Genomic DNA, 122,540 nt, shown 5'->3' on the forward strand with positions numbered 1-122,540 from the left:
AGAGAGAGAGAGAGAGAGAGAGAGAGAGAGAGAGAGAGAGAGAGAGAGAGAGAGAGAAAGAGAGGGAAGACTGCGTTAAATTGTACATGCCAGCCTCCACCACAAAGGGAAAAGCAAGAGGATGTCAACTTCCTGAAAATGGCCCTCAGCTCCTGACAGGAAATGGCAGGCCCAGGCCAGAAGAACTAGCGCACGACCTCAGGTTTGGCGGCCGGAAGTGGCTGCAGCCCCGCCCCCCCGGGCGTGCTGGCTCAGGAGCTCGCCTTCTGCGCAGGCGTGAGTCGCTGACTCCGCCTCCTCGGTGCCGTGGTCGGAGCCATTTCGCCGCTGCTTCCATGCGGGGTGAGGTGCGTTCCTTCGCCGTTTGTGTGGAAGCTTGGAGCTGCGAACTCGCCTGAGAGGGTTGTGCTTTCGGGCACGGAGCCGTGGAGGAGGGTAAGGGAGCAGCGTTGCGGTCCCCAGGCGGTCTCGGGGCCGACGGCCGACGCTGGCCTCCTCGGCTCCGCCGTGGCTTTGTTGTGAGGCGCGGGCGGGTGGGGGAGGGGCGGCGCGGCGGGGCCGTGGGCTCGCCCGCCTTGGCGTACTCGCCGGCGACCCAGGCCCCAGGCCGCGGTCTGCCTCCCTCTGGTTGACCGCTCTCGAAGGCCGCGTCCTCCATCGGCCTGTCACGCGACGAGTTTCGGTACCCCGAGTCGCCCGTCGTGATGGCGGCTCGACGCCACACGGCGCCTCGGGCCCGCGGGTTGCTCATCCGGGGCACTAGAGCCCCGAGGGGCCCGCCGCTTCGGCACACACGGGTTCTCTGTAGCTCCTTCTCAGCACGGGTGGCCGAACACGGGTGGGGCGGAACGTGAAGCTGCTGGTAGGAAAATGTCTGCATGATTAAGTGAGACCGTGCAACGGGATCGCTCTACTCTAGATAAAACGGTCGCCGGGAACGGCGCCTCGGAGTCTGAGTCTGGCTTTGGGGTGCAGAATGTGTCATCTCCGAAGATGCAGAGGCATTTGCGAAGCCTAAGGCCATGGACTGACCGTGGCATGGGGGGTGGGGTGACGAGAGGGAGGTCTGGCCACGTGACCCGACTGAGGGTGGCGAAGGAGTTGGAAGAATTTGCTTTAGGGTAGAAGAATGAAAAAGAATTTCGAAATATCGCAGTTCTCATAGTGGTGGCAAGCGACAGGATCTGGAGAGAAACGAGGACCGTCGGAGTCCTTGCGGAGCAGGCTTGCATCCGGGATGATTGACATTTTGACATCCAACTAGGCTCTCTTTCCAGGGGAGAAGTTGTAGCGTTGAGTCTGTAAAAGAAATTGTGGGTATTTCTAGGGAACCCTTCACCCCACCACACCACACCACACCCCCCGGAGACAGGGTTTTTCTGGAGCTTTCCTGGAACCCTGTAAGCGTAGTCTGGCCTCGAACAGAGAGTCCGCTTGTCTCTGCCTCCCGGAATTAAAGGTGTTCGCCGCCACCGCCCGGCAGATCCTGCACACTCATTTCTCACTTTGCTGTAAGTTCCCTCTGCTCAAAGAAATTAAAGGAAAACAGAACACTACAGTATACAGTTTAAGGATTAGCTAGTTCCTTAATCCTCTAAGGATAATCTCAGCAGACGTTTAAGGATACAAAAGAGCTGTGGAAGATCTTTGGGGATCGGATCAGAATGTCCAAATTGAGACTCTGAATTACTTGGTGCCATTAATGTGGGTGGGAATTGATTTATGGGTTTGGGATATGTTTTTTTGGAAAAATTCTTACTGAGATGCTAAGTTAGTGTTTTGATGGGAATGTTAATATTTTCCCTGGATAAAATTTGGAGTCTTGCACACCCTCAATCCCAGCACTCTGGAAGCCGAGACAAGCGAATCCCTTGAGTCTCTTGAGTTTGAGACCAGCCTGGTCTACAGAGAAACCCTGTCTCAAACCACACACACACACACTCACACACACTCACAAATGGAGACTAAAGGCTCTATGTAGCTATTTCGACTTAAATTAGCATGAATATTCTCGAATTAATGGGCTTCTAGGGATAAAGAATTGTTAACTCACTTACTGCGTACATTTTTGTTTTGTGTTTGTGATTCTCCTGCCGCTGACTTCCAGAGACAGGAATTGTGTGTACCACGGTGCTTTTTTTTTTGATTTTTGTTTTTGGGACAGGGTTTCTCTGTAGATCAGGCTGCTCTCAAACTCAGAGATCTGCCTGCCTCTGCCTTCCCTGAGTGCTGGGTAGGATTAGAGGTGTGCACCACCACCGCCCGGCTCACAGTGCTTTCTTAGGCCTTTTATTTTTAAAATTTATTTCCTTGGTTTTTTTTTTTTCTTTTTCTTAAGACAGGGCTGACCTTGAATTAAAGAGCTGCCTGCCTCTGCCACCTAAGGGTTGGAATTAAAGGCGTGTGCTACCACCACCCGGGCGTTAGTTTTACTGTCAAAGTATCAAGTGGTTTTTTTGGGGGGGGGGCAGGCTTCCACTATCTGTAAAATTTCTCTTGTTTCTCTCTCGTTTTTGTTTTTTTGTTCATTTTCAAGGCAAGGTTTTTTTCTCTGGCTTTTGCTGTAGACCAGCCCAGCCTTTAACTATAGGACGTCACTGTATATCCCTGACTAACCTTGACCTTTATGTAGACCAGGCCAATTAAAAACCTATTTACCAAGCTCTTCTGAAGTAATCACATGATCAAATTATAAGATTACAATCTCAGCACGTGGGAGATAGAGGTAGGAAGATAAGATCTTGTATCATGGTTCTTCAGCTTTCAGAGGATAATGAATTGGTCTCCTGTCTGGTGAGGTAACAGTTACAGTCCTAAGTGGTTGGATAAAGCTGCTGTTCAAAGTCTTTGCAAGTTTGTAGGGGGTGATGGGGTCTAAGTATTCCATCTGTGATAAGCTTTTACTTTGAGTGAAGGCCCTACCTTTTAAAGCTTTATGCCACTGCCTAGTCATACCATGGACCTTAAAGAGTGACTGCTGTGTATCTTGTTTGCTGCTGGGTCTGGCTGTTTCTTGACGACTTCCTGGAACTTAGAAAAACAGGTTGGCCTTGAGCTGGAGATCTGCCAACCTCTGCCCACCAAGTGCTTGGATTAAAAGCATGGGCCACCACCATGCCCCGCCTTGGAAGTACTCTTCATTGTCTTAAACTTTCTGAGTTTCTGTTATCTGGGTATGCCGTTTGCTTTATGGAATGCTTGGTCAAAGTTCAACTGACAACAAAATCAGATTCATAAGTTTATATTAGGGTCAAATTTGTTGGGTATAGATTTATTGTGGGTGCCTTGCAGCCTACTGTAGTAATTGAACTCCATTCTAAATTTGGTTTTGTTTTTTCTGTGCATAAGTATTTTGCTGGCATGTATGTAGATGTACCATTTGCTAGAAGAGGGCATTGGATCCCTTGAACTAGAGTTAAGAATGATTGTAAGCCACCTTGTGTGGGAGATGATAAATCTGGGTCCTCTGTCCGAGGAAATGATGCTCTAAAACCACCTAGCCATCTCTCCTGTTTGCCCTGGGAGGGTTTTGTTTTGTATTTGTGCTTTGTTTTTGACATGGTCTCACTATGTAATTTTGGGTGGTTTGGAACTCGTTATGTAAATTAGGATGGCTTTTAACTCACAGAACCTCTCCCTTAACTCACAGAACTGCCCGCCTCTCCCTATTATTAATATGCCTTTAAGAAAAAAAATCTTTGACTCATTTTTATGGGAGGTTAAGGTTAGCTTAGGCTATATATGTCAAATTGAAGGCTTAATTGACTTCATTAATGTATGTATCCTGTACTTTCGGAATAAGGCTAAACCATTACGTTTATATGCAAATTGTTGGTTATTTTTGTAGTTTTGTTTTTAGTTTGCTGCGAGTCTGCTGCATGCAACCTCAAGCAGGCCTTCCTTCTTAGCCATCTTCACCTGAAGCTTAATAAGTGTTAAAATTATATGTGACCCACCACACCTTTAGTGTGCCTGCGTGTGGTGCTGTTTCTTAGTCTGGTGAATTTGGGTTTCAGTTTTGGCTTTTACCGTGAGTCACATGGAACTTGGACTTAGATTTTCTTTTTCTTTTTTCTTTTTTAGAAAAAGCTTTACTTTTAGTTGGGGAGTGGTGGTGCACGCCTTTAATTTCACCCAGCACTCAGGAGGCAGAAGCAGGTAGATCTCTGAGTCAAGGCCAGCCTAGTCTACAAGACAGCTAGATCTGTTACACAGAGAAACCTGTCTCAAAAAAAAATTGTTTTTACTTTGTGTGTATGAGTATTCTGCATGCTTGGATACCACTTGGATACCAGGTACAGGCAGATGTCAGATCTCTTGAAACTGAAAGTCAAAGAAGATTGCCAGTCACCAAATGGCTGTAAGATATCTATTGTAGAGTGTAGGACGCTGCATAAAATGTTTGCCATGTCTGGATAGTGATGGTGTGCACCTTTAATCCCAGCACTTGCAAGGCAGAGGCAGGAGGATCTCTCTGACCTCAAGGCCAACTTGATCTACAAAATGAGTTCTAGGACAGCCAATGCTACAGAGAGAAACCCTGTCTCTAAAAACAAAGAAAAAAGTTTGAGGTTAAAAATTAGCCTACAGCGATAATTATTGTGTGTGTAACTTGCAGCTTGTGTCTTTTATCTTTTCTAACCACATGGTATAGGCTTCCCAACATAAATAAATTTTCATACCAGGTAAGTTCTAGTAGTAGTGTGTTAGAATACCTTATTCTTGGCCTAGATTATAGTGATTTGTGTATTTTGGGGTTTTGCTATCATAACTTTTTAACTTGTTTTTTAGGTGTGAAGAAGACACCTGAATCATGGGTGACATTAAAAATTTTCTGTATGCCTGGTGTGGCAAAAGGAAGATGACTCCAGCCTATGAAATTAGAGCAGTAGGAAACAAAAACAGACAGAAATTCATGTGTGAGGTACTAAAGAATACAATATATTTGTATGCTTTCATTTGTTATAGATTAAAGGAATGTTTGTTTGGAAAGGCTGAGCAGTTGCAGGTTAGGAAAAATTATTTTGACCTGACTGTTGACTAGAAAAATTATTCTGATGCTCCCAAAACAACTTTGGTGCTTGTAAGTTCAGAAGATAAGTACTTGTAGTGTTAATTACCTTATTTTTGTTTGGGAGGGCATGGAACAGTTTTACTTCTTGATCTCTGGCTAGCCTGTTAACTCTATAGACGAGGCTGGCTTCAGGCTCAACTGCCTCACTAGTGATGTGATTAAAGGTGAAAACCATACCTGACTTCTCTAACTCATTTAGAGAAGGAAAGTATTTAAAAGAAGAGTAGAAAGCTTTTCTTTTAGTTATTATAAAAATCATTATGTTACATGATTGTGTGTACATACAGGCATATAAAAGTAAAACTTGTGAAGGTCCGTTTTTCTTGCTGTACAAGTCTCAAGGATCTAATTCAGGTCCTCACATTGGAGGCAAATGCCCTTGCTGAGTCATCTTGCTGTGTGGGGGGCACATTTTGATTTTGATGGGAATGGCACTTAAGGCCTGGCACATGGTGCTAGGCAAAACACTGTCCTATTGAGGTTAGAAACTCAACCCTAGCCAGGTGGTGGCACACACCTTTAATCCCAGCACTCAGGAGACAGAGGCAGGAGAAACTAAGAATTTGAGGCCTGCTTGCCTGGTCTACAGAGTGAATTCCAGGACAGCCAGGGCTACAGAGAGAAACCCTGTCTTGGAAAACCGAAAAGAAACCCAACCTTAATATAGTTTATTGTGGGAATCCGAACCACTTAAATTGATACTATTGGATCAGCATATCAGTGAAAAATACAATTCCATGTTTTTAGTAAAATCTACTGTTGCATGGGTATGCTAAAAGTATGCTTAAATGAATGTTTAAAGTAGCTAGCTAGCTGTTCATGCTTTATCTTGATGGGCCATTTAATGAATTACTTTTTTTTAAATCCTAGAATTACCAAGGTTTAATTCAACTTTTTCCCCCTTGAATCTTAAAGGTTCGAGTAGAAGGGTTTAATTATGCTGGTATGGGCAATTCCACCAATAAAAAAGATGCACAGAGCAATGCTGCCAGAGACTTTGTCAACTATTTGGTTCGAATAAATGAAGTAAAGAGTGAAGAAGTTCCAGCTGTTGGGGTAAGTATTTATGGCCAAGAACTTGAGCTGTCTTTATGTTTGCTTTCACCTTTCTTTGGGTTCAAATTAACACAAGACAGATCTATAGGTGAGTGGATATTGTGTGCAGGGCTGTCATGAGTATAGTGATTATGCAAAAATGCACCGAGTTTTAGAAACTTGAACACATGTTGAGATTTGTTCTATCTGAAATGGTATAGAACTGATGCATACTCAGTAGAAATCATACCTTGAATTGTGAATTTTGACATTAGCCATGCAGGCAATAAACAGTTGTTGCACACATGGCCAGTCAGACATGCCCCAGAAGAGTATAAACAGCCAGTACTTATAGTTTGTGTTAAGGTACGCTGCTTAGTAGGATGGGTATAAGAAGTTAGTGTTTGTTTCAAAAACTTGATATTTTCAAAATAGGTGTTTTATTGGGAGATAGCACCATTGAGGCTTTGTTTGAGTGCTCTCATAGGTGATGGTGTGCCAGTCTCTCATACCCCTCCCCTTTAGTTTTTTTTTTTTCCAAGATAGGGTCTATATAGCTCCGACTGTCCTGTAACTCAACTGTGTAGATGAGTCTGGTCCCCAACTCACATATCCACCTGCCTCTGCTTCCTAACTATTGGGATTAAAAGCTTAGATCTATACCCAACCAACATCTCATTTCTAATCCCATGGTATTGCTAATCTCAGGTTGTGAGATTTTGGGGGATAGGATAGGTAAGTGTTTTGGAAGAGATGATAACAGGCTTTTTCCTTGTATATCTTTCTAAAGCACCCTAACCTTGAGCTCCAGAAGCCACAATTTCAGGTGTCAGTTCCTGAAATTTATTTATAAAATTGTGTTACCCTTTTTTTCTCTTATGCATGTTATATATTCCAGGCTGCCTAAATTTTTTTAATGAAGACAGGATTTTTTTCTTTATGTATGCAATGTTCTGTTTGCATGTATGCCTGCAGGCCCGAAGAGGGCACCAGATCTCCTTACATATAGTTGTGAGCACCATGTGGTTGCTGGAAAATGAACTCAGGACCTCTGAAGAGTAGCCAGTGCTTTTAGCTGCTGAGCCATTTCTCCAACTCGAGAATTTTATTATTAGAACTCATTACATATACCAGACTGGCATTGAACTCAGAAATCTGCCTGTCTCTGTCTCTCAGGTGCCGGGATTAAAGACATATGACACCATTGCCCAGATTGGCTTTGAATTCTTGAGGGTAGTGTTATTTCCTGTTAAGGAAGGATATATAATATTTGGACATCCTTATAAGTGTTCAGATGTTGAAGAAACAAACAGCAACGGAGGGAGACAGATTATAGCAAAACTTAATAATTTCAGCAAGTGGGATTGCATTATGTAAGAGTTTGGTATACTCTTCCAAGTTATATGAAGCTGTCTCTAAGAAATAGGGAAAATACTGTTGGAAAGGATCTTTAATATATGACATCTTTTGAGTCTTGAAATTAGACTTCTAGTTCCTCACAAAAAAAAAGCCAAAATAAAGCACTGACTGTTTTGACATTTCCTTGTACAGATTGTACCACCTCCACCTATACTTACGGACACATCTGATAGCACAGCCAGTACTGGAGAAGGTGCACCAGCACCCATGGGAGGACCACTTCCTCCACATCTGGCTCTCAAAGCAGCAGGTAAGAAAGAGACTTGAATATCTGCACTTGACTGAGAATAACACCATTATGGTCGTTCATGTCTATTTGGAAAGTTTTATTCTTAGTTTAAAAAACAAATCTACATTAAAAATACATTATGAGTGGTGGTCTCATACCTTTAATCCCAGCAGAGGCAGAGGCAGGCTAATGTTCGAGGTTAGCCTGGTCTGCAGAGTGAGATCCAGGACAGGCCTCTAAGCTACATCGAACCCTGTCTGAAAACAAAAAAAGAAACAAAGCCAAGAACATGTTAGTACCTAGGACAGAGAGACTACCATGCCTGAGGATGTGTTTTATATAAACTAGCATCCAATATGGGCAGAAACAGATTGGGCAAGTAGGCCAGGCTAGCTTTTAATGTACTTGCTGTGAGAAACAAAAACCACCCAGATGAAAGCAACTCAAGGGAGGGTGGGTTTATTCTGGCTCACAGTCCATCATGATAGACTTGAAGGTGGGAAGAGCTTAAAGCAGAAAGCAGCTGGTAGAAACCTTGCAAAAAGTAGAGAGCAGTGAATTTACACTATTTTTTAGTTTCATGTCCAAGTATTGGAGTCTTCCCATTGGATTGGCAGTTTTATACACTCTGGTTAACTTAACCAAGACAATCTTTAACAGACAATTACTGCTAGAGGATTTTTGGTCAAGTTAACAGTTACATTAATTAATCATCAGATAGGTTATTTACTGTTGCTTGGAGATTATATTTTACTATTGCCTCCACATACACAGGCATAGATAACCAACAAACGAACTGGATTGGGTTGTCAGTTACTTATAATTTTTAAGATAGTCCTGATTCAGGTGCCCTTCCACATTACTGAAAATGTGTGTCCAAACACAAAATGGCAAATTTCCTCACGAGTATACATTAAAATAATTAAAATTTCTTTTTAGTTAAAAGAGTGATTACTTTTTTTAGCAGAGAATAATTCTGGAGTAGAGTCTTCATCTGGCTATGGTTCTCCTGGACCCACCTGGGACCGAGGAGCCAATTTAAAAGACTACTACTCAAGAAAGGAGGAACAAGAAGTGCAAGCGGTAAGGCTCTTACTTTGTGTCACATCCTTGAAAATAGGATTTGGGATAGAATTCATAGCGGGGTTGAGTATCTCCACAAATTCATAATATAATTAGTTCTTGGGTTTTGTTTATTTTTGAGACAGTATCTTGAATCCAGTGGCCATAGCTTTAAAGCCATTTTTAATGGTTGCTAGTACTAACCTGGTATGGTGATGCCTGCTTGTAGTCCAGCAGTAGAAAGTAAGGGACAAGGGAATGACAAATTCAAGGCCAACCTGAATGACAGAGTTCCAAGAACATAGGAATTTTGGAGTTCCTATGTCTTACCTCAAAAATAAGGGTTTTGGATAGTTGAGAGATGAAAGTACTTGTCTATCCATGGCCAAGACCCTGGATCTCAGCACTACAAAACAAAACCTGGTTTCTGTATTGGAAAGAAAATGATACTTGTTATTGTACCTTAAGTACTGATAAGTAGTACAGCCAAATTTAATCATCATTGATTCCACAGACTCTAGAGTCAGAAGAAGTGGACTTAAATGCTGGGCTTCATGGAAACTGGACATTGGAAAATGCTAAGGCTCGCTTGAACCAGTATTTCCAAAAAGAAAAGATCCAAGGAGAATATAAGTACACCCAAGTGGGTCCCGATCACAACAGGTTTGCTTGTTTCACTATTTTCCTTGTAAAAAAGTTAAGGTTGTTTGGCTGTTTATGTTTTAACCAAATGTTACCTGGGTTATTGTATGCATCAGCCGTGAATTGTGAAAAGATAAATATGTATAAGAATTACTGACTTGTAGTTACCACAGTTTTCACTTAAGAATGTAATGCTATTGTAGAAGAAGTCCTACAAAAGTCTGTTGCTAGACTTTTAAGATTATCATTTGGCTGAGGCCAAAGGTAACATCCTCTGGCGATTTGTTGCTAGTTAGCTGACTTAATCGGTCAGAGGTGGTGATTCTGCTGGTGTAGTTTAATTGGAGATAGATAGCTTTAATACTTGAAATGGTTCTGGTATGTTTTGTTGTCTTAGTAGATTGTATTTCGTCTCTATCCAAATTTGATTTGAGTTTGATGTTGGCAGCTCTTTAAAGAATCCTGTTACTTGAATACCATGAAGTTGAAGGATCGCGAAGGTTTTATGTGTGACTTAAATTAGAATGCTTTTTTTCCTGTTAAGTTTATAAAACTGAATGTAAGGGAAGATATGTGACCGTATGTTTCTCAGCCTGCTTGATGTTCTTCCTAAGAGCATTCCAGGGTGTAGTACTTATTACTCCCAGGAAGGCTCATACAGATTAGATTCTTCAGGGAGGCACTATATTTTTATTGGAAGAGAAAGGAAGCGGTTTTGGAAAACTTTTGATTGGATTTGCTGTCTTTAATTATAAAAAAATTAAATTATCCAAAATAAATTTAAAACATTTTTCTTAAATCAAAGTGTTCTCCCTTGGGTGCAAATAGCAACCCTAAAATAATTATTACACAAAACAACAAAAATTGACCGCATACTCAAAATGATCAGAGCATGGCTCCTCCTGCTTCCTACTGCTTTGTTCAGTCCTGAATTCTCAAATACTATATGCTTGGTGTCATTATTTTCATTTTGTTGTCAGATTAAAAAACAAAACAGACTATAACAAAATTTTTTAATGCTTTATGTATAACTTATTGGACTTGCCAGCTCCTGGTAGTTTTTCTTTGTAACAATTGGAAATGCTGGTGATAGAGCTCAGGTGGAGCATCTCCATAGTTTGCTTGAGACCTAGAGTTCAAATTCCCAGCATTAATAATAATTTAATAATGTTTTATTATTATTCACATAATTGTGCCTAAATTAACTAAATTGCTGTCAAAAAAGCTTGATTTCAGTATCTTACTGATTTCTGATGTAAAAGCAAAGAATTCAGGACAAGACAATGTAAGAGGCAGACAGTTGGAGCTGGGACACATTGCTCCTTGTATGTCCTTTATTGAAAGGCATAACAGACAGCAACACCAGAGGTTTGTGTTCATATACACATGTGCTGATGCTTAGGCTGAACTAAGCAATCACATGGGAAACTATTGTAAACTGATTTCTGGTGTTGCTGTTCCCCCCTAGGTGGAGGAGAATGAGATTGAGTGCTGACTTTAAGCCTGGCTGAGAAACATACTGTCATCGGTGTCATTAATGAAAGGGTGGATGTTGTTCCCCTGAAAGCCAGTGGCCTTTGACCCCTTGAAGCCCTTGTGCCTGAAGGTCAGTTGACAAAGAAGTTTAGGAAGGAGACTAACATTTTTTTTCCTTAAGCTTCACCTAACCTTTTATTCACAGCACAAAGTCAAGTTTGAATGTACGAGCAGTGAAGGACCAGCCTACTTTTGCTAAAAACCTAAATTTATTCCTTAGTACCTGCTAGCAGCTTTAGCTATAATATAAAAAGTGACTTTTGTTCTCTAGGCCCTGGTTCAAATACCTAAAAGTAGGTTAAATTTTTTTTATCAACAAGGACTTCTTGCAGCTATATGTAATCAGGACTCTGCCACAGGAGCTACTGGTATATAGTGCTTGCATGTATGAACTTGCCCTAACAGGTTGTAACTAGTATGTATATAATTTGAAGAGTTTGGTGTTTTTCTTACTTAGCTCCAAGCTAAATAAAATTTTCTTTTGTTGAAAGCATTCTCATACTCAGATTCTAACCTTGGAATAAAAATAAGTAAATCTAATAATCTAAAAATGTAACGTTTTCTTTTCATGAAAGAAAGCTCTCCAGCTGTTAATAACTAATGTCATACATATTTGCAGTTTATATACTTTTTGTTCTAGGATTGGACAGAAATAAATGTTCAGAATGTTTTTTTGCTATAATTTTTATTGAATGCAGTTGGAAAACCTCCCTGACTAGATAGATATGGAATTAGTAACTTAGAGTGATAAATTCCTAACCTTGTTTGTATATGTTGTTACAGGAGCTTTATTGCAGAAATGACCATTTATATCAAGCAGCTGGGCAGAAGTAAGTGTAATCCCTTTTAAACTACTCCTAAAGTTTTTGAAGTGAAGATATTTTCACATTATAAATTCTTGAGCTACTTTGAAAGAACATACAACACTATAGAGAAGTTAGTTTTAGTCTATAACATTGAAAAATTGAACTATTTAAATTGAACTATTCATTAATGGGAAAGAATAGAAGAGTAACACGTGATTTTGAGAGTTATTAATACTGTACACTAAAGTGGTAGCTAGATATTTTAATTTCATGCATAGTAATTTGAGTTATGGTTCTAGAGTGGAAGAAGTTAGCAGACTAGGGAAAGATGAGGGTAGGAGGTGCACTGTCGATAGCACCATGCATCATATAAACAGATGATGAAATTAGCAGTCTAGATATGAAGCACCTGTCTTAGACCTAGGAAAGGTCTTTGCTGGGCACAAAACAAGCCTGCTTGTATTTGTCTGTTTCCTTAAGTGATGTAGATTAACTTTTATAGGAGTTTCCTATATAAAAATGGTAACCTTTTAGACTAACAGTTACCAGAATAATTGGTCACTATAAAATAATGCTGGAGAAACCTATCTGAAACAGCAAGTTTTAGGTCCCATAATACCTATAATATTAACATTTTAGAATATTACCGAAGTTCACACAAGTGTAATCTCCCAAAGTGTATATGCAAAAGATGCCTGTGTAATATTTTAGTGATCAGATCATGAAGGATATTTTCAGTTCAAGTTTAAGTAGGGAAATGGAATTTAATGGGTTGGATTGGCTAATAGAATTAGAAGCAATAGCTATTGCATTTGAGAGCCATGTCGTTAAGAGTGCTGGTGGGACCTCACTGTGTATATTAATATAGGAGGGCAGCCTATAAGTTTCAGTCCTGTATAAGCTAGAGAGAAACCTTGTTTTAAAAGAACAAAATACAAAGGTTAAGTATAGTCAATAGGTAAATTTGTGGATTTAGGAGATAAATTCGTTACTATATTGCTTACTTACAGGATTGATTCAGTACCCTGTATGTCGAAAAAACTGTTTGCTGAGGGTTGCCTACTATGAATCAAGTCCCTGGAACTCTAGCTATCAGCATCCTGTGTTAAAAAATGGTCATTTTCTTTGGGTCTCAGTGGTAATAAGATTATATTCAGAAGGCCCAAAATTAAGCCTTTTGTTCAAAACAAACCCAAAAGCAAGATTTAAAGAAGCATGGGCTGGGCTATAACTTACTTGATGAGTGTTTGCATTTATTTCTGACCCAAGCACCATGCAAGCTAGATAAGGTGGCATGGTGCACTGCAAGATGAAACAGGAGAATCAGAAAAGTGTGTTCAGGGTATTGGGGCCACATTGAGACCTGCCCATCCTACATAGTGAGTAGCCATTCAGGGCTACATGAGAGCCTTGACTTTAACAAAGACAGTTAAAAATTACCTTTTACTACATAGAATGTTGAAAGTTATGCCATGACTACATGAAACACTCTCAAAAACAACCAAAAAGAAACCATGAGAAAGCCACCAACCTTAGGAATATAATGACTAAACTCATCCGTGGTAGATGATAGAAAGGCTGAGATAGTGCTTATTAATTCTTTGGCAATAAGATTTAGGGGGTTCTAGGTTAAGAGGTCCTGAGTTCAATTCCCAGCAATTACATGGTGGCTCACAACTATCAGTAACCATAAATAAGTTATACCATAGTAGTGGTTCAGATTATTTGATCAGAAGATTTAAAGGAATGTCTTAAAATACTTTGTATTTCTGAATTCTTAATAGTATAAATCTTCAAAAAAAGAAGCTGTGACCATAGGTGCTCTTCTGTACCCTGGAAGTTTTTTTAAATCAACACATTAAGTGGAAACCTTTCTTGATGTAATTGACCATTGTATACCTAATTTCATTTTATACTTAAGTTTAGAGTTATCATTTTTTAATCTGATTTAATGATGTGGTAATTACAACAGTGGAATGCAGTCTTCAACAAAATGATTAGTTAGAATTGGATTTGGTTAATGAATAGAATGAAAAGAACTGTGATACTTTTTATCAGTGGTTTTTTTTTTTAGTATATAAATATTTAGATGTTACTGATGGCTCATTTCAGCTCATTTCTGTCTTGGTAATCCTTGTAGGGATTTTCGCACGTGAACATGGATCAAATAAGAAATTAGCAGCACAATCATGTGCCCTCTCTCTTGTCCGACAACTCTATCATCTTGGAGTGATTGAAGCGTACTCTGGGCTTACAAAGAAGAAAGAAGGAGAGAGAGTAAGTGTTTAGGCATTAATACTCGTAACTTAGTATTTGACTAAAGGAGTTGAATTTTTATAGTATGAGGGAGGAATGAGTTGGGGGACATGAGCATGCATAGTAATTAATGGAAATGGAAATTAAGGCTTCTAAATGCTAGGCAGATGTTTTACTTCTGATCTATATCAGCTCAAAGCTTAGAAAATAAAGAAATTAAAAGGCTGTATTTATTTAGCACTCTTTTAAGATCCACTGAGTGAATTATAAAGATTCTCACTAAGAGGAATTTTTGTTTATGTCTATAATAGCCCTATTATATACTGTCACTATCTCTATTTTGCTAAAATTAACCATTTTGAATTATTCATGGGTGTGTTGATATTCTTTTTGTAGGTGGAACCTTACAAAGTTTTCCTCTCTCCCGATTTGGAGCATCAACTGCAAAATGTGGTTCAAGAGCTAGATCTTGAAATTGTTCCTCCTGTAAGCATATATACAGCTTTTTGTAGTTAACTGTTTTAAAATCTTCCCATAGACAAGTGTTTACATTTATTTATTTTGCTTTTTCCTAGCCCGTTGATCCTTCTATGCCAGTTATACTCAACATTGGGAAATTGGCTCATTTTGAACCATCTCAGAGACAAAATGCAGTTGGAGTGGTACCGTGGTCACCACCACAGTCCAACTGGAATCCTTGGACTAGTAGCAACATTGATGAAGGGCCCCTGGCTTATGTGAGTATCACATGTCCTCTAAGATCAATTTTGGGGTTTAAAACCTCTTCTTTTGTATATTTTATTAGATCAGGGTAAAATAGATTTTATTTGAATGTTTTCTTTTTATAGGCCTCTACTGAACAAATAAGCATGGATCTTAAAAATGAATTAACATACCAACTGGAACAGGATCATAATTTACAGAGTGTAAGTGGTGAAGATTTTAACTACATTGCTTAGTGTTTCAGAGCATTTTTAGGTATAATCGCACATTTCACCAAATTATTAATCGTAGTATCATAGCTAACTCTGATATAGTAGTGGCTCTTAATTCAGTCAGGACCTAGAAATGAGTTGTGCTTCTTTGTTGGTTTTGAAAAGTGGTAACATTTTGTGGCAAGTAGTTACAAAATTAGAAAGTTTCTGGAGACCTAAGAATGAAATACGGGGATGAAGACCAAGAAAGATTATTTAGAAATTTAGTGAGAATCAATTGTTAGAGATAAAAATGTATCGTAGAATATATCAAGAACTAAGCCAGTTAGAAAATAATACTTTTTTAAATATAAGTTTTGATATAAGTTTTGACTTTTCTACACAGGTATTACAAGAGAGAGAGATGCTTCCTGTGAAGAAATTTGAACCTGAAATCCTGGAAGCCATTAGTCAAAATTCAGTTGTGATCATCCGCGGGGCCACTGGATGTGGCAAAACGACACAGGTTCCACAGTACATTTTGGATGACTTTATCCAGAATGACAGAGCAGCAGAGTGTAATATTGTTGTAACTCAGGTAAATAGCAAGCCAATGTGAACTCTGTTAATTCTGTTAATAGTTTGGGAGTTGGAGGATATTTTTTTGTTGTGGTCAGATAAGATTCAAGGATGTTTAAGACATTGTCACCTGCTTTCAGGGAGTCTAGACCAGTCTTAACGCAGGTTTCCTGGTAGTCAGACCTATGGGAGGCCTTACCTTCTCTAAGGGAGCAGATGGTGGTTGGGGAGGGGAGGGAAGAGGAACTGGGTTTAATATGAATTTATTCCCAGTTTTTGCGGTGAAACATTGTTAAAACAGTAATACAAACACACCCTCTTTCCTGCTTTCCCTGTCCTTAGTAACCTAGAATCTCTACAGGTTAGGCACATACCCTAACCACTTAACCGTAGCTTCTATACTCTATGTCATCATTGAACTTGAATCCTATGTGTCTGGGGGTTCTGGTTTACGTTAGGTGTACAAACACTCATTCAGAACTTCTGCTAGCCTGGCGGTGGTGGTGCATGCCTTTAAGCCCAGCACTCTGGAGGCAGAGGCAGGAGGATCCTTGTGAGTTCGAGGCCAGCCCGGTCTATAAGAGCTAGTTCCAGGACAGGCTCCAAAGCTATAGAGAAACCCTGTCTCAAAACAAAAAAAGAACTTCAGCTATAGGTGGGCATGGGGACACTGGAGAGATGACTCAGGATTTAATAGCACTGGCTGCTCTTCCAGAGGTCAACAACATGGTGCCTCATAACCAGTTGTAATGAGATTTAGTGACCTCTTCTGGCTGGCAGGCACACAGGCAGACAGAGCACCATATATATAAAATCTTTTTTTAAAAGAGCTTAGGTGACTCTTGAATGTTTTTGTAAGTAAGACAAGCTTGTCAAAGTGCTCAGGCTTTGGGGACAGCTATTTCATAATCTACCATGTTAAGCTGTCAGCGACAACTAACCATCAGGAGGATAGAGCATTGCAGAGTTACTATCATCGACCAGAGTGGCTTCAAACTTTCATCTGTGTCTTCCACATGCTTGAAGGTCAGTAAAGATAAAAATACAAGCTGGGCAGTGGTGGCACACACCTTTAATCCTAGCATAGCCTGGTCTACAGAGTGAGTTCCAGGATCAGGCACCAAAGATACACAGAGAAACCTAATCTGCAAACTAAAGTTTAAATAAAAACAGAGGTACCAGGATGGTGATGATAAAACACTTAGGATAAAAAATAGTAGGGCAGTGATTCCAGGGTCAACCTAAAACTTAACATTAAAGCTTTACTTTTTAAATATTTTTTTAGCAGGGTGTTTATGTTGTACATGTGGGTATCCATGAAAACCAGAACAAATTGTCATTACCAAGAGGTAGACATAAAATTTGTGAGCCATCTAACCAACGTGGGTGCTAGATACCAAAACTGAGTCCTTGAACAGTTCAATGAGCCATCTTACTTAGTTCCAACTATGCTGAGTGCAGTGTTTTATAAGAACCAGTTTCTTATCGGCTTGTGCCTTTCCTCTTAGTCACTTGTAATACCATAAGTCGGTCGGGAACTAGAGGTAGGTACTCTGATTAAAAATAATGTGCCTTATTGTACCATAATGGAAATAGCTAATGTATTCTCCATTTATTAAAGTTTCAAATTTGGTAAAGGTCATTTGTGTCAACTGGAAAGATTGGTGTCCTACCTTTCTCTGTTTCTAAGATAGCAATGAGAGTTGTTATGGTAATTTAAAATTTTAGCTGGGTGTGGTATGGAGTTTGAAGTGAGACCCAGAACTTTTTGTGTTACTAGTATGATAGAATACTTGGCCTAACATGTAACCTATGTTCAATCACCCATATAGCACATAGATACTTTTAAATAGGTGTAACTAATTTTAAAATTCCATTTTACTTTTGTTTTTTTATTTTAGCCCAGAAGGATCAGCGCAGTTGCAGTGGCTGAGCGAGTTGCTTATGAGAGAGGTGAAGAGCCTGGGAAAAGCTGTGGTTACAGTGTTCGGTTTGAGTCTATACTTCCACGCCCCCATGCCAGTATAATGTTTTGTACTGTAGGTAAGTAATGCATTGTGGTACCTCATATTGTCATCTTTTTATTAAAAGTACAAAAAGTTTATTGTGCAAATGTTAATTCTGTACAGAAGAAGAGAGGCAGAAGCAGGCAAATAACTTTTAAAGGATAGTCTGTTTCACAGAAAGTCGGGACTATGCCAAAAATACCTGAATGTGTCAGGATATTAATTATTGAAGACTGTTTTGACAATACAAGGATTGTGTTGAAGCAAGATTGATTATCTTGTCATTTGCTTGCTTGGTAGGTTTCTCTGTGTAGTTTTATTATCTACATGATTGAATAAATTATGTCTTTTTTAAAGGTCTGTGCAATCAACCAACCTCAGCCAAAGTTTTCTGTGTTTCATTGACTCTAGGAAAGAAACTTATCTCATAATTGTTTCCATTTTTCTTGCTTCTTAAAGGTGTACTCCTAAGAAAATTAGAAGCAGGCATTCGAGGGATCAGTCATGTAATTGTAGATGAAATTCACGAAAGAGATATTAATGTAAGTAACCTATGAGTCAGGTTTGATTTGACTATGTCTAACTGGAGAAATCTGTATCTTTTCTTTCCCTACTGCTAAATACTGTTTATTCAGAGAACCCAAATAAGTTTATTCACACCGTAATGGTGTTTACTATGATCGGTAAGAGTTTTATGTAACTTAGCATTTTGGTAGTGATTTCTGACCAGTAGCTGGTGTAATTGTATGATTAGTTTTCCTTTGTATGTTATAAATTCTGTGCTTTTAGCAAAATGTTGGTAGGTATTGATAGCTTAACATTGCAGATATTAATAATTGTCACGGAAAATGAGAAGAAAATATAAATTTATCACTCTTGCCTCATGGTTCTTGATAAACCAGTGTAAAGTTTTATATACAGTTGTAAGATTAAAAGTTTGATAATACAAAAAAACATTTTAGGGCCGGAGAGATGGCTCAGTGGTTAAGAGCATTGCCTACACTTCGAAAGGTCCTGAGTTCAATTCCCCGCAACCACATGGTGGCTCACAACCATCTGTAATGAGGTCTGGTGCCCTCTTCTGGCCTGCAGACATACACACAGACAGAATATTGTGTATAAAGTAAATAAATATTTAAAGAATTTTAAATACTCCATTTTTACAAGAAAAATTGTATATCTTTACAAGGATATCCTGCATCGTTTCGTCATGCAAGCTATCCAGAGTTGCTATTGGAATCTAGTAATTACTCTGTTTTTTAAAGCAGGGTCTTGTTCTTTTTAGCACAGATTGGCCTCTGATTTCCAGTCGTGTTGCCTTAGCTTCTCTAGTCAGTTATAGAAAGTATGAGGAACTACATCCAGGTGTTTCAGTAGTGACTTGACTTGAGTGTTAACATATGAGTTAGTGATCTTTAAGAATTTTAATTTATGTCCTGAAATAATAACATGGGTGGTTATTTAATATTCTACTTTAAAACTATTAAAGCTTGTCAAATAGCATACTGACAATGTAACGTGGATAAGTGCTTTGTATAAAGTGTACTCTCCTTTTATCTATTACATGGAAAACTCCATCCGGATCATCTCCCCCCCTCCCCCCTCCAGAGTTAGAATTAACATTGTGACTAGAAAGTCTGGGCAAAGTTGTATCTTATGAATGACCAAAGTTTTGCCTGTGGCATTCAATCCTCATGGGTGTTTCATGACAGGTTTCTCTGTAGCTTTGGAGCCTGTTTTAGAACTCGAGTTGTAGACCAGGCTAATCCCAAACTCAGAGATCCATCTGTTTTTGCTTCCCAAGTGCTGGGATTAAAGGTGTGTACCACTCTGCCTGCCTAAACTTTGAAATAATGGGTACACCTTTTAGTACTAATAGAAGTGTGTGTGTTTTAAAACTGCTACATATCAAACCCTTGTATGTTAGGCAGATGCTCTACCATTTAGCTAAATCGCCATTCGTAGCACTGGAACTTCATGATTTTGAGGAGCAGATTCATTCTCTGACACCACCCGATACTAGCATACCTTTGTTCAAATTCTTTTCCTACAATAGTATTTTTGAGGTGAATATTAAGTCAAAAAGTGTTATATATACAAAGTGTATGTAGGAATTACAAATATTATTGAGGATGCTGACCTGGGAGACAATTTAAACTTTATAAAACTAAGTTGTTATGGCTTGTTTTATTTAAAATAATTTTTGTCATGTTTCTTATGAAAGTTACTTGTTATAAACTTAATTTTATCAAAAAATAGTTGAAGTGTTTGCATAACTAAAAGTTAAGTATGCAAGTACACTTAGAGAAACAGGAAGGGCTGGTAATGAAGGTCAGTTGGTAGAATGCTTGCCTAGCATACACAGAAGCTTTGAGTTTGGTTTTCCAGCAGTACATACTGTGCTTATGATCCCAGCCTTTAGAATTGGGAGACAAGAGAACACAGTCTAAGTTCAATTATGAGTATAGCGAAGTCAAGGCCATGCTGAGATTCTTACCCCTAAAATAAAAATAAAACTCAACTGTAATATTTCTTGCACTTTTTTTAAAAAAACTGATATCAGAAACAATTTCAGGAATGTGTTAAGACAAATCTTACAGGTGTATTTTACCATCCTGTTTAAACTTTTGTTTTCATTTTAATAGACTGACTTCCTATTGGTAGTACTACGTGACGTGGTTCTAGCTTATCCTGAAGTCCGCATTGTTCTTATGTCTGCAACTATCGATACTACCATGTTCTGTGAATATTTCTTTAATTGCCCTATCATTGAAGTTTATGGAAGGACTTTCCCTGTTCAAGGTAAATTTGTGTTGATGTGATAAAATCATGATTTGTGTTGGAGGTTTTGCATTTTCTTAATTTGGAGATTAGCATGATAGTTTAAAAGACTGAAAACATGTCATTGGCTCATAACTGAAAACATGTCATTGGCTCATAGAATCTGTAACTCCAAACAATCCCAGGGTATCCAACCTCCTCTCTGGTTTTTATGAAATGCCCTAGCATTTGGGGAACCTTGCTTGCCTGTGGGTGGTACTTTGTTTTCCGGAGTAAAATCAGATTTCATTCACTTTTTGAAAGTGTTTTCTGTGCTTTTTAAAATTTGCATCCATATAGAGCTTGTAGTTTTATTGAAATAACAATACATAGTCCAGTTGAGGAAATAGGAAAATATGCTAAGAGCTTTAACATTTTGGTGAAGTGTGTTCACATGAAATAAATAGCCATGGTATGCTACTATATTTTTTAGTTCAATAGTAAATTGTAGGCTACTGAGAAATGGGTCACTCAGTGTTTGCTGTATAAGCACAAAGACCTGAGTTTAAATACTTGCACAGCACCTATCTAAAAAGCCAGTTACTGTGGTTTATACTTGTAGTCCTTGAACTAAAATGTGTCAGGAATGGGAGGTTCCACAGAACTTCCTGACCTAACAGTGAGCTCAGATTTTGTGAAAAGCGATTGAGAAAGATAAAAACGTACATACAATGCATACACTAAAAGGTTAATCTACCAATGAATTATAAGCTGATTTTATTTCTCAGGGTATGTGTTTAAGTAATATTTGATGTGCATCTGTACTTTGGAGCTTTTATTTTTAGAGGGTAAGAACCTAGTTTCTTTCAGATTGCAGTAAGAAGTTGGGGGATAATTCTTAATTGTAGTGACTCTTAATTGCTGTAAAGAGACACCGTGGCCAAGAAGAGAAAAGGCACTTGATTAGAGGATTGCTTATAGTTTTGGGTGGTGAGGACCACTGAGGAAGGCAGGCATGCCTCTGGGATAACAACTTGAGTTGATAGAATCATACCTATGCTTTTTAAAACATTGATCATCTGAACTTTTTTGAAATAACTTCCTGCACAGTCCAATTGAGGTAATGCAAATACCCTAGGAGACTTAACAGTCTGGTGAAATGAATATTCATGCTACTGCACTTGTTAAAATTTTTACTTGTATTTTATTGTGTTGTTCTGCCTGCATGCTTGTCCATGTGAGGGTGTCAGATGTCTTCAAACAGGATTTCTTGACAGTTGTAAGCTGCCGCTTGGGTGCTGGGCTCTTGAACCTGAGTCCTGGAAGAGCAGCCAGCATTCTAACCGCTGAGCCATCTCTCCAGTTCCATTCCACTACATTTTTAAAACCTCTACTCATTTGCAGGCAGAAGTCAGTGATGGGCACAGTTTGAGCAGAAAGTTAATGATGGTACTAGATTGTACCTAAAACTTAAAATATAAATATACCCTGAATAGAAAAGTACATGGTAATTACAGATTTCCTTGTCAATCAAATTTACTTCTACTCGATGTGTAGATTTGATAAAAAATTTTGATTCTAATGTGTCTAGTGACTGGAGAGCGTTACTTAATATTGAATAAAATTGATGGACATTAATTTAGGTGATTGTGTGTGTGCCTTTGGTTTGCAGTCTTGGGGTGGTCGCTGTGGTGAAGATACAGAAGACAGATTATTTATAAGAGTAACCTAAATTTTTGTCCAGCGTTCAAGAGAGACATGTTTAGTTTCCATTGTTTAATTATGAAAATTCACTGTTGGAATTTATAATAGTTGGGAAGACTCAGGTTGAGTGGGTTGAAAGAAGTTTGAATTGCAGATTAGGTAATCATTACAGATGTACCATTTTGTAAATTATCAAGTGCTTAACTAATGTGATTGTTCTTGCCAGAATATTTTCTAGAAGATTGCATTCAGATGACCCAATTCGTTCCCCCACCAAAGGACAAGAAGAAGAAGGATAAGGAAGATGATGGTGGTGAAGATGATGATGTTAGTAGATTTCTCTACACACCTACAGGAATGAGACATGTTCATTGTGAGAGTGTTTTATGGAGAAGAAAATAAGTGGTTAAACATAGCATGACTTAATTGGCATTGCAGTCCTTTAAAATCAATTTTAATGTGTATTCTTAGGTTAACGACTATTCCAAATAATTCCAGGTTCGGTGACTAGACTACACAGGTTAAGTAGTTTCTGGCATAAAAGTCTTAAGAGGATTTCTATAAAGTTCTGGAACTGTTTGTAGTTGAATTTTTTGTCCCAGGAAAATAATAGGAAATTCAGTTTATCGTAGGTTCTATCTATATTCATGGATATCAGTCGTTTTTGGAAGACTTATGTATATGTAAAGGTGCTTCCAGAGATACCGGAGCAGGTCAAATTATAGATAAGTCCTGATGTAGGTGATAAGAAATGAATATGGAAATGCCCGTTACTGCTGACCATCTTGCTAGCTTAGAACTTGGTCAGTCAATCTGTTTTTAGAGACAAGGTTTCTCTGTAACAGCCTGGCTGAAACTCAATTTGCTTCCCCAGTGCCAGAGTTTACAGTGTGCTTTCCCAACCCAGCATAAATCAAATATTCCAGGCCTTCCTTTGCGCCACTAACCAGGTACCAAACAATGGCATGGAGACTTAATAAATATTCATTACGAGTGCTTGTCTTTGTGCTTGTTTCTAGCTAGCTCTTAATACTTACCTATTTCTTTCAATGTATGGTTTGCATTGTGTCTTCTGTATGTCTTATTCCATTTGGCTAACTGACTGGCTACTGCCTAACTGGTTGACTATTGACTGGCTAGCTTGCTTGCTTCAGGAGTCTTTCCCCTTGTTCTCTTCTCTTCCTATTTATCCAGGCCTTTTCTTCTCCTGCCTAGCTATTGGCTGTTCAGTTGCCTTAGGCAGATAAGATGAAACATTATCATAAAACAAATGCCATATAAAGAAATGTAACACATCTTTCCACAGCTGAAGTAGTATTCCAAAGTACTAGTCTCATAATGAAATTATGACTGTCTATCCTTGGGTTAAACAGTATTGTTAGATGTTACTTGCTTAAAAAGTAAACGCAGAGAATTAAACTGTTAATAATTATGTGTGACATCCCATTTTTCTGCAGGCAAATTGCAACCTAATATGTGCTGATGAATATGGTCCAGAAACAAAATTGAGCATGTCTCAGTTGAATGAAAAGGAAACTCCTTTTGAACTCATTGAAGCTCTGCTTAAATACATCGAAACCCTCAATGTTCCTGGAGCTGTGTTGGTCTTCTTGCCTGGCTGGAATTTGATTTATACTATGCAAAAGCACTTGGAAAATAATTCACATTTTGGTATGACTGAGTTCTTTTGTTTTAGATTTACGATGAGTATATTTACTTTTATACTAGTTAGTATATTGCTGTGTTTGAATGAATGTGTAATGAAGAACAATGTTTTAACTTGTTCATTTAGTCCTTATCTCTTTTGTATTGTAGGAAGTCACCGGTATCAGATTCTACCTCTGCATTCTCAGATCCCCCGGGAGGAACAGCGCAAAGTGTTCGATCCAGTTCCAGATGGAGTAACCAAGGTAAGGAAGGAATTACTATGAGGTCAGATGTGAAAGAGATGTTAAATATTAATAAGTGTTTGAATAGCTCTTAGAAAATGGCAAAAATGTCAAAATCGAAATAGAAAAAGGTCTTCCACCCTAACCTTGATAGATCCTCCTTTTTCCTGTTGCTTTAATTCTTCTTTTACTACGGGTTAAATGATTCTCTGATTATTTGTGTGTTCATAAGTGGAATATTTTCTGTAGTGTAATTCTTTTTACATTTTTTGCAGGTTATTTTGTCCACAAATATTGCTGAGACAAGCATCACCATAAATGATGTTGTTTATGTCATTGACTCCTGCAAGTAAGTTCCAGGGAATCTTTGTCTTTTTACTGTTAGCAATTGCCAAACTTTATCAATTAACCTTTTGTGTAATTTTTCAATTTACTGAAATTGTATATTTTTTATGTGTATCAGTGTTTGTTTAAATGGCCTGCACTAGTTGTGTGCCTGGTGGCATTGGAGGCTACCCAAGAACTAGAATTAAAGATGTGAGCTGCCATGGGGTGCTGGGAAGTAAAACTCTGGTCTTACGTAAGATAGTCACTGAGCCATTTCTCATTATTTCTTTTAACATGTTTGTGTGGCCTATGCTCTCCTCTAGACTTGATTTTTCTTACTCAAGTACTGGGGTTTGTACCATTGCTGTATACCATAACACTTAGATTTTAACTTTATTGTCAAATTCTCTACTTTTAGACCAATGTGTTTGTCTGTTCTGGATGTAGTTGAAGAGTACAGACTAAGCAGATTTAGTAGACAACAAAAATTTACCTCTAATTTCTTACTTCCTGTCGTATGATTTGTTATTTTTTTTATTGTTTGTTTCCATTGGTCACTGTAATTTTCATGCTTTATGTCACGGTACATCCTCGATGGTCTTCACATGTTTCACAGTGTGAGCGTTTGGATTACAAATGCCAGGCATATAGAACACAGATATGAAAGAAAAAAAGAGCCACATAATAGGACCATATGCTCATACTCCATTCCGAAAAGGGGGAAAAGAAGGCAAAGACTGCTTTAACCTGTTACAAAGAATAAACAGGGTAATTACCTCTTAAGTACCTGAAGTGTCATGCAGCTATTATTTGAGTATTCTGTTTAGGCAGGACATGCAGTGAACATACTTTAAGCCAAGTATCCCATAAGCAGTTACTCACTCTAGATCAAACCTATCGTATCCTTGAAGAAGCAGGAATATGTCCTCTCACCTTTGGTTAAGGTGTAAGGGACCCATTTATTTAGTCTCCCACATAAATATAACTATTAGTCAGAGTGACAGTCTCACTCCTTTATGAAATTAATGAACAACAGCCTGGTGGTTTGGCATCTGTTGTGCAACTCATGCACAAAATTTATGTGAGTTGAGCCATGATGTTGTCTGTAGGTAAAGTCTGTTTGTGTACTTTTGTAGAGGACAATAAGGCCTGGTTAGAGCTGACATTATTGCACATATATCTTTGTAAGTAGATATTAGTCATTCTGTTTTCTTTTTGAGTGTATATGTTCACATCCGTGCATACACTTATCAAAGACTGAGGCAACTTCATCTATGCACACACCTTATTCTGAGACAAGGTTTGTCCATGAGCTTGGGAACACACAGGCTGACCAGAGAATTTCTAGAATGCACATCAAGCCTGTCATAATTTTGCTTAGGGTATGTGGTGCATAAAATGTTGGTGTATCTTTGACTAGATTGGAGCTAAGAGAATATAAAGTCATTGATTTTCTTTTTTAGACAAAAAGTGAAACTGTTTACTGCTCATAACAATATGACCAACTATGCTACTGTGTGGGCATCAAAAACAAACCTTGAACAGAGGAAAGGGAGAGCTGGACGTGTGCGACCCGGGTTCTGCTTTCACCTGTGTAGTCGAGCTCGTTTTGATAGGTAAAGTCTTTTTGATTTGTCATTGGTTGTATCTTGAAGAAAATTCTTAGCATTTCTTACTAAGCTGTCTTGTCCAGTGAGATCAGTTTTAAAATAAGGACTTTTTAAATCTATGTGTGTATATGTATACACACACACACACACACACACCTTTTATATGCAGTTCCTCCATCCATCAGTGCTTCAATTATAGTGAAACTATGAAATTAGAAGTTGCCAGTGTTTTATTTAACAAAAGGATTTGTGGACATTAATTCTATTTCTTTATCAGTTTGGAATTACAGATTATACGGGGATAGCTAATTTTTTATTAGCCATGTCTTAATATTTTAGGTTTTGGTCAATGGCCAGAGATGATAAACCTGGCTGGCCTTGAACTTGAGGGTGTGCCTAACCTTATCACCTAAGTGCTGAGATTAAAGACCACCCATATTCAGCAGTGGAGTATTTCTTGGTTTTATTTTTACCACATTACCTGTTTAATAGTACTCATTCCCAAGAAACACTGAATATTAAAGATGAAAGTTACATAATATTTAGAGCTCTGGCTTTATGTGTACTTAGGACAGGCAGTAAGCAATGTTTTAGAAAAACTTAACTGTTTTACCAGCAATTATAAACGTACATTTAGATCAACATAGAGCTGCAACATTTAGATGTGGAGTTCTTTCAAAAGTATTAGATTGACTTTTTCGTGCTCCTTTCACTTAGTTGAAAAGGCATGGCTTTGAAAGTAAATACAGAAACCAATTTATAATTGTCTACTCTGTAAGGCGTGGCTGTAATGCATAGGAAAAATATTGTGGTAACTATAAAATGATGAGAAAGGATCAACACCATACATTATCATTTTTAATGCAGATATTGTTGGATTGTCATTGCACACATAGGTGGTTATTTTTTGCTTCTGTAACTTTTAGACTGGAAACTCACATGACACCAGAGATGTTCAGAACACCTTTGCATGAAATTGCTTTGAGCATAAAACTCCTGCGTCTAGGTGGAATTGGCCAGTTTCTTGCAAAGGCAATTGAACCTCCACCTTTGGATGCTGTGATTGAAGCAGAGCATACGCTTAGAGGTAAATGATACCTTATGCTATCTATCCTTATGTAGCAAGTTCCATTTAACAGGTGTGTCGAATGAAGATAGACTTGGTAAAGCTGTGTTAGTAAAGGCTTCTTTGCATCACTATTTCCCTGGCTGAAGGAGAATAAATGGGTCTTATTTAGAAAGCATATAAAGTATATACAGAATGCTACATCTTAAGAATCAGTGCATGCATTATTCCTGGACTTGTATTTAATATTAGCATGTATGTCTTAGAGTTCTTTTTTTTGTTGTTGTTGTTCCACATCTCAGATCTGTTAGAAAAGTAGTGTAATGAACAGTGAAGGCATTGAAGCCAGAAGCGCTCTGTATTGAATTTGGAATTTTGCACTCACTGTTAACCCAGATTAAATTTCTTGTTTATGGGTTATTTGGATACTTAATTCTGTCATTTTATTAACTGTCTTTGGGCTATAGACCATCCACATTTGCCCAGAACCTGTCTAAGTAGAAGGAAGTATAACTAGTGTCTTGTATTTAGTATACCAGAATTGGGGTTTCTTTGTTTTTTGACTGAATCATTTGCTCTAGCTTTGTACTTTATATACTTTTATATTTTATACTCTTGCATGGACATATAATGAAATATATGTACATTTATTGGCATTATCACTCACGAATAAGTATCTTTCCACAGAACTTGATGCTTTAGATGCCAATGATGAGTTGACTCCTCTGGGACGAATCCTGGCTAAACTCCCCATTGAGCCTCGTTTTGGAAAAATGATGATAATGGGGTGTATTTTCTAGTAAGTTTGTTTTCTTGGTAGTTAAGAGATGGGATGGCTTTCATAAAAGGAGGTGGTCTGGCTAGAAAAAACTTATGGGGGAAATGTTATGTTTACAGGCCAGTTAGGTTCAGAGGTTCAGTACATGTAAGTAGTGTCCTCTCCATCAAAGGTTTCAGTTCATATTTGAAAGCCTTTCTGGCATAAAGATTGTGATTCACTATTAATTTAACTTTTTTCCCCCCAGTGTGGGAGATGCTGTCTGTACCATTTCAGCTGCTACCTGCTTTCCAGAGCCCTTTATCAGTGAAGGAAAACGCCTGGGCTATATTCACCGGAATTTTGCTGGAAACAGATTTTCTGATCATGTGGCTCTTTTATCAGTATTCCAAGCCTGGGATGATGCTAGGTATGGAGTTAAGGCAATTCCTTAAGAAACTACATAACTGTCTGAGTTCATAATCCTGCATGCAAACTTGCTGAGCCTTTGAGAAAAAATGCTTCTTTTCCATTTTGTTTTAGGATGAGTGGAGAAGAAGCAGAAATACGTTTCTGTGAGCAAAAGAGACTCAATATGGCTACACTAAGAATGACTTGGGAGGCCAAAGTACAGCTTAAAGAGATTCTGATTAACTCTGGCTTTCCAGAAGGTAAGATATCTCTCAGCTGATAATTGTGGCTCATATTGGTAAGTTCAGAATCCAGGAAGCTAAAGACAGAGTATAGACTCATTGAAAATTCAAGGGTTGAGAGCTTAAACTACTGAGTGGTTAACATCCTTTCTCAATAACAGGAGAAATCTTCCCCCTGTAAAATATCCTTTGTGAACTGTTGTCATAAGCTAACATGTATATTGACAGCAGAGTACTCGTAATAGTCTCAACTGTTTTGGGAACATATATAAAATTCTATGATGCAGAACTAATCCAACTTTCTATTTCCCTATAGTTGAGTTTGTCTTTTCTAAGTAGATTAAGCTTTGTGACCTGAGAAGATTATTGAAAAATAGAATGTATGTTAGCACCAGGAAGTAGAATTTTAAAAGGTTATGAATTGAATTCTTTCTAAACTGACACTTTGTGAAAAATCAAAGGGAGAAAACATTTTTATATATTAGAACCTAAAAATAATCTAGGTGAAGCTACTATTCAGCTTCTTATAGCAAGTAGAATTAACAGTGTTCAGGCAGGGCCCTGGCAGCGCATACCTTTAATCCCAGCATTTGGGAGGCAGAAACAGGCGGATCTCTGAGTTCGAAGCCAGCCAGGTCTACAAGACCTAGTTCCAGGACAGGCTCCAAAGCTACAGAGAAACCCTGTCTTAAAAAAAAATCATTTAAATGACTTTGATACATTCAAGTACATGTAGTAGAAATGATGTTTTATATAGCACATTGGTGTTTGGTTTCCATTCAATGATAAAAGTACTGCTAAGGTGTATCTTGACTGAAAATAGCCTTCATTGCAGTGACTTTTAGATTGTCATTTTCATCTTCTGCTAGTAATAAGTAACCTTTTGTTACAGAGTCTTATCAGAAAAGCTCCTTCAAATAGTTTTCAGGGCGCTTAGCAGAGTCATACTATCTCTTAACCTCATTTTTAAAAACCATTTCTTTAACTTCTTTTTAACAGATTGTTTGTTGACACAAGTGTTTACTAACACTGGACCAGATAATAACTTGGATGTCGTTATCTCTCTGCTGGCCTTTGGTGTGTACCCCAACGTATGCTATCATAAAGAAAAGAGAAAGATTCTTACCACCGAAGGGCGTAATGCCCTTATCCACAAATCATCTGTGAACTGTCCTTTTAGCAGCCAAGATATGAAGTACCCATCTCCTTTCTTTGTTTTTGGTGAAAAGGTAGGAAGATGAAGTCTGAAGGATCCGTTTTCTACTCATGCCATAGCTAATTTCCTGTCAGTGTGTAACATTTGGCCTTTTTTTATCTGCAGATTCGAACCCGAGCCATCTCTGCTAAAGGAATGACTTTAGTCACCCCCTTACAGTTACTTCTGTTTGCCTCCAAGAAAGTCCAGTCTGATGGCCAGATCATATTTATAGATGACTGGTATGTGCTTTCAGTTGTAACTCCAAACTGAATTTTTAGAATTGAGAGTTTTTAGAATTCAATTTTTTTTTTGAAACAAGATTTAAGATTTATTTTTTTTGGAGTTGCAAAATCAGTTATAGGATTGGTCCTTTCTGAGTTGTTTTATAAGGTTATTGCTGATTATTCATGCTTTCATATAGCCTTGGGAAATGTTTAATTCTAATAAAATAAGCAGTTAAATTTATGACACGTGGGAGGCAAATTTATTAACCTAAATAGTCATCTGTCTCTTTCTGTGTATATCTTGTTTCATCGTAGGATCAGACTGCAAATATCACATGAAGCTGCAGCATGCATCACAGCCCTCCGGGCAGCCATGGAAGCTCTGGTTGTTGAAGTGTCCAAACAACCAAATATCATCAGCCAGTTGGACCCTGTAAATGAACATATGCTGAACACAATCCGTCAGATTTCTAGGCCTTCAGCTGCTGGTATCAACCTTATGATTGGAAGTGTACGGTAAGTACTTAATGAAATTTTGGTGTGTGAAGCTTTTGCAGAATTATTAAAATTGGTAGAATCCTTGCCACATAGGTTTAAATTATAAATAAATATTAAATATGGACTTTAGTGTGACACAGAACAAAAGATTTCCTTTTGCTTTTCTTAATCTGTACAATATTGCCACATACTAAACAAAGTGCAGAAGAGTAGAACGTATCGAGTGTTATAAGCTAGATGATCCACTTTCTGTAATACTGTGTTGATTTTCAGATACAATATTAATTACTCCTTCCTCAAGTAGAAAGGTATTTAATAGAAACTGTCTTTAACAAATATGAAATTTCTCCTTATAAAATACTTGTATTTTCTCAGCGTCCCCTACATTCATAATATATTTATTCAGTAGATGCTTATGTTTCTCATTTAGGTTTACTAGTTTTAAAAAATTTGATTATTGTAGTTGTAGACATACTGATTATTAGTCTGCTTAACATTGTTTTAAGCATGGCTTCAGTATGCTGCTAAATTAAGAATTATAATAGTATACAAATATGCAGAAGGTCCTTTGGGTTTTTATCAAGTTATTTGCTTCGAATTTCAGTATAGCTGAAGTGTTATTAATTCTGGTCTCTTTAATTTAGAGTGCACAGTTCTTGGTTCATTCCCTTTATCACACGTATACCTAAAGAGGATTGTTGTCTTGCTTTTCCTAGGTATGGCGATGGTCCACGCCCTCCCAAGATGGCCCGATACGATAATGGAAGTGGATTTAGAAGAGGATATGGTGGAGGAGGATATGGCGGGGGAGGATATGGTGGTGGCTATGGTGGAGGAGGCTTTGGAGGAGGCTTTGGAAGTGGTGGGGGAGGCTTTGGAGGTGGCTTCAATAGCGGCGGAGGTGGCTACAATAGTGGCGGGGGGTGGTTTCGGCAGTGGCGGGGGTGGCTTTGGTGGTGGTGGAGGAGGAGGCTTCGGTGGTGGTGGAGGAGGCTTCGGTGGTGGCAGAGGTGGCAACTTTGGGGGTAGTGGAGGCTTTGGAAGCGGCGGGGGAGGTTATGGTGGGGGAGGTGGGGGCTATGGAGGTGGGGGCAGTGGTGGTGGCTATGGAGGAGGCAGTGGGGGCTATGGAGGTGGTGGAGGAGGAGGTTATGGTGGGGGAGAAGGTTACAGTATTAGCCCCAACTCCTACCGTGGAAATTATGGTGGAGGTGGTGGTGGTGGTGGGGGATATAGAGGAGGTTCCCAAGGGGGCTACAGAAACAACTTTGGTGGAGACTACAGAGGATCTAGTGGCGATTACCGTGGATCTGGTGGGGGCTACAGAGGATCTGGAGGATTCCAGAGAAGGGGTGGGTATGGAGGTGGTTATTTTGGACAAGGAAGAGGAGGAGGGGGTGGTGGTGGTGGTGGTTATTAAGGCTTGTGTCAGCCTATGCAGACAATTTAAAAATGCATGCTATGTGTTTTTCCAAGATGTTTATTTGCACCCAAAAAGCAAACCCATTTTCCACTTAATCTGTAGCTTATTGTAGTTTCAAGCAAGGAAGAATGTAGACTAGTGATTTTGTTTATATTATGTATTGTAAAATATGACCTATTATACAAGTATCATACCATACAGTTTGTATTTTTTCTTCAAGGGATAAAGGTTTGCCTTTTAACTTAACTTGGACATTTTTCTTGGTTTTCATTTAATAGAAAATAAAGTATTACACTGAAAATTGACTGTGTTCTCTCTCTTTTTTTGAGTTTGGACCCCCTGCCCCCTTTTAGGCATGTCAGCATGTCCAGGAACTAACTGGTTTGCCTCTGCTTCCCAAGTGCTAGGGTTAAAGGTTATACATCACACGGTATTGACTCCAAGCAGTTTTGTGCCTTGTTGAGACATTTGACCTTAACTGACATACTGTCTTTGAAAAGAAAAACCAAGGCCAGCATTTTCTGTTGTATTTCAAATTAGTTCTTAAGGGGTTTGAGGGCATAGGGTAGTATCAGCTACAGTAACCTTAAACAAATGTTTTATCTAGTCAATGAAAAAAGGTTGGTAAGCTTTGCAATGCATTACTGGGGATAGAGAAGAATTTATCTAGTTCTTTCCATTAACATGTATCTCAAAGGATGTAAAGCTAGAGGTGTCTTTTTAATAACCTTACATTTTTATAGTTAACTACTGGGAGAAAAGGAATCCTGGAAATCTAATCCAGGGCCTAATGCTTGCTGAGTCAGGTTCCCCGGGAATGCTCCAATGTTGGAGGTAAATCACACAATACAGCAGAGTCCAAATTGAATGACTGCTAACCACCATCTTGGGTGGATTGATTGGACACGCTTTTTAAAAATACGCACCCTCTGGTTTTAAGATGTTAAGGAATGTTTTCCCAGTGAGCTACTTTCCTATCACAGCATAAGTGCTTTTAGATTCTTCACTCTGTTACAATTTGTCATCTCCATTTGCCATTTAGCTATTTAGTTGCATGTTTGATCTACTCAGAACTACTCATCTGTGCCCTTAAAAACTAATTTCTAGGGGCTGGAGAGATGGCTCAGTGGTTAAGAGCACTGACTGCTCTTCCAGAGGTCCTGAGTTAAATTCCCAGCAACCACATGGTGGCTCACAACCACTTGTAAAGAGATCTGGCACCCTCTTCTGGCGTGCTGACATACATAGAGGCAGAATGTTGTATATATAATAAATAAATCTTTAAAAAAAAACTAATTTCTATATCTTGGCTGTTCTTGTTTATAAAACATCTTAATTGATCTTGCACCCAATACATTATCTATGGTACAGCTAATGCCACTTTCTTTTCCTTTAATGAGTTACGTTTTTTTCTCTGCTCCCCTTCCTGCTTCTTCCCTCCTGAACCTTCTCCCAAGGTCCCAAGTGCTTCCAATTTACTCAGGAGATCTTGTCTTTTTCTACTTCCCATGTAGATTAGATCTATGTATGTCTCGTCTAGGTTCTCTGGGATTGTAGCTTCTGGGCTGGTTGTGCGTTTAAAAACCACGTATGAGTGAGTACATATGATAATTGTCTTTCTGGGTCTGGGTTACCTCAATGTTTTCTAGCTCCATCCATTTGGAAAATTCAAGATTTTTTTTCCTACTGTGTAGTACTCTATTGTGTAAATGTACCATATTTTCCTTATCCATTCTTCGGTTGAGGGGCATTTAGGTTATTTTCAGGTTCTGGCTATGACAAACAAAGCTGCTATGAACATAGATGAGCACATGTCCTTGTGGCATGATTGAGCATCCTTTGGGTATATACCCAAAAGTGGTGTTGGTGCATCTTGAGGAAAGTTGTTTCATATTTGGAGGTTACAGTTTATGTGTTGGCTGTTGCCTAAAGCAGTGATCTTTTTTTCCACTTGAGAATGAAGTACTAATTAGAGTAAGCAGTTTGAATAGTGGATGGCCTCACTTTTTTGAGACAGGGTTTTCAGGCAGTCCTGGAACTCTCCATAGATAAGCTGGCCTTGAACTGAGATCTGCCCACTTCTGCTCCTGAGTGTTGGAATCAAAAGTGTGCATCACCACCTAGCTCTTCATTGTACTTTTATATGTGGTATTTTGGCAGTTATCACCCTACTAGAAAAGTGAAAGTATTGAAAACACCAGTTCCAGGAAGCTGTGTTTGAAATGTAGGCTGGGTGTGGAGTGTGAAAGCTACAAGTGATGGAGTGTGGGTGAAGCTGCCCTTAAGATCTGTGCAAGAGGGAAGTGAAGGGTTCTCTTCAGATCTGTTCAGATGGCAGGTAGCCAGACACTGAAGTTGGAATATAAAGGATCCCAGAAGTGGGTTAAAGTTAAAATTGTATTTGACAAAGTTGAGGGTTTAAAATTACTGTTAAGACAAAAAATGCAAGGATAGGTCTGTATGCCTTCAATGTGGCTTTTACTAGATATACCCAAGACTGGTGGGGCTTAACTGAGTCAGCATTGCATTTTGTCAGACTTTAGTGATTTGGCAAGATTTAGCTGTTATGTGGAAGACTTCTACTCACCCCATACAGGGAATCCTGTGACAGTGAATGGTTGTGTCCAAGACCAACTCGTGAAGTATGATTTTGTTACTTTTTTGTTGTATGCTCACCCGAGAGTTTATGTTTGTAGGGGACCTCCAAAATTGGAATGGACACCGGGCCCAGCCAGTGAGTTCCTTCACCAGCACATTAAAAGTCTGGATGAGGTTTCAAACAACTTAAAGCCAATGCAAGCAACTGGAGAGAATTATGAGGTCATCTTATAGTTAAGTTATAATCTACAAAGGACTTGGGGGTGCGTTGGGGTTTCTGTTGCTGTGGAAACTGGCTAAAAACAACTTGGGGTTGAAGGGTTATGAAGGAAGTCGGCAAGGACTGAAGCAGACAGAAGTCCTGAAGGAAAGCTGCTTACTGGCATGCTCTGTTTTCTTATACCATCCAGGACCACCTGCCTGAGAGTAACATCATCCACAATGGGCTAGACCCTCCTACACCAATCATTATTAGCCACAGGCTTGCTACCTTGCAAAAAGATTTTCTCTATTGAGGTTCAAGTTGACAAAACACTGGCCAGCACAAGGGATAATGTGACAAAATGGTAGAATGTGTGCTAAGTATATGTAATGCTTAGGTCTTTGATATACACACAAAAAGTTGTGTCTTGGTCCTTTTTGGAACAAATTTATCTAAATTTAGACTCTCAGTGACTGAGAAAAAAATTATCTTGGTCAACCAATTATCTTTGGAGAAGGGACCAATTTAGGTCGTGGCTTTCTGGGTACCGGGAGAAAAACCAGGCAGCCCAAGGTTCATGCTCTCTGGTTCCTGCTCTCTACTGCTGAGCTTGGACATCTCGTTCTCATTTTGTGAGTTTGCCCTTATAATAATAATGATAATAATAATAGATCTATATTTTAGCTAGCTATATTTATATTAGCTAATAATAGATCTATATTTAGCTATCGATCTGAGATAATATTATCAACAAAATAATGGTCCATCAAATAGTTCTTGTCCTCAATTGTCAGTTCATATTTTCTTAAATGCAAGGTTCAATGTGGTTTTTAGGTTAAGGTCCCCGAGATCATTCTGGGTTATTCAGGTGAGCCTAATTTAGCCAAAATGGTCTTCACGGTTGGGAAAGGAAAAACAGAATGTAGCCCAGGCCGGCCTCAAACACTTCCTGTAGCACTTGCTGACCTTGAATGTCCTGATTGTCCTATTTTCATATCCCTAATACTGGGATTATAAGCACACACTACCATGCAGGTTTGTGGTGCGGGTGCTATAACCCAGGGCTTTATGCCCACTAGGCCAGCACTTCACCTACTGAAGTACATCCCCAACTCCTCAACTGTAGCTAAAGAGTAAATTCTATGGCATGACTCATTTTAATGAAGCTACAGTATCTTAGAAAATACATTAAAACGAATAATTCAATGAAAGCATTTAAATGTTTTAATCTTTGAATTTAAACTACAATTTGTGTGAGATAAATCATTTATTAAATTTCTGAACTATACAATAGGAACACCTATCCAGATTCCTTAGCCAGTGACTATCCTAATATCCCCCTTTAGGTTTGCTTCTATCCTGTTGTTGTTCATTTCCACATTCAGAGTTTGCATGACTTTGGAGAGGATTTTGTCATCCTTTTTATCTCCTGAAGCAGCCCCTTTGTTGAGAGCTGCTTCTGCTACAATAAAGAACTGTTCTGATGGCTGAAGAATGCTCACTCCATAGCCATTGTTGTTGTAGATATGATTGTTAGTCATCTTCAGTTTGGGTGCTGGAAGAACCTGTTAAATTATTGGAGAAAGTCAGCTATTCAGTAATTCTGATACAAAGAAAACAAGAGCTAACAAGATGGCACGGGAACTTATTCTGGAATCACCAGGATTTTTAAAGCTTCAAGAATTAGCGCCAAACAAATGTGTATTACAGTTTTTTATCCAAACGGATACAAATAATTCTAGATAGGGGATGCAGCCTGTTAATATCTACAACATAATCAAGCACGAAATGATTCTAGGTAAGGTGTTACGGAAGAATACAATAGGTCAATGAAACAGCATGACTTGGTAAAGACAGGCTGCCACCTAAGTGGAATGCTCTCTATTTCTTTGAACAATGATAAAGGAGTATATTCACTCATTTCTTGCAGATACAGAATGCGTTTCAGGTTAACATATTACACAGGGACGTGGACGGGATCTAGTTTACTACGTCTCATTAAGGAGTAAGGCTCAAAGATTTGTAGGGATTTTGTTGAATTTTGTTTGCTGTTCTTTACAATCCTGCCTCTGCTTTCTGGCAGGATGCTGCAGTTCCAGCAAGCCACCACGCGATGTCAGTGCTGTGCTGTTCTATGGTCACTGTAAGCAGTGGGATTATGTTTTAGGGAGTGGCCAGCAATTTTAGTGTCCCTTTGGAAACTGACCGATTTTCAGGCTTCACTCTACATCTACTGAATTGGTAACTAGGGTATACCTCTGCAAGAGTGGTTAAGAGTGGTCCTGATACAAGCTAATATTTCTGAACAACTGAAAATTATTTAAGAACAGAAACAGCAACAACAAAATGAAGCTTGAGAGGTGGCTCAGTGGTTAAGAGCACTGGTTGCTCTTCCAGAGCACCAGGGTTCAATTTCCAGCATCCACATGGCAGCTCACCCTGTCTGTATCTACAGTTCCAGGGCTTCTGACACCCTCACACAGATGTACATGCAGGCCAAACACTAATGCTCATGAAATTTAAGGTGTTTTAAGATATATTAGGCTTTTCAAAATCAATCTTCCATGTTCCATTCTTCCTTATCTGACTGATGTTGAAAACCTGCAGGGGCATTGGTGGGATAGGTGATCTGCTGCAGACTATAATCTGAAAACCCAAATCTGACTTTTATTGAGACAAAGTCTTACTAGATAGCCTCAGCTGATTTGGAACTCACTGGTAGACCAGGGTGGCTCCCTACTAAGAGACCCACCTGCCTATGCTCTGCCTCGAGAGTAATGGGATTAAAGGCATGTGTACCACACCTGGCCAAGAGTGGCCTTTTATTCCCTTCCTCACTCCTAGTTTTTCCCGCCCCCAGCCCTCCTTTCTCTCCTTCCTTCCCCTCCTTTCTTTCCAAGAAAGGGTCTCCTCATATACCTCTGGCTAGCCTGCTATCCATTATATTATTCAGGCAGACCTGGAATTCACACCAGTCCTCCCTCCTCAGCCTCTTGTTTATAGGAATGCATACTACATTTCACCTCAAAGGTGTTCTTATATTATTCTCTTAATTGGCTTTGTGGTGGAATAGTTGAGACACAATCTCATATATAACCCATTATGTAGCTAAAGGTGGTCTTGAACTCCTGACCTACCTGGCTCTACTTCCTAAATGCTAGGATTACAGGCCTGTCTACAATACTCTATTTGCTTTACTTTCAAAACTGTATTATGAATCTTGTCAATTAAAACTCTAATACATAAGAGCAAAGTCCACCTACTTTCTCATATTCAAAATTACTTTATGCTGGGCCTCGTGGCCTGTGACCTCAGTTACTCAGAAGGCTGATGCAGGAGGACTGTAATTTAAGACCTGATTAGGCTATGGACTATCAGGCCAACTGTCTCAAAATATGATGGGACAAACTCAGTGGGAGTGCTCACTAGTATGCATGCATAACCACTGAGTTCAGTCTCCACTGTTGGGACCGGGACAGGTCTGAGTCCTATCACCTATCATTTATTTTATTATGTGGACGAGTCCTTTTTTTTTTTTTTTCTTTTGGTTTTTCGAGACAGGGTTTCCCTGGAACTAGCTCTTGTGGACCAGGCTGGCCTCGAACTCACAGAGATCCACCTGCCTCTGCCTCCCAAGTGCTGGGATTAAAGGCGTGCGCCACCATCACCCAGCCAACGATTCCTTTTAAAACAGAAATAGCAGCAGTCCTGTCCAGACAACAGAAGAAGTAAGATGTGACTACACTGCTGAAAAAGGTACTGAGTTATATAGCTAACACATATAAGAATAATGGGCTAATGTAAGTTATAAGAGTCAATAAGAAGCCTGAGCTAATGGGCCAATCAGTTTATGATTAATGTAGACCTCTGCGTGATTTCTTTGGGACTGAACAACTGTGGGAACTGGGCAGAACAGAAACCTCACCTCAGACAACAAATGGTGCCCAACATGTGGACGAATGCATCCACATAAAGCCTGACAGAGCTTGGGAAGTAATTCTAGACCAAAAAAAAAAAAAAAAAAGAGTCAAGCATGGCTTATTGATAGCAGCATTTTCTCAGATGGGTTCTGCTCGTTAGAGGCAAGTGCTCTCATTTAAGAGAGGCTTCCTAACTCAGCTTTAGCTAAAAAACCTTGCAGCTCTTTAAAGAGGTCCTGCCACGAAACACTTACATGGTGTGGATGAAAAGCTGATCTCATGCTTTCTGTTGGTGGCAGGAACCTTGAAATGTCATGGAGTAGTGGCAATAAACATGACTCCAGCTGGAACCTCCACCATGTGGCTAGATTCTCAGAAAGCTAAGGAATGGGCCGGATCCAGCCGTCAAAGCCATGGCTTTAATTCTAGCCAGACTGCTTAGCAAATTAAAGACTCATGTGATCAGAAAAAGAGAGATACACAGTAAAAGAAAGATTCAAAGTCGAAGAAAACCTCTAAATGTTTTACAGTGTGTTAAAAATATATGCAGGCTTGGGAGAGAAAAAAATTTAAAAAGACTTTAAAAAAAAGAGTAGTTGGGTGTGATGGCATTCACCTTTAATCCCAACACTTGGAAGACAGAGGCAGGCAGACCTCTGTGAGTTCAAGGCGTGGTGGCACACACCTTTAATCCCAATGCCTGGGAGGCAGAGGCAGACAGATCTATGTGAGTTCAAAGACAGCCTGGTCTACAGAGGGAGTTCCAGGAAAGCCAAAGATATACAAAGAACCTGTCTCTAAAAGTACAAGTAAAAATAAAAGAAATAGGGCTACAGAGATGATGGCTCAGAGGTTAAGAGCACTGACTGCTCTTCCAAAGGTCCTGAGTTCAATTCTCAGCAACCGCATGGTGACTCACAACCATCTGTACCCTCTTCCGGCTTGCCAACATATATACAGTCAGAACACTGTATACATAATAAATAAATAAATCAAAAAAGAAAAAAGAAATATAAGTTAAAATAAAGCCACGTAAAGATGAAAACTACACAAAGAATCTTGATACTGTGTGTTATTATGCTCTCTTTGAATTGTTTGAATGCTGAGGAAGGAACAACAGCTGCTAAAAGATATTTGCTTATAAATGCTGCTTAATAAATCCAAGATAGGTATTTTGAAAATACCTTGACTTCAAAATTAAAGTCAAAAAGGTATGTTACTTTGGAGAAGAGATTTTGCTTTTCTTTCCACAGGATTCATTCTGAGTGAAGAAAAATCAAGTTTGATTAAGGAAGACCACCTGAGAAATCTCCAGTAGAAACAGATGGCCCACATGTCTGAGTTCTACATCCAGAACAGATTCAAGACTGCTGCCTGAGATGATCAAGACTCACAGGATACTCTAGTCAGGATTTGATCACAATTCTAAATTTTCTTTTAGTCCCCATAAGATTATCAGTGCCCCCAACCAGCAGGAAGTAGCCTGGAAAACTATGTCCATATTCCCCAAAAATGGACTATGAATGTTGTTTTTGTTTGTTTGTTTGTTTGTTTGTTTTTTTAAAAAAAGAAGGGGGAAGTGGTGCAGGACAATTGTCTATATTTAAACAGATGCTGATTGGCCAGTAGCCAGGTAGGAAGTATAGGTGGGACAACCAGACAGGAAGTAGAGGTGGGTCAATGAGAACAGAATTCTGGGAAGAGGGAAGCTCCATGTGGCTAACACAGATAAGAATAATGGTCTAATATAAGTTATAAGAGTTAATAAGAAGTCTGAGCTAATAGGCCAATCAGTTTATGACTAATGTAAAAAAATAAAATAAAATAGAAATAGCATTTAAACAAGATTATTGCTATTTTAACATTTGTGAAATATTAATTTTCAACTAGAGAGAATTACTAAGCCTCCAGGCATACCAGAGGGATTCTTTAGCCTCTGGCTGTGCCTGTGACGGATATACTGCCTGGGTTAATAGAGATGGGATGACCCATCCTAAAAGGTGGCCCCATTCCCTGGGGTTAAGTACTAGACTTCCCAGAAAGGAGAAATTGAGCTGAACATACACATTCAACTACTTATGATTGTGGATGTGATATGACCAGCTGCCTCTGGCTCTTACCGCTCTGACCCTGCAGCAGCTTTGTGTCCCCCCCCACTTACTGTGTCCTTGAACCGTAAGCTAAATAAACCCTTCCTCTCTCTGAATTGCTTTAGTCAGAGTGTTTTATCACAGCAAAGGGAACTAAGACCTGACTATCTAAAACTCTTAGAACAATTCTCCAGTATGAACTAAGTCACACCTTTAACCCCAGCACTCGGGAAGCAGAGGCAGGTAAGTCTTTGTGAGTTTAAGGCTAACCTGGTCTACATAGAGTTTCAGGCTAGTAGGGCTACATAGTGAGACCCGGCCTCAAAACAAAAATAACAGTGCTAAGACAATACCTTCATGTTAACACCACCTAAGGTGCTTTTGGAACTGTCACTGGTTCTGAGATTATTACAGTGATGAATCTCATTCCCTTCCAAAATGGCTATGCTCCCAGGATACAGTTCAACACCAGCACCCTGAAATTCAAAGCAAACAATGGAAGTTACAAAATGTTTCCACCTGGCAGCAGGAATTGCAAGTGTGTGCCACCATGCCTGACAAATTATTTTTAGTTATGCATGCTTGTTTATGTGTGTACACACACACACATACACACACACACACACACACACACACACACACACACGCTACTGCAGGTGCTCAGAATACAGTAGGCGCCAAACCACCTGTGAGCTCCCTGTGTGGGTTCTGTAGAAGAGCTGAATCCGCGGCTTCTGGGAGACAGAGCAGTGCACTCTTAGCCATGAGGCAGCTTTCTCGCCCTGTGTCTCCCGCTTAATGAGATGTGTTAATCTACTTGTGTGGAAAGATAAAAACAGCCTTTTGGGGACTGGTTGGAAAAACACTTGTGTAAGCATGAGAACCCGAATCTAAACCATAAGAACGAGTGGGAAAGCTGGGCATGAGAATGTCCTGTCTAGTCCAGTGCTTCCGTGGTGATACTGGAGAGAGAGAAGGTCTAGATCACTGAGTCTCAACCTCCCCAGTGCTGCAACCCTTTAACAGTTTCACACATTGTGATGATCCCCAACCATAAAATTATTTCATTGCTACTTTGTAACTGTAATTTGGCTACTGTTATGAGCCTAATGTAAATAAAGATCTGATATGCGACCCTCTCGGGGTTGCAACCCACAGGTTGAGAACCACTGTCCTAGATGCTCACGAGTCAACTAGTTTGGTGGGTGCAGCAGCAGTGAACAGCACTCAAAGCCCATGGTAGAAAGGGAGAAGCAATAACTGACAACTGATATGTGTATGTACTTGAAGACAAAGCACACAAAGCTTGAGCTTGCACAAACACACACACACACACACACAAATAATAACAAGACAATTTTAATTATAGACACTCCTTTTCAAACAGGGTAGAAGGCAAGGACTCGTACCCAAGGCTGTCTCTGACCTCCACACATGTTCCACGAGACGTGCATATGCACACTCACATGCCCAGATACGCACACCACTGTTATATTTTGTTTTTAAGTTACGATCACTCCCAGTTATCACACACAGTCATATAAAGCTATACTGTTTCTAGAAGGGAATACCTGGGCGCCAGTGATTTCACTGTCTGTGATTGTCAGCGAAGCCCCTGTAAGAACGCACACTCCTGTTCCTTCACACTTTAATAGGCAGTTTTCCAGAGTCAAGTGACCAGACTCTACCACCACAATGCCATCAACTGTCCCTTGTTGTATCAAGGAGAGCTGCATTAATTTCACATTATCTGCTTTGGATACCACAAAACTGTCATGTGAAGGTTCGGAAGTAATCATAATTTCTTCTCTCTTTCCAACTCCTGATGCGGAGACAAAAACAAATTGTAACCCAAAAATTTAAAGTTCTTTAGTCATTCAATAATACGTTATTTCTGTTATTTTATCAAGTTTTATATATAGACACATACTATAGCACATATATACAAACATTCACTCTTAATTAAATGGCTATCTATAAAGGGATCTTGTGTATTCACATATGTGTGTATGTGTGTGGCTGTGCTCTGTGCATGTGGAGGTTAAGTATCTTCCCCTACTATTCTCTACCTCATTGTCTGAGAGAAGGTCTATTGTTATACATGGAGTTCACAGTTTCAATTAGACTATCTGGCCAGTAGCTCTCCAGGGTATATCCGACTCCACTTCCCTAGCTCCAGGGTCACAGATGTACCCCACTGCCACCCCTAGTTGTGTGGGCACAGGGGACCTCAGGGCCCTCTCGCTTGCACAGTGAGTCCTTTATCCTCACAGCCATCTCCCTGCCCACGCCTATAAAGTAATATAAAGTTGGTGACTTGATGTTGAAATCTATGTTTATAACCAGTCTAACTACACTTACAATATTTATTCAATATAATCATCCTACTAGTTATTTCCCTTAATAAAATAATAATAATAACAACAATTAAAAAATTACAAAGTTTCACTCTTAACCCAAGCTGTCCTGGAACTCACAATGTAGCCCAGGCTGACTTTAAGCTCATGCCTCAACTTCCTAGTGTTGGGATTACGGACATGAGGTACACACCCAGCTTCTAAATCTTACACATTCTCATGTAATTAATAACTGTATACAAATGTCTAAGACACAAAATGCACTACATCTAACTTGCTTTCAAAGCCATAATTAATGACCATAACAATGGCTCAGCATGTAAAGGTGCTTTGCTGTCCAGCCTGTTGACCACAGTTCTATCCCTAGAACTCACATGGTAGAAGAGAACCCATGGGCAGTGGTGGTGGAGCACATTTTTAAACCCAGCACTCGGGAGGCAGAAGCAGGTGGATCTCTGTGAGTTGGAGGCCAGTCTGGTCTGGTCTACAAGAGCTAGTTCCAGGATAGGATCCAAAGCCACAAAGAAACCCTGTCTCAGAGAGAGAGAGAGAGAGAGAGAGAGAGAGAGAGAGAGAGAGAGAACCTAACCCTGTTACACACACACACACACACACACACACACACACACACCTGACAGAGAATTAGATTAATCATACCAATAATTTTGCTCTAACCAAAGCAGTTGTCCAAAATTTAATATCGAGAAAGCTACATCTCCATTGTGTACCACATTTTCGTTATCCATTCTTCGGTCGAGGGGCATTTAGGTTGTTTCCAGGTTCTGGCTATGACAAACAATGTTGCTATGAACATAGTTGAGCTCATGTCCTTGAGCAATGTACGACTGAGCATCCTTTGGGTCTATACTCAAAAGTGGTATTACTGGGTCTTGAGGAAGGCTGTTTCCTAATTTTCTGAGAAATCACCACACTGACATCCAAAGGAGCTGTACCAGCTTGCATTCCCACCAGCAATACAGAAGTGTTCCCTTTTCCCCACAACCTCTCCAGCATAAGTTGTCATCAGTGTTTTTGATCTTGGCCATTCTTACAGGTGTAAGATGGAATCTCAGAGTTGTTTTGATTTGCATTTCTCTGAGTTTTAAAGTACTTATGTAATTCTTATTACCCATTGTTTGGTAAAATACTGTTATAGTGAAGATTTGCTTGAATTTTCAAAACTCATAGGTAGAATGTAAATTCACTATTTTCTTTTCATCAGACACTGGGAATACTCTTCTTTCAAAGTTAACAAGACACAAATTTAGGTACAAATATACAGAGGAGTATAAAATAATGTGATGCCTATTAGCTGGAGCTATAGCACAGTGGTAGAGTGCTTGCCTGAGCAGGCACAAAACCCTTGGCTCAATTCCAAGCACTACCAAAAAGGAAAATATGATGAACCACTGGGCATCATGGTGTACCAAGTAGTTCCTGTCACTCACAAAGCTTATTCGGGAAGGGCCACTTGATCCCCCAAAATTTGAGACCAGCATAAGCAATATATGGTCTTTGCTGTAAAAGGCACATAGGGATTTTGAGAAGGATAAGCTGTTGTGGTTCCATATGCTTACCAGTACAGTTTGGCAAGTCTATGCTGCTGTAAGAAAAACTGCAAGGGCTTGCCTACTAACCCTGTATAGTGATGTCATCAGTCAGCAAAGCAAGATTTGCAGCTTGGTACTCTCCTGGGAAAATCACTACTATATCTCCACTGTAGCAATTGTCCAAAGCCAGATTCAGATCATCGTGCTGCTGGAGAAGTGTGTCTGAGGACAAGTTCTTTACCTGGAAAGGAAAAGGAAAGCAGTGTGCCACCTGAATACACTTCTTGGACACATGATTTTCTCCAAAGACTTACCTACATAGTATCTGGTGACCAGTACCATTCTGTCAAAAAATCAAGGATGAAATTTTCTTCATAATCACAAATGATTATTCTTCTATTAAGGGCTGGGTATGGATCACAGGCCAGAAGTCATTTTCTATATTACCTTGAGCAGTGAGATTAGGTGAATGGCCCAAGGTCAAGCCTCAGACACAAGGCAAGGGACACTGGACCCTGTGCTTTCTTATGTGCCAACTACCCTCTGCTGCTGCTGTCACCACCACCTCACCTTCTCCTCCTCTTCCCCCTACTCCCCTCCTTCCTGTTCTCTGTTGTCATCTTTTTTCCCTCTCTTTTTAAATCAAAGTCTCCTTAAGTAGCCCAGGCTATCCTGTCTCATGTTGAGACATGTGCCACTGCGCCTAGTCCTACTTTTTAAAAACATTTATTTAGTTGATTTTGTGTGTGTGTGTGTGTGTGTGTGTATGCACATGCATGAAAGCACGCGTGTCAAGGACAACTTGTGGCTGTTGTTTCTCTCCATTAATCCTGTGTGTTCTGGGGAGCAAACCCAGGTTGTCAGTGCCCTCTCCTACTGAACCATCTACAGCCCTGCCTGCCTTGTTCTCTTTAGCTCAGAATAAGAATAATCTTCCAATTGTGGGGAAATTATTATCACTTTTATAAACTGACGATTCTAGAGTTACAAAGAAAATGTACCAATGCTTTGCATTAAGGATAGAGAAGGAACTTCATTACTTATAATAAAAAGCAATGACATTTATCCATTTGTTTATTTATTTATTGAGATAGCATCTTGACGTGGGATTCTCCTCAGTATGCTGTGAATACCATTGGTTAATGAATAAAGAAGCTGCTTTGGCCTATATTAGGGCAGAATAGAGCTAGGCAGGAAAACTAAACTGAATGCTGGGAGAAAGTAGGCGGAGTGAGCTGTGTAGCTGCCAGAGAAGAGGCAAGCTATCAGCTAGAACCTTGCCGGTAGGCCACAAACCTCGTGGTAAAATATAAAGTAATAGAAATGAGTTAATTTAAGATATAAGAGCAAGCTAGAAATACGCTTAAGTTATTGGCCAAAGAGTATTGCAAATAATATATAGTTTCTGAGTGATTATTTTGGGTCTTGGCAGCCGGGAATGAATGATCAGCCTCTGCCAACAGTATCTCATTCTGTAGTCTTAGCTGACCTGAAACTTTCTGGGTAGACCAGAACTCACAGAGATCCTCCAACTTTTGTTTCCTGAGTTCTGGGATTAAAGGTATGCACCACTGTTGAAACACAGTCCAAGAATGGAGACATGTTCTTATGAGGAGAATTCTAAGTATTTGAGAGAAAACTCTAAGACAACAGACAAGAGTTTTGTCCCTTCAGTTTCTTCCAAATTATGCACTTGTTCTTGGTTTTCATGCCCCTTAGGTGTAGCGGACAGTAGAGCTTTCACTTCAGATTATTCTTAGAGCTGGCTATTGTTACTTGTTTATATGCCTCTATGGAAAAACATGTTTTGCCATGTGTGACTTGTCCCTGTGACTGCATACTTTACTCATGTGACTCCTCTTAACCCTCAGAGTATTGTCTGAGGCTCTATACAAGGCTGGTCATTGTGTGAGACATCAGCCCAACTTATTTATTGGCGCCATTCTTCTAGTACCACCACCAACTAAAGTGGTAAATACACTACCATGCCCAGCCTATTTATTTATGTTTTTAAAGATAGGGTCTTGTTGTATAACCCAGCTGGCTTTGAACTCCCAATCCTCCTCCTAGGCCTTTCAATTGCTGAAATTATTGATAGGTGTAATTATGCCCTGCTATAATTAACTTCAAACACAGAATTTGAAAACTAAAATTATATTCTAAAAAAAAAATCTACTATGTTCGGCAGTGGTGGTGCATGCCTTTAATCTCAGCACTTAGGAGGCAGAGGCAGGTGGATCTCTGTGAGTTTCAGGCCAGCCTGTTCTACAGAGAGAGAGTTCCAGGACAAGTTCCTTAGCTACAGAGAAACCCTGTCTCAAAACAACAAAACAAAAACCAAAACAAACAAACAAAGCAAATGAAAAAGAAAAAATTTAACTTGTAAATTTTATCTTAAAAAAACCTTTATATAGATATTCTCTTCTAATATTTCTTTATGTTATTCCAGTACTACATTAATTTCCAGTAAATCATATCATCATCTACTGTATGCAGTTTGGAATTCTCTCTCTCTTTCTAGTCTGAGGAATTGAACCCAGAGCTTCCCTCTGTCAGGTGAGTGCTCTTCTGCTGAGCTACACCCCAGCTTTCTTTCAGCTTTTCAGACAGGGTCATGTTAAGTTGGCCAGGCTGGGTTGGAACTCACAATAGCCCAATGAGGTCCTGAGCTTGCTCTCTTTCTGCTTCAGCCTGTGCAATAGCTAGGATTACCAGCATGTGTCACCAGACCTGACTCACTATTATGTAAAGCCTAAATTCTAGTAAGTATATATTATGCTATAGATGCATTATAAATTCCTCATACACATTATGATTTATGACTTTTCAGTATTATAAAATTGCTACAACAAATAAATCTTGATTGATGGACCTTTCTAGAAACTCCTTCTGGAAAAGTTTCTAGATTAAGAACTGCTGAGGAGAAAGTTATAAACAGACACATACAGACAAATACACATGAATACACACACGTACTCACACACATACATACATGCACACATAACTACACACATGCATACATCCACATACATTCTCGTGCACTCACACACAAGTGCACACATACACCGGACTACAAAGATGCTTATTGACATTTGAAGTCTTTTGGATGCACATTACCAAGTGGTTCTCCACAAAAGTTTAACCAGCTAAACTGGTTTGAGAAAGCTCATTTTTTCCCCTGCATTTTCAATGAGAGATATCTAAACTTTTGCTGTATTAATAGACTGTGCCTCATTTTACCCTGGTCATGCTTCATTCTATTTAAACCCAGGTTTAGAGTGCTTGTCTAGCATTTGTAAAGCCATAGGCTCCAGCTCCAGCTCCAGCTCCACATGAACCCATCACAGTGGCACAGGCCTGCGATCCCGGAATGTGGCAAGTGGAGGCAGAAAGATGGGAGTTCAAGGTCACCTTTGACTACATTGTGAGTGTGAGGCCAGCCTGTGTCAATGAACACTATAAAAAGGAAATTAAGAACATATACACCATTTTAATAGCATTCTGAATTTAAATCCAGGAAATGAAAGCTTTTATGCTGAACCACAAACCATTAACTGAAATAAAGAAGGTCTAAGTGGAAAGCCATGTGTTCATGTATTTGAAGATGCCCCCCTTGAAAAAGGATACTGTCCATATTAGTCTATAAATTTAATGTAATTCCTATCAGAATTTTGACAAGGCTGTGTGTGTGTGTGTGTGTGTAGGGGGATGTGTTTCTAACTTTTTTCTTCTGTGGTGGGGGGCTGGAAGATGTGGTTTGAATGAAAATGGCCTCCATAGGCTCATAGGGAGTGCCCTTGTTAGAGTAAGTATGGCCATGTTGGAAAAAGTGTATCACTGGAGGTGGGATTTGGGGTTTCAGAAGCCCACGCCAGGCCCAGCATCACTCTTTTCCTGCTGCCTGCTGATCTGGATGTAGAACTCTCAGCCCCTCTCCAGCACCATGTCTGCCCACAGGCTGCCATGCTTCCCACCATGATGAGAACGGACTAAACCTCTGAACTGTAAGCCAGCACTATTTGAATGTTTTCCTTAAAAGAGTTTCTGTGGTCATGATGTCTCTTCACAGCAATAAAACCCTGAGACGGGGGTGACCAGGGTCTCTTACTGCCCTGGAACTTGTCAAGGGAGCTAGGCTAGCTAGCCAGCAAACCCCACAGACCTGCCTCCATCTCCCTGGCACTGAGATTATGAGTGCCAACATACTCAGTGTTTTTATTTTTTAACATGAGTTCTGAGGCTAGAATTTTTTCATGTTTGTCAAGCAAGTATTTTACTAACTGAGCCATCTCTTCAGCCCCATGGGAGTCTTTGGAGAAATGCAGTCCTTTTCAATACTAAAAAAGAAGAACAAATGGAGAATATGCACTTCTGATTTCAAAATTTACTACAAAGCCATAGTGATCAGACAGTGTGGTGTAGGCATAAGGAAGACACAGACCAGTGGGGCAGAACTGACAAGCTAGAAAAAGAGCATCCATTAAATAGTCAACAAGGTTGTCAAGACAATTCAAGATGAAAAGAATAATCTCTTCAGCAAATGATGTTAGAACAAATGAATGTTTACACACACAAGAGTGAAGCTGGACCCTAATCCTGTAAAATTAACACAACATGGATTAGTGACTTGATAAACGAGCTACAGCTGGGGCAATGGCTCAGCCAGTAAAGTGCTTCACACACACACACACACACACACACACACACACACACACACACACACGAGAACCTGAGTGCAGTTCTCCAGCAACCATGTTTTAAAAAAATGGCAGGGCTAAGAGATTCACTGACTGCTCTTTTGGAGGTCCTGAGCTCAATTCCCAATAACTGGCCTGCAGGCATATGCAGACAGAACATTGTATACATAATAAATAAATCATTGGTGTGCATCTGCAATCTGTGGTGAGACATTAGTTACAGTCTTAGAGACTGGTCACTTCAGACAGAAATCCCAGTGTGTATTCAACCCGTGTTAACCTGTTTTTAAAAAGAACCATGTGACAACTAAACTTACTTTCCTTGGATTTCAACTTTCACAACCTAAACTAATGCAGAACTGTAATCTTAAATTATGTCCTCTTCTCTGCCCTGACCCAGAACAATGCCTGTGTGTTTGTGTGGGTGTTATCATATTTGCTGCAAAGAGCAAATACAACTTAAAAGCAATCTTATAAAATAAATATTCATCGTAAGATTCACACTACAGGCAGACAGAAAGAATGGAAGACACAGAGAAAGAGAGAAGTAGAGAGCTCAAATCTGGGCTCACTCTTGGTTAAATTACACCAAGGGGAAGTGCTTTCTAATTTCTTTTCCTAAATGCAACACCAACACATTATTGGTGATGCTGAATTTATTCCTAATAGGTTCAATTCAAAATTTAAATCCATAAATTTAAACATAGAATTACCCATATAGCCCAATCATTCTACTCTCAGGTATCTACTCAAAACGTGCAGGGAAACAACCATTTGTACAGAGACAAACAAATAAAACAACATTTATTTTGTTGGTCAAATAAAGAACCCTGAGCTGGGGAGGGGGTCAGCTCAGTGGTAGAGGACTTGCCCAGCATGTACCTGTCCCTGGATTTGATCTCACTGCGATAAATAACAAAGAAAACCCAGTCATCAACCATTGAGGGATAAACAAACTGTGATGTTTACAGGTAACCTAACACTATGCAGCTACAAAATAAGTGATACATGTTACATATGAAGGGCCTTGAAATCATGTTAGGTGAACCCTCTCACCCTCTCTGTGGGGTGCTCAGAACTCATCCGTCAGAGATGGCAGAGGCAGTAGACATTGGGTTTCCTGACTGCAGCACCCATGTCCTTTGTACAGTGTACAGAGATCAGTGTAGTTACGTGGCATAATGCTCAGAAAGCTACGATGGCAGCATGTGGAACTGCCACCAACCTCAAGCCCATGTTTTGTCAAACTCAAAGGCAATCCATAACCAAAGTCTCAGTCGAGTGGCAGGTGGGTGGCCGCCTTTCCACTGTGGCCCTCCGTCCTGCTCCACAGCTCAGAAACAATCACAAAGTGAAACAGGATTGTTGAGATGATAATCAAGTCTCTGACTGATATAGGAGAATGGAGAAAATAAAACCAGAACAGATTTGTTTTGTGTTGAGACAGGGCCTCACTCTGTGACTCAGTCTGGCCTAGAATTCCCCATGTAGACCAGGGTGACCTTAATTTGTGGCAATCCTCTTGCCTCTGCCTCCTGAGTGTTGCGGATACAGGCACGTGCCACTATGCCCAGATCAAAAGAGATTTAAAAACAAAAGTGAGAAGTAAAAATGAAAAACATAAGGCTGTGGCAAAAAAGCAAATTCTATACTTTTACCAAGATGTACCATAGATGCTGGTATAATGATCATCATCGTATTTTAAATATAATCAATTTATAATGTAATCAATTATATTATGAGATTATTATTTCCTTTTTTAGAGGCAGGGTTTCTCTGTGTAGTCCTGGCTATCCTGGAACTTGCTCTGTAGACCAGGCTGGCTTTGAACAGAGAGATCCACCTGCCTCTGCCTCCTGAGTGCTGGAAAAAGGCATAACCACTTAATTAATAGTAAAAGGGAAATTCAACTTTCTGTTCTCAGAATAGCCATGGCTCTTTATCCAAAAACAAAAACAAAAAACAAGCCAAAAAACCAGTGAAGCGGGCAGCAGCTGCCACATGCTGGACAGCTGGCAGTGTGTGCAGTGGTATAGCGTTTACCATTTATCATCTACCACCCCCAAGTTAAGACAGCAGCAGCCTCTTATCAACTTCCGAAGAACAGGCTAGCATAGCTCTCACTGAACCAAAGAAAGTGACCGTGTCCTCAGCAAGCACTCCACAAACCACATGGTAAAGTCAGAACATAAATTTCCAACCCCTCTGGGTCAGTGTGTTTCAGCAGCATTGACAAGACAGGAGAAAATTTCTGTTTACCTGTGACACCACAGGTCACTTTGCTGTCCAACAGTTTTGTGCCTGAGGAGGCCACATCCAAGTTGTTCAAAGTGGGGAAAAGAAATCCCTCATCTGGCGGCCCACAGTATATGTAGCCTTCTCTACTTGGTTGCTCCTCAAGGTCAACAGCACCACTCACATTGATCTGGAGACTGGCGATACTGTTGAGAGCCGGACAGATCTAAGGCTTTCTCAGAGGCCCTCATGGGCCCTGAAGAAAGGACAAAGGGAAGGTAGTTCTGTGTCCTTGCCCAAAAATAGACTTAGCAATGCCAGTCTGGGACTGGAGCAGGGCTTTGAAGATTTCAGTTCCTGGGAACTTGGCTTTCCCTCCTGAAGGAATGGAGTTATCAGTCCCAAGGCCAGTGTGTGCTCAGTCTGTAATACGCTTGAGACACCTGTGTTCTTTTTGAGCAACACTGCTTGATTAGCCTCCTCTGACTTCGTCCTACTGTGCCACTTTCTGCTGACTCTGTCCACTTCTCCCCTGTGAACAGCATATAAGATGCTGTGCTTTAGTAAGCTTGCTTGGCATAAGAAATAACTTGGGAAGCTCCACCAGGAGCAGAAGCCAGGAGCAAATCCAGTCGCGGGACACTGGCGGACCAGGACTGAGCCAGCGATCAGATCCAGAGTCAGCGATCTCCACTGGAACAGATACAGGGGAGTAACTGCTGAGTGAGTGAGCCAGAGCCAGAGACTGCTGAGGGTCTGGACATGAATCTGGGACCTTCAAGGGAGTAGACCTAAGCTGGAGCCCCGTTGGGTCTGGGCATGAGTCTAGGACGTCCCAGGAACTAGGCCTGAGCCAGGACCTCTGCCAGTCTGGATGTGAGTGAACCTGAGACCTCCGAGGGAATAGGCAGGAACCAGATATCTTGGCAGGGCCAGGCGTGAGTCTGGGTCCTCAGAGGGAGTAGGCCTGAGTCAGGACCTCTGTGGGTCTGGGCATTGGTCTGGGACATCAAAGGGAATAGGCAGGAACCTGAAACCTCTGCCATGTTCCATTTGTTTAACGCTATAAAGCTGTGTTATCTTGCCTACCTAGAATACCTGGTTAGTCTAATAAAGAGCTAAACGGCCAACAGCTAGACAGGAGAGAGAAACAGGCAAGGCTGGCAGGCAGAGAGAATAAACAGAAGGAGAAATTGAGGGAAGAGAGAGAGGAGTGAGAAAAGGAGGAGAGGAGGACGCTAGGGGCCAGCCATCCAGTCAGCCACCTAGCCAGCTATGGAGTAAGAAGGAAAGAAAGATATATAGAATAAAGAAAAATAAAAAGCCCAGAGGCAAAATGTAGTTAAAGAGAAACAGGATAATTTAAATTAGAAAAGCTGACTAGAAACAAACCAAGTTTAAGCTGGTCATTCAGAAGTAAGCAAGAATAACTCTCCGTGTACTTATTTGGGAGCTAGGTGGTAGGCCCCCAAAGAATAAAACAAAACAAAACAAAACAAAACAACAACAACAACAAAACCCCGGCCACACAAGGTTAAATTATGTGTAAAGGCGATGGGTTTGGACTATTCACGTAACTCCTGAAAAACTGTAATTAGCAACTAATAAATGCTGGGACCATTTACAGAGTTCTGGAACATGGGCAAGCCAGTGCATAAACATCTTGAATTTAATCACAGGCACTGGAGTGCTTAAGAGTAGCAGGTTGGAGTAGGTCTGGGCTGAGGACAAACACCTGGCCTGTGGATGTGTTTGGACTGTAAACAGGTGAAGTTATAACTGATAAATAGGACAAGACAGTGCAGGAAAAGACAAACTGGGCATTGAGAGGTCAGTGGGGTCATCTAGAGACCACGAAAGTCAGGGGAGTACAGAGACCAAGCAAAGCAGTCCAAAGGGACGGCTGGGAAACACTATTAAGCATCAATTCGGGTAGAAACATTTACTTTTGGTCTCAGAGCAATTTATATTGTTCAGAGACTGACTAAAGACATTCCCCCAGAGTTCACCTATTTGATATATAAACCAGGTTTCTGTGGGCTTCATTTTCCCAGCTGGCACTGTCAGAATCCTTTGAAACTGGCCCCATCCATAACCTTGCTGCAGTATTTCTTCGTCTGTGTTGTAGCTGTTGCTGCCTTTACTGGCCCATGTCTCCATCTTGAAATCTGTGAGGTGTACAAATAGCCAAGACTGTCCCTCTGTCTTCCTGTCTGCAGCCTCTCATGGGCTGCACTGGCCACAAGGCCAGGGCACAGTGAAGAGCTGTCAGTGCTTTTCTAGGATTGGGTGCCAACACTGAGACGGGCATAAGGAAGAACCGAGGCGTCATCACCACGTAACACAGAGCTCTACCTCGGGCGCGACCCCTCCACGCTGTGCGGCACACCTAAGTGAGCACAGAAGAAAGTTTCTTACCATGTCGGTCGTCATCACCTTTGCTACGATGTGTGTTATAGTCTTCCCAAAATCTCTCTTCCCTTTCCTACGTCTCAGAATCCTTGGAAAGAAAGGTCCATGAACTCTATAGAGGAAAATATTTGTGGGTGAATTAACATGGAAAAACTCAACCTATCTTATCTTAACCTAGTAAGCCACCAACGTTTATTGACCATAAGCAACTTGAGAGCAATCTAACAAGAGCCTTCATTTTTTATTTATTTACTATTTACTTAGATTTTTTTTAAAACAGGGTCTTACTATGTAGGTCTGGCTGCCTAGAACTCTGCATATAGATCAGACTTGCTTAAAACTAACAGAGATCCTCCTGCCTCTGCCTCCTACATTCTGGGATTAAAGGTGTATACCACCATACCTAGCCAACAAGATCTTGTAGATAATGGAATTTAAACCCTTACATTCTACATCTTTGTCTTTCTTTTTCTTTTTTTGGTTTTTCAAGACAGGATTTCTTTGTGAAATAGCCCTGGCTGTCCTGGAACCCGATTTGTATACCAGGCTGGCCTCAGACTCAGAATTCAGCCTGCCTCTGCCTGCTGAGTGCTAGAATTAAAGATGTGTGCCACCACCACCATTTTTAAGGGATTGTCTTTAAATGGAGAAATTTACATTCAATCCATGGGGTTATAGATGTGCACCATCACACCCAGCTTTCTGAAGTATTTTAATCAAGCCAATCTATGAGCCAAAAGCTACCACACAAGAACAACCACACACTCTTTGTGGCTCTTTCAATACAACAAATCCTTACCGTAGGCGTAAGTCTTCCCACATTTTCAGCAACCCGCAGAGCATCACAATCTCATAGTACTTCTTCCAGCACTCGACAGCCTCGGCTGCAGACGGGTCTTCTTTAATGTTGCTCTGGTACTCGATGAGCTCAACACGCTTGTTTTTGTATTTCTCCAGAGTTTTCCTGAAACGCTGTGCGATGGGGCCAGGGATGGTGCCGTCCTGAATATCGCACCACCTGGAAACGACAGTGCAGTTACACGCGCCTCCCTCACAAGTGGCTCAGTGCTTTCCCAGCTCTACTTACAGATTAATTCTCTCTTCAATAAGGGCAGTATAATTCTCACAAATTTCTTCATCATCCCAGTCTCTCCAAAGAAAATCATAGAAAAACCTACAATAAACCAAATTAGGATGACAGTAACTAACACATGTAGACCATGTTTAGAAGCTTCTAAAAAAATTAATCTCAAAACTCTCATGAATCTTAATTTTAAAATTACATTCGTTTAATGTGTGCACTCTCATTCATGCACCACAGTGTGCATCTGGAAATCAGAACAGCCGTGGAATCTGTACCCTCCTTCCCCGGGAAGCTCCAGGGCGCTGAGCTCAGCTTTGACCCGGCTCACCATCAGGCTCAGCACCAAGCACTTCTGCCCACGAGCCATCTCCATGACCCCCACCTTCATGGCCCCACACCTCATTTTTTACAGCGCAAAGGAGTTGAACTCAGGGCCTCATATGCTAGGCAAGCACTCTACCGGTGAGCTATATCCCCAGCTCACATCTCAGTTTTCTTAAGGAAAATGTTTTGAAATAGTCTATGAATGAACCAATAATAAGAGATCAAACTTCAACTGCTAAATGACTGAACTGTATCTTAAACTACTACAGAGAGGAAAATAATGTTTCTGGAAGTAAGATTATAAAATTCATGTTTTAAATTTATAGATTTGAGCTATGACTTTGTTCAACAAGGAAAATTTGCAAAATTTAACATGATTTGTATGGGAAAATAACTTTAGAAAAACATAAACATGTAATAAATACCCTTTTCTTCACTTCATAGCTTTGCCCAAGTGAAGTCAGCTTATAACAACCAATCATACTGTGGACAATGACATCTAGTGTTTTGTTGTTGTTGTTTTGTTTTTGTAATGTCCTCATATATTAGATGAAATCAAATATATTTCAGATGCTGTCCTGGTTACTTAACTATCAGCTCGACACAGCCTAGTGGCCCTGAGAAGGGAATAGCAGTTGAGGGGCTACCCAGATCAGACCTGTGTACGGGCATGTCTGTGGGGAATTGTCTTGGTTGTTAACTGACCTGAGGGCCCAGCCCACTGTGGGTGGCAGCATTCCCTGGGCCAGCTGTCCAGTGCTGTATAAGAAAACTAGCTAAGCAAGAGTCTTCTTGAGGAGCCAGCAAGCAGTGTTCCTCCATGGTGTCTGCCTTCAGGTTTCTGTCCAGGCTTCACTTATGAGCTAGATTGTGACCTGGATGTGTCAGCCAAATAAACCCTTTCAACCTCTAAATTGCTTTGGGTCAGTGTTTTATCACAATGGAAAGGAGACTAAAACAGATGCTTAAACACGAATAGTAGTGATCAATCATTTCTATAATTTGTTTTCTTTTTGAGACAAGGCATTGTTTAAATTAGGCTGACCCTAAACTTCCTGGGCAGTTGATGAGGACCTTAAACTCCAAATCTTCCTGCCTCGACCTCCCCAAAACTGGGATCACAGGTGCCTGTCACTACACCTAGCTTCTAGAACTCCTTTTTAAAAAGTTAATTATTTGAGACAGGGTCTCACTATGAAGCACTGGATGACCTGGAATTCATTATATAGACCAAGCTGATCTCAAACTCACAGAGCTCCACCTGTCTCTACCTCCTGACTGCTGGGATTAAAGGCATGTGGTCCCACACCTGGCTTGTAACTTTTCCAAACTCAATTGTTATAAAGTACAAGATAAAAACAGAGCAAATCTTTCATTATGCAACTTATACAATTTGGTTATATTAATTAAGAACAGGTCAATTTAATTAATCAGTCTCAAGTAAATTAGAAAAGTGTTTATATGCACAGAACTTATGTATGAAATGAGCTGCTAGAAAAAAACAATTTTCAACTCCATCAGTAAGAAAGCCCTGTTACCTTACAACTTCCAAGGCCAGAGCAATGTCATGGACATGTGCGTCTTGTCCTTCAACTGGATACACTTCCAGGAGAGGTGCGCTGTACTCCAGCTCCTCCAGAACCTCGTCCACCAAGTCCCTCGGGATGTTTGCAATGTTAGAAGAAAAGGGCTCAGCCACAGAAACCGTCACTTTGAAACAAGATGACAAGTTCTGGCGCGGCTTACAAGTGACCTAGGATAAATGTCATACAGGAGGTAACTGCAAACGTACAGAAGCCACCAGGATTTCTCATGTATAAGCTGGTCATAGTGTTGTAGCTTCTAAATTCTTAGGAATTTTCTTGCAATCGACATACTGAATAATTCTGGATAAACACTAAATACCAGCAGGTTTGTTTTTGTTTTTCCAGACAGGGTTTCTCTCTGTAGCCCTAGATGACCTGGAACTCACTCTGTAGACCAGGCTGGCCTCAGACTCACAGAGATTGTCTGCCTCTGCCTCCCCAGAGCTGGGATTAAAGGCGTGTGCCACCACCACCTGGCTTCAAGTACCTCCTTAAAGGCATTAATTTTAAAAGTTGCACAAAGAGAATGTGTTGTGTTGGCTTGTTTTATTTTTTTTATTTTATTTTTTTCAGTTAATACTGATTTTTTTAATGTGAAAAAGACTAAGTTGAGTTTTTAAAGCAAACAAGCCATAACAATTTGGCACTATTTCAATAATGAAGTGCCCATAATATGGTATTAGTACAAAGATCTAAGCAAATCTCAAAGACGGTAGATTAGAACATCATGCAATGTTGATTTTAGCAGAAACTTAACAGGTAAAAGAAGCATCTTACTACATTATAAATTCAAGTATGCAATTATAATTTACAAATTATAAAAATCCTCCCTTTTTACAGCCAATTGTTTTGAATGGCTACCTGAATGTGTAGTCAACAAGTCAAATAAACAAAAACATCTACCCAAATTCACATCCCTAAATATCTAAGTAAACTGAAGACATTATTCAGATGAGTAAGTTCTATTCATTTTCATCATCTGGGTGATCAGGTTGCAAAGGACATGCTTTTCTCTTTGATGTTCCTAAGCCACTGTGTCCTGCTTCCTCAGGAACCTGGTTCTCTTTTTCAGGATCTTTAGGAGACAGCCTGAAGAATTCTCCAATGCCTTTTTGCCACTTTGGAGTTGGGCGCACACAAACTGGATTCCCTCCTGCATACTTATTTTCAGTTTTTCTCATCGAACACGATGAAGAATTGGTGACAAAGGTGGAGGAGCCACGCACCTTCCTGGGGGCTCGAGAAGCTACCACTTTTCTGTAGGTTCCCAGGACGTAGTTTGCTTTGGTCCGCACCATGTTCACACATGAAGAGACAATTCACACCAATGCCCCAGCTGTGGATGTCTTAACTGAACAAGAACCCCACTGGCTTGTTTTATATCAATTTGATACAAGCTAATCATCTGAGGAGGGAGCCTCAGTTGAGAAAAAGCGTTCATAATATCAGGCCGTAGGCAAGCCTGTGAAGGCATTTTCTTAATTAGAAATTGTTAGGGAAGGGCCCAGTCCATTGTAGGTGGTGCCACCCCTGGGCTGGTGGTCCTGGATTCTATAATACAGCAGGCTGAACAAGTCATGAGGAGCAAACCAGTAAGCAGCACCCCTCCACGGCCTCTGCATCAGCTCCTGCTTCCAAGTTCCTACCCTGCTTGGATTCCTGTCCTGCCTGCCTTTGGTGATGAACTGTGCTGTGGAAGTGTGAGCCAGATCAACCCTTTCCTTCCCAAGGTGCTTTTGGTCAAGGTACTTCATCACAGCAAAAGAAACCCTAAGACACGTGTCCTTCTGCATTTTTTGTTTGTTTCAGTTTTTGATCCAGGGTCTCACTGCGTGGCCCTGGCTGGCTTTGAACTCACAGAGATTCCCCTGGCTCTTCCTCTTGAGTGCTAAGATTAAAGATGTGCACCACCAGGCCCAGTTTCCTCCCACATTATTTATTAGTTTTCTAATTTTGAGTTACTAGGCTTTTGGATTCCATAGAACAACATTAAATTTTTTTCTTGCTGGGCAGTGGTGGCACATGCCTTTAATCCAGCACTCGGGAGGCAGAGGCAGGCGAATCTTTGTGAGTTCGAGGCTAGCCTGGTCTACAGAACTAGTTCCAGGACAGGCTCCAAAGCAACACAGGGAAACCCTGTCTCAAAAACAAGCAAACAAACAAACAAAAAACAAACAAAAATTTCTTATATTTTGCCACAAAGGTATGTTTAAGAAATATTGTTTACATTATATTATTTATAAAAGAAAGGGCATTCAAACACCAAAAGGACATTAAGAAGTCCTTGGGCTGAATAAACTTAGCTTCATGACTTTGTGGAGTTGGTTCTCCCCTTCCCACTTTACTTGGGTTCTCAGGCTTGAACTCAGGCGATGAGGTTTGCACAGCAGCTGCCTTGACCTGTGAGCCATCTTGCAAATTCCTCAATTTTCAAATTTCCTGAATGTTACAGTGAGCATCTGTATTAGCTTCTGCTTGCTGCTGTGATAAAACACCATGGCCAAGGCAACTTAGAGAAGGGAGAGTTTAGTTGAGTTTCCAGTTTTCGAGGGAGAGTCCATAAAGGTGGGAGAGGCAAGGCAATATGGCACTGGATGAGGAAGCTAAGAAACCACAGTTCCAATCACATGCAGGAAGCCGAGTGAACTGGGCCTGGCATGAGGCTCTAAGCCCCCAAAGCACGTCCAGAGATGTGCTTCCTCCAGAACATCTCCACCTTCCAGAGGTTCCATAACTTCCCCCAAACCGTGCCATCAACTGGAGACCAAGTGTTCAAACACATGAACCTGGGGGGGGGGGGCATTTCCATTCAAACCATCACCACCTTGAAAGATAAAGTCTTTTTATACTTAATTAAGTGTATGGGGATGTACATGTGAGTACAGGTGCCCATGGGAATGCTGGATCCCTCTAAAGCTGGAGTTAGAAGCAATTATGAGCTGTCTGATGTGGGTCCTCTGGAAGAAACACAAGTACTGTTTTTCCAAGTTCTTTTGTTCAATGTCCAACCTTGGTGGGTAAAACAATGTCCCATACAGATGCTCAGGCCCCGATTTTGAAACCTGTGAATTTGCCATCATAGCAAAACTGGCCTTGCAGACAGATTACACTGGAGGACAGAAAGGAAAGGTTATTTTGGATGGCCTAGCCGGTTCATGTCTGTCTCACGGGTCCCTTAAGAGAGGAGCAACCTCTCCAGCCTGAAGAGGTCCATGGTGATGCAAAGTCAGAGAGATATTTCTTGTTCAACTGAGGACGAAGGGAAATGCCACAAGCCAGATAATGCGGAAGCCAGACAATGAAGTCAGAAAAGGCACAGAAACAGATCCCCACCCTCCATCCCTGCTTCCAGAAAAGTCAGCAGTTCAGCCTGCGCTTCACTGTCAGTTCTGTTAGGCACAAGGCACACACTTCTGATCTACTGAGCTACGAGATCTGTAATTTAACACACTTAATATACAAACTTGTGGTCATTTGTTGTGGCAGAAACATAAAAATAAGAGAATTGAGGTGTAACTCAGTAGTACAGTGTTTGTCTAAAACTTGTGAATCTCTGGGGCACAGTCCCTAGTATGCATGTGCCCCCCTTCACACACACACCCATCATATGTTTCTAGGAAGAATGACAGTTGGGATCCATAGGAATAAATTCTTGTGACTGCAGAACAAAATGCACTATGCCGCACTGCTGAGACTTGACTTCAGGAAGATTCAAACAGCAGCGGGAGACAACAGCCTGAGGTCACAAGACGGAGTCTCACTTGGTCAACTGCCATGTTTTAAATAACTAGACTCAGTCCATATGTGATTCTACCTTTTCTTTGTTCTCCCATTCCACCCGGCCCTCTGATGTACAGAGGACATTAGCACTTAAGGGACATTAGCATGCTAGGCTTGATGGTTCATATCTATAATCCCAGAACTTGAGAGCTGAGGCAGGAGGATTGCTATAAATTTGAGACTTGTCTTGGCTACATAGTGAGTTCCTGGCCATCCTGGGCTACTGAATGGAAACTTGTCTTTGCTTGTTTGTTTATTTTTGGTTTTTCGAGACAGGGTTTCTCTAACAGTCCTACCTGTCCTAGAACTTGGTTTGTAGAACAGATTAACCTCAAACTCATCAAGATCTGCCTGCCTTTGCCTCCCAAGTGCGGGATTAAAGGTGTGTGCCACCACCGCCTGGCCCTGTCTTTATTTAAAAGGGGGCTAGCAGCTCCTAGATGTGTCTAAAGTAGCTGGGTGTGTTTGTGTGTGTCTTGTGTGCCTGGAATTCCATCACTCAGAAACCAGGGGCAGGAGCACCAGTATAATTGAATACACACACACACACACACACACACACACACACACACACACATATATATATATATATATATAGAGAGAGAGAGAGAGAGAGAGTTTGTATATTGAGTTTAAGACAGGCTAGAGCAATAGGGAAAGACCTTGTCACAAATAAAATATTCTAAAGTAATATTTACTGGAAATCTAGTAGAGTCATTGTATCTATTGTAAACATTAGAATATAACAGTCAGAGAAAAATGTAGAGCTCAATAAAAATCAATAAAAAAGAAGAAAAAATATAAATATAGAAAATTAAAAAAAAAGAATGTAATAGTCGTTTCTTACTGTATCTAGGGCAACAGTAGAATGTATTAGTGTTTGATGAAGGTACCTAGACCTTGAAGAAATCATAGTAGAGAACACTGATTGTTTTCTATTTATAGAGCTGTTTTTCTGAGGAGGTTTCCGTCTGTTGTGTAGCTTTGGTCACAAACCTATCCAGGCACACTTAGAGGTCTTGAATTACTGGATACTAAAGGTTGTGGGATGTGTTGATTTCCTCCAGGGAACATATAGAACAGATCAAAGGGGCTTTTGTATAAGGGACTTGGTGTACCCCAAACGCGACCTTTGTACACAATCAACAAATATGCTTTCTGTTCAAGTCACAGAAACTGTTCCTCCTTGCTGCTAGGGAGCCTAAAATTAGCATTCTGGAGTGACTCTCCTTGAACAGCCCATGCAACACAGAGCACCTGACAGTAATATAATTTGCAATATTAATATTTTCAGAATAAGAAAGAAAGAGATATGGTAGTACACACCTTTAATCCTACACTCAGGAGTCAGGGGTCAGGTGGATCTCTATGAGTTCAATGCCAGCCTGGTCTATATTTGCAGTTCCTGGTCAGCCAGGGCTACACAGTGAGACACTGTCTAAAAAGAAAGGGGGGAGGGAGGGAGGGAGGGAGGGAGAGAGAGAGAGAGAGAGAGAGAGAGAGAGAGAGAGAGAGAGGAAGAAAAGACAGGCCAGGCAGTGGTGGCACATACCTTTAATCCCAGCACTTGGCAGGCAGAGGCAGGTGGATCTCTGTGAGTTCCAGGCCAGACTGGTCTACAAAGCAAGTTCCAGGACAGTCAGGGCTGTTACACAGAGAAACCCTGTCTCAGAACAAACAAACAAACAAACAAAAAATAAAAAAAGAAAGAAAAGACTAAATAATGAACATATTGTATTTCATGTAAAACCTTAGACCTCGGTAGGACTTTTGAGAAGCTAATGTAGGGCTGGTGAGATGCTTAGAAGGTAAGCACGCTTTCTCCCAAGCCTGCGACCCACACAGGGGAAGAACAAAACAGACTCTCACAAGTTGTTGTCTGACTTGTGCATGTATGCAAACAGACACACAAAAATAAATAGACAAATGTGAACAATTAGGAGGGCCCTGTCCATGTAGTGCACATTTCCACAGAACCTTAGCAGTACTGGGAAGTTGGCTGGAGTATGGGGCTCTCATAGGCTTTGCTGGGAGGGGAGCCTACCCCTCCTTTCAGTAGTGTATTGTGTGCCTATGTTATGTGACATTTCCACATAAGACTTGATTAGAAAAAGCCCCAAATTATACTACTAAAAAACATACCCACATTTTACTACCAATGATAGGGCCCATTTACTTTATCCAACATTAAAGATTCAGGCAAGAACTGCTCAAAATCTGTAGATAGAAATATCTCCCAAACTAACCAGGCTGTTGTGGTATAAGTCTTTAATCCCAGCATTTGGGAGGCAGAGGTAGGTGAATCTCTGTGAGTTTGAGGCCAGCCTGGTCCACAGAGCGAGTTCTAGGACAGCCAGGGATACACAGAGAAATTCTCAAAAAAACTAAACTATACTTACATATCATCTCCAAAACCACTGAAGTATTTTTGAAAATTTAATTATCCCAAGACTCTAATGCTCCTCCACTCTCTATTACTGGAGACTGGCCGAAAAGCTGCCAGTGATTCACCTTTCCACACAGCATGTGTCTTAATTGCTTTCAAGTAATATGTGATGTGATAAGTCTCAAGGTCTTTCTTGTGACCATAACAACATATTTGAAATATCTATCTAGGTAGGCAAAACGCCTCAGCAGGTTGAGGGGCTTGCCAATGAGCTTAACTCTCTGGGCTTGAGCCCCAGGACCTGCAGTGGAAGGAAAGAACCGACTTCTAAAGGTTGCCTTTGGACCTCGACACACGAACAGTGGTATACATACATTTATGAGTGTTCACACACATACAAAACTTTAAAAATGTAAAAAAGAAACTGGGTGGTGGTACACACTTTTAATCCCAGCACTCGGCAGGCAGAGGCAGGTGGATCTCTGTGAGTTTGAGGCCAGTCTGGTCTACAGAGTGAGTTCCAGGACAGCCAGGGCTACAAAGAGAAACCCTGTCTTGAAAAACCAACCAAACAAACAAAACTCTTGGAGCATCAATAATGAGTATAATGTTAATATTAATTTCTATACAAGGATAATTATCTTTAAGGAAGTCAAATGTGCCAGCCTATCGACCTAGCGAATCTGAAGCTCAGGTGATGGCCTAGAAGTCAGTTACACTGAAAAAGCTCAAAGTTTGACAACAGTTTTCTGACCTAATTCTCTTTCCTCATCTGAACCGAAGTATATAATTCACATAAATAAAAGGATGTAATAGACCATTTGTGAAAGCCAAACACTGATTCTTCAAGAAATATATCTGTTGTTGTTTTGTTTATTTGTTTTGAGATAGGTTCTCTCTGTGTCCTGGCTCTCTCTATGTAGACCACGCTGATCCCTTATGGCCTGCCTCTGCCTCCCTAGTACAGGGATTTCATGCCTGGCAAGAAATACAGTTCTGCTATTTTACTGTATTTGGGGATTGCGATTGGGTTAATAATTATTGTTCCATGTTAGCAGATCCTATTTCAGTATTAGTTGCCCCTAAGCAAATGCATGCTAGTGTACATCTTCCTCTTCTTCCACATGCTCATCTGCTTAATATTTGTATGAGTGTTAGAGTTCCAGATCAATAAAGTCATATTTTCATCATACAAGGGGCTGCTAATTTCATTCAAAGAGCAAAGCAAGCAAAATTTACCTCGACTAGTATGCCAACGAAAGGGATGGAGGCCTCTTCATACTTCTCAAAGAATAACTCGGGGTTACTCTTCCAGACTCCAAGCCACTTGTCCTTCAGTCTCAGCTTTTCTGACAGGTACTTACTCATAGCTTCATCTGCATCCTCTGCCTAACAAAAGAGAAGACACAGCTGTATAGAGAAATGCAAGGCTGGAGAGACAACGCTGAGGGGAGAACACCTGCAGAGCAAGCCTGAGATCTAAGTTCAATTCCCTGAACCCACATACAGGTGGAGGGAGAGAGGTGATTCCTACCAGCTGTCCCAATCTCCACATGTGTGTTGTGACACATGTATGACATACACGCAGCCACACACACACAGCCACACACATGCTTACACATACAGTGCACACACACTGATAATAAAAAATTTTAAATGAATGTCTTTTACATCAACAAATATATGGAAGGTTATAAGAAATATTTTTATTTGAAATTATAACCAATATAACATTAAACAGTGAAAAACCTAGAAAATTCATAGATATTTTTAAAAAACAAACTATATTTCACAAACTGTCATAAACACAAAAAATGGAGCGATTTACCCACTCAGCACACACGATGTCTTAGGGAGTTTATTCACCCAATGCACAGGAGGACTGTGATCTTTGGGAGCACAACAGCAACTAAAAACCTGTAGGAATGCTTTACCTTAAAAAATGGCACTGCCTATTTAAAACACACCAGGAGTCATGCCTGTGATCCCAACACGTAGCAGGTGGATGCAGAAGGACAGGGGTTCAAGGCCAGCCAAGACTGCATGAGGCTGGCTCTAAAAAAATACTGAACAAAAAAAAAATCCAGCAATCAAAACTCTAAATCACACTCTGTTTTATAAAACAAGTGAGTGTGTTAAATACTCAGTAAATATTTGCTCATTTGATTTTTAAATTTAAAGTCAGCTAGTTAAAGGGCAAGTAACCGAAACTATTTTGAAATAAGTTAGGCCATAATCAATGACAGAAAAATTTATATAAATATTTTCCACTTATTTTTGGCAGACCTGGCCTCCAATCCTCAATATCTGATAAAAAAATAGGTCACTTATGCAGTTTGAGTTTTACAGTAATGATGCTTTTAAATTAAAATTTTCTTGGGTCTCTAAGATCTGCAAACATCATCAGAAACACACACAAAAAAACACATGTGTGATATGGTGAACACATCTGGATTCCCAGCATGCAGGAGACAGAGGCAGGAGGGTCACCACTAGTTGAAAGCTAGACTGTATCACTTAGTGAGTTTCAGATAGTCAAGACTACTTAGTGAGACTCTCCAAAATCAAAAGGGGGGAAAATAGGAAATGCAAAGACAGCAATTTAAATCAGCTCTAACCTGACAGAGGTGTGCACTGCTGGCCTCTAGCTACGCCTCCTTCATCTGTGTCTGTCCACCCACCCACCGTCATGTCTGCCTCCAGGGCTTGTTTGCTTTTTAACCTAATTAGAGCATAAGCTAGGCTGTGGTTCTTGAAAACATGCATTTACAACTGCATAATCTCCCACTGCATGACACCATGGACATGCTCTGTGGTTACTTTTGTTTGTTTGAGATAGGATGCTGCATAGTCCACACTAGCCTCAAACACCGGGCAATCCTCCTGCCTCAGCGTCCTAAGTGCTGGGATTACAGGGGTGTGTTACTATGCCTGCCTCACCGTAGTTCTTTACTGCTCCCTTCCTCCCTCTCTCCCTCCCTCCCTCCCTCCCTCTCTCCCTCTCTCCTTCCTGTCTCTTGAGAGTGCTGGAACTTTGTCGATAAAAGCAGGGGGTATGTGTCATACCGGGACTCACATTCAGTCCTTCATTCAAGCCCTACCACTGATTCCTGTTACTCTTATCTCACTATGTAACCTAGGCTGACCTTAGACTCCTGATCTTAGGCTCCAGTTTCCAGAGTACTGGGATTGCAGGTACGTGCCTCCATCTGGGAGGCAGGGGCAGGTGATCTTTGTGAGTCCTGGGTCAGCCTGGTCTACTTAGTAAGTTCTAGGACAACCAGAGCTACAGAGTAAGAAGAGCTCAGGAAAAAAAAAAAGATAAAAGAAACAAAGCCACGAGTCACTACACTATGTTTACATAACCACCGCTGCAATGAGTAGACTTGTACACAAATTCTGCTATACCCTTTAAAAAACATATGCTAGTCTGTTTGGCGTTAACAGGTGTCTTCCATACAAAACACCTGTCTACATTGTGGCTCGTGGACTGGGAGCCATCATTTTTATTACATCATACGCTTGATTTTATTTTATGGGTATGTGTGTATGCACACCACCGTGTGTGCCTGATGCCTGGGAAGGTCAGGAGAGGATCTGGGATCCCTTGAAGTGGAGTTAAGGATGACTATGAGGTACCTTGTCGGTTCTGGGACCCAAACTCGAGTCCTCTGCAAGACCAGCAACTGTTCTTAACCAATGAGCTCCCATATTTAGAATTCCAGTGTAATCTCAGCTTTAAGTTCGGGCCCAAACTGCTACTGCTACCTAATAGTATAAAATGAGATTAAAAACTCTTTGTCAGGCGGTGGTGACACACGCCTTTAACACCATTTGGGAGGCAGAGGCCGGTGACTTTCAGTTCGAGGCCAGCCTGGTCTACAGAGTGAGTTCTAGGGCAGCCAGGATTGTACACAGAAAAACTGTCTCGGAAAACAAACAAACTGGGTGTGAACAATAAGATGTGTGGGCACGAGGGTGTGTGAACATTAAGATGTATGCTCCAGCTTAGGAGGTGTCATTTTAACCGACAATTTTGTATGACAGTCTAGTCAACTCCTCTGGGGCGGGAGCTGAGGGTCTGGTCTAAGGTGGTCAAGGTGGCCATTCTGTACCCCTTGAATCCGAGAGCCTGTTTCTGTCCCGCTGTGGGAGGGACCCGGCCTCCCTAGAGCTGGCTGTCCCTCTGCGGCTTCGCACCTTCGAGCCCTGCAGCACCTGGTCGCAGTACAGAGCCACTTTCTCGCTGCGCCACATGCCCCTCATGGGGGATGCGCAGAGGGGTGGCAGGGGCTGCGCCTCCTCCTGGTCCTCGGCTATCGCGAACACGGGCTCCTCGTCGCCAGCCTCGGCCTGAGAGACCGGTGGGAGCTGGAGCCGCCGCCGCGCCGCCTTGCCCTTCACAGGGCGCGGGGAGGCCACCACGGAGCGCACCGGGGACGCGAGGCCCTTAGCCACCGCGGACGCCAAGTCTCCCGGGGTAGCTGGGTCGGCCTGCTCCTCTGGCGGTCTGACGCTCCCGATCGCGGCCTCGGGCTCGGAGGTCGTGGGGTCCGACTCCATGTCCGCGCCGCAGCCGTTAGAAGCCTTCCCCGCGCGGGACCGCGCAAGCCAGTGTGAGTGCGGCGCGGGCTCGCGCGCAGGCGGGAGCAGAGGGCAGGCGCAGGGGCGGTGCCCTGGCTCTGACTCCGCCCATTGCTTCTTGGGAACCCCAGAACACAGGCGGACGGTTTCTTAGGTCCTGAAACATTTCAGGGCCAGCCTGGCTTCAACTGCCTATGTGTAGCTAAGGATGATCTTGAACTTATGATCCTCCTGCCTCTACCTCCCAAGTGCTGGGATCACTGGCTTTTCCACCCCACAGTTCAGTGCATGCAAGGCAAGCACTCTACCAACTGAACCATATCCCCAGTCCAAGAAAACATATTTATGCTGGGAAGCTGGCTGGTTATTACCAGAGAAAACTCTGGGGATAGATGTAGCCACCTGGGGTCAACTTCCCGCTCGGATCCCACTGTAAGCGTTCCTTCATATCGTAAGTAAATTGCTCACTTTTGGTCAAGCTGTGGTTACGCCAAAAGGACAAATTAGCCGTAGAGCTACTCAGAATTCTCCTTGATGGGAGTTTAACACTTCTGTAACCCTTATTGTGAGCATGGATTTCCAGCGGCAGCAGTGTGTGCAAGCTGTGAGTGTTTTCCTAAAGACTGCTCAAGGCTTTTGAAAACAACAGAACCCCAGCTCCTGGTGTTTGAGACTGAACGTCCATCGAAGCAGTTGGAGTACTGTCTGTTTACACTAGCTGTGAACTCTGTGCTGGGGCCCCACAGCTCCTGAGCTGATGCGCCTTGGGAAAACACCTGCCTTCCTTGCTGCTCATTTGGAAGGACACTGTGTTAAGCTGTGAGTTTATTTGGAAGAAAACAGTCCCATTCATATCATGTTACTGGAGTGCAGATAATAATTATGCCTTGAATTGTCCTGGGCTCTTCACTTTGCTATATTAGTCAGGAGTCTGTGACTTTTTACAAAGTGACTCCATTATAACTGACCACGTCCACCCACCCAAATGAAAATCTATTACTCGATGTCTCTTTTTTCCCTCCCTGCTCTTAATTCATTATCGCTCGCGTGCACGTGTGTGCTTGTGCAAAGGGTCTTACAGTTCATGCTTGCCTGGGACACTATGTAGACTGTGCCTCAAACTCACAGGGTCCTCCATCTGTCTCCTAGGCACAAGGATCACGGGCACCCACTGCCACTCCCTGCTTACTCTGCTTTTATTTTGTTTTTAATATCTTTTTTTGAAAATTTTATTTTTTTGGAAGTTTCGTTATTATTTTTTCAGTCCTTGCGTTCAGAGTAATAAACATGACTGGCCCTAGTTCGAAGAGTTTGCAATTTAAAAACAACAGCAGCTTCGCTTTCCTCCAGAAACAACCAATGTTTCTTAGGAACTCACTAGGTGCCTCTGTAGACGCCAAAGGCCCAAGCGCTGTCCTCCTAACCCTAGTGAAGTGTACAGGTGGGTCAGTAGACAATTGCCGTATGTAAGGACTGTGAGTATTACATACGTATTTTAAAGCCATACGGTGTTGGGGCTGGAGAGATGGCTCAGCCGTTAAGCAGACCTGTTGTTCTTGTAGAGGTCCAGGGTTCACTTCCCGGGACTCACATGACAGCTCCGGTTCCAGGGGATTGGATGTTGTTCTGACCCCTGTGGGCCCTGCACATACATGCTGCATGTACGTACACACGTGCAGGCAAAACACTCATGCAGCAAAAAAAATATATATATATAAAACAAAAACAAAAAAAGTGTGGAAGAAAATGACATTTCTTCACAGAATAACCAATAATTAAACTGAGTCTTTTTAAAAATAACTTTTAGAGCTGGGGTAGATTAATCCCAGCACTTGAGGCAGAGGCAGGAAGGCAGAGGCAGGAGGATCTCTGGGAGTTCAAGGATAGCCGGGGCCACAAAGTGGGATGCTCTCTCAAAAAAAAAAAATTAAACTAAGTTTGTAAAAAGCACTGTGTTGCCAGATTGTTTGTTTCTCTCAAAGAATTAATTCATATTTCCACTACCAGATAAAATTCCCAGTAGGACTGAGTTCTTTATCCATTTTTTTAAAATTTATTTATTTATTAAAAATTTCCACCTCCTCCCCTCCTCCCATTTCCCTCCCACTCTCCCCAGTTCCCTTCCCTCTCCCTCTTCAGTCCTAAGAGCAGTCAGGGTTCCCTGCCCTGGGGGAAGTCCAAGGTCCTCCCCCCTCCATCCAGGTCTAGCAAGGTGAGCATCCAAACAGACAAGGCTCCCACAAAGCCAGTCCATGCAATAGAATCAAGACCCAGTGCCATTGTCCTTGGCTTCTCAGTTAGCCCTCATTGTCAGCCACATTCAGAGAGTCCGGTTTGATCACATGCTCCATCAGTCCCTAGGACTGAGTTTTTAAAGAGAAGTAAGTTTCAGACAACTAAGACAGGGGTCGAATAAAGGGAAAAACTGTTAAGAATGCAGAGATGCTGGGTGGTGGTGATGCACACCTTTGATCCCAGCACTTGGGAGGTAGAGGCAGGTGGATCTCTGTGAGTTCAAGGTCAGCCTGGTCTATAGGATGAGTTCCAGGACAACCAGGAATACACAAAGAAACCCTTTCGGGGGGAGGGGAGTGATAGATGCAGGATTACAAAGTGAGACCCCATCTTAAACAAAACAAAAAGCCAAAGAGAGTCATTAGTTGCTCTTACAAAACAGTAAAGAAATTTGGCTTCTAGGGCAACACTGTGGAAGAGGGATGGAAAGGGTGTCAGAGGCAGAGGGTAGGGAGGCATACTCCGAAATCTGCCCTCAGGACATGACATGGTCATTGTACCTGTGAACACACTGCACTTCTGGTTTCCTATACAAGATCAGGTCAGCAGCAGATCAGTCAGCGTTCTAGCAGGCACAACTGATTGCACTCGGTGGGTTACTAACAAAAAGGAGAACATAAGAGGTAATGAGGACACAGTGGAGAGGCCTGAGAGAAGGAGGACATGGGGGTTCCTGGGGAGAGAGGGAGGGAGGAATTGGGGTGCATATGATCAAGATGCAACCTTTACATGTAGGAATTGTCAAAGAATAAATCAAAGGAAAAAGCACCCCCCCCCCCAAAAAAGGGGAAAGAATTTGGCTTTGGGAGAATATGACTAGTGCAGAAAAGACAAATTGGCACAAAGTCAGGTTGTCAAGATACGCAATTACACAGGGCCAGGCATTCTGTGTTAATGAGTTAGATTCTAGCTGTATTGATAGCCTCACTTATCTGATTTGTGTCCCATCCCTGCTCCAGCACTCTTAATTACTGTTCTCTTAGGAGTTCCTCAGATCAAGCCAGTACACACTGGCCAGCTCCCTCAGTGGCTAGACCTTGTCTTCTTTAGCCCACTTAGCAATGGTCTGGTTGGATTATGTTGGGTCTTGATCCTCTTTGGCCAGGGATAGGCCTTCACAAGAGGCACATGGGGTCACAAGGCAGTTTACGGTATCATCTTCAATCATATGAGACTCAGGCGTATTTTTTTGTTTTGTTTTGCTTGGTTTTTCGAAACAGGATTTCTCCATAGCTTTGGAGCCTGTCCTGGAACTTGTTCTGTAGATCAGGCTGACCTCAAATTCACAGAGATCCACCTGTGTCTGACTCCCAAGTGCTGGTATTAAAGGTGCGCGCCACCACTGCTTAGCTAAGACTCAGACTTCTAATGGACAGAAATGAGCTCAAAGGGTTCAGGGGAATCTGAAAATTCAAATATGGAGGTTCAATACTCTTATGTTCATCAACCAAGATACCTAATCCATCTCTGAACCCCAACCACTGTCCATTAGGACCTGACTTGGTGTAGTAGTCCTGCTTAGCCTAAGGAGTCAGAAGCCTTCCCTGAAACTTGGTAAACTTTGTGAAAATCACTAGACTGTTTTGCTACTTTTCAATAGGGAGTATATCTTTTCATGTGTTATCATCGTATTGTGTGACTTTCCTGAGGAGATAAAAACAAATGTCTCCTCACCCTAGATGAGACTCCAACAATACACCAAAAAGCTATTTCACAAAAGTCTAGTTTGGTGAACCAATGAGTTTATTTGGATTACTTTGAGGACTACAAGTAAGGTGTTAAAGGAGAAGGGATAACTCAAAAGCAATTGCATCATCAAAAAGCCCACCTTGGCTTGAGTAACAAATCACTAAAGCCATGCTGCTAGGGCGCTCTGAAAAACTTGTAGGAAGTTTAATAAAAATCAGTTGGACTCTTCTTCTGCTAAGTCCTTACTGCAAGGACTTAAAGCAAGGAGTAGCTTTGGGGAGTGTCCTTGTGAATCTTGTAAGTTTCAGGAACTCCCTGAGACTTGTAGGTTTTTGGTTTTTTTTCTTCCGATTGTTGCAATTCTTGTTTACTTCTTGAGTCTTAATGAATTTCTCTCTAGGAATGTTTTGATGTAGAGGAAGTTGATTCACTCCATCTCCCCCAACCCCTTCCTCCTGGTTTCCCATCCCTTGTGTCTTGTCTTCTGCAGTAATCCCTGAGGCCTGAGAGAGGTGATCCAGAGGTCTGATTACCTGTCTTCATCACAGCAACAGCCGCTTGTCTTCAAAAGTTCCATGAGGCTGGGAGTCAGCAGTGTACTTCCTATTGGAAATGGAAGTTTCCTCCTATGACCACTTGAGGCCAACAGGAACCATGGTTCATAGGCATAAGCACAAATGTTTAAAAGACACTTTGACAGGAACATCACATTTACTTAACAAAGCAACAGCAGTGGTCTTCGCACTGGGGCCTATTACCTCCCTAGTCCTTGAGTTTTGCTCTGGCTTACAGTACCACTTGTGAGTTCCCTTCTGTGTTGTAGGCAATAAATATATAGGAAAGTAATTGGTTGCACCCAAAATAGTTGTGACACTGTTATACTTCTGGCTTGACACGTTCATACTGTAGCATACAGGGGCAATAGCCAAGCAGAATTTCTGGTAACAATTCTTCATCTTCTGGCGTTATGAAAATAAGCCATTAGGGAGGAAGATTTGGTTCAGTACAGGCTTGACTTCCTCATGCCATTCAGTCAAACCACCTGGTGTCTTCAGCAATAGGAAGTTATCTAGTTGTGGCCTGCCACCAACGACAATAGCAAGAACCTTTTGGGTTTGCGGTTCTTTCTGGGGCTTCCCTGACTTCCTTAGTTAGGTTTCCTGTTTCTGTGACGAATCACCATAACCAAAAGCAGTTTGGGTTTATCCAGTCTACATATCCTGTATCATGGTCTACTGGGGAAAGCCAAGGCGGCAATGCAAACCAGGCAGGAACCTAGAGGCAGGAGCTAATGGAGAGGCCGTGGAGGGGATTCGGTTTCCTGGCTTGCTCCCTATGGCTTGCTCAGCCTGCTTATGTTTTTAGAACTCAGGACCACCAATCCAGCAGTGGCCCCATCCAGAATGGGCTGAGACCTTTCCCATATATTACTAATTAAGAAAATGCCCTGTTGTCTTGCCTACAGCTGGATCTAATGGAGACATTTTCTTGAGGTTCCCTCCTCTTGGACAACACTAACTTGTGTGAAGTCGACATGAAAACTAGCCAGGACACTGGCCCACAGCTCAAAGAGAGGTAGCCTATCCCTGGAACTGAGATTTCCATTCAACAGCCTTAGAGCCTCTGGGAGTGCTCCTTTCTGCCCATACAGCATCCCTTAAAATGCAACAAAAGAAAAAACAAAAAAACTCTAACTCCTTAGCTACTGTTTTTACTATTCCTCTGAGTGTTCTTATATACACTCAAGGGTCAACACTGTAGGAAGAAATATTAGAGAGGATGGACAGAATCCCTGAAGGTTTTCCAAAATGCATTTCTAGTAAGTGTCATTTGGGTAGCTAAGACGATACAGAAAAAGCAACACCGGCAAAGTCCATGGTAGGAAAAGATCCAATCGCTTCTAGCAATTGTTTCTTCCAAAGGGTAATAATGAGTTAGTGGAGTGTATGGCAAGCACTACCCCATGCAGCCCTCTGTATTTCAGCCTCTGTATCCTGGGTACTACTTCTACCTAGAGCCACTGCAATCTCTCCGTGCCTGATGGTTTTGGTAGGACTGGCTTGTTCTGTTAGGCCAAATCTCAATCCCCAGCTCCTACAGGCTCTGGCTAGCACCATGGTCCTTGACTTTCCGTTGACCACAACCAGCTAAAGGGCTGGGTCAATAATTTCTACCCATAATATAATTTTTTTTTCAAGGGAGAATTATATACTGGATGTCCTGGGGTGTTACTAACTGCCTCACTACTATACTGAGCTTGATCTTTTTTCTTTTACTCTGTACTGCTTTATCACTTACGACTCTTACGGCTGGTATGAACCAGACTACCAAGAACTCGTTCCTCAGTGTCTGCAGTCTTTGTCTTAAGGAGGGCTAGAGAGTTATTACTCTGTTTCTCTGCTTCCCCAGCACTCAGACTGATCCCATTCCACAGTTTCACAGCCAGGTTTGTCCGCTACTTATTTAAAAGTGGATTCAAGGGTTAGGTTAGGATCCGGTCCTAACTATTTCCTCTACTAGGTCATTGTTAAACCCCAATCTGTAGGCTTCATCATGGATTTTTCTTTCTACTGAAGGTCGAGCTTCAGGGCAATAGTCTTATCACTTCTACCTGGCATACTTCCTCCTCACTACCCAAGTGCTTTTTACGTCCTACTTAGTGTTCCAGTAGCGAGCACTGTAAGAGTTACGTAGTTAGAGGGGTGCAATGGAGGGTTCCCACCTTCTGTGCTGCGGTGAGCATTTGTCCTTCACATTATGTTGTTCCCTCCCTGCTGCTGGTCCTCTGTATGTTAGTGGAGACCTTGCTTAGCTATCCTGCTATGGGCTCCCAGTCATTGCACATCTACTGAAGTCTATAGTCCAGGAAAACTATTTTATGCTATTGTTGTTTATGGTCTGCAGGGTGTGGGGGCTCTGGGTTGAAGTCACAAGTTGGCTTACGATGAACAAATTTCTAAAATTTTCTGTAAAACTTATACTCTGGTCATGACCGTGGTGATGCATGTCTTTAGTTTTAGCACTCAGGAGGCAGGGACAGGTGGATCTTTGAGTTCCAAGTTCGAGGCCTCCCTGGTCTACAGAGTAAGTTCCAGGGTAGCCAGGGCTACACAGAGAAACCCTGCCTTGAAAAAAAATCACATGTTTTCTATCAGAAAAAGATTTCTGGTTAAAACTTTTCTTTCTGGCTCACGGTGAAACCAAACCTAGGCTTGAAAATTCTTTCAAGTCTGCAGTTGCTGAGCACACAGCTCTTCTGGATTTTTTTTCCTTTGAAAGGACAAAGCAGATCACCGACACATAGTGCCAACTGGCTCTAGGCAGAACAGAAAAGAGCTAAGAGCTTCACGGGTCAGAGGCCAGAGATCTACTGAGAACGAATTTTCTTAACACTTCCTTTTCACCTGAGTCTAGAGCTCAGGGACAAAGCAGAGCCCCCTGACAGACTGACAGAGGTACAGTAGGGGCCTGAGGCAAAATAACCAGGTCTGGAATTAAGGGAAGGCACTGGGGAGAGAGTGAGGACCTAGAAGACTTGCCATGCCGTTATGTTATCCTAGGTGACTATCCTAGGTGACGAACCCCATCTCCCTATGGAACCAGTTGGCCTGGAACTTGCTATGTACAGAGGACCTGCCTTTGCCTCCCCAGTTTGGATTAAAGACACACAAGAGTCTCTGAGCCACATTCTTGTTGAGAGGAGACAAAATAAATATATTATTTTAAAAGAAGAATTATCAAGAAAATGGAACCCGATATCACCCATAAATTTATACAAGATAGCTGGAAACATGGTTCAGTGGGTAAAGGCATTAGTTAAACAAATCTGAAAACCTGAGTTCTATTCCTGTATTCCTTGTAAAGGGCACTGTGGCATGTACACATGCACACACACACACGCACACACACGCACACACACACACAATAATAATAATGAAAAAGAAAAGTTATGTTTCTGGCAGCACAATCAGTGTCTTAGGATTCATATTGCTGTAATAAAGCATCATGACCAAAAGTAACTGTGGAGGAAAGGGTTTCTTTTAGCTTGCCACTCTCAGGTAACATGCCAACATTGAGTGAAGTCAGGGAAGGAATTCAAGGTAGGAACTTGGAGGCCGGGGCTGTTGCAGAGGCCATGGAAGGGTGCTGCTTACTGGCTTGTCCCCCTCCCCCTGCTCAGCCTGCTTTCTTATAGAACCCAGGACCACCAGCCCAGGAATGGCACTACCCACCCTGGGCTGGGCCCTCTCTCATCAATCATAAAGTAAGAAAATGCCTCACAACTGGATGTTATGGAGGTGTTTCCTTAATTGAGATTTCCTCCTATCAGATGAATTCCAGTTATGTCAAGTTGACAAGTTGACTTAAAACTAGCTGTGATCGTATTCCATTTCCATTTCCGTGAACAGTCTTACTGGGCGGGGCACATTATGCTTCTGGAATTCCAACACTTGGGATACGGAAGAAAATTGCCCCAAGTTCCTGACGTAGCAGTTAGAGCCAGAGCTGCACAGACCCCGTCTCAAACAAAAACAGCCTTAAAATGTCGTTCCTAACAACATCTCAATCATTTGATTTTACCACTAACAACTTGGGAGCCAGGTTCTGGGGTGAAAGCCAGCTAGCTCAGAGGCAGAGAAAACACCCCACTGACCTTCGGAAGAGCGTTTGAGAGGCCATCTCAACCAAAACCTCACACTGAAATGCCCTCCCTTCTCCTTCCTGTGCATCCTTCTATTTATCCTCGGGACTCCCTCTGACACTCTATGTTTTTTGTTGTTGTTGTTGTTCACTTCCGGTCAACTGATGGCTTGCTCCGCCTCTTGACCTATGGTTGACTTTATGTAATCCTGTTCACAGTATTCAAGCCGAAAGCTCTTGGATTAAAGGTGTGTCCTAGGGCTGAGCCACACCACAGCTAGGAACAGTTTTTTTTTCAGTAAATAATGCAATCCTGAGGTTCACAATGTGATCAATAAATAATGCAATCTCAAGGTTCACAGTGTGACCAAATATCCTGCAACATTAAAATGAGAAAGAAATATCGTGAATAAACAAATCCATAGAGATTGACGGTAGCCAAGGGAGGAGACTGCTGGTGGCTGGTGGACGGTAGCCAGGGGAGGGAATTGTGAAGGAGTGGGTGCTGGACGGCTGATGGACCCAGGGTCTCCTTCCAGGAGGTGAAGACTGTAGCTGTGTGCAGTGATGGTTGCACGCTGAGAACTAAAAGCCACGGGCTTGCACTCTTTGTTTTAGACAGGGGCTCATGTGGCCCAGGTTGACCTTGAACTTGCTATGTATTTGAAGATGATCTTAAACTTTTGATCCTTCTGCCTCCACCTCTAAAGTTTCGGGATTACAGGCATGCACCAATATCTACCAACTGAGCTTCATCCTGGCCTGAACTGTTTGTTTAAATGGATAATTTATAACTATTTTTTGAGTCTATTTTCATATTTTTTACTATTTTACAATATTTTATTAGTATATAAATTATGCATAACAATGGTTTTACTACAACCTGTATACAGCATATTTCAACCATATTTATGTTCCCTTCCCTTCCTCTTTCTTGTCCCCTACTTTACTCCTGCTAACCCCCCCCCCAGCCCTCCCTCTTAACCTTCATGGTTTTCCTTTGTGTTACCCAGTGAGTTTCATTAGGGGTGCCTACAGACATAGGTGAGTTTGTTACCTGGGACTACACATTATTTCCCAACAAACATTATATCCTCATGGAGAGGAGGAAGCCCCTCCTCCTTCTATGACCAGGTGAGGATGGCTTTGACCTTATGCAGGTCTTCTCAGGTACCATTAATTCAAGATTGTAACAGCCTTGTCAAGTCTGGAAGTCAGCATTTCATGCCACTCCCAGGCTTCCTCTGGCTCTCACACTATTTCCTCCCTCCATTCAGAATGTTTCCTGCACCTTGGGAGGTGATACGGATGGCCCATTTATCACTGGGCCTTCAACAATAATTTATTCTATTTTTTGGAGGGGTGTGTGTTCCAAGACAGGGTTTCTCTGTGTAGCCTTGGCTATCCTGGAACCCACTCTGTAGACCAGCCTGGCCTTGAACTCAGAGATCTGCCCGTCTCTGCCTCCTGAGTGCTGGGATTAAAGGCGTGCGCCATGACGACCGGGTGTCGTTTATTCTCATACTGAGTCTTTGCAGTCACCACTGGCCGCTGAAAACAGAAGGTTCTCTTACCAAAGCTGACACCAGGGCTGGTCTGTGGACACGGACATAGCTATTGAGAAGGTAACTTGACAGGCTATAGAACTCAGTTTTGAGTGGTCAAGTTTATAGTGTAAAGCATGGAAAACTCTGTGATGGGAAAGACAGGATGGCAGGTGCTGGAGGGAAGGCTCATCCCTAAGATGACATTTGCAATAAGGATTTGGAGGGTGGCAAGAGGCTACTGCAAATATAAGGGGGTCGTTTTATATCAGCAAGTCATCCCCAGGCACAAGGAACAAGGGAACATAAGGGACAACTCTAGCTTGGGGACTTTAACATTAGTTTTAATGTCCCCTTATTATTTTATATGTCCCCTATATGGTAAAGATTTTTATTTTTGAAACAGGCTAATCTCAACTCACTATGTAGCTGAGAATGGCTTTGCTCTTCTGCTCCTCCATCTCCAGAATGATTACATTTAGGCATGTTACTCCCAAGCCGGGTGTATTTGGTGGGAGGGAGGGTTGGTACCCAGGGCTTCCTGAACTCCACCAACTGAGCTACACCCCCAAGGCCACGATAAAACTGCATAAGGCTTACATTGTCCAGAGTAGACATAAGTAGTGCATCTACAGATTTAGGAGTTTTTGAGTTTTGTATGGTAGAAACTTTGATTTTTATAGTTTTGGAGATGTACACAAGAGGATGATGGGAAATATGACTGGACTTATGTCTTGGTTTTCCCAATTGAACAGCTAAGTAATTGTTTTTTTAAAAGCGCTCCAATTAGCAACAGATTCCCAAATAGTCTGGTTTTCTTTTTTCCGTCTTGGTACATCATTTTCTTCCTTGCCCTTCACTCTGCTCAAACTCGACAATCAAATATCCCTGGAAGGTCGACGGGCTCCGAACAGGTCTCTAGAAAGCGCATCTTCTTCCTCTGACCACAGGGCGGCACTAGAGAGCTTTGGGGGCGGCTGAAGGCCCCAATCCCAAAGGGCTGGGCGCTGCCTGCAGCGTTCCTGCCGCTGGGGCAAGCTCCAGCTCTGACTCAGAAGTCGGCTGTGCAAGCTGAGACTTCTCACCGCCAGCGCTTTAGCCTCCAGCGCGCTGTTCTGCTGAGGCTTCAGCCTTTGACGGCATGTGCTGACCCCTCCATGCTTGTTTTAGCGTCTTTCCGAAAACAAATACAGGCTTTCAGCTCTTTTCGAAACAAATACAGGCTTTACATTATATTCTATATAAACTACACAAGCACTCACCGTATTGGTCAAGGACACAAATGCCACTAGAGAGGGGCAAGAAAGGACACAATCTAAATCTCTTTCTAAAGATTACCCTGAGAAAAGCTCGTGGCTCCACAGAGCTGGCAGGAAGCTTGCATTTCAGTCTTGGTGGAAAAGGTCTCTAATGATACCAGGTAATAAGTATCACATTGAAAAGAGCAGAAATTCCTAATAACAGGACAGGACACTCTGCATTTACAGCGGTCGGCAGATGAGATAGCACAGAAGCTATCGAGGAAGCAGTTGACATTAACACACACACACACACACACACACACACACACACACACACACACACACAAAGTATTTGTGTTTTGGACACATAGGCAAGCATAAGAAAAGGCCAGGAAAACACAAGATGTTATTCAGCTGTAACTTGCAGAGGAGAGGTGGTGTTAGAAGAACTTGGTTGTGAAAAGGAATTTCATATTTCACCCTCTGTAATTCTATACTGCTGAAGCGATCTAGGGCAAACATATCTTCTGCTTGTTTTTTTTTTTTTTCAAACTTATAGCAGGGTCTTGATATGTTATTCAGGTTGGCCTCAAATCCAAAATCTTACTGCGTCAGTCCCCTGAGTGCAGGATTAGAGGTGTGTGCTACCATGCCTGGCTCTCCACAATCTTTCTCTTGTTTCATTTTCTTCCTAACCTGGTAAAATTACCAGAAAATAGGTTTTCATTTTTTTCTGATTTCACATTTACATCTTAATTCATATATCTGTTTTTATGGCATTTAAAGAGGTTTAGACCAGCTGGATACAGGCTTAGCAGCTAAGAGTGTTTTCTGATCTTAGAGGACCCCAATTCAATGTCCAGTGCTCATATGGAACAGCTAGCTCACAACTGTCTGTAACTCCAGAACCAGGGGCTCTGATGCTCTCTTCTGGCCTGAGTGAGCCTGCATTAACTTGGACATACCTACACACAGACATACACAATTACATCAAAATTTTTTTAAAACTTTAAAAAAAAAACCTTTGGAGGGCTGGGTGCACTGGCATTCACTTTTTAAAAATGATACAAATTATTTTTTTTAATTTATTTATTTTTATTTTGTGTGCATTGGTGTTTTTGCCATGGGTGTTGGGTCTCCTGGAACTGGAGTTACAGACAGTTGTGAGCAGCCATGTGGGTGCTGGGATTGAACCTGGGTCCTCTGAAGAGCAGTCAGCGCTCTTAACCGTTAAGCCATCTCTCCAGCCCTTGGCATTCACTTTTAATCCCAGCAGTTGGCAGTGGCAGGGCCGTCAAGCTTCCGAGGTGTGCTTGGGCCACAGGAGACCCTGTTTCAAAGAAGAAAGAGACAGAAGGGTTGGGGAAACGAAGTAGGGTTACAGTACCTGTCTGCCGTATTGAAAGCTCCAAATTCACTCCCACAGCACCGGGGATGCGGGTATCACGGAGGGGGTGTAGCTCTTTGTCTCAGTTGTGAAGCCTATTGAATTATATGGAAAGGGAAGAGGGTCCTTACCCTGGAGGAAATGAAGTGTTTCCTGGAGGTAAAAGGCTTGGGTAGTCTATAAACCCTAAGCCTGACGTTCCCAGAAAGAGTCTGTCCAGAGGACATTGCTGGGGACAGAGATGCCTTTTAACATACGAGCAGGGAACACCAGGATGCTTGTGAGGGGAAAGAGCTCTGGAAGCCAGTACAGACTCTGGGTTCTGACCATGGGAACACAGTCCACAGTTAGCTATGTACCCTCGAGATATGTATTTGTTTTCTGAAGTTCATTTGCTCCGTCTGTCACTGGGAATAATGCTATCTGTGAGAATTAAGTGATATGCTATGCACAAAGATTTCAGAACTGTGGTCTGTCCATAACGTGTGTTCAGATGATGCAGCCTGCTCCCTAAGTAGGCAACAAAATGGACTTCTTAACTTTCCTATCCCCCAGGTCAATACATGAACCCCATAAACACTTAGGCTGTGCCACAGAGAAATTCTTCTCTGCTATTTTAGGAAGTCATGGTAATAAGTTTATTGGATCAGAAATAGGATGAGTCTACATTGAGATATAAGGATTTGAAAAGGACACCTTGGAAATGCCTTTTCCAGGCTCGATGTGTTAGTGACTTTTCCATCACTGTGGTAACCACGGTGACAAAGAGAACTCAAGGAAGAAAGAGGCTGTTTCAGCTTGAGGTTCCCGAGGGATGAGAGTCCATGATAGCAGAACAGAGGCATGGCGGCTGAGAACTCACATCTTCAAACTTCCAGGAGAGAGAGAGAGAGAGAGAGGAGACAGAGGTGTTCCATTCGTGTAGACCACGTACTTTGATCACGTCCACTTGCTCTATTCCCCCATTCCCCCATCTTCTCCCTGGTTCCTGCTAGCCCCACGCCTTTCCCAAAGAGTCTCTCTTCTACTCGAACCCACATGTGAGAGAAAATGTGATATTTTTGAGTCTGGCTTCCTTCACTTCATAGGCTGATCTCAGTCGCATTTGTTCATCCGCAAACAGTATCATTGTGTTCTTCTTGATGGTGGGAGGAGACTCTGTTGTGTATACATATATATACACAACACTGTTTCTGCTTTGCTATTGTTATTGTTTGTTTGTCTGGCTGTTTTGTTTGGTTGAGATAGGCTTTCATGCGGGCCAGGCCAGCCTTGAGCTCCTGGTTCTCCCGTCTCCTTACTTTCCAAGTGTGGCCATAGCAGGCACAGGCCTCCACACTCAGGGTGTTATCCTGCTGGCTTTCCGACACCTTTGTTGACAGCACCTAGGCCAGTAGATGTAGATGTGCAGGTGTGTCTGTGGGGTGCTGACTGAACTCTTCGGGTCTATTCCCAGGGATGGTAGAGCTGGATCACGTGGTAGTTCTATTTTTAGATCTCTGGGGTGTCTCCATATTCACTAGTGGCTGGTCTTGTTCACATTCTCACCATCAATGTATAAGGGTTCCCTTTCCTCTGCATCCTCTCCAGTATTTGCTATAAGGGTGTAAGTTTTCATGTGTGTGTGTAGTGTGAGTTAACACTTATATATGTGCACATATGCATGTGTGCTCCATGTGCACATGGATGAGCCTGCATGTGGAAGCCAGGGTTTGAGATCAGATGTCTTCCCCAACCTCTGACCACCTTTCTTTTAAGACTCTGCTCACCAAGCTTGCCAACTTGCTAGACTAGTTAGCCCGTGCCCCAGGGATCTGCTGGGAGGATCTGGATTTGATGGGGACCTATTGGGGATTAGGGAAGAGAGGAACAGGATGCTCTGAGCGGGAGTGGGACGGCTTGAACAAAAGCTCAGAAGTCAGGGAGGGTATGAAGAAAGCCACAGGTCCTCATGTGGGATAAAGTTCATCAGGCGACAAAACTAGAAAAGGAAGCGTGGGCCCAACTGTGCAAAGTCTAAATGCTGATCATCCAGAGGATGCAACTGGGGGTGAAAACGGCGAGATCTTCAGTTTTTGGTGCCCGGCAGGCCAGGTGCCATCCCCAGTCTTTCTATTGCACACACACACACACACACACACACACACACACACACACACACACACTGTCTAGTCAATCATTACTTAGCGCCTGGATTTTAAGCGTCTTTCAAAACATTAACTTTTCAAGGATTGGAAACAAAATGAAGGACATTTATAAGATAAATTGAAACTTGGCTTGAACTGACCTTGGCTGGAGTTTTCTGGTTCTCCACTACTGCATCTTTGCCTGAACTAACTAAAGCTGGCTGTCACAGTCTTTGCAGGCTGTGAAATGAAACTATCCAGAGGTGAGTTTTTCAGCCTAGCCTTCACAATTTAAAGAAAGACATGATTGGTTTCTTGTTTTATTTTGTTTTGTTTTCCTCTCTACTTAGAATGTTCCCCTCCTCTTACCCTCTGAGATCAAAGAGGCAGCGAGGAAAGATTATATTTATGTCAGACTGCTACTTGTCTGAAATGTAGCTCAGGTCTTGTTTCCTCGTTGTTAGGTATGTTCCCTCTAGCAGCAAGGCTGCAGAAAAAAGATGACTCCCCTTGGAGAGCACTTGTTTACCTACATTCCCTTGGGCCCTGAGTCCCTTGGCTGCCCAGATGTGGTGGGAGTCCCAGTAAGACCTGGGCTGCTAGCCTCGTACCTGGCAATAATTCCTTCTCTGGGTGAACCTTGCAGATCTACAGCTGGCCGGGTGACAAGATATACGTGTTCACCTGGAAAAGCACAGCTGTCCTTCTCCACGTATGCAATAGACAAGTATCCAAGCGAGTCCTGCAGCTGGGTGTGGCTTATGTCTGTCCTCCCGGCACTGGGGAAGCTGAGGCAGAAAGATCACAGGTTAGTAACTGACCTAGGCTGCCCAGTGAAGACTGTCTCAGACAAAACAAAACCAAGGAAATGGTGTGTACTCTGCAGTAAATAGGATTTCTATGGAGAAGAAGCTCGTATACTAATACTAAAACCTTGGCATGGCTCTGAGTATCCATTCACATTCTGTGAAGTTGGTCCTATGACCCCAAATTAAAAAAAAAAAAACTAATCTCACTCATTTACCAGATACCTGGTTGCCTTATAGTATACACATTAGAAACCGTGTGTGAGTGTGTGTGTGGTGTGTGTGCTTATGTACATGTGTTTGAACCTTTGTGAGTACATGTATATATGTACACATGTTGCTAGGCATACACAGGTGTTTCAGGCACATAGAAGTCAGGACTTTTGAGTGTCTTTTTTTTGGTTTGCTTGTTTTGTTTTTCGAGACAGGGTTTCTCTGTGTAACAGCCCTGGTTCTCCTGGAACTAGCTCTTGTAGACCAGGCTGGCCTCGAACTCACAGAGATCTGCCTGTCTCTGCCTCCCGAGTGCTGGGATTAAAGGCGTGCGCCACCATCGCCTGGCTGAGTGTCTTTCTAGATCACTAACTTGTATATTCAGGCAGGATCTCTCACTTGGACCTAGAGCTCCCCTAATTTAGCTAGTCTAGCTAGCCAGCTTGCTCCAGAGACGCAGGACAGAGTCCTAGGATCACAGGTGGGCGGTCACCCCTACCTGGAATTTACATGGGTGCTGCCTGGGGACCCAGCCACTGGAGCTCATACTTGTGTGGCGAGTACTCTCTGAACTCTTTCTCCATCCCTCATTTTGTAAGCATAGAAACCTATCAGCCTGTGAGTTGTCGGTTTGGGAGGTGGCAAGCTTCAGGCCCAGCTGGATCTGGGTCCGGCCTTCCCATCTTTGTTCCTCTAGTCATGGTGGTTTTGTGCCTAGGCTGCCTTCCCTGATGACTGCCAGATGATGTTCAGCAGCAGAGCTCTTATTGAAAAGCACTTTTGGTGGTGGCGCTGGCCTTGAATTCCAGCACTCAGGAGGCAGAGGCAGACAATCTCTGTGAGTTCGAGGCCAGCCTGGTCTACTGATCAAGTTCAAGGACAGTGAAGGTTACACAGGGAAACCTTGTCTCGAGAAACCAAAAGTAGAAAAGAAAGACAATTTTCTGATTTCACTGTAGGTTTAATGGATTGTTTTACTTTCCTTCAAAATCCAGTAGGGGCTGCATTTCAAACACGCCACGCCTTTGGCATACGGTGCTTCAGAGTGCCGAGTGTAAGCCCCAGCACACTTCAGTATGAAGAGAGAAGTATTACGTCACCATGGCCACTGTGGATGCTTTCAACGTCCCAGTCGGTGTGTACCGGTGGCTTGAATAGCTCTGCTGGTACATGACGGGGGACACCCACATCTTGCTTGTTTGTGAGGCTGAGTACCAGGGCAGTCTTCTCACGTTGTTACACAGCCAATTTTGTTTAGAAATTGATAGATCATTTAAAGAGGTGCATGCAAGGTGTGACGGTATCCCTCACACTTGGGAGGTGGAGCCGGGAGGGTTAGGAGTTTGGGGCCAGTCTCAGCCACATGAGACCAAAAGGCCAGAATGTTACAGGTGTGAGACAGTTATTATGTTAGTCAGTTATCCTTATGGCAAATACTTCAGATCGCTAATTGATGAAGGAAGGTTTATTTTAGCTACTTGTATAAACTTAATTTGCAGGCTGCCCACAGTCTTGTGACCACCATTGCTAGGAAATCTCTGGCCTTAGGAGTTCTGCTCCTCCATATAACATAAAAAGCCCCCAGCCTCAGTTTTATGTGGTTCTTTTCTGCCAGGGACACAGATGTGTGAGGCCTTGTTTCAGGAGGTACACGTAGCGAACCGGTGCTGTTGAAGACTTCTGTGCTGCAAGCATGGACAGGAACGGAGAAGACAGATGTGAGCCTCAGGCTGAGTCCTTGCTCAGGAGTCAGCTCTGGGGTTAACAGCAGCAGGAACGCGCTCAGGTCACCAGGCTGCTAGGCCAGCAGAGCAGAGGGTCCTTCACCAAGGCCAACACCATGGTTTTCAGTGTTGTCCTGAGTGTGACCTGAAGCCAGTCCCCACAGCAGTTGGGTGAGACTTTCTTTTAGGGTTTATTGAGCTATAATTCATCAGCTGTAAATGCACCTGCTCTCACCCAATGCCCTTATAACACATATTTCAACCAACTGTTTAGATTAGAGTCAGCTCACTGGGGGGTCCACAGCCGAAGAGTAAGATGCCATTTTCTTTGCGTTGTTCCGTTGCTTCTTTTATTACTGTCACGGGAGACATTTGTCAGCTCTCTTACTTCATGTGTTCATTTGTATTTCTCGGGTACACTTTTTATGTGTATGCTATTCTTATTTCTAGAACATGGTACTAAGTAGCCCAGGCTGGTCTTGAATTTTCCACATGTTGCTGAGGATGACCTTGAACTCTCATCCCACCCTCTGAGTCCCACCACTCCCAATTATTTATTCAGCGATGGGGATCAAAAACCCAGGACTTTATACATGCCTGTAAAGTGTTCTACCGATTGAGGTACATCCCCAGCCCGTAATATATATATTATCATTGGGGCTGTTGGGACATACTTGTCATCTCAAAACTTGGGAGACTGAGACAGGAGGATCGCTGCAGTTTCAAGGTTAGCCTGATCTACATAGCAAGTGCCAGAGAGTACACACTGTTTCAAAAAAACTGTCATAAAAATGGTTAAAGTCGCCAAGCGGTGGTGGTGCACGCCTTTGATCCCAGCACTCAGGATGCAGAGGCAGGCAGGTCTCTGTGAGTTTGAGGCCAGCCTGGTCTACAGAGTGAATTCCAGGACATCTAGGGCTACACAGAGAGACCCTGTCTTGGAAGAAAGAAAGAATACAGTCAACATTGAAGAGTACTCTCTTTTAAAGGCTTCCCATAGCTCAGTCCGTGGAGACTATTCTGCCCTATGGTTACTATGATGTAATGTCAGGAATGTGTTGGGGTGAAGGCTGTCCCACTATCACTGCTGGAATCCTGGGGCATTCAACATACGTGTCTTTCTTATCACTAACATTGAAACTAAAGATCCAGGGAAGCTCAGAGCAGTTCAGGTTTCTCATTAAAAACTGACAGACACAGCAAGGCCGTGAGAAGCCTCCACCAGCACGAGAATGTGGTATCTAAAGGATAACGGACTGAATCAGAAACGACTCGCTGCCGGGGATTCTGTTGTTTTAAGGTTTCTGTTTAATCTGAAGCCCAAGGGGTTTTCAAACAGTGAGTGGGCTTGTCTAAAAATCTTGCCTACAAATGGACTAGGTTGCATTCAAGACCCAATAAGATAGGAATAGGATTATTTTAGATAATTTTAATTGTGCTTTTACATATTCAACTGAATTGAAACCCACCCACATTCCCCAGCCACAGTGATACCTCTGTGAACAAAAGCCCAGAGTGGAGTGAACTCTCTTCAGAGAATAAACGCAACGGGACAATGAGGTACGGTCGTGGCATTTTTCAGACACGGGCGGGCTAGATTCTGCCCTGAGTTCAGTATCAGCATATCTACTATCAGCAGTTTGGATTTAAGGCTGGGGGAGGACCCTCAGTTTACCTTAATTTGGAGGAGAAACAAATACGCTACTTTTCTCAGCTTAGAGTTTCTTTTGGGTTTTCAGGACTCCCTGGCTTCTGAGAACACAGGCCAGACAAGCTTGCTCTGCCTCCACCATACAGTGACAGCGACTAATCAGATGGGTTTTTAAAAGATAGACTAGCGTTGCCTTTGTCATCAAGCTGTTGAAAAGAGACTAGTTAACTAGTTAACTAGTTAACTCAAGCTCAGTATCTGCTTAACTGCTCCTCTCCCCTCTCCTTCTCCCTCCCTTCCTCTCTTCCCTCCTCCCTTCTGATCTCCTATCACTCTCTTCTTTATGTTTCCTTTCTATCCTTTCCTCCCTGTCTCTCCCTCCCTCTCTCCCTCCCTCCTTACCTCTCCCTCTCTTTCTGAAACAGGGTAGCTCAGGTTGGTCTATACTTGTTTAAATTTTATTTATTTGTTTGTTTATTAGTTTTTGGTGCTTTGAGACAGGGTTTCTCTGTGTAACAGAGTCCTGGTTGTCCTGGAAATCAATCTGTAGACTAGGCTGGCCTTGAATTCAAAGAGATCCACCTACCTCTGCCTCTGGAGTGCTGCTCAAACGTGCCCGGCTTTGTCTGCGTTTTTGAAGTCAGCATTTACAGGTCACAGTGGGGCCTTCCTGTAGGTTTTACGGATTACTTCATGTGGATGGGAACAAGACACACATTTGACCTTCGTATCGGCTCCTCATTTTCTTTTCTTCCTTCCTCTTCCTCCTCCTCCTCTCTCTCTCTCTCTCTCTCTCTCTCTCTCTCTCTCTCTCTCTTTCTCTCTCTTTTTCTCTCTCTTTCTTTCTTTCTTCCTTTCAAGACAGGGTATCTCTGTGTAGCCCTGGTTGTTCTGGAACTCACTCTGTAGACTAGGCTGGTCTCAAACTCAAGAGATCTACCTGCCTCTGCCTCCCGAGAGCAACTCTTTAGTTTCAAAGGCTTAAAGTGAAATAAACATATGACTGAAACCATGTTCTTGCTTTCCACATTGTGAATTCATAATCATTTCAAGAAAAATACTCAGAGTTTTCAATATGAAACCATGATTTCCTAAATGAAAACATTCCCGATGGAAAACCGTAAAAAGTTTTTTTAAAAGAGCTTTGGAAATATTTAAGTTTGTTTGCTAATTTTTTGTCCAGCAGTAGGAATCGAAACCTTCTAACAGCTGCTCCAGATTGCTAGCGGTAACTACCAGAAGGAAGAGCATGCCTCCCAATTTATTAATGGCCAGGCTCCACACTATTGTTTGCCGGTAGGAGTTATTCATTGACAAAGCTGGACCCACCCAGCCAAACAGAGACCCTTGGTGGATGGATGTTCAGTTAGACTCTAAACCAAGAAAAAGAATTGCCTCGTTTCCTCACTGAACTTTGATCGGTAAGTACCGTGTGCTGTGTGGCCAAGCTAAAAAAGTAGCTGGAATTGCAAACGAGGCTTCAATGGCAGCTGCCACCAAACATTCTTCAACTAAAGAGAAACCTACCAAGATAGATTGCGTCAGACGGGAGTTTATTAAAGAAAGCTCCGTTACCATAGCATACATCCACTGTCAGGGCTGACCCATAGTTTACAGGTAATGGTAAATGATTCGCTCTGACATAGGTGGGATATGACGTGTGTCTAATTCCTTGTTTGTTTTATGCGATAGTTGAGCCCCAGGCTGGCCTCAACTCACAGCCCTTCTGCCTCAGCCTCCTAATTGCTGGGGTTACAGGAGTGAGCCACCAGGCCGAGTAACTTCTTGAATTTCTCAAATGCTGGGATCCAAAGGTTGGCAGGGTTCCTGCTCCCGTGGAAGAGGCAGACTGTACATTTACGTTTAGGAAATGTTTTATGAGCTGGTAAGGTGGCTCAGCAGGTGAAGGCACTTGCTGCCAATCCTAAATGCCCGAGTTCAAGCCACAGGACGCACACAGTGGCGAGAGAGGACTGATTCTCACAGCTTGTTCTGTCTCTCCACATATCCGTGCATATATGCATACACATACACAAAATAACGAGATTAAAATGCAATAAAACAGAATTCATAATAAAGTTTGTTTAGAGCCTCATCCTAGTAACTTGTAATCTGAGACCAGACCGTCAACCAACCTTGTGAATTCAAGACCAGCAAGATAGTGAGACCCTGTCTCAAACAGGGAACTATAGCACAGTTAGGATGTGGTTTGTAGTTGAGGAGATAGGACACAGCAGAGGGGAACTAATTAGACGGGAGAAAAATTCTTCATGGGTTTGGAACTTTTAACTTGAGACCTGTTCAAAGCCCGATTAGAGGACCATGGTGCCCAGAGTAAGCACGCAGCAAGGCAGAACTTCGTGATGTCTAAGAACAGGAAGAAGCCAGCGGGACTGCACCTCAGAGCCAGCGAAGGTCAGGAAGGTGGGTGTGTACAAACCCTCTAGGGCAGTGGTTCTCAACCTATGGGTCGAGGCCCCTTTGGTGAGTGTCAAATGACCCTTTCACAGGGGTCTCTTAAGACCATTGGAAAACACAGATATTTACATTATGATTCATAATAATAGCAAAATTCCATCTATGAAGTAGCAACAAAATAATTTTATGGTCAGGGGTCACCATCACATGAGGAACTGTGTTAAAGGGTCACAGCGTTAGGAAGTTGAGAACCACTGGGATAGGGCGTCTCTTCCCAGCGACTTTTGATCATGGTGCCCAGTAGCAATGTGGTTTGTACAGTTCTCCAGAAAACAAAATGCAGTTCAAGGGGATCGATCTTCAGCCACAAAGTGGGGCCAAAGCCAGCCCAGGCTATGGGAGACCCTGTCTTAAACAAAACAAAGCAAATAAACCTGTCCTCACATTAGCTCGCGTGACCTCTCCTGTCATATACCCAGCTCCTGCTTCTACAGCTCCGCGCCTGCTTTTCCTGCTCAGCCTTGACAGCATTAAAGCAAGTCTCGATAGGTAGTTGGGCAAATAAAGAAGGCTTTGTTTTCAGTAGGAAATTAGGATATTTTATTAGAAAAGAACTAGGTTGAGGAAGGGGGGAAATGCCACAAGACACCACGGTGTAGATCATCTGTAATAGCCATTGTCATTTCGTCTTCAGACGGGAATTCACAAGGCCCTCTTCATGGAAGGCAACTTGCTCTTGGGCACTTGTGTCGCAACTTAAAGAGGGCAGAGACTTCGTGCCAGGCCAGGCACGCTCTTATCCTGCTGCACCTAACACGTCTATACAGGACTTAGCTTCCACGCAATGCTCAGCAGACACCAGTCAAGCTTGCTGGAAACCGAAAATACTACGTGCAAACCATTCAAATAAGCTTTTTCTGTGGGGAGGGGGACAAGAGCTCATGGCATAACCCACATTGACTTCGAAATCACTATGGGTCTCCTTTCTAAATCTGGAATGCCTGAGTGGCTTACTCTAAAGAACCATCTTCCAAACTGTAGTTATTCCATTTAGAAAGATTTCTAAACAAACCTATAGCCCAGGCTATCCTAGAACTCACAATGTAGTCTAGATTGGTTTCTCTTCTCAGCTTCCTAAATGCTGAGATTACACATGTCCAGCTTGGACCACTTTTAAGTATATAGTTCACTGGCATTAGGTATAATTCGTATGCATACCTTTTGGGGGTTTTGTTTATTTGTTTTTTATTTATTGAAACAGGTCTTATTATGTACCCCTGGATGGCCCAGAACATCGAGCTCCTGATCCCCCTGTCTCTTCCTCCTGAGTACTGGGATTTCCGGTGTATACCACCACAGCTAGCATTTCACGTTTATTTCTAAGGTAGTTTTCAATGGCTATGGTTAGTGGACTGTGTTTCCGATTTTTTTCCCCCAAGACAGGGTTTCTCTGTAGCTTTGGGGACCATCCTGGAACTAGCTCTTGTAGACCAGGCTGGCCTTGAACTCACAGAGATCCACCTGCCTCGGCCTCCCGAGTGCTGGGATTAAAGGCATGCACCACCACCGCCTGGCTTGGACTGTGTTTCCCATCGTCTGGAAGATCTCCTTCCATTATTTTACGGCTCCCACTGTTTCTGTATACTTCTACTATGTCACACATGGCTCTGCTGGGACTCTCTGGGCTTATTGGACTTCTTCTTTTCTCCTCCTTCTCCTCCTCCTCTTCCTTTTGAGACAGTCTTTCTATGGAGCCCTGGCCTGTTCCTGAACTCACTATGCAAACCAGGGTGTCTTCAAAGTCACAGAAATCTGCCTGCATCAGTCTCCCGAGTGCAGGAGTTAAAGGCATTTACCACCATGCCCGGCTTGACTTTAGGATGTTTGTTTGTTTGTTTGTTTTCTATTCTACCAAAGGTCCACACTATGTCTTGAATCTGTGGCTGAATTTTTTCCCAACAGTTTTGAAAAACCCTTATATTTCCTGTTTATTTCTCTGTTTATAAACACAGTTTCACGTGATAGCCCAGACTAGTCTTGAATTCACACCAACCCTCCTACTGCAACCTCTCTGGTGCTGGTGCTCAAGGTATAAGCTGCTATACCCCCCTTCTTCCTCCGTGTGTGTGTGTGTGTGCGTGTGTGTGTGTGTGTGTGTGTGTGTGTGTGTGTGTGTGTGTTGTCTCGTGCAGCCCAAGTTGGCCTTGGACTTGCTAGTAGTTGAGGATGATGGTCTTAAACCCTTGATGCCCCTGCCTCTACCTCCCAAATTCTGCAATTACAGACTTGGGTCTTGCATTTGTTGTTTGGGGAGTCTTTTAAGCCTGCTTCAGGTTTACACCCCACAGTTGCAAATGGTAAACACCACATCCCTGAGGTCTTCTTCTTGCCACCAATCAGTGTGCTTGTGTACATTTATAGCTTGCCTAAATTTCTGAAGAAAACTGGGGGCCAGAGGCTCAAATGCACAAGCCCATTGGGGACATTTTTCATTCAAACCACCAGATCCAGGAAATGTAATTTTCTGTGACACCGCGCAAACCATGGAAATGTCCCCTGTGGTCTGTGCCAGAGGAAGTATGCCCCTGGGGGTGGGACTTGAGAGCAAAGAAACTTTGCCTACTTCCGGTGTGCTCTCCCCGTCTCATGCTTGCAGAAAATTCTGTGAGCTCTCACCTTCCTCCTTCGACTACACGCCTGCTTCCTGCTGCCATCCCTTCCTGCCACAGAGCTCTCTGGAGCTGTGAGTTCCAAGGAAACTCTTTCTTTTCTAAGTTGCCATGGTTATAGCGTTTTTATCTCAGCCACAGAAAAGAAACTGATACACTAGAGTTCACTGCTAACTGCGGGGCTTCATGTAATTGGGAGACACTGGAGCAAGAAGATGGCAGGGAGAGGTGGAAGGGAAGAGATTTCTCTTTTCTGCCTTCTCTGCAGCTGCCTTTTCTCCAGGAGGTCTCTCTCCTGCGCAGTGCAGGTCCCTGCTGTGCCCGCCATCAGCTCTCTAGGAACTGTTAGATTGGCCCTGCTAATGCCTGCGTTGTGACATTATCCCCAGGGAGGGAGAGGTTGCTCACTTTCCCAGTTATCCACAGAATTACTTGATTATATTGAAATTCTTTGGTTTGGAGGCAGAGGCAGGAGGATCTCTGTGACTTTGAGGCCAGCCTGGTCTACAAGAGCTAGTTCCAAGACAGGCTCCAAAGCCACAGAGAGAAACCCTGTCTCGAAAAACAAACAAACAAAAAATCAAAACAACAACAAAAAATTTCCTTTATTTGTAAGTCATAGAATCTTCCCATTTCTGAACTGGGCCTGTTGTTACGCACTTAGCCATGGTGTGTGTTTTCTCACCACGATAGAGTTACAATATTGCCTGGGACTGAAAGGAGGTCTTAAAAGATGATCTAAGTGTGGTCTCCCATGGCCCTGTCTCTCTCCTTCAAGCCAAGGTCTCTGTCGGGGACCAGCTTCAATGACAGCCTCCTATAGCCCAGGCTGGCCTCTAACTTGCTACATAGCCAAGGATGACCTTGAACTTCTGATCCTTCTGCCACTACCTCGGTTCCAGCATAGGCCTGTGTACCACCTGCAGGTTAGGCAAGTACTTTCCCGGCTGAGCCAACATCCCCATTCTGAATTCTGGAACTGGAGTGCATTGCTTTAATTCCTACTGTAAACCGTGGAAGCCTCAAGCCAGTGTTGGCCAAGGGAATAAGTGCATTGGTGGCTAGGGGAAGGAAACGACATTGTTGAAAGCCTAGGCTGCACATTTAACACAATGGGATGCTTAAAAAAGAAAACCTTAAGAATATATAAAAATAAGCTTGTTTCCTCTGAAATACTTCAAATAATTGCTTCCTCTATAAAAAATTCAGTCAATATATATTTAGAAAATAGATCATTCCATTGTGCTTTAAAGAAGCAAACCTAAGAGGGGGGACTGTGACTGAAAGACAAAGGGTGAAATTCTCAGAAACTTTATAAAATGTTATATTAAAATTCTAACTTACCTTTTAAAATTAAAATTTTCAATGCATAGTAATTAACTAGAACTGTGAGGTACCCACTATGGGTTATGACATGTGCAGAAATGATGAGGTATGATGCATGTGGTGGCTCACCCTCTTGATGTGCACTTGAGAGGTGAAGGCAGCTGTCTCCTTAGTCCCTGACTTTTAATTTTTGTTTTGTTTTGTGAGGCAGCGTGTCTCACTATATAGCCCATGAGTGATGCTAACCTACAGAATACCTGACTAAGGAGAGGGCCCAGGCAGTAAAGTACTTGTGTTATGTTCTCAAGGACCTGTGTTCAATCCCCATAACCCACTTAAAAAAAAAAAAAAGCTGGGCTTGGTAGCATGTTCATAATCCCAGGACTGAGAAAGATGCCTGAGACTTGCTGCTAACCACACTAATCTGGTTGAAGAATTGCAGGCCAGGCTCAGACCCTATCTTAAATAAAAAGCTGTACTGTGCCCGAAGAACGTCACTGGAATTGTCCTCTGCAGTCCACATGCAACACACACACATACATACAAGCACACTCACTCCCAACAAACACATACACACATGGACACACAACAGAGAGATAAAATACTGAGAGAGAGGAAAGTTCAGGGATAAGTTAAATTTCACTGATATTTATATGATACCTATTGCTGTATGCTGGAATCAGAACGGAGGTTTAAAATTTGGATATTAGTGATGCGATGCTGATCTCGTTTTCTGCCACTTCCTCCGGTGCCTTCCTTGCTTGTGCTAGCCTGGGCTATTCCTGCTTCTGGAATAAACTAAAGATGTAGCAGAAGCAATGGGAAAATGGTTAAAGAACAAAGAACCAATCAAGTAATAAAAACCATTAATAATGATGGGTACCCCACTACCAAGGAAAGGTGGACATGAACCTGAAGTGAACCTGGATGAGCGTTTTGTTATTATAATAGAATTAGAAGTATCGATGTGTGCCTGTAGCTTGGCATATAGACAATAGACTCACAGACAGACACACAGACAGACAGACGTAGATATAACATATGTTCCTAGTTCTGCTGTGGAACTGCATCTCCCCAAAAACATCCAGTCCAGAACCAGACGCTGGCTTCTAAACATCGCCTTCCGCTATGAGGAACTGGGACTTCTTATAAAACTGTCTGACTCCAGGCTTGCTACAAGGAGAGAGCAAGATAAGCCTGGAGCATTTTACTGCCCTTGAAAGGAAGGAACTGCTCAAAGGATGACGTGGGGTAGGGTGGGGTGGGAAGGGAAGAAGGCTCAGTGGGTAAAGGGTTTGATGTGCCTGCTGAAGTGTGGATCCTCAGCACCCACACAGCAGCTTGCCTATAAACCCAGCGCTGAAGGGGAGACAGGATCCCCAGGGCAAGCTGGTTAGCTAGACTACCTGGATTTGTGAGCTCTGGGTTCAGTGAGAGAGTCTTTTCACTAACTAAAGTGCACACCGATTGAAGAAGATACAAAATGCAAACCTCTGACCTCTACACCCACAAACACACTCCTGTGCCCACACACATGTAAACACAAGACCCCTCACAAGTTCAAAAAGAAAGAAGGGGTCATGTCTAAGAAACAGCAGCAACACAAACAACCCCTGAGGTGCTGGTGAAGCTTTACATAGTACATACATACTTTACCAGAGTTTTGCTTTACCCAATACTTAATGATAAAGGAAGAAACCGTGACCATCCAGTGGAGAAGCTTGTTAGACCTCAGTCAACAATCAGAGTCACATGAAATAAATGAAAATTCTCTGCTGCCAATAGGGTGGATTGAGAATAGAACAACCCTCTACACACACACACACACACACACACACACACACACACACACACACACACGAAAGAAAGGAAAAAGGGAAGGAAGCAAGGAAGGAAGGAAAAAAGAAACAAAGGAAAAAGGAAGGAAAGGAAGGAAGGAAAATCGGTTAAATTAAAGGAAAAAAAACCTTTAAACTGAATGTGGTGTCACATGACTTTAATCCCAGCTCTTGGGAGACAAAGGCAGGCAGATCTCTGTGGGTTTGAGGCCAGCCTAGTCTACATAATAAGTGTCAGAATAGCCAGAACTACATATACATAGAGAGACCTTGTATCAGAAAAACAAAACAAAACAACAACAACCAAACAAACCCAAAACAAGAAAACCAAACAACAATAACAACAACAACAACAACAAAAAACTCAACAACAACCAACCAAACCAAACCAAACCCTTAAGAATTCAGACGTCACAATGAGACTGAGTGTGTCTGGAGGTCTAGAGGATCAGGGCATGAAGGCTTGGGGGCTGGGCTGGTGTCTGCAAAGGGAAGATGGAAATGGGAAGAAAGGAGAAAGAAAGAACTGCATTTCATTTGGTCTCAGAAAGTGCACTCTGAACAGGCTTAGCCGTGAGGCTCGGTAATCAGCTACACCAAGGGTGTATTTAAGTTCTTATCTCATTAAGGAGGGGTCAGCTAGTCCTCTCATTTTCTTAAGTCTTCAGGTATATCATGTTTCTTTCACTTCCTGGCTCCAGGCTGGTTTTCTTTTGGTTGTAAAACGGGATTTTTTTTTTTCCTTTTCAAGAAGTCTGTGTCTGGGCAAAGGAAGCACCTGCTGTCTATATCAAAAGAATATTAGCAATCACCAGACAAACCATTTGTTAAAGGGAACCATTGACTCTCAGCTATGCTATTTATGCTGGAGTATGTCACCAGGTTGGTACTTATGTCTTAAAAGGTTGACACCAGCCTGTCTGCATCAGAAGGATGTTTTCAGCTGGGAGCAAGCCATTTTTACCAGAGGGTGCTGGCATAGATGTGCATATGTCCAAACGGTGCACAGAGCCGCTGTCTGGAACAGCCCTTCTATTCTATTTACTCTTGTCTACCATGCCCTGTCTTTAAAAATATCTATTTTGCTTACTTTATATGTGTTATTCCTTTGCGGTGCCTTTAAGGACTAACCACGCCCACCCCAGCCACTTCTGACCTCCTTGCCGCCATCTAACGCGCTCTCTCTCTCTCTCTCTCTCTCTCTCTCTCTCTCTCTCTCTCTCTCTGCCCCCCCCCGTCTCTTGGTGTGTATACATGTGTCTCTGTCTCTCCCTATGTTTCTCTCCATGTCTCTCTGTTTTCCTTTCTCTAAGTAATAAATGTTTAGCTTTATGTATAGCCTTATATCCATTTACTCTGCCGTCCACCGCATCCAGCCGCCTGACTCTGCCACTCGCCCGGGGACCCTGCAGTGCTCTGGCGGCAGCCTCTGCCTGGCTTACAGGCCGCTTGGGACATCCCACCATCATATCTTTTTAAAGAACAAAAATATGGGGGCTGGAGAGATGGCTCAGAGGTTAAGAGCATTGCCTGTTCTTCCAAAGGTCCTGAGTTCAATTCCCGGCAACCACATGGTGGCTCACAACCATCTGTAATGGAGTCTGGTGCCCTCTTCTGGCCACCAGGCATACACACAGACAGAATATTGTATACATAATAAATAAAATAAATATTTAAAAAAAATTAAAAAAAGAACAAAAATATGCATGGATGTTTCGCCTGCATGTACATATATACCAACTTCCTAGTTAGGTCCCTGAGTTGGAGTTACAGATGATTGTGAGCCACCCTGTTAGTGCTGCGAATCAGAACCAGGTCCCCTGCAAGAGTGCTCTAAATCACTGGGCCATTTCTCCACCATCCTCCATCAGTGTGGCTTCTAGAGGGAAGCTGGGACTTGGGAGGCTGAAGCAAGAGGACGGCTTCAAGTTCCAAGCATGCTTGTTCTACATAGTGAACTCCAGGCTAGCCTGGGCCATGGAGTAAAACTATGTCATAAATAAAAACAAAGCAACCACCGCGATACAACAAACACAGAGAAAACATGGGCTGACAAGATGGGTAACTAGGTAGCGGCACTTGCTGCTGAACCTGACATCCCTGGATTCAGTCCCAAGGGCCCACATGGTAGAAGGAGAGAACTGGCTCCGGAGGGCCATTCTGTGACCTCTGTGTGTGCTGTGTGCCATGGCTAGCATTGTTTAACAGATACAAAATGACAAATTTTGCCCATACTGAAAGAGATCTATCTCATCTACGTATCTCAAGACCAAAAGATGTTCATGAAGCTAACATGAGGGACAGAGAGGCTTGTTCACCAGCAGTGAACCCAGTCATGCTTTGAAGGAGAGCCGAGGACCCTGACTTTGGCTCACTGCCTTTTGCTTGCTGTGAGAACTGGCTGCTCCACACAGGCCTGTTAGCATCCGGCCCAGGAGGAAGCTTCTTCACCGTCTGCCCCCAGGTAAGGACATTCCTAGGCTTGCTCTCAGATCTGCTAGACAAAGAGGAAGGGTTCTTGAGACTTGTCCAGAAGGAGCTCAGTCTGTGTAGCCAGAAATATTTTTTAACCACTATAGCAAAGCAAGACCAGTGGCCCAACATTGTAATCCTCCTACTCAGGAGACTGAGGCAGGAGGATGGCAAGTGTGAGGCCAGCTTGAGCTGTATAGCAAGACCCTGCCTCAAAAACAAAGAAAAAAATAAACCACAAACAATCCACAGATGAGACAGATGGTAACTGAATGAACACCAAATTATGAAAATATAAATATTAAAATTAGCTCTTGGCAGCCTATTCATATGGGAAGCAAAAGGCCTGGCAGAAGTTATTAGCTAAAATGGCAAAGATTGGAATGTAGATACAAATAATTTAATTTTTAAAGCAGTTTTTGGGACAGCTAAATGGGTCAGTGGATAAAGGTGCTTGTTGCACAAACCTAACAACCTAAGTTTGATCATTAGACCCTCGTAAAGATGGACAGAAGAACCAACTCCACAAAGTTCTTCTCTATGTTCTACACTGTGGGAGCATTTGAGAGAGCATGTGCACACACACACACACACACACACACACACACACACACACACTAATGAAGCGAAACAAAAGAACAAATTGCAAAGCCAGACTTGGTGGCATATATCTATATAATACCAACATCTAAGAAGTTGGAAGCAGGGTTTGGGCGTCATAACTGGTCTAGGCTACATCGTGAGAACATCCTATCTCAAAACCCAAACCAATCCCTCCCCCAAGAAAAAATCAGAATGGCCACTGCTATTGAGGAAAAGAAGCTGCAGAGACAGAAGTCACAATAAACATTTGTACAAGAGGACTGGAGAGGCAGCTCAATTGGTGGCATGCTCGCCTGACATGACTGAAGCCCCGGGTGTGACTCTCAGCATCGCATAAAACAGGCATGGCAGTGCACTTCTGTAATTCCAGTACTTAGAAGAGTAGAAAGAGAATCTAAAGTTTGAGGTCATCCTTGGCTATATATATGCTTAAGACAAACCTAGGCTGTAGAGATCCTCTCTCAAAATAACTACTGTCTATAAACAGAGACTCTGTGAAGATCACTGAAAAGTAGGGTTTGTACTTGCCTATATTCTGATAAGATGATGAATTACAAGGATCATTTAATAGGCTTCAGTGACGGTGTACAAAGGGAAGATTTTCATAGCCATGGTGATCCTATCAGCTAGCCACAAAGATACCTGGAAGAATGGAATACCAGGAACAAACTGCCCTTTGATGGTGTCAGCAGGGTCTGGTTCCTGCCTCCTCTTGGCTCCCAGTGAATTTGTGCAAGACACAAAAGTGTAATGTAGAAAAGAGTTTATTATGGAATAATGAAGCAATCTCAAAGGCAAGAGTAGACAAAGACCAAGGGGGCATTGAAGAGGACAGAGAGACTATGGCCACTGGCCAGAGGGCTCATAGTGGAGAACAGCACTCACTAAGAGTGGCCACTGGCCAGAGGACCCATTGTGGAAGATAGCACTCACCAAGAGTGGCCACTGGCCAGAGGACCCATTGTGGAAGATAGCACTCACCAAGAGTGGCCACTGGCTAGAGGGCCCAGTTCTTTTCTATTTCTAATAATGTTTGTTTAATGATTTCTGTTCATTCTTTCCTTGGTCATTCTTGTCAAAGGTCTGTTTATTTGATTGGTGTTTTCAATTAAATAGCTTTTGGTTTTTGTTTTGTTATTGACTTTTTGGAGCTAGTCCTGGAACTCACTCTGTAGAGCGGGCTGGCCTCGAACTCACAGAGATCTGCCTGCCTCTACCTCAAGAGTGTTGGGATTAAAGGTATGTGCTACCACCCAGCTAAAGTAGTTTTGTTTCTCTTGATTAAGCTTATTCTTTTAAGTTAAGTATGGTGACATGCACTTCTTGGGACCAGTAGGGATGGCTCATTTTATAGAGGAGTTTATGTGCTGGCCTGATGATCTGGATTCAATACCAGGATCTCACAAGGTGGCAAGACAGAACCAACTCCTGCAAATTGTCCTCTGACCTCCACATGTGTGCCTTGACAGGTGTCTGTATCTGAGAACACACAGACACACATGATTTTTTTTTAAAAAAAGACCTCTATGCTTTGTGTCTCTGTGTGTCTGTGTGTGTGTGTGTGTGTGTGTGTGAAATTGAAGATGGTGGGCAGCCTGCCCACACTGCCTCAGGTCTTAGGGCCGCCGGTTTACTATCAGGCATCTCTCTTTCTTATTTGTTTGTTTGTTTGTTAGACACAAGCTCTCACTCTGTTGCCTAGGTAACTGGTCTGGTAACTCATTTTGTAGCCAAAGCTGGCCTCCAACTGGTGGTGATCCTTCTGTCTTAGCCTCTTGAGTTCTGGGATTTTAAGAGGGAGTCACCACACGCAGGCGAGTCCCGTCTCTCTAAAATTATATCTCTCTTATTGATGTTTCGTGACTAATCAGTTTTAGAAACTGTTCAATACATAGTATTGGTGGTCAGTGTATAGATCAGGTCGATCCAGATTCTTGGCATCTAATCCAAAGACCTGAAAATAAAGGCTCACACTGACTTGCCAAAGAAGCAGGATAAGGGCTGGAGAAACAGCTCAGCCGTGAGGAGTGCACACTGCACTTACCGATGACTAGATTTCGGGTCCCAGCATCCACTAGCAGAGGCTCACAACCACCTGTAACTGCAGCCCCAGGGCGTGGCCCAGCACTCACCTGCATGGACCCATATGCAGGTATACACAAGACAAGATAATAAAAATATTTTTTTTTCAAAAATAATAAAATCGCTTTGTACAGAGGAAGCAGTGCAGATCAGAGAGGAGTACACCCTCAGGACCGCCAGCAGGCCACATGAGTGACAGAAGAGCTTCTTTACTGCTTGTGGCTTCCTTCTATGGTGGGCAGAAGGAGGGGCTGAGCGCTAGTGGGATTGTTTGGATGGTTGTCTATTTTCATCAGAGTTAGACTGTACATTAATTTTTCCTACTTCTTGTGTTTCTTTCCATAATGCATCTGGTTTTAATCATATGTATGTCCAGTTATGCGTAGACAAATGCTGGTAAATAGGGGAATTCTCCCTAAAAGGTTACTAGAGAACACCATTTTGTCTTACATTGCTTGCACTCAAAATCAGTTTGTCCCTTCTATTTTTCCTACTCAGACATATTAGGAATATGATGCTGTCCAAATTTGATTATTTTCAGAACTAGAAATTCTTTTTAAAAAAAATTCAAAATGTGATTTAATACACCTCAATTACATTTCAGTACAATGGTCCTCTTGAGGGGTTAATAGCACCTTCCACTACCAGGGAATATTGTTGGGGGATATTCAATCATGCTGTGAACTCTGAGTTAGCATTTGCTTTAATTAAATAAAATTAACTTTGGGTCAGGAGCTGAGTTAGCAACTAGTTGACAGGACATAATCATGGAGCATCAGAGGGCATCTGGGAGAGATGGATGCACAGGAAGTGACATGGAGGAATTCTGAGTGGTGTGCCTTTTTTTTTGAGAGAGAGAGAACTAGGAAATTTATACTATTGTTTAGAGATGAGAGTATGTTTCGCCTGCTGCAGGTTGGTAGGGTGATCAAGGGGTTTGTGAGCTTGCTGGGTGCATTGTAGGGTGGTGTGGTACATAGGTGAAGAACTAGTCTGTCAAGTACGTTATTATAAGAGACTGACGTGTATAATATAAACCAAATGGGGGCCCCAAGCTAAAACATCTCCTATGCTTGCCTGCTTCAGCATAGGCTGAAATTGACTTTTGTAATTCCCTTTCTTCTAACCAATGTAAGACTGGGGGTGTAGCCCAATTGGCAGATGCTAGACGGGCACCAGCTAGCAGGTTTCACCCCAAACAGTGTATAAACTGGGCAAGCTTGGGGACGCCTACGTCATTCATGCCATAGCATGTTCACATAGCTTGAGTTATATGAGAACCTGCCTCAATTTTTTTAAAATGTATATAGTTAATATATATATATATTGTAATGTTCATGTGGATGTTTGTTGCTGATCCAGAAAGTACACACTATGGATGATGTATCTTTCTTTTTTTAAAAGATTTATTTATTTATTATGTATATAACATTCTGCCTCCATGTATGCCTGCATGCCAGAAGAGGGCACCAGATCTCATTACAGATGGTTGTGAGCCACCATGTGGTTGCTGGGAATTGAACTCAGGACCTTTGGAAGAGCAGTAAGTGCTCTTAACCACTGAGCCACCTCTCTAGCCCAATGATGTATCTTTCTAAAATGTTTTCCTATGATTAAATTGGATTGTCACCGTTTCCTTTAAGTTTTCATTGTCCTTGTTCTCTTTTCTCTTCAAGTGCGCCAACAGATCTATTAAACAGCTAACAGTAATCTTTCCAAAGGTCAGCTCATAATCAATGTGTCTGTGGCAGGCTGATTCCCCAGCATCACCATGATTGAGCAATCACATCCATTTTATCTTCCTGTCAATCTTTGTCCCACAGCCACACTATCTGCAGCAGCCTTTGCTACTGTAACAAAACGCCTGGAGTAGGTAATTACATACAATGGGAACTTGTTGCTCCCAGCAGGAAGGCCGAGACATTCTAACTGTAGATGGAACATTGATGAAAGCTTGATTTCTCTTTCATGACCAATGAATGCTTCCTGGCAACATCTTCAGACATTCTCCTTCACACCTACCCAGAGACAAGGTTTCTCTGAGTAGCTTTGGTGCCTGTCCTAGAATCTGCTCTGTAGACCAGGCTGGCCTTGAACTCACAGAGATCCTCCTGCCTCTGCCTCCCGAGTGTTGGGATTAAAGGCATGTGCCATCACTGCTCGGCTCACACATTCTTTTGTAAGAGCCCCGAAGATCAGATCATCATCTCTTGAAGATCAATTCCGCTTTTATTATTGCATTGGGGATTAGGTTTCAATGTGTGAATTTTAAGGGGACATAAGTATTCAAACCCTAACACTCGCCATCTTCCTGCTCTGGGCGGGGCTGCTTGTTTCCCCAGGTCCAGTAACAGCTGTTAAGATAGACCATTTCTTCTTTGTTCACTTGTGAAAGACCCTTGTTGTCTGGATCCCCTGCGAATAGTGTGTGTTCTCAACAGCGTAGAGAACATACTCCAGCTGGTGCAAACCCAAAGAGAGTTATCAGACCTCCATAGCCCTGCAAGCATGAGTCACCTCTAGAGCCTCCAGGGCCTCTCCCAATATGGACTGTCAAGGTAGCTACTGCCCCTGCCAGGGCGAAAAGCTGCCAATCAGGAAGCTACTGCCGCTAGAGTTAGCCAGAAGTTGCTGATTTGAGCTGTCTCCTGCTCAGTCAGGAGGGTGCCTGGGAGTCAGCCTTCTACGGCCACAGCTGCTACTGTAGAACTCACCGCTTTCAGTGTCTCCATCCTTTGTAAATTCAATTCCAAGTCAAAGGCTTTCAGATGCATCTTCTTGGGTGAATTAAAATAAACTGATTCTGGAAATGTTGCCTCGGGGGATTTAGGAATGATTGGCTTTCATGTTACAGGGAGATATCCTCCAACAAGTTGAACTGGGTATGTGTACACCACTCCCCAGTGTGCGTACAGCTCTGTGGTTACCCCATGTTCACCCGCTCCCTTTTCTTCATACTTTAATCTCCCACCTCGATGAAATATAACACACCTGCTTTGTGCAAGTGAAAATATCTTCACCATCTTCCCATAGGAAGAACCCCAAAAAGCTTGGGCTACTGCATCCATTTCTGAGTGATGTTCCTTCCTCCTCAAGTCCAGTCATAACCCTTCTCCTTACTACTCCGTAACTTGTGGATGAAGTCAGCTCACTGCCTCAAATACACACTGTATTAAACAGGAGGGGGAAGAAAATTTTTTTAAAGGATCATTATTGTATAATTTTATTATTTATTTATTTAGGATTTTTGAAACAAGGTCTCATGTAGCCCAGGATAGCTTCAAGCTCACTATGTAACTATCACTCTCTCTCTCTCTCTCTCTCTCTCTCTCTCTCTCTCTCTCTCTCTCACACACACACACACACACACACACACATGCGCACACACACAGGCACAGCCAGCATCGCTACCGTCTGCAGCCCATCCTGCTGATCATGTAGAATAGCTATCACCCGCTCCTCCATTTTACATGCTGTACCTCTGTCTCTTCATCTGTCCCCCAGCTGCTGGGAGGATTTTTCTAGAGGTGAAAGCAAACCTCACCTTTGCTTTTTGAAGTGTCTGAATTTTTGTGGTTGAGTCTGTATCGAAGTGATTCCTATTAAGTTTTAGCACCAGAGAGGACTCTCCAAAGATACAGCAGAGAACGTCTTGAGTTCTAGACACACTCTTCCCTGACCCAGTGTATGATATCCATAAGCAATCATCTCAGTGAGTACATGAGTCTCTGATTTGTTTACAGTCCTGTGGCAGGAGAAGGCCCAAGGTGCCAGGCATGAATCTCAAGAGACTCCCTACCCCAGTGTTTTGATCAATGGAATTATTTTCCTTCTGAGCACTGAGACTTCAACCCCAGCAGAGCCCAGAGCTGCAGAGGTAAAAAGCAGGTTCTGTGGGCGAGCCACTGAGTGCAGAAATCAGCAGCAGTCTCTTTACTCTGCTCTCTGGGGTCAGGGATTCTGGCAACGGCAGAAATCACGTCACGTCTCCCAGTTCAGCGATAACTCCACCTCACACAGTCTGTTCCACTATCCTGTGCGGCCAGCCTACACCGAGGGAAATAAATAGGTGCCGAGATAAGCAGATCTGAATATCAGTTCATTGTTCTTTTGAATGAAATGAATTATCTGCTCAGAGAGGGTGTGTGTGGATATCAAGGTGGGGAGTATGACATCCAGGAAACCCGGAGATAGTACTGTTGACAGGAATGGGCTAAGGGGATGGGAGAACCCTAGTTATTCTGGCCATGCCTTACCTTCCTCTCTACCTTGGTAGAAAATGATCCTTGTTAGCCATGAGCAGCAGCCCTTCCAGAGTCTCAGTGCCGGGCCATTCAGCTCTGAGCAGTGGTGGCCAGGGTTCACTCTATTCTTCGATTAGACAATGGTAGAGTTGTTTGTTTGTTTGTTTGTTTTTAGCTACTCACAAAATAAAAACCACATTTCTCATCTGCTCTTCCTTGCAATTTGACCTCAAGACTAAATGATAGCAATACTTTCCAGTTCATGCCCTTAGAGGGAAGTAACTGACTCCTTTCCCTTCAACTGGTTAAAATGAGGTGAGGGCTAGAACAACCGCCTTGAACTACAAAATGAAACCCAGAAAAGTAGGCTACATAATGGAATTTTGAAAATGGCAGAAAACAAGGAAAAGGCCTGGCTCCTTGATACTCAAAAAACACCTTATTATCGTAGATTCCTATTGGAATTCATTCATTCATTCACTCACTGATTCATGTTTTTCAAATAAGGTCTTATATATCCTAGACTAGTTTCAAATGTGCAATGTAACTGAAGCTGACATAGAACTCCGGCTGCCACCACCCTAGTGCTGGGACCCACAGACATGTGCCACTGATAATTTAATAGGAGAAAAATACACTTTATCCCCATTTCCTTTGTGTTGCTCAAGCCACCATATTTTTAGCCCAAACTATATTCTAACTGGGACAGGTCCCCAGCAATAACATACACAAGACAGTTCTGAGAAGGGGACATCCATTTTGTAGTCTTTATATACAATTGCCCATTATTATGAATCGAGCTAACTTCTACATGATCCCAGCAAACATCCATTAGCATACCGAGGAAGGAGTCTGACTAACTGAAAGTCAAGAGCAATCATATGCTCAACTGATTTTACAAAGCTCTCTTGCTGGTGAGGTAGGGAGCTGAATGATCTGTTTTCCACTCCCACATTGCATCTACCTGTCTGTCTGTCTGTCTATCCATCTATCTATCTATCTATCTATCTATCTATCTATCTATCTATCTATCTATCTATTTGACATAGCACATAGATGGAGGACAGTTTGTGGGGCCCTGTGATCAAACTCAAGTCATCATATTTGTGGGAAGTGTTTTTACCTGCTGAACCACCTTACTAGCTCTTGATGGACACAAATATCCTCTCATTCTGAATCTAGCCTGAGAACTTAGTATACTCTTGGTAGCCTGTCCAAACCTAACTGCTGATTAATTGCTAATGTTCACAGTGCACATTTCCCCAAGTTCCTGACCATTCAGCCAAATGACTGGGTCATACCCATCAGTCATTGTTGTTAGCTTTGGGTTGTCAGTGGATTCCGAGAAAGCAGGTATAACGTTCTCCCCAGCAAAAAGGGAACAGTTTTCCAGGGCTGCTTCTTGGTGCATCTAATGCCACAGCTGGGCCAGTATCTATTCAACATTGTAAGTCAGTTAGAGATTTTCTTCCTCACTTTAGGGACTCTGGGCTTCATGAAGCTATGTACCTAGGGTGAGGGAGGGGAACCAGTGTGTGGCTTGTGAGGGGGCTGCTTGCCTGTGTTTAAGGACCCACCTCAGACCGAACTCTCAGTCCCAGTGATGGAATGCTGTGCTCCTGGCCGCTCCCACCTCTAGGGCACTATCTTGGATGTAGAAGAAGAAGAAGGAAAAACCTCACCCAGTTTGTGATGAGTAACTTGGCTAACTAATCTTTTTGCTTCCACAGTCAAACAGACTTTATCAGGATTCAATATCAAATTAAGAGCTACTTATCACAAAGAGAATAGGTATTTGTTGAAGAGAGAATGTCTTTGTGATAAAATTGGGTCCTTGATAGTATTTGCTGGCTTAGGCCTGTCACAGTTAGTAGAGCATTCTGCGTTAGCCATACCATCATCTTTGCGTGTTCTGCATTTCAAGGAGCAAGGAGCCTCGGACAGCCTTCTCTCATTGTAGGTTTCAACATTATGGCTTTATAGATTGGTTAGTAAAAGACAGGGGCTGTACACCCTGTTTTGACATAAATTAACCACCGAATATGTTCTCTATTCTCAAAGCAGTTTCCAGGTACATCAGGATCTCTTTCCTTTCTCAGGGACTGTCTTGATAGGTCTCAGCCATTGGAGTCCAGAGCTTTTGGACAAAGAGGGACCAGCAAATTGATGGGAGTGAAGTTCCCCGCTTCTGCACAGACAGCAGCTGGTCAACAAGATAAGAACGTTATAGTCTTCTCTCCATTAGGGCGGAATAAACTAGTTCTGATGCTCTCCGCTTGTTACCATAGGAAACATGTATCCATCAAATACATGGGCGTTTACGAGTTGATTTGACCCAGTAAAGAAATGGCAGTTCTGCTTTGTACCCAGAATCCTGGCTGAGGCAGGAGAATTGTGAGTTTTGAGACTTGTCTGGATAGCAAGAGCCTGTCTCAAATAAAAGAGGGGGAAAGAGATAAAGAGACAGACACACACACACACAGAGAGAGAGAGAGAGAGAGAGGGAAATTGGTGACTGATATAATGTCAAGACCTAATTATCTTTAGCAGAAGGCAATTTCAGGTTCAATAAAGATATGAGAAGAATTGCTCCTTTTTTGGCATGTGTTCCTCAGCTTCTAGCACCAATAGCTTTCAATTTTTTTTTTAAATTTTAAATTGTGTGTGTGTGTGTGTGTGTGTGTGTGTGTGTGTGTGTGAATTCCAGATGCAGGTCCTCCTAGAGGTCACAAATGTTGGATCCCCTGGAGCTAGAGTTACCTGCAGCTGTGAGCTGCCTGAAGCGGGCGGGCGCAGGAACAGTCAAGAAGAATGCAAGCTCTTGCTAGGCTGTGGTGGCTCACACCTGTAATCCAGTAGAAGCAGGCTGATCTCTGTGAGTTTGAAGTTAGTCTGGTCTACAGCGTGAGTTTCAGGACAGCCAAGACTACATGGAGAAACCCTGTCTTGAAAAACAGCAACAACAAATATATATAAACATATATATTCTCTGAACTGCTGAGCCATCTCTCTGGCCCCCAAGTCACCTTTTCCCTTTTTAAATGAAGCTTAGCTGGAGTTCTTTATGTAGAGATTTTTAACGTGGGCTTAGCGTGGAGGTTAAGACAGAAAGAGAAGCAGAGGGACAGACACACCCACGTGTGGCTGTGGACTTCTCCAGAGCCTGGCGGCAGCAATCACTTTTAAGTACTTTGACGGCATACGGTTTTCAGCCCCTCCATACAGAGTTACTGCTTCTGCTCCCACTTCACAGATGGTGAAGCCCTGACCTTAAGTGACCAAGGAGCTTGCCCAAGTCACACTTCAGTAATTAAATGTAAGTGGTTTAGATCCAGACCGACTCTCTTCATCAGTTCCTTGTGAGAAATAAAACATTAAGCCGAAAAACATGCCTTCCTTACACAGTTTGCATGGAGGGAAAGCTGGAGAAATTGTTAGAAATTATTTACTGAGAAAAGAGTCAATCCAACCCCTGGATGTTTTTGTAAAGAAGTTAGTTCCAGTAACTTCCCTGTGCTTTGGATGGAATCTCATCCTCAGGGCATGCTAGGCCAGCTGTGTGTGTCCCAAGACATCAGGCAAACTGAGGTGTTTTTTTTTCTCTTTTAATCTTTTTTTCTTTTTAATTTTCTTCTAGTATTTCCCTTGGCTGTTTGTGAAATTGTGCTCCCTACACTGCCCCTTTGATTTCATTGTTTGTCTTCCTCCTAAAATAGGGAATTTCTTGAAGGAAGTGATCATATTTCTTTCCCCTTTATCTTCAGCAATAATGCACAATTGAGGATTGCTAACCATAAAGACAGCAGATTACTCTGTTTGAAAGAAATAGCACTGATTATTCAAACTTAGCATTTATGAACACATTTTTTCTAAGGGAAAACCTTGTTTCAGGGTCTTTGACTGAATAAGTCCCAGTACGATTCTTCTAAGAGTTAAACATTATTTTCCTTATTTCACAATCAAGGGCCTCACTGACAAAAGGTCAAGTGACTTACCAAAAGTTGTAAAGTCAGTCACTGAAGGGAAAAAAACCAACAATCTAGGAATGCCTTTCCTTATTACAGAACAGTTCTCTGTCAGTCGAATGAATTCACGAATATTTCAAAAATTAAATTTGTATTTAATGACGACAAAGACAAATTTGAATACAAACAGCTACTTATGTTAATTTTGTATGAGTTATCTTGAAAATGGAGCCTGAAGAGCCTCCGGAGCTTTCTTTCTGCGCTATCTTTGTTTTCTACGATTGATTTTTGCAGTAAATAGGGCCGCATCCTCCCAGGAGAGCGGCAGGGCGGAGGTGAGATAAGCCGCACACCACTTAACTTGTTTTGACCTCGTAAGGAAACGTGGCCACTCCAGATGTTTCCACGGTCTGAGCACAGCGGATCCAGTGGGCAGGAGAAACTGGGCCGAGGCCCAAAGCAGGGGCTCTCTTTCAGCCAATAGCGAAGTCTGTACTTCCGCGGACGAGGGCTTCTATTTTCAGAAGGATCTTGTTACTACTCAGTTACGGAATAGTCTTTTGAGAATGATGTTCCGGGGACTTGAATTTCTAAGTGTGGAATGCTCCTTTTCTCTCTTCTGTCTGCTCCAGAGTCTGTCCCTCTGACTTTGTTAATGCCATCACCATCCGCGGAACTGACAGAGTGGAAAAACTTCGAGCTCATTCCAAAAGCTTCCTCTCCCTCACCTTCCTGTGTAATTCATTCTTCCTCTTCAGTAGAGACACTCAGTGGACCTGGTCCTCTGCTGTGTGACGGACTTGCCGTCCCCACCACTACGTCTGAACTCTCTTTCAGATGGTGACAATCTCTCCACTCTGTTTCTGGCCATTTCCTCACTGGCTTAGCACAGTTCTTAATTCACCTAAAAACAACCTGCGGCTTATCGTTGCCTGCAGATCAGAATAGAATCTCCTCTCCTGATTTGTTATAACACCCACTTTGTCGTTGTTGCTTTATGTTCTTTGCTTTATTTTTTGAGACTGATAGCCTTGACTGGCCTGGAACTTAACACGCAGACCAGGCTGGCCTAGAATTCACAGAGTGCTGGGACTAATGGCGTGTGCCACTACTCCTGGATAGTTTTTGTTTATGTTAGCAAATATCAATTATGCATATTATGAATTTCATCAGGACGTTTTCGCTACTGTTATGAACCATAATATATCTGTGTTTTCCGATGGTCTTAGTTGACCCCTGCGAAAAGATTGTTCAATCTTCAAAGGGGTTGTGACCCACAGGTTGAGAACCACTGCTGTAGAATCCTGCCTTTGTCTTCTCCAGTGAGCAACTTCTATGGTGCCTTCAAAATCCAGCACAGATATGGTTTCTTGGTGAAGAAAATCTCCATATAATTAATCACGCCAATGGTGCCAACTAACTCCCTGTGTTAGTTTGAATGAAAAATGGCCCTCTGTTCTGGAGTTATCTGAAAGGAGGGAATCTTAATTGAGAAAAAGCCTCAGTGTGCTCTGGCTGTAAGGCATTTTCCTAATTAATAACTGATGTGAAGGCCCCGCCCATTGTGGATGGGGCCATCCTTAGGCTGCTGGTCCTGGGTTCTATAAGAGACAAGGCTGAGCAAGATGGCTTCTGCATCACCTCCTGTCTTCTGGTCCCTGCCCTGCTTGAGTTCCTGTCCTGACCTCCTTTGATGACGAACAGTGATGTGAAAGTGTAACCCAAATAAACCGTTTCCTCCCCAAGTTGCTTTGGTCATGGTGTTCACTGCAGCAATGGTGACCCTAAGATACCCTCACAGGTGTTTTAACACTCTGTTCCACATTGGTAGAGTTGCTTGGGAAGGTTTAGGCAGTTGAGTCTCGCTGGAACGAGTTCATCACTCGGGGTGAGCTTTGAGATTATATGGTCTTTCCCTGCTCTCAGTTTGCTCTCTCTTCTTGGCAGTGGAGGATGGGAACTCGCAGCTTCCTGATCCCAATGCCATGCTTTTCTCTTGCTGCACCCTTCCCCACCATGATGGACCTTTACCCCTCTGGAACCAAAGCCCAAGTAAACTCTTCTGTAAGTTGCCTTGGTTATAGGATTTTATCACAGCAACAGAAAGTAACCAATTCCCCCCACCTCTCTCTGTCCCCCCACGTCATCCCCAAACTCAGGACCCTCCTGCCTCAGACTCCTGAACACTGAGACTTATATGCCGAGTTGTTTCTTGGTGCCCCACGTTTCCCAATCAGAGGGGGCCATGTGACTTCTGGTACCAGCTGATTCCAACCCCCTCGAGTCAGTACATGACCCGGCTGTGTCCTCTGTTGGCAGCCAGGAATGACTTGTGATGAAATGACCTCAACGTACCGCATTTCTGGAATGGCTTTGAAAAGTTCTCTGAACTTACCCAAGACAAAATTGTGTTGCTTAAGTCACTTGGGGTTTATTTGCTACTGTGGAATGACCTTAGCGAGTCTAACGAACTGAACTCAGTATATATCTTTATTTAGTCTCTTATTATATTGAATTTTAATGTATTATTTGTCTCCAACGAAATTTGGTGAAATTTCAAGTTCAGACATTATGTCTTATTTCGCGTTTGATACAATGTTATGCTCAAACTGAATTTGTTGAAAACTGAGCTTAGACTTAGTCACCAGCTGTTCTCTCGGTGGCTCCCATTTCAGTTACTGTCACCCATTACAGCCCCTCCAGCCAGAGTCTAGGGATACATTTCTTATTGTCTTCTTATTTAAGTCAAGGAGTACCTAGATGGTACTTGTACCTCCCAGCTATATCTTGAGCTTGTCATGCTTCTTACATTTGGATTTCATCCCCTCAAAATTGTTTTTGAGTCTGGAGAGATGCCTCAGTGGTTATGAGCACTGGTTGCTTGCCCCCCTGCCCCCCCAAAACACGGATTCATATTCTAGCATTTATGTGACAGACCACACCCATCTGTAACTTTAACTCCAGGGTGATCTGACGCCCTCCTCTGACCTTTAGGAAAAACAGGCCTGCATGTGGTGCAAAGACATACATGAAGGCAAAACACCCATGCACATATACTAAAAATAAATAAAGCTTAAAAAATTTTGTGCAGTATTGGACGTTGTGCATATTAGGCTTCAACTGAGCTCCAACCCAGCACTCTCTTCTTATAATTAAAAAAGTTTGCACTTATTTATTTTGTATGTACATAAGTAAGGGGCACACAAATGTCATGGTCCTTGTGTGGAGTCAGAAGACAGATTTGAGAGGCAGGTCCCTTTTTTCCCCTTGTGGGTCTGGGGACTGAACTTAGGTTGTCAGGCGTGGCTATATGTGTCTTTACTGACTGAGCCCTTTTAAAAGTTGTATGTGTCTGTGTGTATGTATGTGTAGTGTATGCGTGTGTGTGTGTGTGTGTGTGTGTGTGTGTGTGAAAGAGAGAGAGAGAACAGTGGAGGCCAGAGGCTGAAGTCAGGTATCTTCTGCTATTGCTCTTTACCTTATTTTTTGAGACGGGATCTTTCCCTGAGCCCAGAGTTCAGTGACTGGGTAGACCAGTTGCCTGGGCAGCTCTAGGGATTGGGATACACATACCATGCCTGGTTTTTGACATGGGTGCTGAGGATCTGGACACAGACTCTCACTCCAGATAGGGATCCCACAACAGACATCACCAAATTCCATCTTGGTGAACCAATCAGTTTTACCGGGGTTACTTACTGGGATATGGGTGAGGGGTCACTTACAGGAGCAGAAATGACTCAAAGACAGCTGTATTGCCAAAGCCCACCCCAACACAGGTGACAGCTCACCAAAGCTGGGAACCTGGAGCACATCGCACAGCCTGCAGGCAGGTCAACAAGCTGGAGGTAGAGAATCCTTTCCAAGTGACTCAGTTGGCCTAACCTCTTCCAGTCAGCTTGGCTGGTCTCTGCTTCTTCCAGGCCGCTTCTGTGTTCTCAGAGCCTGCTTGGCCCCTCAGTTCTCTCTTCTGTCTGAGGGGACTCTCAGCTTTTAGTGATGACTCAGGCAGGGAGGGGGCCTAATGAATCTGGTCAGTTTCAGGGACTTCCTAAAGCTGTTTTGAGTTCTTTTTTTTAAAATATTTATTTATTTGTTTATTATGTATACAGTATTCTGTCTGCAGGCCAGAAGAGGACACCAGGCTTCATTACAGATAGTTGTGAGCCACCATGTGGTTGCTGGGAATTGAACTCAGGACCTTTGGAAGAGCAGGCAATGCTCTTAACTGCTGAGCCATCTCTCCAGCCCCCTGTTTTGAGTTCTTTAACCATCCTGCATAAGGGGCTACCTGCAGGATGCAAAATTTCAGTTTCTGAGGAAACTGTTAGACAACACCTCATTAGTAGAGCAAGCCCCTCATCCAATGAGCCACCTCTCCAGCCCAGTCCGCTTTAACAATTCTGTGTAGAGATGGGACTTGCTGCCTTCCTGCCTCAGTCTCGTGGGTAAGTGGTATATATATATAGGCATGTACTGCTGTTTTCAGCTAGATCTTCAGTTTTCTTGATTGAATTCCATAGAACTGAAAGCATGAGTTTTATTTTGAAATCTAGCATCTCCTCAAATTCTTAATCTCCAGATGCCTAGTATTCTATTCTGTACAGAGAGAGCCCTTGCAGTGCTGACTGGAAGGCCCACAACAGCTGGTTATTTACTTAGCTATTTAATTAGTTATTTATTGACAGGGTCTCACTTTGTAGCCCAGGCTGGTCATGAAATCATGACGTAGATTAAGCTGGTCTGGAATTTGCAAGCCTCTTGCCTCAGCCTTCTGAGTTCTGGGATCCCAGGTATGAGGCAACACACTAGGTCAAGGCAGGGGCTCTTGAGAGCAAAAGATTGAGGAGGCTCACTTAGTAGACAGATACTGTCTGTCCTGTCTGAAGGATTCCTGGCTTTCCCACAAGGTATGAATGTGGTCATAGTCTGGGTCTTTAATTTTAGACAGTCTGCATTCAGAAGCATATCCTGTGAGGGGACTATGGGAAACCCTTGGCTTTATACTGGATTGTCACTGGCCACTGACCTACAGAGCATGTGCTGAGGAAGTCTTGCTTGGGCAGTGCCAGGACAGTGGGAAGCATATGGTGTCTTCGGAGCCTCAGAGCTGGCGTGTGTTTCTCTCACACAAGCGAGGCTGAAGAAGGCAGGGACACTGAGGTGGCCTACAACCAGTGTCTTTAGAGGGAAGTTCCAGAATAAGAAACAATTGAGCACAACTGAAACAAACTGTTCTGTTGCTTGATGATTTTATGCTCAAAATGCGGAAGTACTTCCTGTAGTTTGTGCATCTCACCTCCATGAACATGTTCAATGCTAATTACACTGAGCAAAGAAAACCTGGTCCCCACCCCCACCCTGCCCCGCCCCAAGATAGAGCTTCTCTGAGCATCCCTGACTGTCCCGGAACTCACTCCTAGACCAGGTTGGCCTCGAACTCACAGATCTGCCTGCCTCTGTCTACTGAGTGCTGGGATTAAAGGCGTGCGCCACCAACGCCTGGCTAATAGTCACAACTTCTGAGATGTAGCAGGTTCGCTTTGTGTCTCTGTAAAGCTGTACAGTAATGTTTTTTTTTAAAATTTAAATAATATATTAGTCTTTTAGGAAGCTATAACAAAAACCATAGACTAGGTAACTTAAACTATAGAAAGGTATCTTTTTATAGCTCTAAGCCTCATTTACCCACTCAAAACAAACAACCAAATCAACCCAACCCAACCAAAGTCAAAACAAAAAACCTCCACAGCATCAAACAGTTCCATAGGTTGAAGTTAAGACCTAGACCACAGGCCATGTGAGCCTGGTGAGCACCCCCTGCCTCCTCACACGTGTGACCTCGTGAGCATCCCACGTGCTTCCTCACACGTGTGACCTGGTGAGCACCCCTTGTGCTTCCTCACACGTGTGACCTGGTGAGCATCCCCCTGCTTTCTCACATGTGTGTCCCTGGTGAGCATCCCCCTGCCTCCTCATGTGGCAGACACAGAGGAAGCTAGGTCTTTGGTGTCATATAGAAATGCTAATCCCAGCAGCCTAGAAATCAGTCCCATGCTCTGACACAATTACTATTCCCAAACTTTGTCTCCAAAATCCACCTTGAGAGCTGATGTCCAACATATGCAGTAGGGTGACCACAAAAGCTCAGGAGGTCATTAGCAATGATTTAAAAGGTTCAGTTTTGTTGCTCATTTTGTTTTATTAAAGCACTTCTGACTTTTAAATTGTTGTTGATGATGATGGTGGTGATGATGATAGTAATGATGAAGATGATGGTGGTGATGGCAGTGATGATGAAGATGAAGGTGGTGATGGGGATGAGGATGGTGGTGGTGATGATGGTGATGATGATGATGGGGCACATGCATACAAGCGTGTTTGCCTGTAAAGTCAGAAGACAACTTTGTAGACCTGACTCTCTTCTTCCACCTTCACATGGACTCCAGGATGGATCTCGGGTCATCAGATCAGGCTTGTGCGTTACTTGCTGAGCCATCCTGTCAACTCCAATTTCTGGCTTAAATGTTTAAAAAAATTCTTCGATTATTTCATGCATGTATGTGCTGGTTTTGGTCATTTTCACCCCCATTACCCATTTCACTCCATTCCTACTCAAACATCTTCTCAACAAGCCCCTCCTACCACTTGCATATCTTTTTATTTTTTGATTGTTGTCTGTGACCCACTGAGTTTAGTTAGTAGTGTTGGCATAAGTCTGGAAAGGGGTTATTTACTGGAGCATGGGCAATTTACCAGTGGCTGCACTCTGGAAAATACAACTTCCTCTCCCTCAGCAACCATTAACTGCCAGGGGCACCTCAGGGAGGGGTGAACCCTCATGAACCCCTCTCCCATCCACCCGTATGACTTTTGGGAGTTACCAGGGTGTCAAGAGAGTGAGGTGTATAAAATCCCCTCTCATCAAACCTTACACTGGTTTTATTTCCCAAACTTCAGCCATCTGCTTTGTCCTTGCTTTGACATTGCTATGAGCTTTGTGATTGGCTGGTCAAGTTTTTCCTCTCTGCCCACTGGCCTTGAGTAGTGGCCATGCTGTATTCCTGCTTTATATACTGCACCGTTAACCTCAGTAAAGCTTTATAGATGTCCCCGAGGTCCTTGCTATTTGGCTGTCTTTTTTACAGAGTGGTCCAGAGTTAGTGATCAATGCCTCCCCGAGGACAAGCGTTCAGTGCTGTCTCGAAGGGAACGGACGCCTTCCTCTTCACGAGGAACTGACACTATACAGTTCTTGTCTGTACAGCATAGTTAGAAAGTCCCCGAGTGTACAGCATTAAAGTTTAACTTGAATCATCTACATCATAGCCGCGAGAGAAATAATATATGTACATAATTTAAAGTAAATTGAAGTTTGCCTCTCCTCCGCTGATCTTATCTGTACAGCCATTTCATTTTTCCAGACCACAAACTCAGCCTATAGGTGTATTTTAGGTAATGACATTTATCACTTATAGACAGATTATTTCTGTTATGCCTAAAAATAAAGTTTAGATTTTTTTAAATTGAAAAAAATTTGTGATCTTATTGATGTGTTACCCATTCAACATAAATGTGCTAACGTCTCTGACAGAACTCCCTATGTAAAGATTGGTCTGTGTCCAGAGCATGAGCGTGCGTGGGAACTGATGCTTGACCCTTGAGACCCCGTACTGACTGAGGAACAGTGCTGTTTGACGACGAACGCAGGCCAGCTGTCCGTGTTAGAGTGCCAGCTCTGCCACTTACTGACTTTGTGATCTTCCTATGCCCTCCCTTCTCATTGTAAAATGAGATAATTGTGAAAAGGCGCACATCCTGGGGTCGCAAGAGAGGTCAAATGAGGTCATAGTATACTGAGCACTAAACATGCCACTGCTGGATAGAATACTTCAGATAACCATTTGTTCGTGCTGTGTTGTGAGCAAGAAGCCTTGGCGGCCAATGTCAGATACCCCGAGTTTGAATCCAAGCTCGGTCACCTTGGACTTGGACAGTATTTCTTAATATCTTACGGTTTTAGCCTCTTCATCTGGAAACAAGACTAGTAACAAGATAAGGACCCACTCAAACAGTAGGGAAAAAGCTTCGAAGAGCCCTAGTCTGCAATAAGAGCCGAGAAAACTAAGAGAGGGTATATGCTTACTGAATACCAAATGAAATGGGGAAAGATAAATGTGGCATTGAAAGATAAGATGCCATCATCATGTTTCACCAGTCTGGAGGATAACTTAGGGTCATGTATCTTTAGTAGTAACATGACTCCGAACATCTATCTTGCTTATTAGGAAAATGTCTTTCTTTTTTTGGGTCTCTATGTCACTTAGTAAGCCCAGAAGTCTAGGAGTTATCATCAGTCTCAAGGGGCCACCAGCTCTGGTGACTGATCTCTGTTGTCGGGAGGCCATTGCTGCTCCTGTGTAGACACTTGTGTAGTGGTTGGGGCTGGGTCATCCCTTCCACCCCTCCATGGTCCAAGTCAGAGGTCAAGGTGTTACATGCCAGCCTTTTTCTTTTAAGACACCAACTAAATCCCAAATCATGACACGGAGACTTTTTAGTTTTGAATGCTCAGCCTAGTTTAGGTTTGTTTCTGGCTAGATCTTTTAACTTAAATTAACTTGCATCTCTTCATTTACCTTTTGCCTCAGGGATTTTTACCTTTCTTTCCTTCTGTACATCTGCTTCTCGTGTCTGACTGACTGGCGGCTGTGTAGCTGGCCCCGGGCATGTCCCTCTCTTTCTCCTCATTCTTTCCTCCTTCCTTCTCTTGTTCTTCTCTCCAGCCTAGATTTCTCCTATTTATTCTTTCTGCCCACCAGCTCTGCCTATCCCTCTATTGCCTAGCTATTGGCTGTCCAGCTTTTTATTAGATCAGTCAGGTGCCTTAGGTGAGTAAAATAGATGCAACACATGTTTACATAATTAAACAAATGCAGCCTAAACAAATGTAACACACCTTTACATAGTTAAAATAATAGTCCACAGTATAGACAAATGTAGCACATATTTACATGGTTAAATATTCCACAACGGTGTTACTTACCCACTTCTCAATAACAATACTATATGATTAACTGTCTAGTAAACAGAACTTGCAAAATCTTCAAATGTTTGGAAATTTAGCAGCATGCTTGTGAATGTCCTCTGGATCAAAAGGATTTTAACAGTAATTAGAAAACATTCTCAGTTGATTAATACTAACAATGACAAGAACCAGGTACATTAGCACTTATGATACATGACTAATGGGTATTTAGAGGGAAGATCTTCTTCTTCTTCTTCTTCTTCTTCTTCTTCTTCTTCTTCTTCTTCTTCTTCTTCTTCTTCTTCTTCTTCTTCTTTTCCTCTTCCTCTTCCTCTTCCTCCTCTTCTTCCTCCTCCTCCTCCTCTTCCTCCTCTTCTTCTTCTTCTTTGACAACCCTAACTGTCCTGGAACTTGCTTTATAGATCAGTTTGGTCTCAAACTCACAGAGATTTACTTGCCTCTGCCTCCTGAATGCTGGGATTAAAAGCATGTGCCACACCCTGCAAAAGTTCCTATTCTTAAGTACCTGTGTTAAGGACTAAATGACTTAAATTAATTATTGAATATTTCAAATATTTCATATCTAGAATAAGGATAAAACTGAAAATTAAAAACAGAGAACTGATGACATAATACATAAACATTAAACAAAAAAGCTAAAGGTTTGTGATTTGTTTCTTTTTCCCCTCTTGGCCTGTATCTCTTATTTTATTTTATTTAACATACTAATCCCAGTCCCCCCCCAATTCCCCCACCTTCCCCTTGTGCCACCGCCATCTGCTCCTCAGAGAGGGTAAGGCCTCCCATGAGTAGGATCTGCGGCACAATGGATAGCGCATTGGACTTGTAGCGTGGTTAAGGCTTGTGATTTGAAATGACTAAGAAACAGATTTAGGGGCTGGAGAGACAGCTTAGCAGTTAAGAGCCCCTGTTGCTCTTGCAGAGGACCCAGGTTTGGTTCCCAGCACCCATATGGTGGCTCATAACCTAACTCCAGTTTCAGAGGTTCTGAGATCCGTCTTTGCTCTTCTTAGGTACCAAACAGGCACTTGGAGTTCACACACACACATGCAGGCAAATCGCTCATGTACATAAGTTAAATAAAAAGAAAAGAGAAAACCATTTAGCCTTAGTAAGTAGAACAAAATAAAACAGGGAACACCAACTTCATAAGCAAAATAAGTTCTTGCCACAATTAAAAAGATAAAACACTAATATGAAAAATTTACTAAAACTGATTACAGAAGACATAGAAAATTTAAAATACTATAATAGTACTATTTTTATATAACGTATGAAATCTACTATCACGAATAATGCTTTTAGTTTTTTGAGACAGGGTTTCTCTGTGTAGTCCTGGCTGTCCTGGAACAGGACCAGCCTGGCACTGAACTCATGAAGATCTGTCTGCTTCTGCCTATTAAGTGCTAAGCTTAAAGACTTGTGCCATCACCACCCAGCTACAAATAGTGTTTTAAAAATAGACCTATCTAGGTATCACTGATGCAGTCTTCGTTTAAAAATAAGATACTACTTAAAGCAATTCTTCAAGCAAACTTATGCCAATGAGTCTCCAGCTGTTCCATAAAATAGGAATGAAAGATACCAACCCTTTACACAGCCAGAATCACTCTGATAAAAGCCAAACCAAGACAACAATAAAGTAAACTATAAACCAATCTTCTGATAAACACAAATGCAAAATATCAATAAATAATTACTCACCAAATTTAAGAACACATCAAAAAACCTCATCCATGATGACTAAACTGGCTTCATTCCAGAGATTCAGAGATCCTTATAAATCAACAGCGTAATACATCACACGAATGGATTCAGTGGCAGAAATCATATGGTTATCTCAGTAGATTCTGAAAAAGCTTTTGACCAAATCCAATATCCTTTTATGATTAAAACCTTAGGGGCTGGAGAGATGGCTCAGAGGTGGATGGTTTGTGCTGCTCCTATAGAGGACCTGAGTTTGGCTTCCAACACCCGAACAAATTGTTTACAACCATCTAGGACTTCAGTTCTGGGGTGTCTGAGCCCTCTTCTGATCTCCCCAGGCCAGGCACCTGTACTGATATGCACATATCCTATCTCCATATATGTAATTTTAAAAATAAAACAAATCTTTAAAAACAAACAAAACAAAAACCCAAAACAACAACAACAACAACAAGATAAGAGAGACTAGGACCGAGAGACAATATCTAAAGCTAATAAAGAGAATAGGACAAGCCTATAGCCAACTTCCTGGTAAATGGGGGAAAGTTTCAAAGCATTTCTACTAAATCAGGAAAAGACTTATTCAATATAGTGCTTGAAGTCTTATCTAGAGCAGTAAGACAAGAGAAGCAAATAAAGAGGAGACACATAGGCAAGGAAGACATCAAAGTTTTATTATTATTTATAGCTGGTACAGTTTTATTCAAAAGAGACCAAACACTTCCAACAGAGAACTCAGGTAAGCATCTTCAGAAAAATGGCAGGAAACAAAATCCACACACAAAAATCAATAACCTGCCACATAACAATGATAAACAGGCTGAGAAAGAGAGTGGGGAGGCAATCCATTTACAATTTCTTGAAAAGCAATTGACTAAACCTAACCAAGGGAGTGAAAGACTGTTACAGTGAATGCATTAACATTGAAGAACATACTGGAAGATGGAAAGACCAATTAATAATGTGATAGTGGCTATACTATCAAAAGCAACCTATAGGTTTGTTGCAATTCCCATCAAAATTTTCATGCTGTTTTTCACAGAAATAGAAAAACAGAATCTTTAAAATTCATACAGAAACACAAAAGATCCCAGCAAGCCAACTCGAGCCAAAAGAACGCTGTTGGAAACATCGACACATCCCATTTCAAGTGATTCTAGAGCCACGGTAGCAAAAACAACATGGTACTGCCCCCAAACCAGACAGGAAGAACAACCAAACAGGATGGAGAACCCAGACACAAACCCATGCCACCTGATTTTTTGGACAAATGTACTGAATATCTGTATTGAAGAAAAGACAGTGTCTTCAACAGATGATGGTGGAGAAACTGGATGCTCATATGCAGATGAATGAAGCAAGATTCCTAGCGCTCTAAAAGGATCAAGACTTTAACATAACACCTGAAACTCAGAAAGTGTTAGGTGGAAAAGCAGGGAAAGTGCTTCAAAATATAGGCGTGCGCAAGGTCTTTCAGAAGGAGGCTGCAGTAGCTCAAGAGCTAACACTGACAAGGGACACCCGGGACCTCATGAAATTAGAAAGTGTCTGCACAGTAAAGGGAATAGTAAAGTCTCTTAAGTAAAGTGACAGCTACAGCCCGGGAGAAAAATCTTTACCATCTGTTCTTCTGAAAGGGTTAATAGCCACAGTATAAGAACTAAACCATCTAAGCAAGAAAGCAAACAACCCAGGCAAAAGTGAACTAATGAAGTGAAGAGATGGCGTTTAAAAGATGAAACACAAGTGGCCAACACACATGGACAAGTAAGACCTTGAGAGGCAGAGGCAGGCAGATCTCTGTGAGCTGGAAGGAGCCTGGTTTATCTAGTAAGTTGCAGGCCAGCTTAGGACTGTAGAGGGAGAGCCTGTTAAAAACAGACATGAAAAAGCAGGGGACTGGTGGTAAGCATTTGGGTTGGGGTTGAGGATAGGATATGCTATTAGGTGTTACAATCTCTTCCTTTGTATTGCATTTATATATTGTAACAAAAGTTGTTTGGATGTGACAGTTCTGCAGCCAGGGTCTGTGTTGATGTCCATAGCTCCTGATACCATCAAAGGCCATGCTGACCTCAGGAGTCTAAACCACGGCCTGGAACCATGTTAGTGTCCGAGGGCCTTGCTGCTGCAGGAATCATGTCAATATGAATAACTTATGCTGCCTCCTGGGACTATGGTGACATTGGGGTCCAGGCTGCTGCGGAGGACCATGTATGAGTCCGTGGTCCTACAACAGCTAGTGTCTCTGTAGATTTCTGAAGCCCATGGTAAAATCAAAGGTCACACAGGTGCTTGGGTTCTAGGCTGCAACCTGTGGCCATGATGTGTGTGTGTGTGTGTGTGTGTGTGTGTGTGTGTGTGTGTGTGTGTATGTGTGGTGGGGAGAGGGTTGCTGACCTTGGTGGCCTGTGCTGCTACATGGGGCCGTGTTGTCTGGGCCTGGGCTACTGTACAATGCTGTGTCTGGGTCTGTGGCCCAGCAGCACCCAGGGTCTGAGTTGAAGTCCATGGCTCCCGTTAGCACCGAGGGCTGTTCGGATGCCCAGATCTGGGTCTGGACAGCTGTCTGAAGCCAATGAGCCTTGCTGCTCCTGGGGACATGCTGATCTGGGTGTTCTGTGCTGCCACATGGGCTATAACATTCAGGCTCAATCTGCTGTCAAGAGTCATGTCTGAATCTGTGGTCTTGCTGCCGCTGGCATCTGTGTTGATGTCTATGGCCTGTGTTGCTGCAGGGGGTCATAGGAACCATGCACATTGAAATCTGAGAGCTGTGCTAAGCCGGACCCACCCCCTCACTGACCTTAGGATAGGTGGCCCTGCCCCTTGTTGGTCTCTACAGCAGGAGAGCTGGCCTCATCCCCCACGGGAGAGATGGCCCCACCCTTCACCTTGGGTGTGGAAGAGCTGGCCTCAATGGCATGGGCCTAGGAGAGCTGGCTGTGCTCTTTGATTGAGGTGGTGTGGTCCCAGGTCCAACTCAGCTACCCCCCAGACCCACATCTGGGGCCTTGGGTTGGCCACCCCAGCATCTTCCCCATCTATGAGCTGCTGGAGTTTGTAAAGGGAGTGATTCTGTGGAATGATAAGATCTCCATGACTCAGGGCAACTGCGGGATGTCCGAGAGGAGTTTCGGTGAGGGGCCAGTGAGGACGGTGTGCCAGAGGCCTTGAACCAGACCAATGACTCAGGCAATGAACATTTTGTGGGTGGGACTGGCTGGACGAAAGGGTACATTTTGTGACACTTCAGTTCCTGATTCCAGTAGGATAAATGAAGAGATGTTGGAAAGACAGAGGAACAAAGTGTTGTTTTTTTTTAAATGGATTCTTTTGGGGGTTTCCCTTGATGGGGGATGCTGAAGGGTGAGGGGA

The 122,540-nt window shown here is 42.4% G+C and overlaps 3 protein-coding genes across 3 annotated transcripts; 1 reads left to right on the plus strand and 2 right to left on the minus strand.

The window, feature by feature from the left end:
* Positions 1-278: 278 nt before the first annotated feature.
* On the plus strand, positions 279-31,968 carry Dhx9 (DExH-box helicase 9). Its single transcript, XM_085688478.2, is given in 29 exon segments — positions 279-435; positions 4,792-4,924; positions 5,990-6,130; positions 7,661-7,778; positions 8,725-8,840; positions 9,334-9,482; positions 11,781-11,827; positions 13,944-14,080; positions 14,456-14,545; positions 14,635-14,796; positions 14,908-14,985; positions 15,380-15,571; positions 17,454-17,595; positions 18,018-18,100; positions 20,204-20,360; positions 22,249-22,349; positions 23,480-23,693; positions 23,838-23,932; positions 24,187-24,260; positions 25,702-25,854; positions 26,775-26,935; positions 27,602-27,713; positions 27,940-28,101; positions 28,215-28,342; positions 29,324-29,553; positions 29,646-29,761; positions 30,062-30,262; positions 30,961-31,162; positions 31,164-31,968. Coding segments are annotated over 28 exon segments (4,173 nt in total). The 5' UTR covers positions 279-435; positions 4,792-4,813; the 3' UTR covers positions 31,665-31,968.
* A 3,700-nt stretch (positions 31,969-35,668) lies between these two features.
* Positions 35,669-67,465, minus strand: Shcbp1l (SHC binding and spindle associated 1 like). Its single transcript, XM_048431083.3, has 10 exons — positions 67,089-67,465; positions 64,128-64,277; positions 56,675-56,889; positions 54,816-54,902; positions 54,528-54,746; positions 53,735-53,840; positions 44,472-44,625; positions 42,049-42,299; positions 40,831-40,953; positions 35,669-36,032 (listed from the first exon to the last, which is right to left on the minus strand). Exons 1-10 carry the CDS (start codon positions 67,449-67,451, stop codon positions 35,781-35,783), a joined length of 1,920 nt encoding a protein of 639 aa, XP_048287040.3. The 5' UTR covers positions 67,452-67,465; the 3' UTR covers positions 35,669-35,780.
* On the minus strand, positions 57,649-58,020 carry LOC125398294 (PCNA-associated factor). The gene has a single exon (XM_048431085.3). It carries the CDS (start codon positions 58,018-58,020, stop codon positions 57,685-57,687), a length of 336 nt encoding a protein of 111 aa, XP_048287042.3. The 3' UTR covers positions 57,649-57,684.
* Positions 67,466-122,540: the final 55,075 nt, after the last annotated feature.

This window comes from Myodes glareolus, chromosome 5, assembly GCF_982192425.1.
Source record: "Myodes glareolus chromosome 5, mMyoGla1.1, whole genome shotgun sequence".
In the NCBI taxonomy this organism is placed as follows: Eukaryota; Metazoa; Chordata; class Mammalia; order Rodentia; family Cricetidae; genus Myodes; species Myodes glareolus.

What these genes read in the sequence shown, in the direction of transcription:
- LOC125398294 (XM_048431085.3), bottom strand. Translation starts at nt 58,020, where the DNA reads ATGGTGCGGACCAAAGCAAACTACGTCCTGGGAACCTACAGAAAAGTG.
- Shcbp1l (XM_048431083.3), bottom strand. Translation starts at nt 67,451, where the DNA reads ATGGAGTCGGACCCCACGACCTCCGAGCCCGAGGCCGCGATCGGGAGC. An exon ending in TGATGACATCACTATACAGG is followed by an intron (nt 42,300 to 44,471) that starts GTTAGTAGGCAA and finishes TCTCCGCATCAG; the next exon opens with GAGTTGGAAAGAGAGAAGAA. An exon ending in GTGAAATCACTGGCGCCCAG is followed by an intron (nt 40,954 to 42,048) that starts GTATTCCCTTCT and finishes TTTGAATTTCAG; the next exon opens with GGTGCTGGTGTTGAACTGTA.